This window comes from Gambusia affinis, linkage group LG14 (assembly GCF_019740435.1).
Source record: "Gambusia affinis linkage group LG14, SWU_Gaff_1.0, whole genome shotgun sequence".
Lineage (NCBI taxonomy): Eukaryota > Metazoa > Chordata > Actinopteri > Cyprinodontiformes > Poeciliidae > Gambusia > Gambusia affinis.
The window spans coordinates 25,605,161-25,715,608 of record NC_057881.1 but is presented as its reverse complement, the minus strand read 5'-3'; the positions used below and the strand labels follow the sequence as shown (position 1 = coordinate 25,715,608).

Genomic DNA, 110,448 nt, shown 5'->3' with positions numbered 1-110,448 from the left:
CACAACAGATCACTGATCGATTAAGTGGCCACCACCAGTTACTCATTCGCACTCGCTGATTTTGTTTGAATAAATCAATAGAAACGCTACAGCTGCATCGTTAATTAGTCGTTTGAAAGCACTTCTTTTTTTTTTATTGGTAGTTTCAATCGGTTATTGGAACGTGATCATGTTTCAGCAGGAACCCCACAGCGCCTCACTTTGGGTAGAAATCAGAACATCAACGTTGGAAATAACAATTTTTATCAATCGTGCTGAATGTTAAGTGTTCTCTGGCTGCTTAGTGTGTAAATAAGACACTGTTAAGGTTTAATGCCACTGCTGATGCTGGGATTAAAGCTTTATGATTCCCCCTCAGCAAGCTTTTGATTACTAACCCTGTTTTGTCATTTAATCTCACAGCTGCATCAGTGTTACCACCTATATTCTATATTCTTTCAGAGAAGAAAAAAAAAGGCATTATAATTTTCTGAATCTTGGATTGAAACATCAAAGCTTAGAGATTTTTAGAGTTCACATTTGACAGTTGATGGTGCAATATCTGTGAAGGCTCTTTTGCTCATCAAATATTGAAGAGATGGGCATTAAAAATGCACAAGGTTAACAACATTGTGTTATTTCTCTGATCCCGCTCTTGGTACTCATCTTTAAAAGGCTCGGACAAGGAGCTGCTCAGAGAACAAGCCAGAGACAGACCTCCATCAGCAGGTTTTAGTCATTCTATTAATCCAGAAAAACTCTTAACAGTGGAAAAGGAAAACAAGCAGGGAGTCATGCTGCAGAGTATAGACACGTAGCTGATGACAATCGGTTTTAGTTGTCAACATAATGCGCTGAATCTTAAATGCACGTGTGATATATAAAATAAAAAGGGACACAGGGCTTGGCTACTAATTGTCAACACTTCAACAACTAGAAAAGGCCAGGAAAAAGTTTTGATACAAAAAATATCAAGGGAGAGGAGAGTAGGTTAGCTATGCTAGCTTCACTTTGACAAGCTTAACATGTAGATGTGCTGCAGAATTTAATCTGTTTCGGTTCAGTCCATAAAAAAGCAACTCCCACACCAACTCTGACAGATTATTAGCAGCAGGTGTTTAAATTAGCTAATTAACCACTGCTGTGTTCAGATGATTTTTTATTAATAAAAGCAAAAATAAACGTTAAGCCTGAAATCGTAATACTGAATGTTCTGTTATTGGTGTGGGAAATGTTGGACGGTTTTTGATGCTTAATCCTAATACACCAGTTGAGCTGTTGTCAGTCAGTTCCCATGGCAACAAGTCTGTGGTTTGCTGTGGGGAATTTCATTACATTATTAAAACCTACATCTTCATGTTTCATTTTGTTGACAGAATTGTTCTACCATGGCAGCGCGGCTATGGATGGAAGGTAAAAGAATCGTCTTTTTGCTCTCAAACGTTTTCTGGGTGTGAACAACAGCATGCACCGTGTCTATACGCGTTTTTCATTTTCATGTTAAGAACCAAAACAAGCTTCCAAACATAAAATAGCTCCATGTCTAACACCAAATGACAATGATCAATCATGGAAAAATAATACAAGTGTTCTAACAAGGCTGGTTTCACTACATTGCTAATATGTCCTTTGAGCCCTGTGGCTATTTTAGCCACCAAAGAACACCCAGTGTGTATCTGCTGTGTTTTGGACATTTTTACTGTTTTATTATTGTCCAAGAAAGGCACTTGAAGATGGTTTTGTTCTTACTACATGTAGCAGTGAAACAGAAGTGCTGTCCTCCCACTTCCACCAGTCACTGGTTAGTTAACATTTAGCTAGATGTGGCCTTCAGAAAGGTCCAGCTTTTCTGCCTAACTTGCAACCAGCTTGTCAGTTCCCATTTCCTACCTACCATGTAAGAGTGTGTGCGTTTGTGAGTGTGGGTACTCGTGTATCTACCATGTTGTCCGTTTCCATTTCCAAGCCATCGTATGAGTGTGTGTGTGTGCTGAATGGAGGACCTGAATAGAGATAGCTGACATCTGAGGGAATCTAAACAGGAACAATTTTTCCATTGACTGAATAATTGCGTAAATTGGAATTACGAAAATAAATTCATTTTATGGAAACAGCAATTTAAAAACCCCCCACAAAAATTAGGTGGTTTTTTTTTGTATATTCTGCAGAACCGCAACGGAAACACTATTTTCGCATCACGCAAGTGATCAACAATTGGACGTTACTACTGGCAGAAAAGACGAAGAAGATGACAGGAAGTGGTAGGAGGATGATGGCATGGCGTGTTGTTTTTTAATGACTTATCACACAAACAACTTATTCACATCTGCGTTTGTTTTTTGACATAAGTGGAATATTGAAAAGGTTCTGCTCACATTTGTAATGAAAACACAGCTATTGGCACACCCACAGAGTTGTCTGTGGGAGAGTATCTCTTTTCTTCCTTCATTGCTGGATGTGACCAACAGGTGTGTTTTCCCCCATGCTGATGTCTTAGCATCCCAATCAGTCAACACAGACACACACTTTCTATAAAGGACGTTGTGTTCTAACGAGATAAACTGAGTTGCCCGGTTTCTCGTTCACTGGTCATGAGGTTATGTCTAACTAGTGTATGTGTTTGAAATTGTTCCTTTTTTTCTCTCGCACTTTCAGCTGCATTCTCAAAGCAGCTGCTGTCGTGATCGTCTCTCTTTGCTTTTCAGGTCAAGCTGCACTAGTAATTATACATCTGTACATTTTGACATTTCATCTCATTACGTTTGCCCATACGTTCCCGGCTCCCTCTACTAATTGTGCCTACTCTTTAACACAGTTTAATGCCTATACTTTCTTGCTCTACATACCAATTTAAGAAGGATGGAAGAAACTCATTTGAAGTGCAAATGTGCTCTCGCTTCTAATTTCTGTCTTATCTCGGCCGTCTTTTTTTTTTCTCGCAAAAAATTACCTCTTCTTTCTCTTTTCTTCTTTTGTCCTCGCTCTTTGTGCAAAAAAAAAACTCTAATGAAGACCTGGGAGATTTCCTTCCTTCTGCGTCACCATAAAGGTCTTCGGGCATGAATAAAAAAAAGATAAAGTGACGTGAAAGAAATTCCAGCTCAGAATAAGCGTCGTTAGTGTGATGATTAATCAACATGACAACCCTTCCTTTGCTGCAAACACAGTCCATCCTATTACATGTGAAATAACAAGCAGAAGTATCCAGATTCAGGATGTTATATCTTATAAAGCTTCGATATGCTTATTATAACCTCCAGAAGCTGTAACTGTTTCACTGTCTTCAGGTCGAAGCACTTCGTTTAAGTTTTCCTGAATCTTCTGCACATTGTCTTGACGTCTAAAGATGGTACTGAGGGGGGAAAAAGCATTTTATTTCAGTCCACAGTAGAGGTTTTAATCCATTAAAACTGACAGAATATGTGTAAAAAGTTAAAACCATGAAGTAAATTATTACCATCATTGCTAATCACAAGTTGAAATGCATTTTTGAGGGTTTTACGTGAAGGTAATTGTAACTTGGAAGAAAAAGTGATACGTAGTTGACTGTTTTTTTGGTTTTTTTATAGATTGGAAATCTTTTTGATCAACAGTCTATTAATTGCTGATAATTTCGTTCCTTGCACATATCACGAGACAAAAAGTGATTTTCTGTTTTTGTTTTGGTGTAAACTAACTAACTTGACTCGGTAATTACCCCGGGTCAGGATTGAGTGAAGGCAGCCGTTTCTGAGATGTTATCGTCCCTTGTTTCTAATTAACAGGCCTTCAGACAGAAAACAGCAGATTGAGTTCAGTTTCCTTTAGCTTGTTTTACACAAGCAAATCAGCAAACACGTTCACTAAGATGACAGATCAAAACACGTCTTTATACCAAAACACCTCGGATTTAAAATTACACTTCAAATCCTTCAGTGGGGCCCCCAATGCTTCATTCATTTCCAGAATATTCTCCATGAATTAATTACACACTATTTTTTACACGTCTCAAATCCAAGAGTTTCATTCATTTTGATTATCGAATATTTATATGAAATGTTAAGAACTGAATTGCAGTCATTGAAGTACTTTACTTATAGCAAGAACAATAAATAACACATAGTCAGTCAACCAAAAATCAATTAATAACAATGATTATCTGAAATGATAGAACGAGGATTTCACCTCCCCATTTACATCACTAACAAAGCTAAAGGCAATTTCACCTATTGAGGTGAAAGGTCAAGGCTGCACAATCAACACATGAGGTGGAAGAGGAATGAGTAGCAACTAACTAAACTGTTTCCGTTTTACGTTTGCTAAAATAAATAAAAAAAGTAGAGCCATCCATGACATCAGAATGCTTAAGTGTAAAAAAAAATATATCTTTAGAATATAAATAAAATGAGATTGAATATCTTTTTAGCATCACTCTCAAGTGAAATACAATGAAATACACAGGACCAAGAGTACAGCCCTGTGGTACACCCCACGGCAAAGAGGCCACAGAGGATAAATCGGACCCCCAACGTCACGCTGAAACTCCTCGTGGAGAAAATAGCCAATGATTCCCAGACATGATCCACAGAGTCAAACACAGCGGTGGGATCCAACAAAACAAAGAAAATGTCATTCTTAGCCTGTAGGTGGCGTTATGTTTATGCCATGTGGATGGCGGTGAAGATTTGTGAACAGGTATGATTGGAGTCGGGAATTTGAACTGTTGTGTTGTTTCTGAACCACCGGGTCATATTATGGAGGAGGTGGTGATGAACAGCAGCTTACATACACGAATGTCTCCGTAACTTATCTCGTATAGGAAAAATAGAGACAGCCCAAGACAGTTCTGAATTATCAAGTCTCCATGTTTCAGTCTCCTGCATCATCTCAGAAAAAGCAGAAAGAGAAAGAGTCCTTTCTCACTTTAGCCTCTGGGATTCTTAGATTTGTCTCCAGAACACAAACGGTTGTTATCAAGCCGCAGCTCTTTTTCTTCACCTGAACTCTAATGATCGAGTACCTTAAGATACCCACAGCTTTAGCTCTTCTCTACGGGGATTCGTTTTTTTTTTTTGTTTTGTTTTTGCTCAGAATGTCCCACATTTTTACTTTGGAGCACTACTGCTAACCACCTGTAATAGTCTGAGGAAGAAATGGCCCCACTAGATTGGCAATGTTTTCTGGCCTCAGCCTGGAAGAAAAGAAAAGTGATCCCTGCCTCTGGGGTCATTCTGAAAGGTGGAAGACGTCAGTGGAGGGAGTTCTTCAGTGGACTACATACAATCTAAAATCTCGCAAATTCGCAAAACTGTCAAAGTTGCTTCTGGTAACTCGGTTTCAGACGCGGTCCGCTACTTTCACCTTACCAGAATCCAAGAACTGCTTTATCTCCTGAAACGGAAAATCATAAAACGGCAGGAAGGGACACAGTAAGAGTGTAGAAAAGTGTTTAGGCTTTCAGTGAGCATTAAAACATTGAAACATGAATGTAGAAAGCTCAAGAAACTCATATAAAACTAAATGAAAATGATGTTCAGATAAAAAGCAGGTTCACAGCGCAGCAATCTTGCATGTCAGCAGCTGATAGCGGTGTTTCCGTTGGCCGTATAATTGCGCAATTTGACATTTAAAAAATAAAGTGACTTAATGTAAAAACTGCAACTTTGCGTAAACAAACATATTCACGTTTGTTCTTAGATAATACTGCAATTGTGAAATTTTTTTGACATTGGTGAAATATTGACTTAAAGTTTTGTGCACGTTTGTAACGGAAACACAGTTTGTGATTGGATCATTGCAACACATTCATTATTTTCTTTTTCAATCAGTTTATCTCAGATTTCCAGCTTTACAATTCTCCTGTTGACGACTCAGCATTTGGCCAAGCTTCAGCTTTCTGGAGTCTCATCCAAGACTCCAAGACTTAGTGGTGGTAGGTAACTCACTGGCTGCAGAGTGACCAGTTTGCCTGTCTGCATCAACAAGTTCTTCTTTGTGGTCACTGCTGAGGTCTTCTATCTCTGAAGCTGCTAAAACTCATACGATTATAGAGGCGGAGAAACATTTTGATGATCAGTTTATAACTTTGAGGTGCCTGGCTTTTAATATCTTTCTCAATTCACGAGGGAGGTGTACTTAACATTTCCAATAGCTCTAAAGGTTTTTTTTTCTTAGATGACAGTAAATTCTAGCTTTATCTTTGTCAGAGATGAATTTACCTTCCTTCTGTCATTATGTCTCCTGGCTTATATTTGATTCAGGATCTCTTGGTGTGATACTACCAGAAACAAACAATCCTTTAGTCAGAAGATTACTTATAGATCCTCGAGAAGACCTGTGCGATCACGTCAAATCAAAACAAGACTTTCCTTAAGCTCAGGAACAAAACAGAGACGGAAGACAGCACTTTCGTTCTCAGCTGACCAGAGTTTGACCAAATCTAATTGCTGTTTGCTCTCTCACAGTCTTGGCCATAATGACTTTTAAAGAGATTTTCTAACAGCTACAGAAACACCATTAGTTCTTCATGCAATTTGAAGCATACACCCCCCCGACTGCTTGAGATGGAGCCATCTGGGAGATGGGCGGCTTGGCTCCTCTGCGATCGTCTGTCGAGCTTTAGTGCTGCCTCTCGCGTTCGGCTTCATCTCTGTGGGATTCTCTGTAGATTCAGGTTGCTTTTCTTTTACTGTTTTTTTATTTCTTTCTGGCAGCCAGTGTGCCACAAAGCTGACTAATGGATCGATGGTTGTGTGGATAATGGTGACTTTGCACAAGTTTATGTCTCACTTAGCATCCCTTGGTGTCCTGTGTGCAGGAATAAAGAAACAGAAGCTGTGGAAGAGTTTCTGAAACAAACATAAAAATAAACAGCTAGTGGCTGACATCTTGGAATATACCGAGATGTGCTGGATTTACTTGATCTGATATCCCTGAGAAGTCGTGCCTTTTAAGATTTTTATAACAAACGAATATGAGTTTATTTATCAATCCTTTAACACAAGAAGTGATCAACTGTGTTCATATTTTTCATTGAAGTAACGGAAGCTCAGGATGTTTCATAGAGAGGATCTGTGAAAATACATTTTTACTTTCGACTACATATTCTCAAGTTGATTTAGTTATGGACTTTGACTGGACCATTCTAAGACATGTATGATTTAAATCTCACTCTTTTAGGGCTCCTGTTCTGCAACTTTTAGATGTTTGGTGTCTTCTAAAAACGGTTCAACCAAGGATCATGTTTGCAAATTAGCCCGTGACTAGAAAAAATTTTTTCAAAACAATGGTTGCTTTATTTTTATCATGTGACGTCGTTTACTATACTTAGTGAAAGAAACTTGAATTGAATTGAATGTGTGAATCAAATGGATGAATTGTGGCTGAGTCTGACTGATCTGTTTGACTCTATAGCGGCGTTTCCATTACAAATACGCACCAAACTTTGTCAATATTCTGCTAATGTTGAAAAAAACAAACAATATTTGCAATTTAGGTATTTCCGTCAAAAGTGAAATGCATTTAAAAACACGTGAATAAGTTTAACATGATAAGTCATTAAAAACTTGTCACGCCAGGATCCTCCGACTACTTCCTGTCGCCTTCTTCTTTGTGGTTTCCAACAGTGGTAACATCCGGTTGTTGATCATGTGACTCGTGCGATTTTTAAAAAAAGTGTTTCTACTCCAGTTTTGCATAATGAAACCAATTTTGATATGAAATTGGTGTGTTTCCTTTGAGCAAATTTATTTTCAAATGCCAAATTGCTCAATTTTATGTTAATTGAAAATGCAGCTTGTGTTGCCCTGTGATGGACTGCCTTCGACGTACCCTGAGGTTGGAGGGGGTATGAATACTTCTGAGATGAGCTGTATCTTAAGCTTGTCTGGTTTCTCTTTTTTATGTCCGGTATTTATCTCTGACAAAAAAACCCATCCTCGTTACCAAGAACAGCATCCCCACCTGAGACGGAAATGACATGAAACGCGGTGGAAATTGGGAAGTAATTGTGCAGCTGGTCTCATGTTTCAGACCAAACTAATCAGGCCATATCTCAGCAAGTGAGTACATTGCATGTAATTTTCAATAACAACAACATAAAAAGAAGAGGAGGAGGAGAAAGAGACATGGACAAAGTGGAAAGAAAGAGAGAGGGAGCCGACTTTCTCAAGTGCTGATTGGTGAACGGGGTCCAGGTGTACTGGGGATGAGATGAGGGGCAGAGGGACCATCTGCTTACCCAGACAGCGCAGGCCAAATACGACATGTTCATTATGATTCAGAGGCACACAGGAATGCTTCCTGTACTTCAGCTTGGCCTGGAGCGACGTACATCCATATGCAGCGAGCTGACCGTTGGCTGCTGCAGTCGGTGTGTGTGTGTGTGTGTGTGTGTGTGTGTGTGTGTGTGTGTGTAACGTCCTCTCGTGGTATGTTTGCCCACACAGCTGACTGCGTCTCACCATGGCTGCCAGGGATGTGACTAATCCTTTCTTTCCTGTTCTGGTTGGCATCATTTAAAATCACTTTGCAGCGTTCCGACACCTTTTTATTGTATTACTGTACATTATTTATTTATTAGTTTTTTTTCCCCCGAACTCAAATTTTCTGATTCACAGTCTGGTTAAGATTAACTGTGAGATTATTTCAGCAACAAAGCAGTTCAAAGTGCTTTACATGAATTGGAAGGAAATACAAACAAAACAACAAAACCAAAAGACAAAAATGTAAAAGTATAGAGCTTACATGTTAGTTCCCCATGTTTAATAAGAATAAGTAGTTTGTAATTTATAAACTAATAGGGGTTTCTCTGGATTCTTAATCTGATAAAATGGAGTATTGTCTCTAGATCAATTAATAGGACTTTCTTTGGATTCTAAGTTTGTTCTAATTTCTGCTCTGGCTTGAGTAAAGAACAGAAACTAAATGTTCAAGAGTAATCATTATAAAATATTTTAATGAAAGTACAAGAAATCAGTGTGTCAGTATTAACTAAAGGCAACTTTAATCAAACGGGTTTTTAATCTGGATTTAAATTTAAAGGCATCAAAAGAAAACCTGACTATGAATTTATGGCATCTAGTCCAACTGTGGAAACATTTTAAATACGACAGCTGCAAAAAGGAGGGAAATGAAGGATGAATAGAATGTGAAAATATATAAAAACTACCTTTCTACACCATATGTGTGACGAGTCTATCCATAAAATAGCTGGATTTGACTTTCTGAGACGACTTTAAGCTGTAGATATTCTATATTTTTTTTTTTACATTTATCCAGGTAGTTGCTTCAGTGAAATTCCTCACTTTTCCAGACTCGGTGGGATCCGACTCTGTGCTGATGGAGAAATGACAGAATGTCGAATTATTCTTCCATCCGTGTGAAATCTGCCTGTACGGTCCAGATGTAATGTTCACGTTTACATATGTGTGACAAAGAAATCATTTCCTGTAATGATTTTCCGGGAGAGATTTAAAACCGGCTCACTGTTCAAAAATGAACGTGTGTAACTTAGAAAAAGACGCAGCTGAGCAATATTAGGATATGAACCTGCTGGAAAATGGAGGGAAAAAAAAGGGATTATTCTTGATGAACAGCTGTAATATTCTCACATGTGGAGCTTATTAGGGTTTAACTTGAACGTCTCGTCTGATGTTATCTGTAACCTGCCACCAGATCGAATGCAGTTTTCTATCAACTTATCTTTATTACATTTTGGCAACTCGACTCTGCTCTGTGCTTCATATTTCAGATAAAAACACCAAACTGTTTTTATCTGAATGTATGTTTATCCTGATCACATCTCATTCCTTTGGTCCTTCACACAGTGAATGCGATTTAAACAACCTGCTAGGTACGTTTTAAGCCTCAGAGACACTCAAGTCTTGTAATTATATTTTTTTAATAAGGGATTAAAATCCCCTTCAGCAGATAAAGCTTTCACAATTAAAGCTACCGGTAATTGATTCTAAAATTTATCTTGTAATTTTTAGGAAGTAATTTGTTACCAGCCAAGTTTATCTGATGGTATCATACACATTTAATTTGGTGCTAAATAACAGCAATTATCTTGATTTGTTTGTGCGGAGGACTTTTAATAAAACATCTGATCTGGTCCTGCGATTCTTTTTTTGAATATTTTTATAATGCTCCACATTACTGTGTAAATTGGGGAAAAATAATGTTTCTATTCATACCAGATATTACAACCCTGTTGTATCTGTTGCCTCCATCATTCGGCTCTAGTACTGGAACCACAGCTGCAATTTGTGGAACCGTTAAAAAGAAAACAAAACAACACAAGATATTTTTGATTTAATTGAATTTTTTTTTTGCCCTTCCTTTACAATAAAGTTCTGAGTGAAAACAGATTGGGTCACAGCGCCCCCTGTCTGTCTGTCTTCCTCTGCCCGCCAGGTCAGAAAGCAGCTGAAATGTTGCCGTTGCATGTTATGATGTTCAGAGCAACGTTGCTGAGTTTGTAAAGCAGCATAGCAACTTCTCCTGTAAGTTTTAGCTGCAGTGGAATACACAACAAGCTGACTTATCAACGAGTCATATCAAAGCAAGAAATAAACACACACCAACACCAGGAAATTGATTTTATGACTCAACTTGCTCTCTGACTTTTAAAGAACAGATTTTATAACTCGACTACTGGTGTATAAATCACTGAGTTGCTTGTTTAAATGTGAGCCATGTGAACCTCTCCTTTAAATGTGGAGTGAAAACTTTGACTTTGGAACAACTTTTGATCAGATATGTGACATTTTCATGCTTCTGCTTTTACTTTTCCCATAAAGCCCCTTTGGATTGCTTTGTGTGTGAATGGTGCTGTATCAACATACTCGGTATTGCCTAGTATTTTCCTGACACTTTAGCAAATTGTTTCTCATCTTTAGCCAGAGCAACACACAACTGTACTGAATGTGTTGAGCCAGATAAATGTTGGACTTGCAGAAACTTCTGCTGCCTTGAAGAAAAACTGTAACTGCGTCCTCCAGAAAGTCACGTCAGAATGCTAAGCATGTATCACTGATGAAACCTAGCTTGTGTTTTCACGCAGCATTGATTTCTAGAGAGGTATCTGGGACGCAGTGTGGTATATTCTTTATTTAACCGGATCGGCATCAGGTGTTGATTACATAATACCTGTTTTTCTTTTTGTATTTTCTCTTACAGCAGAAGGAAGATGCAACAACAACAAGATTTAACACGCAGTATGTTCAGATTTTATCACTGCTTCAACTCACTGCTTGAAGCAAACTGCTCATAGTGCTACTCAGTTTCTTTTCTTCTTCTTGAGCTAATATCTTTTCTGAGGTTTTTAACCTGTCAGTCATTGCTCACCTCCATGCTGTGTAGCTCATACCCACCCTGCCTGACTCTATTGGACACCTTTGGGGGTAATGATGAATTGGTTCTATCTGTCAGCGCTATTTTTGCAGGTGAATATATCTGCTCAGACTTTTTTTCTTCCTGCCTTTTCTTTTTATTCTCCATTTTAAGACTGATCAAATAATGATTTGATATGCTAAAGCTGCTATTACTTTCATAACATGTACATTAAAAACATGAATCCAAACAAAAGCAAAAGAAGGGGATTATATCGTGTGTATGGAGCTAAATTAGGGCCATATAGTTTGCTCAATTATTTTTTTTTTAAACTGAGCAAAATGTAAAACTGAAAAATAATTTCCCACTGAAAAATGTTAAACTTAATAGTGTTATGCGAGATCAAATCCCCCGTTATTTCTTCAAAATTCAAGTATTGTCTGGTAATGCCCTCAAGTTATCAGAAAGTTGAACAAACGTCCTTTTCATTCTCAGTTTTAAGCATCCGGCATGGAGAGATGAGTGAATCTTCACAGTATAGCATAAAATTACACAATGTCTTCATTGGGTCGTTGTCATAGCCTGGCCATCGCTTTCCTTCACAGTTTCTCCTGATTCTCATCTCCCTTTGGTGAAATTTGTCCCATTGAGCTCGATTTCTCAGGATGCATTTCATCAATCGGCGAATGGAAGGAAGAGTTGTGAACATTGGCATTGGGTTTCCTCTGCAATTTTGAACTGTAGTATGCCTGTGGTTTGGCAACGGCAGCTGAGAAAGTGAACTTTTAGTCCACCTCTAAATATTTAGCAATTAAAAGCAGAATGCTTAAGACATTTTATTGCTGGCAAAGACAACAAGACCATACACCCCACCGGTTATTTATGGTGCAAGCAGTGTCCAGTAAGCTTACTAGCGTCGCTTCCTTCAGAAGCTAGCGTATTTCATACATCATGGCCAAACGTTAGGTTTTGGGTAAAATCAGATCCAACCGTTTAAAACTTTGACTTAGTCCACGCTTCCAGGAAGCAATCGCTTCAAAACGGTCAAGGGTTCAGACCTTCTTTACCAAGCAAAGTGTAGAACAAGAGGCTGTTTTTTCTTCTTTTTTTTACCAACCTATTGTGGTAATGAAGCATTTTTGTAGCAGCCATCCACGTGTGTGGAATGAAGTGGTTATTAAATTATGTTTGCCCCAACGTCCAATGGGTAGTAAGATGATTATGGAGTGCTATTTTACTTGGCTGTCCTCTCTTTTTGTGTCATTGAAATGAAAGACAAATTTACAATAGTGTGATAGGGTGATGCAGTTTTAATGAAGCACTTCTGTAGAAATCGTACCTTGTATCCGTTGGAAGCATGTGGAAAACCTTCAAATGAAGTGAAAGATGATAAACAAGCACTGAACTTCATCTTTGACGAAGCAACTCGGTGACGGCTTGATGTGCTAATTGATGGTTTCCAATTCTGACTTCCTCAGCACCACCGTTTAACACCTCACCACGGCTCACCTTCCCTCTGTGGATATTACTTGTACCCACCAACCCCCCCGACACACACACACCCCCACACACACACACCTCCCTTTGGAATCTGCCTGGACACATTTCTTTGGATAATTGCCAAATTCGTGTCACATAGCCGCTCTGAACTTTCACAGAGCTGTCGCTGCCAAACTCCGCTTAGCGTCTAATAAATTATACATCATGTGGGAGGGAGGGAGCGAGGACGAGAGGGAGGACTGTGTTTGTAGATCATTAAATCCTCCGATGTCTCGGGCGTTCAACAAGTCTTTAGAAATGGGTGACAAGCCAAGAAAGCAATATGAAACGAGAGGAGGAAGAGCATTCGCTTGGTATGGCGAGTTGAATTAAATGACACTAATTTCCTGTGTAACATGGGGTGTGAGACAGGCGAAAACTTGTTAGAATCCTCTGCCTATCGACTCCATGTCTGTCATTCATTCAAATTCATCATGGCTGACAAGGAAAGCAGCGTGATGCAGAGCATCTGTGACACAACACAGCATCCACTGGCTGCAGGCTGCTGCATTAATACTTTTTCACTCCAGTGAGAACCTGAGAACAATTTCAGCTGTTTCTCTGCTAGGCTTTCTGGATGTTGCACAACCAACTTTAAGACTCAATAAGATGAATTATTGTTCTCGTAACGGGTTAAAAGTGCTAACAGGGATCAGAACGGACTAGCTAACAGACCGGTTGCTAATGAGCTGCTTTATAGCTGATATAAATGATAAATAAAGCAGCAGTCATTTATTATTTGAAGGTTTTCTGACGAACGGTGACGACTTGATTAAAGACGCTGTTGCTACCTTTGGACCGGCTTACATACGAAGCAACTTGTTCCATCATATTTGCTTCCGTGTGATTTCAGCCCAGATGTCGCATTTAGATTTCAGTTGAAAACAAACGAAGCAATAAAGATCGCTTTGGTTCAGTAGGTGGTTTAGTTAGAAAAGTTTCTCTTATACCACTGCAGTACATGTAAAGGAAAACCTCTGCAGGAATTTGTTTATTTTTCCGATGAACAAATATGAACGCTGAACATGGAGCAACGTAATCCCATCAGACCGTTCAGTTTTCACCACAGCCTTGTGGGCGGCGGCAGTGCGGTTTGTTCTGTCAGGTAGGAGCTCCTCTGGGTCTTTGTGGTTCCTGAGATTTAATTTAACAAATGAGAATAACAACTTACCTCCAAACATTTCATTTCTTGAAAAAGAAATGTTGTAGCTTTTGTTCTTCTGCACTTCTTCTGTCCGGCGCCATCTTTTGAAAAAAGTCTGGTGAACCTAGTCAGGCGGTACCTTGTTGTGTTTCCTTTTTTTCCTTTTTTTTTTTTTACTTGTAGGACTTTCCTGTCAGGTATAAATTTTAGTTGCACCCAAATATCTTCATTGGCTCATTTTGTGACTTGAGGTGGTTAAGTCTATCGGCATAAACTGCTAGCAGGACTAGCTAGCTTTTTTTTTTTTTTTTGTTATGTTTGGTTGCTATGCAGCAAGTTCCCACAACCATCTCCTATGTCTATAGTTTGTTTTTTTTATCTTACATTTTATTTATGGTGGCATTAAAAAGGTTCAATAATGCCTTAAATGTAACTTGCTGAATCTACCTCCACTGGTCTTTTCAGTTTTCCGCTCCATCGTCTTGGAACCAGTTACAGAAATACATGAACCTAAAGGTGCTGTTGTAGCTAAATGTTTTTCAGAGCTGCTCTGACGGACTTTGAAAAGGAATCATCTGCTTGCAAATGTTTTAACAGTTGAATCTGTTAACTAATTTATTTATGACGCTGTTAACTTTCTGTTTTGCTGTGAATGTTTTATAGTCACTGCGTGTTTCTGCTAATTCTCTTGTAAAGAGATTTTTAATCTCAATGAGATTTTCCTGGTGGAATAATGGTTAGTATGTGGAAAAAAGTAATGATTAAAAATACATTTAAGTAGAATCTGACAATGTGTAGGAAACTAAAAGGTCTCAAGGAGAATTTGTCATATTCTACCCGTGACGCACCTGGGCAGAAACTCAGGAGAAGGCAGGAAAGTTGAACAAGTTTCCTAAACACAAAGTTTCTGGTCCAGGGTGTTCCTTTAAGTCTGGCCGGAGGGCCGCTGTGAGGACGAGTAATGTAGCTTGACTGGAAAACATTGTCAAATTCCTCCCATTACCAAGACACAAAGTGATGTGGAGGAACGAGTCCAGGAAGTGTCCAGGTGAGATGACTTCCTCTTGGAGTAAACAGGAAGTACGAGAGAACTTTCCAGAAGGTATGCACCCGTGTTTGGATGATTACATATTAATTACATTTTTTCCCACCGTCACAACTTTGCTACCTCATTTTCCTAAATACTGTGACTTTCAGTGGTGATAACCCGACTTCTTGATGTAATGTCGTTACATAATTTATGTGCTTTCCTGAGCAAATGAAATCATGATGTCATCAGTAGAAACAGGTGTTGGGTTATTTTCCGACTCTGTTTGATAGTTACATCTGCAGAGATCAATACAGATTTATATCAGCCTCATTAATTCCTGGCTTTTTATTGCCAAACTCCTTCCTGTGTTGCATGCAAGAGAAAAAAAAGATAAGTGTTTTAGTGTGTGTAAAAGGACATTCGACACACCCACAAGCACGGAGAGATGTTCTGAAACTGACTGACGACTGATCAGTTATTTTATCCAACAAATTTCAGTTTAGATACAGGATACTGAGCAAAGATATGATAAAACACACATTAGAGAACAAAAACGTGAGGAAATAAGTAAACGTGTTCCAGTGTGTCACATGCAGGTCAGTGAGATTTCAGTCTTCGTTTTGGTTCTGGCTGTAAAAATTGGAAAAGTTTCACATTTTTTCCCCATTAGCTCGCTAACAGAAATTGGGAAGCTTAGCTTAGCTAATGTCTTTTAAATTATGTTTTATGAAATAATCTTACATATTTAGATTTACATCAACATAAAGTTGATATAGATGCAAGTATGATGCACATTTTTTCTTAATTGTTTACAAAAATGAACCGGTGTAGACAGGCCCAAGGCTCTTGTCCTAAATAAATCATAGTTCCATCATTTCCCAACAGAGTTTGCGACACTCAGACTAATAACTCCAATGAATTTATCTACTGTTCCTTGTTCTCTGTCACCACTGCCCCACTTTCAGCTGTGATGCGTTTGAGGGTTTCCTTGGATCTACGTCCCGATTCAAGTCGCCCCACAGCATCTCAATGAGATCAAGGTCCAGGCTTTGAGTCCGATGTGGCACTTTTCATTTCTTAGTTGTCAGCTACTCCTCGGTGGATTTACTGTCGTGTTTTGGGTCACTATCACGCCGCAGGGTCCAGTTCTGCTTCGGATCACATTCTTCTCACATGGCCTCACATTTTCTTTATGTACCATTGTCCAAGATATGGTCAACTCTGCGATTCTGCGGGCTGCCCACGTCTTCCTGGATCAAAGAATCACAACACCAAGACACGTTCACATGTACTCCTAACACATGTGGTTGGTCCTTTGACTTAATGCAAGATGTATTTTCTCTTCTTGTCTTAAAATTGTTGGAAATCAGGACAAAACTCTGTATAAAAATCTGTCCGTGTGAACTAGACATTAATTTATGACTTCTTTCATTTTCTTAGAAAACCGCTACAAATTTGTATCTTATGTTTTTTTACATTAAGATTTGGATGAGTGTATTCCCCGTATCAGTACTCCACGACTACTAGCCTTCGTTACCGTTTCCTGTAGAACAACTTCAGATTGAAGCATCTGTATGAGCAGAGGGACATTTTTTTAGATGGCAACAGTAAATCTGCATTCCAGCCTGTTATCCATCAGGATTCGTGACGAGAAGACAGACGCCGCAGCTGCAAACGCCACCTGTGAGTTCTGCCTGGTTTTTGCCTCGAGCTGAAAAAACCCCCCCAGTATATGTCCTTTTTATTTTGTGGTTCTGTGTAAGAGATTTCTCTAAAGTGTGATGCTGAGGCACTACTGAGTAATCAGAGAACTGGTAATGGATCACGGTGGGAGAGAGGTAAAATTGCAGAACGTTTATGACATGATTGAGACGCCGTTGAGCTTCGCTGGCCGACAAGTCGTGAACCGAGGCTATTAAGCTCCGCTTTCGTCAATGTGAAGCAAATCCCAGAGGAAAATCTGAGAGATCAAGAAACTCTTAAAAACTACACTACCGACCGGATGGACTAAGTTAATAGCTGTTTGTGTCTTGTAGTGTGGAAACAACACATTTGAACCTCCTCTGACGCCTGAAACGGAAGTTCAGCGTGGCAAGAAAAAGGCAAGACGTACGCGCCATCTGGGCCTGAAGCAGGACTTTGATGTTACGCACTGAAGCAAGGATCAGCAGGTGTCAGATTTGACAGGTTTATTTCCTTTTTCCACCAATTAATTGCCCACAGTCTGATTTCAACATGAGGGTTGGATAAAGAAACTCGTATTGCTTTTTTTTTTTTTTTTCCTTTTTTGGAGAAAAAGATTATAACATGATGCAACTCTTGGTTATTATGGGAGAGGCGCAGCATCATAACGGATATCTTTTCATTCTGTGATGCCTCTGTCTTCTCAGTGGGAGTAACCTATATGCACTCTTCCTCCCCAGCGACATGCCACAGGATCATTAATAATTCAATGCAAAGCCATGAGCAGTTTAACAATAACCAGGCTCTCTTTCTGAACACAAGACAGAGTAGCTGGGCAGAGTTGAGTGCACACAGCAAACAAATGACCAAAACACAAGTTTGGAAAGCTAACGCGGTACAAAAACAGCACCTCCACCGTGAAACATGGAGGTGGCAGCATCATGGTGAGGGGTTGCTTTTCTTCTCATGCACAGGGAAGCCAATCACAGTCGGAGTTGAGTTTAGGTTCATGGCCCGACTGGAAATAATTGTTTCTGTGATTGTTGAGTTGGAGCCTTCAATACGTACAGCACAGAGAAAACCAATCGAGCGCATGATGCAAAGTTGTGTTAATGACTTATTACAGCATTAATAATGGAGCTGGTAGTTTAACCTGGTGAGGAAATATTCAAAGCATTTCCTCAACGGAACGTTAATCAGGCCGTAACAAGCGTAAGCGCACTCGAACGCAACTCCATGTGAGCAGCGGCGGATCGGATCCTGTCAGATGGTTTGCGCCTGACTCACCCTGCGGTTACAACAAGAGACAAAATGGAGCTGGAAGGCGTTAAACAAAAGCAAACACTGCTTACTTAAATGGTGGTCTGATAACAAAAGCAGTAAAATCTTAATTAAAATGTCAAGTTTACTTCATGCTCACTGTAATTAAAGTCAACTAGTCGTATCGGGTCGGGTCTTTTAGGATTACTTTAGGTCCGATCTAAACTCTTAAGTTGGAGAAAGTTTCCTCATCAGGTGAGATCAAAACTAAACTCTGGCAAAAATAACAGTGTCTACCTGCATCTAACCGGCTTTCTTGCGCATCTTTTCGAGTAACGGATTCCAGCAGTGAAGTCTGGTGGTGGCAGCATCATGGTGTGGGGATGCTTTAGTCAATTAGGACAGGAAATCTTTTAAAGGCTTGTATAGGGAGATCACAGCTAAAAACACAACTATTCTGGAGGACTAAAACGTTAACAGTTCGATGTTGGTGGAGACAAACGCAAAGCCATTTCCTACCATAATTGTTGCTTTCCATTCCTGCACAGGCACCAAGTCAGGACTAAGAAGTGACTGTTTTAATCGCTGCACAGCCACCTGAAGACCAGGTTCTCCCCACCAAAGCTTTTACTTATTTTTGACTTAAGCTGTCTTTCCCTCAAAAAGCTTTTTAATTGCCTCAAGTTAAGAAACTTAATGAGCACGCATCAACTTAATTGGATGCAAAATATCTGCGCAGAGTGAACATAGCAGCTGACTGCACGGATACGGATGAACACTCAGGAGGACGCGCCGTTCCAGTCAAACGCTAATCTTCACAACAAGCTTGCCTGCTGAATCATGGGGTTTTTTTTTTTGAGGGAAGTTTGGTAGAGTTACTCTGGAAGTAAAGTCACGCTGAGCGATAAGCATCTGTGGCCGTTTTTGTTTTTACTGCTTTGCGATGGGAAGCCACAGAGAAAGACACTCGCTTGGTGTACCTATTTATATAAAATGAGACTCGTTTTTTCCCCGGACGTGAAAATCGATGCTGTTATACAACAAGCGAAGAGGAGAAGTCGCTGGAGATCGTGACACACGGCAGCGGTTTGCATGGCTGTGGCCCGGGGCAAGAAAGGCAGCAAACGTCAAAATGAAATCCAGCGACGGTTCCTGGATCCAGAATCTTTTGTCTCATTTAACTTTTATGAAATGTGAAGCTAATCCATTAGAGAACGCAGCGGCTTTAATGAGGAACTGGAAAGTTTTTGCAAAGAAACCGCATTGAGTTTATCTGGTGGAAATGTTCCTTTACAGAAAGAAAACAAAATTCTGCAAATGGGCCTGGATGTGTGCACGGTTATCACTTTATTTCAGGAACTTTGTCGCTAAATGAAATACATTATATGGATTTATTTCACTCAGATGGTTGCTATTTCTATTAATCATTACAGCTAGTATAAGCATGATATTTAAAATTTGAATATTATAACAATTAAAACCAAAACATTTAATACAGAAATGAAACCTTAATGAGAAGACGGTTCAATTCTGGCTTAAAGATATTTTTAATCTGCCAAATGAGCTTCACTGGGTATTAGAAAATGTTCAATACCTTTTCTAATGTAATGAATATGATTGTAAAAACTCAAAACTTTATCATTATGTAACTCATCACTTCCATTAAGATTAATTTTGGGCTTTACAAAACAAGCAAAAACACATAAAGATGACTCCACTGTATCATAAAGTTTTTGGAATTTCCAAGTAGCACAAATCCTTAAAAAAAATTGCATGACATAAATAAACACAAAATTTTAATTTGGTTTGGACTTTGAAGTTGTGAGCAGGTTCCAGCTTCAGCATCATAAGCCATATTTCCATATTCCCTATTTCTCTACATTAACATGTCCAGTATTATTCATATTCATAAAAATCCCAAGAACATGAACAGTACTTGCCTGATATAGACTTGAAGGTTTTATATAAGTTTCAATATTTGTAAAACATGCATTCATCAAAAAAAAATAAAACAAAATAGAAAACATCTTAGGAACCCCTAAAACGTTGTGGCCCTGGGCTACTGCCGCTGTACGCCTTTTCCAAAGTCTGGCAACAACTTGGACTGTAACTGGAACCAGACACTTCAGTCAGATAAGACAAGCAGTGAGGATTTTGGTTGGTTTGGCGGGAAGCAAAAGATAAACACTCTGTTAACAGTTAAACATGGAGGAAGACCTGTAATGCTGTGGGTCTGATTCTTTTCCAAAAACCCCGGAAACCAAATTAAAGTTCATGGTAACTAGAACCCTTTGAAGATTTGAAATAAATACTCAGTAGACCAATAAATTATTATTACTTTGCTTTGGTAGAGCATATATTCCATAACAGATTAAAATACCTGCTTAAAATAAATTATTTAGCCTTTGAGTAACTATTTTTTTTAATTCTAAGATGAATTACAAACCAAATGGATCTCGAGGGTAAAAAGTTGCCAAATAGATATAGAAGGACGTCCTAAAACTGGCTTGAGCATCAAAGTAAAAGTTGTCCAAAACGTGAAGTTTCACAGCAAACATTTCCAAAGTTACTTCAATACTGGGGAAAGAAAACCCCTCAGCTGCTTTAAATCAAAATAAACAGTGACTGGAAAACCAAACAGAGACCCACATGGCCACATGGATTAACGGAGCCTCCTTAGTCTAACACTGCAGGTCTCCCGGTCCAACTCAAACATCCCTGATTCTGTATCCACAAACACAGGCGAGCTGTGTGTCTAGGAGAACATCACTGTTTATTCTTCAAACCGGGCCTGTAAAAAATAAATAAAAAATGGAGCCCTGTTCACGTGTCATCAAAGGCTTCAGTGCGGGACCGGCTTACTTATTAACAGAGCAATAGTCCCTAAAATTACTTCTAGATCGTTAATTAAAAGGCTTGAATTTCCTGTAATGGCTTCTTAAAATAAATGGCTCCAACAACAGCATCATCTGAAAGTGCTGAAAAAGTCGAGAAGCTGCAGAGCGAGCGGCTTGGGAGGCCGATGTACGGCTGAGCTGGGGAGGAAAATGGGGGTGGGGGGATTGTTTAATGTCAAGTACCATTTCCCTGTGCAGCAGATATCAAGGTCCTATTTAAAGTAAATTTGACTGCAATGCAAACAGAAACGGCAGCAAGGAAGCAAAATCTTTGAAGTTGTTTTAACTTTGTAGAATTTGCCCTTTTAAGAGGAAAGATGATTCTGATTGGCGTTCACTAATTGTTTATCCCTTCGTACGATTGTTCAACAGTTACTCGGTTCTGTTGGCACAAAAGGCGGGGCGGAGTCTGATCCGGACTGTGTAGTTTACTAGTGGAGCAAGTGAACTTCTTCCAGGACATCAGTTCCTCAACCCTTCCAGACCCAACGGAGCGCCGGCAGTCCAGACAAAGTTGCAGTACCGTAATTCCGCCACACGTTGCGCTGTCTGAAAAATTCAAACGGTTTCCAGAAGGGGAGGCGTTGCACTTTCCAGCCAATGTCGGGTTATTACGGTAATTTCATCCCCGCTGTAGCAGGGAGTGAAATTAATCTGAGGGATTAATTTCAGCTCATTATTTCTAAATATTGAAAGTTCCAGTTGTTATGGATAAATGGACAAATATATATTTACTCACATTACATGTAAAGAACCGCATACAATTAAAATAAGCAAAAACATCCAGGCAGAGATTTTAAATTTAGAACTTAAAGGGTTAAACATGTATTTCTGCTTCTGTCTGTTTTTCTTTGCTATGGCAAGCCGTTTGAGGCAAACGCCTAACTTTCTCGATTCTGGTTTTTCTCAGACAGTTCTTGTTTTTGCTGTCTATTCGGTACCAGGGATTTATCTTCTGTAATGAATCCTAGCAGATCTCCTGGACAACTTTGATGTAATTTGTATTTTGTAGCGTTATATACAATGGAACATCCTGCTAAGTTTGACTTGCTGGTGACTGTAGTTCACAGAAACGTTGTCTTGCAGCCTCAAAGTTGTGGGTTCAGTTCCAGCCTCCTCCTGTGTGTCTGTACTGGGATCTGTACTGGTGTATCACTGCGAGTGTGACTGGGTCAATATGGCTCCAATGGGAAACACTCTGAGTGGGCGGCATCACTAGAAAAGCGCCATATAGATTTTGTCTATTTTATTTGAAGCCAGTTAAATCCAAGGGGACTACCTTGTAACATGAACCAACTTTTGACCTTTGACCTTACATCTCCAAAGACTTTCTGTTCTTCTGCGCTCGCTTCAGCTGAGCAGCTCACGTTTGTTATCTAACTCAGTCTAGGCCAAAATAATAAATCCACCGTCTCAACATTTATGATCCTCCAGGTTATTTTTGTCTTTGTTTTTATATGGACTCTCTTATTTAACGAGAATAAGGCGTAATTATTCACTGCAAGATTTAACAGTTAATGTTTATGGCAAAACATTAAGTGTGAATCTGATTTTAACCCGCAGAACGATTGCACGTTTTAAAATACCTTCAGAGTGCAAAACAACTCTTGACAATGTTCTTACTAATAGAATATTAGATTTCTGTTAGTCTTGGATGTTTTACATCTTTTTCATTTTAAGAAAAATAAACATCAAATAATAACTTTCTTTTTTTTTTCAGCTGCAACTTAAATCTCATCGGAACGGTTAAAAGTGTCCCTTCAGATGAAATTATTTCTGAACAGACTGGTTGAGTAGAGGAGAATGAAGTCTGTTAAGGTGGCTGGTAGTTGCTCTGTATAGTTTCTGCAGTTCCTTTGAAGTGTTTTTTGGAGGGAGCTTAGATATTGCAGAGTGTGGTGGCACTTCCTGTTGTGTCTGTCTGAACAGTTTCCAGCCACAGTGACTAGTTAGAGGTTGTGATATCCACAGATGGATCCGGCCTTCAGGTCGTAGGAGCCTCTGAAGACTTCATTAACAGATGGAAGTTGGAAGCCACTGGTCTTTTGTCGTGTAGTCGGTGATGATGGTCCACCTTTAGAAATCAAACATCCACTGTTGGAGAATGTTGTCTGTCTTCATTAAGGCTCTCAAGTCCAAACTTATGTTGCTTGGTGACCAGTTTAGGACTCACTGTGGCAAACAGTGCCACATGCAGGAGGCAAATTTTCCTCCCACCTACTTTTTGGTAAATTAGCTTATTGGTTCACTTTGGGTCAAAGAAAAGTATGTTACCATCTCCTGTTCTTTATGTTCTAGCTGGCTCAAAATGGTTAGATATCAGCCCTGTTACATCATCTGCAACCTTAATTAAGATTTAGAAATTATATACAAGTCTGCAATCCCGTGTGACAAAAAAAAGCGAATGGGCTAAACACACAACCCTGCGGCGCTCCATTGCACCACCAGAGAGAAGTCCAATTTCTCATGCTTAAACTGGAATACTAGGATTATGTCCCAGTTGCAAGAGTCTTTTTTTCACATTCCACATGCCAAAGGCAAGCTTAAAGCAGAGGTCAGCCCTGCTATGATTATCTCAAAATTACATCCATGACTGGTTTTACTGGTGACAGTGATTCTGAGTCCATCATCAAAGGGTACAGGCCTGTGGGTCTGCTGCTTCATCCAATCACTGCACTGAAGCACACACCGACAAGTGACTGACGAGCCTTCTTGTTGCCTTTTTCCTTGTTGCTTTTGGAGAAAAGACACAAAATGACGCGATGAACAAATAACTAAGGTTAGAATGATGAATGGTTGGAATAAAAAGTTTCAGCTGACGATTCAACAACAAGTTTGGTTGGAGTAACATTTTAAAGCCAACTGAATGGCAAGCACTATGCTGCTAAATTACATGAGAGAAAATTACGAACTGCTCGACTACTAATCCTCCAAACGACACCATGTGATTTTGATCTGACAATCCAAAAAGTTGCTGTCAGCTGGTAGTTTGGCCCTTGTCCTGCATGCCTGCCACCAGCAATGGGAGGAAACCTTCAGAGCAAAGAAATTTTAAACTATTTGCACATCGTAATACATGTGACAGTCGCCGCCATAATGGCTCAATTGCTGCGTGGAGCTGAAATCGGGCTTATCAGCCTGAGTGCCAGGATAATTGATGGGGAGCACAGAGTGTTATAGGTCTTCCTGTCCTTTCTGTACTGGTGCTTGATCTCCTGAGAGATTCATTCACACGACAGGGATGTCAGCCCCGTGGGGGGGGAAGAAGACAGGGAGCCTTCATGTGTGGAAATGAATCCTGCACATCAACCCGACGGAAGGAGAGGAACATCTGGGATTCAATACATCTTCCTTGTTTTTAAAAGGTTTCCACAAACAGAAATAGACTTTGTGATGTGAGAAGGAAAATCAAGCTTCTACTGTGATTCGAAAAGTTTGTTGTCATAAATCAATATTCATTAGACTTTTTCTGCCTATAGGCTCGACAGAGCCACGCCTGTCGAGGCAAAGGAGGATGAGAGTCAGACGTCTGTTGGGGCAGAAATCACACGGAGGCACAGTTTAAAAATGTTATTGCAAGCCTTCTCTAGTCGTGAGATCACTGACTCGATGCTTTAAAATCAGATTTTATTTCATAGCACAAATTTTTAATTAGGATGACAGATTGTGGACCCAAATTAATCAGAATAAATGTTCAACATCGCCTTCCTGATATTGTGTTACTATTACATGGTTTAGTCTCCAGCTAATCCAGCCAACGTGTCAGAGTTCTGGATTTTGTGGACAAGACAAAATAATTTTGCGTACCTACAGCTTAGAAGTGACAATTAAGTATCACAGCAATGATTTAATATTAAATTACTGTGTTTACTGACTTGGCTCACATCTGCTTGCTAAATACTTGAAGTGACTCCAACTTAAGGCGACATGACCTACTTTCTTATTAATTCTAATATCACACTTGAGGGTACTGAACTTTTGTTTCTAAAGTAATAATTAAGTGTGGAAAAAAATTGGGTTGGTTATATTATGACAAAAGTAACATACGACTTCCTTTTACACTCTTTGTCCCAGTATACATGCACTATGCAAAACAGGAGTGCACTGAACACAAAATGTGGAAAGAATTTTCCAAAAAAAAAAAAACGGAAAGCAAACACACGTTAAAAGGTACTGAGATTTGTAAAATGAAATATAATCTTCTGAGCTGAATCGCTCATTTTGGATAGGTGGCAGAATGTTACAAGTTTATCCCTCTTTCTGCTCTGTTTCATTCACATTTTTTTTATTTGTTACACATTATAGAGTGAATGAAAAAAATAAAATAAAATGGAGTGAAACGAACAGGACTAGATGCTCCATAAAATGTGTTTCCATGTTAACATTCAGACCCACATATAAAACATGCTTCGGATACAATTATGAGGGCTAAACGTGGCTGGATGCTTCTCTTCAAAATGTTGGATGGCCCACAAAGTGCCATTTAGTTAATGCTTTAGCTCCAGGCTACACTGTATTTTTTATGAGTTGCAGATACGAAGGTGAGTGCTTTGATCTTGACACTCCATATCTGTGTTTGAAGTAAGACGGGAAATAGCTCTTGGCTCATTAAACTGGTTGACCACTGTGGGTTGCGTTGCTGTTTGCCCTGCATGTCACTGTGTTGCCCTGTGATGGAGTGTTGACCTGTCCAGGATGTGCTCCCCTCACCCAGAGAGACACCAGCTCCCCTCCACGCTGTAAACCAGGGGCAACTCATTTTTATTTTGGCCTGTATCAAGATCTTGAATGTTTTCAAGGCCCAGTTGTGCGAGTATGTATTGATAAAACCTATTAAAAAACTGTTAAAATATTAACAACTAGCTTTGATAAGTACTTCCTAGAATTAAATATTAAAAATACATCTTTTCACGTTGATCCGTCCCTGCAGGACTTCAGGGACTTTGTGATGTGTCTTTGTGTTTTAAAAAAAAAAATCAAAATCACTGAATCCATGGAGCCAGTAGAAATAGTTGCAAGGTATTTTGAAATATTTGTGCTAACATATGACAGTAAATGTGACTTGTTATTACTCGCCGTATCGATTACAACTCAATATCAAGTCAGACTGAGGAAACGGTGTAAAATGAAATGCATAGTGCCGCCTGCAGGCGGGAAAAAGTGATTGACATAATTTGTTGTCTGGAGTTTAAAGGGCCACATAAATGCTATGGCGGGCCGGATTTGGCCCCTAGTCCTTCTCTTTGATATGCGTCAAACACAAGCTAGTTTAGAGAACAGACGCAAAGAATACTGAGCTAACTGTTAGCTGCTAACAATGCTATATTTATCATTTAAATGTTTCAACTGATCAAAAATGAGTGATAATTCAGCACTGAGTACATATTCTTTCAATGAATACAATTCAAGACTTGTAAAAAAAAAAGCATCTTTATAAAAGCAAACAAATAGTTTTAAAGTCGTTTTGGCATAAAAACGGCATTAGCATTAAGTCTGTTTAAAGAGAAAATAAGCTAATCCACCGACAAAAATATGAGTGAATGATTACAGTATGCTTATGTTTGGTCACGAGTGATTTTAAAAGAAATAGTTTTTATAGTCAGGCAGCGAAAACGTAGTTCACGCTTCGCGAAACATTCAAAAGAACAATAAGTAAAACTGAAACTCCTGACCGCCCACTGGTCCTCTCCCTCTGCTCCTGCTCACTGTGGCTCGCTCACACATCTCTTCCCAATAACACCATCATGAAACATTTTCATCAGAGCTCCATTTTTTTGTAATGACAACTCAAACTGTGTTTGATTGCACCGAAGACACTCTACCACTCAGGGCACTGAAGTAGAACTGGACGTCTCATTCGTCTTACTCCATTTCAGCTAAACTGACCATCACAGCACACAATGGACCCGTTTTGATTCTGGAGGAGAATCAATAAGAGCTGGACTTCTTTTAGCGGAAGTAGGGCTCTTGTATGCCATTCCTGCAATAATCAGTTCAGAAATGACAAAATACACCAAAATTATTAAGACCAGATATTTAAAACACTGGTACTTCCGCTGATGAGTAATTTTTTTTTTTTTTACTTACTTGGATCCTACTAACTCGTGAAGGTTTTAAAAAGTTCATGAAATATTTTCTTAAATGTATTTCTTGCACACCTCAATGTGAAAGGCTCATCATGTGTGAGAACGAAAGCCTTCATCTTTAATATTAATCTTTAACGTGACATTATTGATACGAACAAAACAGGATTAGTTCAGACAACGTGGACACTCTCTGACGTTCTACGAGAAATTCAGACTCAAGAGTCCTCATCTTGAAATTAAAGCAAAGTAATTAAAGTGTTTCACAGTGTTTGGTTTCTGACTGATTAAAAAAAAAAGTGCTGACATTACTTATTTTTACAAAATACTTATACATGTAGTCTCATTTTTTCAACCATTGGCTGACTTACCTATGACACACTGACGTCGGTCGGTTGTAATTTTAATGTTTCATATGTAGTTTGATCTTTTGATAGCTGAGCCCCTCCCTTAGATTTCCTGTTTAAAAATTAAGATTGCAGTCTTTTAAAATCTGCCACTGTTAACTTTGCAGTTTACTGAATGATAAAGAAGCAACGCTAAAAAAATTTGCCAAGCGCTGAGTTGAAACACGTGAAAGTTAAAACATAACGTGAGATCAAATTAAGACACGTTGCCTTCCTGGGAAATCTTTCTAGGTGGCCAGCTTGTTTTTGTGGAAGAATGATTTACTGCCCTTTTCTGTTTCTACTGCATTTCCCAATCTAAACACAGATAGCCAGGGCAGAAATCAGCTGGTGGTAGTTGGGCTGTACTTTCAATATTACCCAAAACCTTATGGGCTGAGCTTTGTGGAAAAAGGGTGCAAATTAATATTAATTAGTACATTTTAAATGTAGTTTTTGCTGGTTATTTATCTTCTAGTTCTTTCTGCTGTCCTGGAATTTATGCAAACAAAACCACTGAGGAAATTACAGGTTCCTGATGATAAAGTTATTAACACCTGTAGCGTTGACTGGCCAGGCGAAGCTCCAACTTGAGTGCATGACTGAAACTGAGCAGGATGCATTAATAGAGCCATTTAGCGTTTGCTGTCTGTAAACGGAAGCTGCAGTAAATTGTCTTCTCTGAGCCTCTTAGCCATTTATAATCTCATTTGTCAGTGTAATTTCTTTTACACGCTGTCAAAAAAATTGAAGCGCTTTAACCGGAATTGACTCAAAACCTCTGGCTGGATTTGCGCAGCTTGAAACACCTGAAGAGGTTGGGGAGGGCGGAAACGTTGCTCGCCTTGACCCTGAGAAGGAATGATGTCCAACAGGTCACCTGCCCAGGGCCTGCTGGCAAAGCATGAACAGAAACAAGTAAAAAAAACACAGAAAAGTAAATTCCTCAAAGACGTAAGGTAACGCACGCGCTCGTCTCCCACACCGCTTGGTCAGTTAATTCTAATTTGAACGCCAGTGGCCTCACCTCCTACACTAATGTCTTGTGATTGTGCCTTGAGAAAATAAAGCCGTTTCCTCCGTGTGCAGATAAAATGAAAGCGGGAAGGAAAATTACATATATGTGGAGGGGGGGGAATCAGGAAGAAAGTTGGGTCGTGTGATTGAACATATTTTCCATAGCAGGCTTTTAATCTGAGCCTCCTGGGATCTCTATGACATGCTGAGGTCTGTTAGCTTTTATCCGATTCACCAACCAAATGCAGTGCTGTACCCTGAGAGCAAAGTCTCTGACGTCATTCTTAAGTATTTTCTTATTACTTAACAGCAGTTTACTAAAATGTGTGTGAAGATAGAGCTCCATAGGTTTCATAGTGGCCTCCATTTTGTACTTGTAAACAAACCACTTCATACCTGTGTCCTTTATCCACTGTATGCCGGTTTATTTCTTCAGGAATTATAGGAATAAATGGCCATAGAAATGCAAAAATTCATGTGTATTTTAAATTAACTGTATTATACATAAGCATAAAGTGAGATTCTATAGACTGTATTTCTTTAGGGTGCCTGTCAGAAGGTTGACGGTTCGATTCCAGCCTCCTCCTCTCTGATGGGTAAAGTTGCCTACTCATCTGCATATCAGTGTGCTTTCTGCGTGGCTGTGAATCTGAATGGATGAATGTGTCTCCAGTGGAAACAATGCTCTACAAAAACACTAAATCTTACTAAGTATTGTTGATCTCGCTTCTTGTGCAAATATCTTAGTCCACTTGAAATAAGACAAAACTAACATCCAAGTAAGTAAGATCTAGGAGCTTGTTTTAAGTAAGTAATTCCTTAATATTGCTGAAAATGTTTTATAGTTCCTGTTTCTTTGTTAGCTCTTGGTTTATAATTAGTTTTATTTGAGTTTCTGTATACTTCTAGGTGTTTACCTCTGCCATTGTTTACCTCTTATAGCGTCTATGTTCCCAGATCTACCCATAGCTTCCCTACGTGTCTCAGCAGGTTGCACTCTCCCCAGCTACATCTCATCACTGGCCTGTCTAGCGTTAAAAAAAACAAGCTGCCTAGTATAAATATTACTTTGTTTACGTCAGATTTTATTTCCACCAGCCTGTTTCAATTTCACTTCAGCAACCAGCATGTGACTGACTCTTCATTGGTGCAGACAGAGCTTTTGCATGGTATTACATGATGCTAAGTAATGTTGCTATCGTGCCATACCTCTGCAATGTTTAGCGCCTATATGTTCGGTTTATACTGTCTGCATTTCGCACGTGTGGTAAGGAATGTTCATTAAAAAAAAACATTCCTTGCCATCATCCTCCACCTTCTTCTTTTCGTCGTCTTCTTCTTGGTTCGTGCGAGTGGCTGAATCCATTTGTTGATCATGTGACTTGTGTGTTGCAAAAAAAAATGTTTCCTTTGCAGTTTTGTGAAATAAACCAATTTTGATACGGTTGAAAAACCACCTCGATCAAAACATTTTAGAGAAAAATGTGTTTTGTTTTGCTTTTTTAATTGGCGTGTTTTTGCAAATTTATTTTTGAAATGCCCGTCAATGGAGACACAACTACTGACTGCTGACACTTAATAGTATGATTGGGGTATCATTCTATTTAAATTATGAACAAAGTTTAGACAAAATTCAAAACACTGTTCATCCATGGTTATTCTTTTTTTAATTATTATTATTTTAAACTAATCAATTTTGATTCTTATATTTCCTTTAGCCGGACCTTTACTCTTGAGAAAAACTCTGGATCAGACAATTCAGGGCTTAATTTAGCTGCCAGTTTTATTTTATAATCAGAGAAGACAGGACTGATCATATCATCTGGTGTAGGTAGAGATGTGACTTATTGGGTAAACTGATGGACATTGACTTAATGAAGGAGAAAAGCAGTGTTTCAATACACACACAAAGCAATTAAAGAATGTGACAGGTGTTTGAATATTAAAGCCTAGAGTTTTTGATGTTCACAGATGACTTTTTGAGAGAAATGAACTCCAAATTCATATTTCACTGAGCACCAGTACATATTCTATCAGGAACTGATTACTGTGAACGCATGCGAGCGTCCGCTACTGATCTGCCAATCATCTTTCTCTCCTAATTAGAGCAGCGGAGTGACATGGTGTCCACATCCCTCTATGAATTCGCCACCCATCTTAACTTCAGTTGCAAGCCTCGACCTCCTTTGTTTCAGCAGCAAGTAAAACATCAACCCAGCCACGCGTCAGCGGACTTTCAACACTACTAATAAAAACATTCAGTCAGAACATTTGATCGATAGCCATCGACTCAGACCCACTGATTTGCCACCCGGCCTTGATCGGCGAACCGGGTTAATCCCTGGTGATTAAAGCGGGGGTGGGGTGAGTGGAGCACCCGTCCTCCAACGTCTCACTTCCACCTGCTCCAGGAAATGAGCAGCTCTCTTTGGTGCTTCTCACTTTTTCAGCATCTATGCGTGGGTGCATACACCCACTCCGCTGTTCCCCCTGATCCCATATGACCAACGCCAGCTGTACTACACATCCACAAAAACACTTTATCTATAAAACTACCCACTAAAACCCCCTCGACTTTTTAAACATTTCAACAGCACTTCAAGGTTTTTCTGTAGTCGGGCAGTTTGGTGCCAACCCACAACAAACATGCATCTCCAGATCTACTAGTTTATGACATGCAAACAGACAGTAAAAGTGAAGCATGCGGTTGTATCACCAAGGCTTCGTTTGCATCAGCCTCACGAACATGGAACACACACCGACACACACACACGACACACACACACAGACTGAGAGGGGCTGAGCGAGGAGTATAAAAGGGGGCATCCTTCCCACTCATCAGAGAAGTGCTCTGTTCTTGCACACTTCTTGAATACGGCAAGCCTGTTTTCTCAAGGTAAGGCTGTTTTTATTTTGGTCCTGAAGCATTTTATGACATTGTGTTGAATATTTTTATTGTTAATGAATACATTTACGTTGCTGGTGGTCTTCCCTTGTGGTTGGGTGTTGTTTTTAAAAAGTGAAATTTCATTTTATTGTGACATAAAGCATATCCTTTTAGATTCTATCAAGACTAATATTTTTCTTCTCAAAGGATAAAACTCCTTGATTTTTTTTTTTTGGAGGGAGTTTTCTCCATTCAGTCTTTATCTCTCTAAATGACGATTTTAAATTGAATTTGTGAATAAAACTGAAATTCTTGACGGATTTAATTCATAGAGATTAGTCTTGGAGATTTTGCCTGATGACAAATCGAGCAAGAGTTTTTTGGGGTTTTTTAATTATTATTTATTTATATATATATATATATATATATTTTTTTTTTAGGTCGGTTTGACCTGCTACAAACCGTATTCAGGTTCTCCAGGTCCGTCTCACCTGCTGCGATAGAAGCCATTATATCGTGGATGACTGTGTGAATATTGTGACTCTCACTGCAGTCAGACTAATCTCTCTTTCCTGTGGAAGAGCGGTTGTCTGGCAGACGGTCCGAGCCGTCTCGTCGTGGGAGATTACACCTACAAGAATAAAACAAGCCGCTCTCCTCTCTGTGTGTTTCAGATGACTGTCGGACTGTGTGTGTGCGCTGTGCTGGCCGTCCTGTGTTCGAGCTGCTTCGGGCTGCCCTTCTCCCCCCAGCCCGTAGACGAGGACCAGCGCTACTTCTCAGTTCCCTCTAAAGGTACTCGAGCGCGTTCCTGCAAATCCAAGTTTTTAGATCCGAGCGCGTGACCTCATCTGTGTGTGTGTGTGTGTGTGTCGGTTTCACAGCCGTCTTCGAGGCTGACGCCCCCATCCCTGGGGAGACCCACCTCCGACACAGACGCTCGAGCCCCCAGCTGAAACCCTTCTCTCAGACCGAGGAGGATGCAGATTCCCGCGCGAACCTCAGCGAACTGCTGGAAAGGCTCATCTCCTCCAGGAAAGGTGTGTGTTGGGGTGTGAGAGGAGAAGAGAGAGGGGCTTCTGATTATGGGTTAGGGTTAGCCTAACCCTAACATAAAGAAACGTCTTGTTGCACTTGCAACAATGTTGATTTTCATACACAAGTGCTTTTTTCCCCAGCCATTCGTCTCCCCTGGGTCATGGCTAATTACTGGAATTAATGCAAAGGCAGCTTTGTAAAATGAATTAGTGGCTCTGGAAAGCTTTTGTGGTTTGAAAAAGGGTCTTCCAGGGTGAGCAGCCTTCCGGTTGATCCTCTCACACGATTTAAGTCCGAATCTGGCTTCTAATCACTTGACTTTTCTTTTTTTTTCCTCCATCTTTCCTTTTGTTGTCAGTATTTTTTTTATGTCCAGCACTCTGATCTCTTTGGTAGAAGGGATGCACACATCAGGATCTCAAATTTCCTGACTCTCTCTCTCTCTCTGTGTGCATCAGAGCTTCGTGTAGAACAATTTCACCAAAGTGAACTGTGGGAAATTTGATGGAAAAGATTCTCCTCGAAGCTTAAAATCAGCTTCAATGAAGAGTCTTTTGGTCTAAGCAGAAATATTGATGGAACTCACTCGTTTTAATTTAATAAAAGAATATCTAAAAGTTCGAAGAGCTGCAGAGTTTAGTTTATAATCATGTTGTCCTTTCTTTTAAATCTGTGTGAAAGGAGCGACTGGCCAACTTATTGGTCAAAACTAATGAATGCAAATATAAAAAGTGCCTTATTTTCCATGGTTATTTGAGTAGTGCCACTAAGCCAGTCTTTTATTTTATTTATTTAATGATTTATCTTAATTAATGAACTAACTGAATAACCTATATTGTCTTTTTTAAGTACCTCATGTCATCAACTATCGCACATTGTAAGAGAAGACCTTAAAGAAAGGAAATTAAGTCATTACTCAATGACTTAATTACTAAAATTAATAATCCAACTCAAAAAGGAACAAAAAAAAGAACTAAGCATCATTTTTACATGCCGAAATAAAAATTTTTTTACATGCCAGACATTAAGATGTTCTTTTTTCTTTAGCCACGATGAAGCAGCTATTTAGCGCTAAAGTTTCTCCCTGCCTCTTGCATAATACGCATAATCATTAACAAAAACCAAAAAAAAAAAAAGAAAGACAAACAAAAAACTTGGAAGCTGTTAAGTCAGACACCAAAATCCTCAAGCAGCCAAAAGGGCACGCTGAAATTCAAATGCATCACCGTATGGGGCTGAGCGCGCCTCTCTGTTCGCTGGGTGTCAGTGGGTGTGTTGCTCGCGTTCTCGCTGTTCACTTGCATGTTTCGGTGTGGGAGGTGTCGTTGTCGAGCCTTCTGCGGCCGGTCTCCTCAGTTTAGCAGGAAGCTGAGGAAGATATCCGTGTGTGTGTGTGTGAGAGAGAGAGAGAAAGATGCGTGGGAGGACGTGGGTGGAGTGAAAAGTGCATCTCTGCGAGAGCGGGATTGATTACCGAACAGATAGCGGCTCTGCTTCCCCTTCACTTGGAATCGAATGAGTTGAAAACTGGGAATTCGGGAGATCAGAGACATAGAGGCTGCGTGAGGCGTTGGGGCGTCAGAGGGTGCGAGAGCAGGTTGACGTACGGTATTCGGAGAAACGGGAGGCGCACATTTGTCCACATTCATCTGCGGCCATGTGGATGCACAGGCTAATGAGTCGCTGTCAGGCTGCAATCCAGCCGTTGCTGCTGTGGCTTCCTTTACTTTTGGCCAAATTGCACGTGTGAATGTGGTTTCTATTTGTGTGTGTGTTTTCAAGGAGCAACTAAGTTTAAGTTGCTCTGATCAAGAAAGGAGTGTAGAACAAATCCAAACATCTTTAGATCCCAGAAGCTTGTTGGAAGGCGTAAACTCTTAACTTGTGCTAAACATCTTGTTTGCCGGCTCAACCTTCTGCTAAATTCTGTTTGAAGGCAGCAAATTTGACTTTTCGATGTTTGTCATCCCGAAAGCCCCATCTCACCCAAACCAGTGAAAGTATCTTTTGAATAATTCAGCTTGAGAGGGTAAACATCTCTAGTGTCTTGCTTCTTATATGTGTTCAGAGTCAGATCTGTCAGAGGTTCTCTGTGAAATAAACGTTCTACTCCAAGAAGATCTCTCTGCACTCAGGAATACTTACTTGACTTTTGTTCTTCTCTTCCACCCACGATCTCTCCCCTGACCCCATCTTTGCCTCCAGGTTCTGTGCGTAGAAACTCCTTGGCCCAGAAAAAAGGTGGCGGTCTGGACACCAAGCATCGGATAGCGGACAGGGACTATATTGGATGGATGGATTTTGGCCGGCGCAGTGCAGAAGAGTTTGAGTACGCCTCGTAAGAGGAAGCAGCTTCTCCTCCATGGGAAGGGAAAAAAAAAGATACACACCAAGCTGGCTCCCCACTGTCACCCAACAAGAGCCTATTTATGACGTATTTGTTGTACATTTGTTTGTAAAACTGTAATAACGCAATATTCATACTGTATGCCAAATTTTTTGCAGAGAGCTCTTTCTGTTTGTTTTCTTGTTCATCTGGTTTCTTTATCATTTGGGGTAAAAAGATTTGGGTCTGTTGAGACTAACTGGGCTGAATAAAGATTATAAATACCCATCTGCAGGTGATTTCTTCACAGATACACAGTAATACAACAAGTATTCATTAGAACTAATAGTCACAATGATACAATATCACAAACCAGATCAGACTACATCTGGTGCTCAAATGGTACACATGGTGGTCAGTTTATCCATTACTATGGAAAACTTCTTGACTACACAAGTCTAATCATGAAACATTTAACTTTTCTGCATAATGTCTGTGGATTTCAGCAATTCAAAGCAGATTGTTGAAAACTTTGTCTTTCAACCAGTCTGTCTACATTTAGTTGAACAGGGACAGTTCCCTTGTAAAGTATCCAAAAGATGAATGGTGCTAGACAATGTCCAAACATGCAACAAAAAATGTCTACGAGTTGTACAACAGTGCTTTGGGAAAGTATTCAAACCTATTGTATTTACTCCCTCTTCATCTTGAGATTCATCCCACTACATCTTGAGATTTCACCCATGAGCACCATGAAGCGTAACAGGTTAGAAGGGGCATCTTTGATGTCATCCGACACATTCTGAACATAACCCATTCGGACTCCACATCCCACTATCCTCTGGTATATGAGAGTAACTCTCTCCTTGAAAACCTTGGCTGCATGTTCTCTGTTCATTCTCACCACAATCCAACTCAAACCAGGTGGTGATCAGTTTAAATTTCTAGACTTTTTTTCTTCACCCAAATCTTGATTTGATTATAGAATCGATAATGGACCTTTGGCCCAAGGTTGTGGGGTATAAAGTAGATTTGGGAATTACCTTGTGTGTGACTGTGAAGTTTGTTCTAGCCCTCTAATGCCTAGTGTAGATCTTCAATAACAAGTCACTTCCTGGATTCAGTTCTAGGAGAATGTTCCTCCCAATAACACCCCTAAATATACCCCATCACTGCCCACATGGGCACTACATCCCCCAGGTGAGCCGTGGAATCCCCTTCCAGGGCAGCGACCAGAGACTCCAAGATTGAGGAGTACTCTGAAAAGTTGTTTGGTGGTTAAGAACAGAAAATAGCAAGATGCTTTGCTAGGGGGTTGAAAATATCCCAACACTCAACACAGAAGTAGGAGATAGACCAGTCTCTGGGATTCCGGAGAGCAAACGGTATGCAAAGGGAATACCAACTATATCAATCTAGTATTGCTCAACTTCACACGCCAGCTCGGAGCTGAACGACATTCCCCGACTCTGGAGTCCAATTATTATTATTAGTACACTAGGGTAATCGCTCTCATCTATTTCCAGGCTTCCACTGCACCTGACCACAATATCTATCCCCTCAGGTAATGGGGCCTATGCAAACCCTACAGCCTAATCTCGACCACCAACCACTCCCCAGTGAGTTCTACCTCTCATTTCTGACTCCGGGTGGGTAAACATCATCTATAGTCTACCATTCATTAAAGTCTTGAGTCATTACTCACTTGGTCCTTCCCCTGAGGCCAATTTACCATGGGAGGCTTTACCAGCGGCTAAAGCCCTGAACAGCCATACTCAAGGATGATATTTGTACTGAAGGGGGTAGATTTCTCACAAATGACCAGTGTGGAAAACATTTGTATTCATCCCCGTTTTTTTGTTTGTTTGTTTGTTTTTTTACCAGCTGCCTTCAGAAGTCACCTAATTAGTAAATACAGTCCACATATGTGCAATTTATCTCAATGTATACACATTTAAATTAAACTGAGTCTGTCGTAAGACTTAAAAAATTACTAAGCCAAAGGAAATGCAGCTGTTTCCTGAGTGTCAGTGTGTTTGGGTGTATTTTAGTAACTACTGAACTGCAGGTTTCCATCAGGTTGTCTGGAAGCTTCTCATGAATGCTGCTGGAAATAAAGCCGACTGTTGGACCACAACTCTTCACCTGATGATTGACCCTTGTAATGTCTTCAAACCTCTATTTGTATTTGCTTCAAGCCATATGAACGCCACACATTCTAAAATCTTTGAACTTCCTTGAGCTTCCCTCGGTGTGTCATCTAAATCTTTAGAATTCCTTTCTAATCTTGCAATGATCCAAAAATCAAAGCAAACTCCAGCTTGTAGTTGGAATTAGTAAGGGGAACAGTGCAGATTTGAAGCGGTGCTGAATTGTAATGAACAGCGCATATTACGTTTCTTCCTGGCGTGTGTTAAGTGAAAGATGTGTCTGCGTGAGGGAGACGTGAAGAGAGGGATCGATGAACAAAGCAAGCGGGCTGAATTATTCAGAGAGGTGATTTGAAGGTGCCCCAGGGGAAGAAGACGGTTTGCCATGTTTTTCTGTGTGTCAGGCATTAAAGCTGTTGGTTTGGAGGGAGGACAGATTTGAAGAAAAAAACATAGAGAGGAGATAAATAGAGATCCATGGGCATTGACCCAATCTTTGTGTTTAAAGATCTGAGAAGCAAAAAAGAGTAAAAGGCTGACCGAAGATTTAAAAGGCTTCAGTTGGACCGTTGATAAATGTCTCCGTTGTTTGTGTGAGCCTTTCTGCAAAGATATCGACTTCAAAAGGTCACAAACACAAACGACCAAGAATATTTCAGCACTGATATAGATTGATGAAGCCCCTCCATGTATAAATGCTCCAGTTTTGTTGCTAATGTATAAAACCACGCATTCCCAAAATGAAAAGAAGATGAGCTCGAAGCGTGGTCACTGTGCTGAAAATCCACTACCGGCGACGGGCAGATGGTCCAAATGATTCTCAAATCTGGCTGAACATCCTGCACGTAATTCTGTTCCCATAGAGGTCCTTTTTAAAAATTAGATCAATCAAATTTACCAAGCTTCTAAAGCCAAAATACTTCAGAGTCAAAAGTGAGTTCCAAGCTGCAGAGAGGGAGAAACAGCAGGGACTGTGAAGAAGGGCATACAGTCATTTTTAGTAAAACGTTGCTTATCAGCTTCTTGCCTAAATTTAAAGATAATATTGCCAGTTAGTTCAAGCCATTTTGGATATATAAAAATATTATTACTTCACAGTAATGCAATCCTTTCCATATGTTTTCCAACAAAGTGCATTTGTCTCTGGGACACACAACACTCAAAGAAGCAGTGTATTTTAAGTTGTCACCCAGGTGTGCCTCTAAATTAGCCAAGTGCTGCGGATTAACCTACCAGAAGCTTGCAAAGCTATGGAATCATTATCTGGGTTTTCCAAAATGATTTAAAGGCATTGGAGATTTGACGCAAGAGGCCATATTTATTCTGAAGTCAGCAAATGATGTGATTAATGGGACCAATATCAGAGAGCTGCGACAGACTGGCGACCTGTCCAGGGTGAACCCCGCCTCTCGCCCGGGACGCAGCTGGAGATAGGCACCAGCAACCCTCCCGACCCCATTTAGGGAAGAAGGGTGTAAGAAAATGGATGGATGGATGGATGGAATATCAGAGAGGTCAGTGCTGGCAAATGAGAAAGAGACTACTCACTTGCGTTAGCATTGGTTAGGCTAGAGATTAGCATGCCAAGGCTGGTCAACCATTGGACTGCCTTCTTCCTCTACTGTCCATAAGCGAAAAAAGGCCAGCATTAGCATTGGGGAGGCTAATGACTAGCATGTCTCAGATGGTCATCAACTTTAGAAACACACTTCTTTCTTTAAAGAAAACTTTATCAAGAAAAATGCTTGGCCTAAATATCATGCGTCACTGACATGTTTTATTTTAATACATTTTACTGTAATCTAGCGCTTCTCAATTCCAGTCCTCAGGCCCCCCTGCTCTGCATGTTTTAGATGTACCTCTCTTCCAGAGCAGTAGATTCAAATGATTGCATGACCATCAAGTGCTGCAGAAGCCTGTTAGTCACCTACAGATTCAATCCAGGTGTGTGGCAGAAGGGAAACACCTAAAACATGCAGGGCGGGGGGGACGTGAGGACCGGAATTGAGAAACACTGCTGTAATCCAACATTACACCAAGTCTTGGCTACTGATTGCAGTTAAAGTTTCAGGAAATGTCTTCAGGGCAATTCCACCTAATTTTTCACTGCCTTAACCGTCTTCAATTAGCTCTACTTTAAAAACTTCAGTAGTTAGGCTACGTTGATATGAGACCGTTGTCTGGAAACTGCCAGTGTTTTTGGATGTTGATCATGGAAAAGTTTCAACTATAGACGACACTGCCAACACACCTCAAGTCTACTGTTGTAGAGATGGCAGGAGATGGAGCTGTGATTTTAGCATGCATGCTGTTTTGACCTTTAGCTTCCAGGTTGTTTAGAAAACAGTAACCAAATGAGTCAGTCTCCAAATGAACCAAGTGTTCATGTAAGACACGTATAACCATTACCAGAACTTGTGTTAAATTGAACAGGTTAAGTAGCATAACACAGCACAATGCTATCCGCCATTGTTTTGTTGTTATCTGCCCCGGCGTGGAACAAATGTATGCTTGTATGTATTGATAAATCTGTTTAAAAAGTTCAATGTTTTGAACTTCATGTGGAATAAATGTCTTCTGAATCCAATTTTCCTGGAATATGATGGATAACTCAAAAGAAGAAACCACAACTTATTCTCTATCGTCTGCTGTTGTCTGGCAAACGTAGAGGAAACAATAGTTCATTGTTTACCAGAGAAAACGTGAGTGGTTTCTTTCCACTGGTGGTGAGGCAGTCTGAATAATGGCAGCATATATTTGCAATAGTTTATTTTTAGCATTCTTTAGTTTTTTTCCCCTCTTTTAACCAGAGACTAAACTATAATAAATGGACTGAACTTGCTTTTGAATTTGTCAGTTATTTGCTAAAATGATTATGTTTTGTGTTTAGTTTTATTGTTTAGTGTTCTTAATCTATTCCCCCTCGGGCTTTGAATTTTTTAATGATTATTCTTGCTTTGCACTCCCCTTTTATATTTTGTAATCACAATTCCTGCCACGTTTCTTATAATCACTTTTTATTATTTAATTTCCCAGATTATATTGTTGATCTGTTGCAAATTTGTGGATGCTTCTTTGCCCAGTTTTAGAAGGTCACTAAGGATTATTTTGACCAGGTTTCATTAGCAGTCCTATGGTCATACTTACTCGTCAATGTCAGTCAAAGGTAAAATTAGCAAATCCAAATAGCATTTCTCAAATGATGCCGTCATTAATTTGGCAAAGTTATCAAAACTAATCTAGTTCTATGTGGAAAATAGACCTCCACCACCTCTGATGAATCCCAAATTAACTGAAATTGACCACATTTCTGGTTCAACTTCCACAGCCACACCAAGGCTCGATCAAGGCCACACTTGTACAATCAGGAAATCACCAAAACAGAACCTGTGTGACAAGACAAAGTAGGCTAAAACATACCAGAAGGCAGCTCATTATGCCAAAAACGGAAGAAATTCAAGAACACAGGGGGAAATGCCAGCCAAAAATATACACAAAAGTTAGTCAACGCATTTGACAATAAGAAAAACCATTTTGATAAGGCCCAAGACTTTTTGGTGAATAGGGCTCATGAGGAAAAAATATACCTTTTTGGAAGATGTGCATCCTGGTGTAAAACATACCCATTATTTCAAAAATACTGGTTTAGTTTTGATAACTTTCATGGTAGTGTGATGATCTTGGGCTGCTTTGCTGCTTTAGCGCCAGGACAACTTGCTGTAATTAAGGAACAGTGAATTGTGTTCTCTGTTAGAAAAGTCTGACGGAGAACGTCTGCACTTCAGTTTATGACCGTACAGTTAAAATCACTTATATTTTACAACAGGAAATTGATTCAACAAGTGTTACCGCAAGCTTAACTCCTAAACAAAAGGAAGACTTTAAAGTGGCCTAGTCAAAGTCTAACTTTAAATTGTATTGAGAGGCTGTGGCGGGATCTTAAACAGGTCATTCATGCCTGAACAACCCCCAGTCTTAACATCAATCATATTTAAATATGAGTCTAATAAAGGCAATCATATTCCTTACCATCATCATATTGCAATTGTTTTTGTTTTGTAAAAAATAATAAAAATACCGAAACTCATCAAAAAAATGCCCACATATTAATCTACCAACATTTTATTATTCAACTTCTGGAAAAATTAGGTAACTTTTGACAGTGATAAAACATGGCGTGAACAGTGTTTCGGCAGAGTTTGGACCCGCTTGCGTATTTGTCCTGTTGAGGTGCCGGACATGGGCTGAAGATAAATGATTGCCCAAATGCCATTCAGAGATGACGCCACGAAAGACGCCCGTGGCATTCGAAACACTTTTATTTTATCCAATTAAGACTCCCGGCCAACCGAAGTGGCATTTTTCGATTATTGCTCACCTCCGATTCACCTTTTTGGTTCCGCCTGAGGTTTAATAAAGAGTCCCTTATTGCGTCCCTGAAGGAAGACAGATGGTGAATGGGTCCGGAGTTATGACTGATCAAATGCAGAAGGACAGATGCACAATGTGCTTCATCTATTCGCTTTGTGTTGAGTTATTTTTGAGCTCCATCTGCTGGACGAGAAGCAATTGCTTCATTTTTGGGAGGGTTGTCTTGATACATATAAAGTCACCACACCAGAAAATCCATCTCTAAATGGCTACAAAACCCAGTATGAAAGTTTTGGATGGGAGCCGAGTCAAAGTCTAAACAAAACCTTAATTTCCAGTGTGCCTGAATTAAAACAATTCTGCAAAGAAGAGTGGGTCAGGGGGGGGGCGGGGGAGGGAACGACACATATCAGAAACCTGGCAGATCCATAAATAGCTTGCGCAGAAATGTCATAAACAATGGAGTCATCATGTTACTTAGTAACTCGTTACTATAATATGACCCCTTGTTTCAGAAACGAGTAATCTAAAGCGTTACTATTTACAATGCAATAGTCAGATTGTCACAGTATGTTACTATACATTTTTCATTTTATTCAGTAAAAACATCCATTGTTACTTTCCTCTTTTTTTCCTTGGGTAGTTTTGCCTCCTGTGTAACACCAGCGACACAAACTTAACGCATTTCCTAACTGATGAATAGATTAGATGCATAAATTAACTACAGTATATATATCATGGTTATGTGTTTTATGATCTCAAAGTGGCACACTGCCCCCAAAAAACATATTGTTCCAGTTCCTCTTGAACAAAATTACTTGCATCTTTAATCAAACAAAATGACAGTCGCTCCAGGACCGTGCACTTACTTTATCATTTGCCTCACAACTAGCAAGCTAAATACTCTGGTAGCAAACACAGGCTAACATATTCTGATGTATTTCATTGGCCAGGATATGTGTGATTATTGGTTGAAACGCCATTTACATATCTTGGCTGGCAATTGAACTGGTTCTGTCTCTTTCTAAAACCTTAAGTAAAAAACAGCTCATAAAATAAGATTAGTCAGTTTTACACTCAATACAGCAGTTTGACCAACAAAACTAAAGTCTAAAAAACAAGCTCTGTTCTTCTTGAACAACTCTCTACAACGGTACAACAGTTTGCCCTGCAAAAATTAACAAAAAGGAAAATTTTCACTTCTAACGGACACCTTAGCTCAGTGGTCGTCGAGGTTCGGCACCCTGCATGTCCTAGTTCTCTCCCCCGGTGGTAGTAACAACCTCTTCAGCATGTCAATGTTCTTCTTAGGGCTTCTACTGAGCCATTATTTGAACCAGGTGCGTTAAACCAGGGAGAGAACTGACACATGCAGGATGCCGGCCCTCCGGGACCGACTTTGGACACCACTACCTCAGCTTCTCACTCATAACTCAGTGTGCCATCTCACTTTCAACCTTTTTAGAGTTTGGCAAACTCTAAAAAGGTTGAAACACACAGACTGAGGCAAAAAATCCAAAATGTATTTTTTTTTTTTCTCCAGTCATTTTCAGCCACAAACATTTACGGTAGTTAAAATATCTACTGTTGTGTGTTACCGTCTCTCTCTCTGCATCCTGATGTCCCTGCATGGCAATCATGTATTCATAACAGACACTACTCTAACATACAGTGTCAGAATGTGAACTAACTAAAGATAAAAAATGTATGTTTATAGTAGAGAATGAGAATTTTAACAACTGATTTTGCAGATATATACATTATTATACATGTCATAAGCTGTCAACTCTATTCACTGCATAACAATATTCTGTGACTTTTACCCCACAAAATAATAAAAAACAATTAAACAAAAGAGAGAAGTCTGCTTCCTTTGTATTAACAAAGACCTTCTGGTAAATGCCGGAAAGCTTCCAACCACAGACTGAATGAACTCGCCACAATCACTTACCCCAACTCCATCTCCCTGCCCTGTTTGTGAGCTGTGGCTTCTGTGCGTTCATTCATCCAATTCAGTGGAAGTTCTGTCAAATTCCCCGTCTAATGGTCAATTAAACAAAGAAAAAGCATCTTTTAGAATGCTGTGATATCGACCCAATAAACTATTGCAAATGCCTTGGCAGATTCTCTCCCGTTCACTTCAAGTGGAGCGATAACTTTGTTTGGATTCAGGCGACACGTTTCTATTAAATTTTATTTTAAAAAAAACAACAAAAAAAACAACAACAACTGCATTTCAGTACAGTGGGATAGAGGAAGAAAGGCGTAATGTAGCGCCTCAGTAGCTGGACATAGCCAAACAGTGGGAGTGCACTTGTCTAAGACCGGATGCGTGTGGGATTTTGTGGATTTCAGAGTGGGAGTGCTACATCTAGCCAGCAGACTCGTCGGCCTCCAAAGCAGAGGTATTGGTGGATATGGCCATAATTTTATTCTGGTGGGTTGCTTGACCTTCTTATATAAACAAAAGTTACATAAAGAAATATTTTGTGTGTAATTTTTCAGTATTTTTGTAAGCATTTAGCAGTTAGCCCCCGTGAGCTACGTCCTACAATTAGCATGCTAACGTGCTAGCAGTGACAATCCCAGGCCTTTTCTTCTTAATACATGTACCGAAATAATTGCTCTCCAACACGAATGCCTAATCCTTACCATAAACACAAAGTGCAATTAGTAGATAATAAATTCTAAGCTGTTTATTAATTTTTTGTTTGAGAAAACCAGGACTTACTTTGGATTAGGTCAAGTCAGGGGTGAAGGACTCGGTGGAAGTGAGAAGCTCCTAGCTAATTAAAAACATGTAGATGTCAAGCACAGGACTATTGCACTGCAGTCCACCAAAAACTAATAAGAACTGTAGTATTTCATGACCTTTTGGCATAAATGCTACTTGAGAACTTTAGAGGTTTCGATCAGTCAGTATCTTTCCTGCAGAAAATAGCTGATCTTTATCTTAACGTAGGCTATTTACAGAAGTATGTACACAGAAGAGCCACATGACACGTGGTGTGTATCATTGATCCCACGTGTTAAACACAAAACGACAAACCTAAACATCCATCCAAATAAACCAGCTGATTGACAAGTAAGACATGGTAAAAATCAAGGACAACTTGTTATGAGTCTGGATAAACTCAACATGCTGTTGTTGATGATGGACTCTGGACAACCACAGTCTTTTATTGTGAAAATTGGTCACTTCCTTCAAGTTTTCTGCATTTTCCGCTTCAGGGTTTTATATCATCCAACAAATGTTGATTTAAACCAAATTAAATACAAAAAGCTATTTTTAGCTTTCTTCAATTATTAAGGAAAGCAAGCTATCTAAACCAACCTGGCTCTGTATGAAAGGTTAATTCCTTCTCTTATTTTACCATGAATTAACTTAAATAACTTACCACATTTTCTGGAAAGCTAGGTTAAATTTCAAGCCTTTAGCGCTCAAGCTAATGAAACCTATAAAGCCTGTTTTCTGATGTTGTGGACATAGTTAAAACCTGAAGGACTAACTGTCTAGACTTCTGTCAGGTCGAAAAGATGATAACTAAGAAGACTGGATGCGTATTAACTACTTCCTGCTGAAAGCAAGAAATTTACAGGTCGCAACCTCTGATCAGAAACCCCACATGAAGAATCTGAAGGAGAACAAATACCGTATAGGAGAAAACAAATGACAAAACGTTCCAGATGATTCCTGGAATAAAATCATGAATCAAATTTGATGTCATGCAGGTTATTAAAGAGATTTTTTTTTTTTTAAATTCAGGAACAAAAAAGTAAAACAGTTTTTACATTGAATGGTTGAAATGTACGTATTAACTAGACTTTTATTTCTTTGAACGAATTCCCTTTATTTCAGGCATCGGCCGGCTGTTAAATTAGCGCTAGGGAGAAAATTCAAGTAGAACTGCAGTGGAGATTTTTGTTGTTTGCAGTTGGAACCCTGCAGCTGATCGCTCAGCAGCCGGTCCGGTTCCCGCCCTCCCCACTCGGCAGCAGTGCGGACTATTCCTGGGGCCCCGGGGCCTTCATGGCCATGCTGGCGCCAACCATGGCCGGGTAACTCCTGTTCCTTCTCATTCCATCCGGCCCAAAGGGGGACCCAGACCTGCGCAGTCCCCCCAGAGGCCCCAGCAGGGGACTGGGGCTCGCTGCCCTGCCTCCGGCCACGCCCAGCCGCTTCACCTTGTCCAACAGGTTGAGGTTGTAGACGGCCACGCTGACGTCCGTTTGGCTCTCGCAGTCCCTCGCTCTCTGCCGGCCTCGCGTCCCCGTAACCTCCTTCAGGATGGAGCGCGCCGGCTTGGACGCCAGGAAGTTGTCGTACGACGGGCTCTTGAAGTCGAAGCCTTCAGAGGTCGTGGCGGCCGAGGCGCCGGGCCTCGTCGGGGAGTTCGGAGGGGTGGCGGGTCGTAGGTGATCGGTGTTGGATGCCCTGTTGGGGGCGATGGAGGTGCTGAACAGAACTCCTCCAGTGCCTTGGCTGTACTCCAGGCCCTGGCTCTGGTGGTACATGGCCGCTGAGATCCCCCTCTCCTGCAGGAGGCGCACTAACCCCAGGGAAGTGCTGGTGGTGCGAGTTCCATCTCTACAGGGACAAGAATCAAACCACGACCAAGAAAGGTTGAACTTTCTGTCCTTTTTTTTTTTTACATAATAACAAAATCTTAAAACAGATTAATGTGAAATACTTGCATCTGTTAATGTTGGTACAACCACAAACCTAAATGAATTTTATTGGGATTTCTTGTTATAGTCACAAAAAGTGAAAAGAAAATGTTTTTACACGTCTTAGATCCATTTATTATTTTAAAACCTAAAATCCCATTTGTACAGACAGGCTTCAATTGTTGAAATAATCGTCAGTTATTTGACGAAAGAGCAAAACACTCAGAGTAGTAATTAATACAAAACTATACAAAAATAGATACATTTTAGATTTAAGGCCAAAGGAACAGATTTGTCTGTAAATCTGTTCTACACAAAATTCATTGGTTTAGCTTCACGCGATTCAAATTGTGTAAAAAAATAAAATAAATCTATGAAGGACTTTTTGCCTGTAAATTATTAATTGGATAATATACATACATATATATATATATATATATATATATATATATATATATATATATATATATATATATATATATAGGCAAGAAGAAAATACTATTTTCTTGTTTTTATGGATTTGTTCTCTAACAAACTTCTGCTCTCAAAAGCTGGATTATTACTGAATTTCAGGTGAGTTCTGGAGCAATTGCTTTCACTGGATTTTATTGATGGGTATCAGAGTAAAGTGGGAGTAACAGTCATTTTAACAGTCAAAATGGCTTTCTTTCCACTTTATATTTACATACAACTTTGTGTTGCTCTGCCATGTTATAAAATGTGGGGCAAAAAGGTGTCACTCTGTTAATTTAATATTTATAAAATAAATCCTGGCAGCCTATTCATAAAAAAAAATGTTTGTAGTTTGGTTTCTCATATTGATTATATAAAATTGTAATTATTTATTATTTGCATTTTACTTATTTCAGCACAAATACTATCAAATCAAAATTATTAAACATATTTTACCAGACATTTCTGCACCAGGAATCGCAAATACAATTAAATCTACAGATTTCACTTAAAGTAGAAGTTCTTAAGATCTATCCAATCATATTGATTCTAACTTTTTTGCCACACTATTTTTTTTTTTCAAGTAGACACTTGTCACACTTTTCTGAGAGAAGACACAGTTTAATTTGAATCGGGTTCAGCCTTGCCTGAGGTTGGTGGATGATTCGGAGGGCCTGAGGCTGAGCCTGCGCGGCGTGCAGGGCGTGGCGGCGGGCGTTCCCCACAGGCTGCTGGTCATCACGCAGGAAGACGACGTGGAGACGGGGTTTAGACTGGCAGGAACGACAGCCACAGACCGACTTAACACCAAAAAAAATCACTGGCATTTAAGAACCGGCGCTGCCGCCGAACAGCAAAAACAGCAAACAGTAAGCATTTGCATGCATTATTGAGCAACTAAATGTTGGTTATTCATAACAGGAAGCAGAAATCGGCAGGGGAATGTGCTTAAACTGCATTTAACCTGTCAGTTCAGTAAATAAAACACATCATTTGAACAAGACAAGGGAGCCATTCTGGGTCTTTATTAGAACATTGCGGTCGTTCTAGCAGAAAGGAAAGCAGAGGTTAAGTTTGAAATTATACACACCCCTGGCAGTTTTATGTGCAAACTAGAACATTTCTGAAGAAATTTAAACAGGGCCTGCCAAAAGTCTGCCCGTCGGTTGGAACCCAAGCATTCTGATGCTAAAAGTTAGCATCGATGCTAAAGCAAGATACAATGTAATGAATAGCATGTGGAGCAACATTGACTTAATCCATTCGGTATGTTAAAATTAGCGTGTAAGCTAAAATTAGCCAAAATGCTAACGTTAGCCTTTACTAGGAGAAAACGCTTAACACCAAATTAATAACAAGTAATATTATTGTTTGTAAAACATAATCTCTTTTGAAATACTGCTTATCTGCTTAGACAAAAGAGATTTACAGTTGGTAAATTTTGCTAAATTAAAACTCAAATGTTTACTTTATGACACTTGGTTACCAGGAGCTGCGCTCATCTCTTAGCAACAGATTAATAAATATTGTTATTGTTCAAAATAATAAGATTTCTTTTGCTCTTTTGAAACACTATTTATCTGACGCTGCTAACTACTTCACAGGAATTGTGCTGTTGGTGAATTTTTCAGAGAAGTGAAACTAATGTTGTTGGTGCATATATTATTGAACAGACATTCAACACAAAAGTATAAATCTGATGTTTACTTCGTGGCTGTACTGTACCAGAAAAAAAAAATGCTCATCTCTCAACACCAAATTAATTATTTTGAAATTATTAATATGAACTAGTTAAATCTTTTTTTCCATCACCCGTTTATTATCTAATGTGCACAAAATCTTTTTTTTACTTTGGGAGGAAGCCGGAGTACCCGGAGAGAACCCATTCATTAACATGGAGAACTTGTAAAGCTGCTGTACTAAAAATCAGCAGCGTGACGGAAACAACAGGCTGTGACTTAACATAAGATGCAGCAACGTTTTTTAGTGTGACGTCTGCGTTGACTTTTGGTCATTTTAGCAAGACGTCGTTTTTCCTCATGACAAATTTCACAGCTGTATGACATTGGGGCATCGGTGTATCTATACTGTCTTGCCAGATGCTGCAGTTCAGCAGTGGTTAAATTAGAGTTTAGAGATGTTTAGAGATGAAAGCATTCATAAGTCTAGATGTTCTTTGACATCTAGACTTATGAGTCTAGATGTCTCATAAGTCTAGATAAGACATCTATGATGATGTCATCTTCTATGTCATAGAAGATGTCATAGCAACAATGACCTCACTGTAGTTCTGGGGGAATGTCTTGCTTCTTGTCGTTGCTATGGAAACGGTCAGGTCAGTTCTGCATGACTCAAACTATAAACCCTTTGCAACTGAGTCACTTAATCAATGAAGGCGAATGATTAATCATGACGGACGTTGGAAGTTTATATTTCAGGAGGCTGGAGAGTAAAACAGGGATTTTAATAGTTAAATATTAAGTTTAGATTGACAATGGTTTATTAAAACCATTAAGTTAACTAGGTTTTTCATCTTTTTATCAGGTTTAAAACTTTGAATCATACTTTACTTAAAAAGATCTTAAAAGTAAAGTTAAATGTAACTTACAGGCATTTGCTGCTGTTTCTGTACAATGTGACAAGACATGTTGCCTGCTTGGAGAAGAGCTACAAATAAATGATTTTGGTTTAATAATTTTATAACTCTGTTACTACAGAGGAGGGCTGAGTCAGCAGATAAAAAACTACAATGATGGAGGAACTCTGAGTTTCTCCAGAAGGAGGCTGAATGTTAGAACTACAGAAAGTTTGGGCATTTTATAACTGATTTAACCCAACCACTGTTACACATGGGATTAGTTTGGACCTTTGAAATGAAGCTCACTGAAAATTTCAAAATAAAAGCCTTAACATTTTTTACATCAAGTAATTGCTATTTTGGGTTTATGTGACTGGTTTAAACAAAACCACTGTTATACATTGGATTAATGTGGCCATTTAATATGAAGTTTATGGTTTTAAAAAAATAAAAGCCTCAATATCCCCTTAAGGTTAGTGGTGGTGCAACATTAGCCTGCATTATCTTCTTCTCTCAGGTTAGGGAACAGTTCATTAGCATTAGCCTTTTACCTTAAATAAGCTTTTAGCTATTTTATTACTTACTAGCCATGTTTAGTAAACTGAATGGAGTAAGTAAAGTACAGACAACAAACTAGTAATGCCCCACATGCTACTGACATCATTCATGCTATTAGTATTTTGGTTAATTTCAGCTGATACACTTACTTTAACATACTCAATGGCAGTGTTGGAGAAAGTACTAAATAAATGTACTTAAGTACAAATACACAGACAAACATATACTCTAGTAGAAGTGAAAATACCACATTAACATTGTTACTTGAGTAAAAGTAAAAAAGTACTGGCTTTTAAAATACGTAAGTATTAAAAGTAAAAGTACTTTCTGAATGCATTATCTAATCTTTAATACAATATCATTAAGCGTACCTATCGTATTTAATGTTAATACATGAAATATGTGCCATTTTAATGAACAATGCCACAGATGAAGCATGTTTTTATTGTGTTTACTCTCTGTGACAGTTTAGGTTTAGATTTGTGATTCTATGCATCATAATTTCAGGGATGGAAACATCTCGTCTCCTGTCCTCACATAGCATGAACTTCATTTTTTTGCCACTAATGGCCTTTATTTTGAAAGAAATCCAACAGAAAGGGGATGAAAGAAGCTGGATGAGGGAGAACATGCAACCAAGGAGCCATGTAGCAATTTGTAGTCAAAACCACCTAACCTGAGACCAAGTCAAGACCAAGACCAGCACCCTGTGCTACATGACACAATAAAATGAAATGCACCTATCAAAATTGCTTCTCAAACTGATTTGAAAAATCCACATTACCATAAAAACACCTAGATATTAAATACTGAGAGCTGAAATAAATGTAACAAGTATCATTATCAATTCAAACTCTTCTTCATTCTGCTTTGCTTCCATCTCCGTGGCACAATCCACGGTGGTTTCCTACCATCCCTAAAAGATACCGCCCTGGACGTTCGCCCACATCACCCATGTCAGAAACCACAACTGTCTGCTCCATTAAACATAGAAATTAAGGCAAAGCACCAATGGTAAACAACACTCAACTATGAATACTGTCCATGGAGCAAAAAGCAAGAAGTCACCAAGCAGAAGGAGAACCATGACTGTTCTTAACTCCTTCACATTTTAACGGAAAAAAAGCGCAATGCGACTTGGATGTAACGACTAACGCGACGGTTTTGTAGAAATGTAGTAAGTAGAAAATACAGATACTTACTGTAAAATGTGGTGGAGTAAAAGTGGAAAGTATCCGTTATTAAATATACTTAAGTAAAGTACAGATACATGAAGATTGTACTTACGTACAGTAACAAAGTACTTGTACTTCATTACTTCCCACTACTGATCTAATGTGCACAAAATCTTTTTTTTACTTTGGGAGGAAGCCGGAGTACCCGGAGAGAACCCATTCATTAACATGGAGAACTTGTAAAGCTGCTGTACTAAAAATCAGCAGCGAGACGGAAACAACAGGCTGTGACTTAACATAAGATGCAGCAACGTTTTTTAGTGTGACGTCTGCGTTGACTTTTGGTCATTTTAGCAAGACGTCGTTTTTCCTCATGACAAATTTCACAGCTGTATGACATTGGGGCATCAGTGTATCTATACTGTCTTGCCAGATGCTGCAGCTCAGCAGTGGTTAAATTAGAGTGTTTAATTGACTTCTTATGAGAGCAAACTTCCCCAGCCGGGGAAGTTTGCTCTTTAGTAAAACTAGAGGAATCTGAAAACTCTGTTGAAATTTCTGCTGCATCTTCTTCAGCTGGGGAATCCAGGGAATCCTCCTCTGGATTCCCAGCTGGAGGAGAGACGGTGCACTCGCTCTGAGAGTTTATATCCTCAGAGCGACCTTCTCCAGCCGGAGAAGGTTTAAAAAGATATCGATCAAATTCATCAAATTCAGTGTCATCGTCTCGATAATGATCCGTCTCAAATTGGACACCAGGAAGCAGATGGTTCACTACTTTTCTTACTCCCGTGGTGATCAAATACCCCGTGGCAAAACTCAAAGGCAAGAAAAAAGTTGCTAAAACTTTCTCCATGTTGACAATCGTAAAACACTGCTGACTGTAGGAGAGCTGCTGATCTAATGACTGATGTTTAGAGATGAAAGCATTCATAAGTCTAGATGTTCTTTGATCTATGACATAGATCTATGTCATAGAAGATGTCATAGCAACAATGACCTCACTGTAGTTCTGGGGGAATGTCTTGCTTCTGGTCGTTGCTATGGAAACGGTCAGGTCAGTTCTGCGTGACTCAAACTATAAACCCTTTGCAACTGAGTCACTTAATCAATGAAGGCGAATGATTAATCATGACGGACGTTGGAAGTTTATATTTCAGGAGGCTGGAGATTAAAGCAGGGACTTTAATAGTTAAATATTAAGTTTAGATTGACAATGGTTTATTAAAACCATTAAGTTAAGTAGGTTTTTCATCTTTCTATCAGGTTTAAAACTTTGAATCATACTTTACTTAAAAAGATCTTAAAAGTAAAGTTAAATGTAACTTACAGGCATTTGCTGGCTGCTGTTGCTGTAAAATGTGACAAGACATGTTGCCTGCTTGGAGAAGAGCTACAAATAAATGATTTTGGTTTAATAATTTTATAACTCTGTTACTACAGAGGAGGGCTGAGTCAGCAGATAAAAAACTACAATGATGGAGGAACTCTGAGTTTCTCCAGAAGGAGGCTGAATGTTAGAACTACAGAAAGTTTGGGCATTTTATAACTGATTTAACCCAACCACTGTTACACATGGGATTAGTTTGGACCTTTGAAATGAAGCTCACTGAAAATTTCAAAATAAAAGCCTTAACATTTTTTACATCAAGTAATTGCTATTTTGGGTTTATGTGACTGGTTTAAACAAAACCACTGTTAGACATTGGATTAATGTGGCCATTTAATATGAAGTTTATGGTTTTTAAGAAATAAAAGCCTCAATATCCCCTTAAGGTTAGTGGTGGTGCAACATTAGCCTGCATTATCTTCTTCTCTCAGGTTAGGGAACAGTTCATTAGCATTAGCCTTTTACCTTAAATAAGCTTTTAGCTATTTTATTACTTACTAGCCATGTTTAGTAAACTGAATGGAGTAAGTAAAGTACAGACAACAAACTAGTAATGCCCCACATGCTACTGACATCATTCATGCTATTAGTATTTTGGTTAATTTCAGCTGATACACTTACTTTAACATACTCAATGGCAGTGTTGGAGAAAGTACTAAATAAATGTACTTAAGTAAAAGTACAAATACACAGACAAACATATACTCTAGTAGAAGTAAAAATACCACATTAACATTGTTACTTGAGTAAAAGTAAAAAAGTACTGGCTTTTAAAATACGTAAGTATTAAAAGTAAAAGTACTTTCTGAATGCATTATCTAATCTTTAATACAATATCATTAAGCGTACCTATCGTATTTAATGTTAATACATGAAATTTGGGCCTTTTTATTGAACAATGCCACAGATGAAGCATGTTTTATTGTGTTTACTCTCTGTGACAGTTTAGGTTTAGATTTGTGATTCTATGCATCATAATTTCAGGGATGGAAACATCTCTCTCCTGTCCTCACATAGCATGAACTTCATTTTTTTGCCACTAATGGCCTTTATTTTTAAAGAAATCCAACAGAAAGGGGATGAAAGAAGCTGGATGAGGGAGAACATGCAACCAAGGAGCCATGTAGCAGTTTGTAGTCAAAACCACCTAACCTGAGACCAAGTCAAGACCAAGACCAGCACCCCGCGCTACATGACACAATAAAATGAAATGCACCTATCAAAATTGCTTCTCAAACTGATTTGAAAAATCCACATTACCATAAAAACACCTAGATATTAAATACTGAGAGCTGAAATAAATGTAACAAGTATCATTATCAATTCAAACTCTTCTTCATTCTGCTTTGCTTCCATCTCCGTGGCACAATCCACGGTGGTTTCCTACCATCCCTAAAAGATACCGCCCTGGACGTTCGCCCACATCACCCATGTCAGAAACCACAACTGTCTGCTCCATTAAACATAGAAATTAAGGCAAAGCACCAATGGTAAACAACACTCAACTATGAATACTGTCCAAGGAGCAAAAAGCAAGAAGTCACCAGGCAGAAGGAGAACCATGACTGTTCTTAACTCCTTCACATTTTAACGGAAAAAAAGCGCAATGCGACTTGGATGTAACGACTAACGCGACGGTTTTGTAGAAATGTAGTAAGTAGAAAATACAGATACTTACTGTAAAATGTGGTGGAGTAAAAGTGGAAAGTATCCGTTATTAAATATACTTAAGTAAAGTACAGATACATGAAGATTGTACTTACGTACAGTAACAAAGTACTTGTACTTCATTACTTCCCACTACTGATCTAATGTGCACAAAATCTTTTTTTTACTTTGGGAGGAAGCCGGAGTACCCGGAGAGAACCCATTCATTAACATGGAGAACTTGTAAAGCTGCTGTACTAAAAATCAGCAGCGAGACGGAAACAACAGGCTGTGACTTAACATAAGATGCAGCAACGTTTTTTAGTGTGACGTCTGCGTTGACTTTTGGTCATTTTAGCAAGACGTCGTTTTTCCTCATGACAAATTTCACAGCTGTATGACATTGGGGCATCAGTGTATCTATACTGTCTTGCCAGATGCTGCAGCTCAGCAGTGGTTAAATTAGAGTGTTTAATTGACTTCTTATGAGAGCAAACTTCCCCAGCCGGGGAAGTTTGCTCTTTAGTAAAAAACTAGAGGAATCTGAAAACTCTGTTGAAATTTCTGCTGCATCTTCTCCAGCTGGGGAATCCAGGGAATCCTCCTCTGGATTCCCAGCTGGAGGAGAGACGGTGCACTCGCTCTGAGAGTTTATATCCTCAGAGCGACCTTCTCCAGCCGGAGAAGGTTTAAAAAGATATCTATCAAATTCATCAAATTCAGTGTCATCGTCTCGATAATTAGCCGTCTCAAATTGGACACCAGGAAGCAGATGGTTCACTACTTTTCTTACTCCCGTGGTGATCAAATACCCCGTGGCAAAACTCAAAGGCAAGAAAAAAGTTGCTAAAACTTTCTCCATGTTGACAATCGTAAAAACACTGCTGACTGTAGGAGAGCTGCTGATCTAATGACTGATGTTTAGAGATGAAAGCATTCAAAAGTCTAGATGTTCTTTGATCTATGACATAGATCTATGTCATAGAAGATGTCATAGCAACAATGACCTCACTGTAGTTCTGGGGGAATGTCTTGCTTCTGGTCGTTGCTATGGAAACGGTCAGGTCAGTTCTGCGTGACTCAAACTATAAACCCTTTGCAACTGAGTCACTTAATCAATGAAGGCGAATGATTAATCATGACGAGACGTTGGAAGTTTATATTTCAGGAGGCTGGAGATTAAAGCAGGGACTTTAATAGTTAAATATTAAGTTTAGATTGACAATGGTTTATTAAAACCATTAAGTTAAGTAGGTTTTTCATCTTTCTATCAGGTTTAAAACTTTGAATCATACTTTACTTAAAAAGATCTTAAAAGTAAAGTTAAATGTAACTTACAGGCATTTGCTGGCTGCTGTTGCTGTAAAATGTGACAAGACATGTTGCCTGCTTGGAGAAGAGCTACAAATAAATGATTTTGGTTTAATAATTTTATAACTCTGTTACTACAGAGGAGGGCTGAGTCAGCAGATAAAAAACTACAATGATGGAGGAACTCTGAGTTTCTCCAGAAGGAGGCTGAATGTTAGAACTACAGAAAGTCTGGGCATTTTATAACTGATTTAACCCAACCACTGTTACACATGGGATTAGTTTGGACCTTTGAAATGAAGCTCACTGAAAATTTCAAAATAAAAGCCTTAACATTTTTTACATCAAGTAATTGCTATTTTGGGTTTATGTGACTGGTTTAAACAAAACCACTGTTAGACATTGGATTAATGTGGCCATTTAATATGAAGTTTATGGTTTTTAAGAAATAAAAGCCTCAATATCCCCTTAAGGTTAGTGGTGGTGCAACATTAGCCTGCATTATCTTCTTCTCTCAGGTTAGGGAACAGTTCATTAGCATTAGCCTTTTACCTTAAATAAGCTTTTAGCTATTTTATTACTTACTAGCCATGTTTAGTAAACTGAATGGAGTAAGTAAAGTACAGACAACAAACTAGTAATGCCCCACATGCTACTGACATCATTCATGCTATTAGTATTTTGGTTAATTTCAGCTGATACACTTACTTTAACATACTCAATGGCAGTGTTGGAGAAAGTACTAAATAAATGTACTTAAGTAAAAGTACAAATACACAGACAAACATATACTCTAGTAGAAGTAAAAATACCACATTAACATTGTTACTTGAGTAAAAGTAAAAAAGTACTGGCTTTTAAAATACGTAAGTATTAAAAGTAAAAGTACTTTCTGAATGCATTATCTAATCTTTAATACAATATCATTAAGCGTACCTATCGTATTTAATGTTAATACATGAAATATGTGCCATTTTAATGAACAATGCCACAGATGAAGCATGTTTTTATTGTGTTTACTCTCTGTGACAGTTTAGGTTTAGATTTGTGATTCTATGCATCATAATTTCAGGGATGGAAACATCTCGTCTCCTGTCCTCACATAGCATGAACTTCATTTTTTTGCCACTAATGGCCTTTATTTTTAAAGAAATCCAACAGAAAGGGGATGAAAGAAGCTGGATGAGGGAGAACATGCAACCAAGGAGCCATGTAGCAATTTGTAGTCAAAACCACCTAACCTGAGACCAAGTCAAGACCAAGACCAGCACCCTGTGCTACATGACACAATAAAATGAAATGCACCTATCAAAATTGCTTCTCAAACTGATTTGAAAAATCCACATTACCATAAAAACACCTAGATATTAAATACTGAGAGCTGAAATAAATGTAACAAGTATCATTATCAATTCAAACTCTTCTTCATTCTGCTTTGCTTCCATCTCCGTGGCACAATCCACGGTGGTTTCCTACCATCCCTAAAAGATAACGCCCTGGACGTTCGCCCACATCACCCATGTCAGAAACCACAACTGTCTGCTCCATTAAACATAAAAATTAAGGCAAAGCACCAATGGCAAACAACACTCAACTATGAATACTGTCCAAGGAGCAAAAAGCAAGAAGTCACCAGGCAGAAGGAGAACCATGACTGTTCTTAACTCCTTCACATTTTAACGGAAAAAAGCGTTAATGCGATTTGGATGTAACGACTAACGCGACGGTTTTGTAGAAATGTAGTAAGTAGAAAATACAGATACTTACTGTAAAATGTGGTGGAGTAAAAGTGGAAAGTATCCGTTATTAAATATACTTAAGTAAAGTACAGATACATGAAGATTGTACTTAAGTACAGTAACAAAGTACTTGTACTTCATTACTTCCAACTACTGATCTAATGTGCACAAAATCTTTTTTTTACTTTGGGAGGAAGCCGGAGTACCCGGAGAGAACCCATTCATTAACATGGAGAACTTGTAAAGCTGCTGTACTAAAATCAGCAGCAGACGGAAACAACAGGCTGTGACTTAACATAAGATGCAGCAACGTTTTTTTTAGTGTGACGCGTCTGCGTTGACTTTTGGTCATTTTAGCAAGACGTCTTTTTTCCTCATGACAAATTTCACAGCTGTATGACATTGGGGCATCAGTGTATCTATACTGTCTTGCCAGATGCTGCAGCTCAGCAGTGGTTAAATTAGAGTGTTTAATTGACTTCTTATGAGAGCAAACTTCCCCAGCCGGGGAAGTTTGCTCTTTAGTAAAACTAGAGGAATCTGAAAACTCTGTTGAAATTTCTGCTGCATCTTCTTCAGCTGGGGAATCCAGGGAATCCTCCTCTGGATTCCCAGCTGGAGGAGAGACGGTGCACTCGCTCTGAGAGTTTATATCCTCAGAGCGACCTTCTCCAGCCGGAGAAGGTTTAAAAAGATATCTATCAAATTCATCAAATTCAGTGTCATCGTCTCGATAATTAGCCGTCTCAAATTGGACACCAGGAAGCAGATGGTTCACTACTTTTCTTACTCCCGTGGTGATCAAATACCCCGTGGCAAAACTCAAAGGCAAGAAAAAAGTTGCTAAAACTTTCTCCATGTTGACAATCGTAAAACACTGCTGACTGTAGGAGAGCTGCTGATCTAATGACTGATGTTTAGAGATGAAAGCATTCATAAGTCTAGATGTTCTTTGATCTATGACATAGATCTATGTCATAGAAGATGTCATAGCAACAATGACCTCACTGTAGTTCTGGGGGAATGTCTTGCTTCTGGTCGTTGCTATGGAAACGGTCAGGTCAGTTCTGCGTGACTCAAACTATAAACCCTTTGCAACTGAGTCACTTAATCAATGAAGGCGAATGATTAATCATGACGGACGTTGGAAGTTTATATTTCAGGAGGCTGCAGATTAAAGCAGGGACTTTAATAGTTAAATATTAAGTTTAGATTGACAATGGTTTATTAAAACCATTAAGTTAAGTAGGTTTTTCATCTTTCTATCAGGTTTAAAACTTTGAATCATACTTTACTTAAAAAGATCTTAAAAGTAAAGTTAAATGTAACTTACAGGCCTTTGCTGGCTGCTGTTGCTGTAAAATGTGACAAGACATGTTGCCTGCTTGGAGAAGAGCTACAAATAAATGATTTTGGTTTAATAATTTTATAACTCTGTTACTACAGAGGAGGGCTGAGTCAGCAGATAAAAAACTACAATGATGGAGGAACTCTGAGTTTCTCCAGAAGGAGGCTGAATGTTAGAACTACAGAAAGTCTGGGCATTTTATAACTGATTTAACCCAACCACTGTTACACATGGGATTAGTTTGGACCTTTGAAATGAAGCTCACTGAAAATTTCAAAATAAAAGCCTTAACATTTTTTACATCAAGTAATTGCTATTTTGGGTTTATGTGACTGGTTTAAACAAAACCACTGTTAGACATTGGATTAATGTGGCCATTTAATATGAAGTTTATGGTTTTTAAGAAATAAAAGCCTCAATATCCCCTTAAGGTTAGTGGTGGTGCAACATTAGCCTGCATTATCTTCTTCTCTCAGGTTAGGGAACAGTTCATTAGCATTAGCCTTTTACCTTAAATAAGCTTTTAGCTATTTTATTACTTACTAGCCATGTTTAGTAAACTGAATGGAGTAAGTAAAGTACAGACAACAAACTAGTAATGCCCCACATGCTACTGACATCATTCATGCTATTAGTATTTTGGTTAATTTCAGCTGATACACTTACTTTAACATACTCAATGGCAGTGTTGGAGAAAGTACTAAATAAATGTACTTAAGTAAAAGTACAAATACACAGACAAACATATACTCTAGTAGAAGTGAAAATACCACATTAACATTGTTACTTGAGTAAAAGTAAAAAAGTACTGGCTTTTAAAATACGTAAGTATTAAAAGTAAAAGTACTTTCTGAATGCATTATCTAATCTTTAATACAATATCATTAAGCGTACCTATCGTATTTAATGTTAAAACATGAAATATGTGCCATTTTAATGAACAATGCCACAGATGAAGCATGTTTTTATTGTGTTTACTCTCTGTGACAGTTTAGGTTTAGATTTGTGATTCTATGCATCATAATTTCAGGGATGGAAACATCTCGTCTCCTGTCCTCACATAGCATGAACTTCATTTTTTTGCCACTAATGGCCTTTATTTTTAAAGAAATCCAACAGAAAGGGGATGAAAGAAGCTGGATGAGGGAGAACATGCAACCAAGGAGCCATGTAGCAGTTTGTAGTCAAAACCACCTAACCTGAGACCAAGTCAAGACCAAGACCAGCACCCTGTGCTACATGACACAATAAAATGAAATGCACCTATCAAAATTGCTTCTCAAACTGATTTGAAAAATCCACATTACCATAAAAACACCTAGATATTAAATACTGAGAGCTGAAATAAATGTAACAAGTATCATTATCAATTCAAACTCTTCTTCATTCTGCTTTGCTTCCATCTCCGTGGCACAATCCACGGTGGTTTCCTACCATCCCTAAAAGATACCGCCCTGGACGTTCGCCCACATCACCCATGTCAGAAACCACAACTGTCTGCTCCATTAAACATAGAAATTAAGGCAAAGCACCAATGGCAAACAACGCTCAACTATGAATACTGTCCAAGGTGCAAAAAGCAAGAAGTCACCAAGCAGAAGGAGAACCATGACTGTTCTTAACTCCTTCACATTTTAACGGAAAAAAAGCGCAATGCGACTTGGATGTAACGACTAACGCAACGGTTTTGTAGAAATGTAGTAAGTAGAAAATACAGATACTTACTGTAAAATGTGGTGGAGTAAAAGTGGAAAGTATCCATTATTAAATATACTTAAGTAAAGTACAGATACATGAAGATTGTACTTAAGTACAGTAACAAAGTACTTGTACTTCATTACTTCCCACTACTGATCTAATGTGCACAAAATCTTTTTTTTACTTTGGGAGGAAGCCGGAGTACCCGGAGAGAACCCATTCATTAACATGGAGAACTTGTAAAGCTGCTGTACTAAAAATCAGCAGCGAGACGGAAACAACAGGCTGTGACTTAACATAAGATGCAGCAACGTTTTTTAGTGTGACGTCTGCGTTGACTTTTCGTCATTTTAGCAAGACGTCTTTTTTCCTCATGACAAATTTCACAGCTGTATGACATTGGGGCATCGGTGTATCTATACTGTCTTGCCAGATGCTGCAGCTCAGCAGTGGTTAAATTAGAGTGTTTAATTGACTTCTTATGAGAGCAAACTTCCCCAGCCGGGGAAGTTTGCTCTTTAGTAAAACTAGAGGAATCTGAAAACTCTGTTGAAATTTCTGCTGCATCTTCTTCAGCTGGGGAATCCAGGGAATCCTCCTCTGGATTCCCAGCTGGAGGAGAGACGGTGCACTCGCTCTGAGAGTTTATATCCTCAGAGCGACCTTCTCCAGCCGGAGAAGGTTTAAAAAGATATCGATCAAATTCATCAAATTCAGTGTCATCGTCTCGATAATTAGCCGTCTCAAATTGGACACCAGGAAGCAGATGGTTCACTACTTTTCTTACTCCCGTGGTGATCAAATACCCCGTGGCAAAACTCAAAGGCAAGAAAAAAGTTGCTAAAACTTTCTCCATGTTGACAATCGTAAAACACTGCTGACTGTAGGAGAGCTGCTGATCTAATGACTGATGTTTAGAGATGAAAGCATTCATAAGTCTAGATGTTCTTTGATCTATGACATAGATCTATGTCATAGAAGATGTCATAGCAACAATGACCTCACTGTAGTTCTGGGGGAATGTCTTGCTTCTGGTCGTTGCTATGGAAACGGTCAGGTCAGTTCTGCGTGACTCAAACTATAAACCCTTTGCAACTGAGTCACTTAATCAATGAAGGCGAATGATTAATCATGACGGACGTTGGAAGTTTATATTTCAGGAGGCTGGAGATTAAAGCAGGGACTTTAATAGTTAAATATTAAGTTTAGATTGACAATGGTTTATTAAAACCATTAAGTTAAGTAGGTTTTTCATCTTTCTATCAGGTTTAAAACTTTGAATCATACTTTACTTAAAAAGATCTTAAAAGTAAAGTTAAATGTAACTTACAGGCATTTGCTGGCTGCTGTTGCTGTAAAATGTGACAAGACATGTTGCCTGCTTGGAGAAGAGCTACAAATAAATGATTTTGGTTTAATAATTTTATAACTCTGTTACTACAGAGGAGGGCTGAGTCAGCAGATAAAAAACTACAATGATGGAGGAACTCTGAGTTTCTCCAGAAGGAGGCTGAATGTTAGAACTACAGAAAGTCTGGGCATTTTATAACTGATTTAACCCAACCACTGTTACACATGGGATTAGTTTGGACCTTTGAAATGAAGCTCACTGAAAATTTCAAAATAAAAGCCTTAACATTTTTTACATCAAGTAATTGCTATTTTGGGTTTATGTGACTGGTTTAAACAAAACCACTGTTAGACATTGGATTAATGTGGCCATTTAATATGAAGTTTATGGTTTTTTTTTAAATAAAAGCCTCAATATCCCCTTAAGGTTAGTGGTGGTGCAACATTAGCCTGCATTATCTTCTTCTCTCAGGTTAGGGAACAGTTCATTAGCATTAGCCTTTTACCTTAAATAAGCTTTTAGCTATTTTATTACTTACTAGCCATTGTAAATTACTTTTCTAATATTTTGTGTCTCCTCATGTCATGTTTTGTTGACATGATAGTCGATGCTTTTATTTTGAAAGGGCTTGGAACGGTCAGGTGACTGACGCAAAACGGTAGAAGTAGCGCGGCCGTTGGGGCAGAGAAAGCTGACATGAACGAGTCGGAGTGAAGGGGAGATAGTTTGGGTGTGATTCAGGGTTACAATCGGTTGGTTGGCGCTTGGTTGATGAGGGAACAAGGTGAGTGTGTTGTGTGTATATATGTTTATTTTTCCTGTGAACGTGTATTTCTCTATTGGGTGTGACGGTTGTGTTTTGACACTAGATGGTGCTGATTTTTATGGTCAACCGTCAGCAGTTGAAATACGTTGCATTTTATTTCATAACAGGGATTTTGGATTTTAATAAATACATTTATTGTAAAACATAATTTTAGCACAGAAGATAAAATATTTATATGTTAATGTCAGAACAACACTGTTTGAATACTAATGTTATTTTATTTGTATATTTTGTAGCTCTTACGGTGAGTTCACAATAAAAGGCTGTTCAATAAAGGACTGTGAACCATCAGTTTAAGAGACCATCTCATTCAACCGGGACGCTACAGTAAGAGCTTGACCCAAGCTGAGAAGAGCTTCACCCCGAGCTAAGAAGAAGTTCAATCATTCTCAGCACCAAGGTCCCAGTGAAAGCCACATTAAGGTTCCAGCTTCACGGCTCCAAGTAAGGTCTTCTGGGATTTGATGGTCAACGGTATAGCCCTGTCCTCAGCATGGAAGCATCTGAAAAGGAAACAGAGTACACAGAGGACCTACCTGTCAACGAGGAAGAGGAGCCTCCATGCTCTGTTCGTCAAAGGAAGCCCACAGAAAAAATGCGAGCATATCAGGAGGAGGAGGCCCACAAAAAGGAAAAACGTCTAATCAAAGTTTATGATCAATGGAAAAGGCAAGTACGACGGCACGAGAGCAATTAAAAGCAGACATAACAAACAGTCAAATTGCTTCACTCATGGACATCTTAGAAAAAGAAAGAGATGGCGTCATAAAATTATATACAGAAATAAGGGAAATCATTACTCCCTGCAGTGACACAAGGCGACTTATAGATGCATGAAGCAGTCACCAATGACATTATCAGAGTTGCATATGAAAGACTCTCAGGCATAGATGACTATGACAGTGGGAAAGTGAAGGCTCACACGGAACTTTAACCAGACTATGCTCAATCCATTTACAGTTCTTCTATCACACACTTAAGTAAATTCAGCCACCAGTAATTCAAACTCTGCAAGGTCAGTAGTAGCTGTAAGAGAGCAGAGGCTGCAGCAGAGTTGGCAGCCAAGGAAGCAGAGTATGAAGTGTTATTAGAAGAAGAAAACAAAGAGAAAGGATTCAACTTTTGGAGGAAAGACAGAGAAAGGAGCTAGAATCTCAAAACGTGAGTTAGAGAGATTAAAAGCTGAAAAAGAGTTAAAGGCTGCTCGAGCTAGATTAATAACTTATGACCAGGAGATAAAGAGTGAGAGCAGTGTTCATGTTGACAGTACCAGAGCAGCTCAGAAGGCTTCCATAGTTTCTCCTCCCATTCAAGTCCCTAAAAGCAACATTGTGTCCACCTCACCTCCACAAGCAGATGTTTTTTATTTAGCCCAAGCATTACAGGACAGTGTCACCATGAACAGACTGCCAATGCCTGAGCCCTCCACTTTCACAGGTGACCCAATAGAGTTCATCGAGTGGAAAGCTTCATTTGCTGCACTCATTGATAAAAGGAACATATCACCTGCAGACAAGCTGTACTACTTAAAGAAATATGTAGGGGGTTCAGCTCGACAAACACTTGATGGCATCTTCTACAGAAATGACAGTGATGCTTACCATGATGCATGGGAACGCCTCAACCAAAGGTATGGACATCCATTTATTGTACAAAAAGCGTACAGAGAAAGACTGGCAAAATGGCCAAAGATACAAACAAATGACTCTGCAGGATTTAGAGCATTTGCTGACTTCATTCAAACATGTCATGAAGCTATGCCACACATAGAAGGTTTAAGCATTCTCAATGATTGTGAGGAGAACCAAAAACTTGTTCAAAAATTACCTAACTGGGCAGCTGCAAGGTGGAATCGTCAGGCCACTCAGTACATGAAAGAAAATGGGAAGTTTCCAAGTTTAAGGCACTTTACTGAGTTCATGTCTTCTGAAGCTGAGATTGTGTGCAATCCTATCACGTCATTTCAGGCTCTCCACTCAACAGACGTCACCAAAACCACCATTAAAGTTTATCAGAAAGAAAAAAGGCCCACCTCCAGTGTTCTCCATACGCAGGTAGTAACAGAAACGGAAAGCACAAAACAAAGGTCAAATATTAAACCACCATGCATGCTCTGTCAAGACAACGGACACAAGCTTCACAGTTGTCCTCAGTTCAAAGGCAAATCACTTGAGGAACGAAGAAAATACATAAAAGATAAAAGACTTTGTTACGGTTGTCTCAAACCCGGACACAGCGCAAAAGACTGTCGTTACCGACTTGCATGTGAAATGTGCAAGAAAAAACACCCTACCTGTCTGCACGATTTTAACTATGACAGCAACAAATCACAGACAAACCAAATTCAAACGAATACAGAACAGGCTGCAACAACCCTGTCTCTCAATGCAGAAACCAATGAACAATGTGTAAGCACTTCTATGATTGTACCAGTATGGGTTTCTTCAGAGCAACAACCAGATAAGGAAAGGCTTGTTTATGCACTCTTGGACACCCAAAGTGATACAGTATTCATTGACCAAGACGTATCTAACAGTCTCAAAGCTAAGTCAACCCCAATAAGATTAAGACTCACCACAATGCTTGGTAAAGATGAAGTTGTGCCAAGCGAGCGTGTTTCAGGTCTCAAAGTGAGAGGCTACAACTCCTCAGAAATAATAGAACTCCCTCCTGCTTACACTAAAGACTGTATACCAGTTAACCGCTCTCACATTCCTTCCTGTGAAACGGCAAGGCAATGGGATCATCTAAAGGTAATAGTGAATGAGATTCCACCACAGCTAGAATGTGAAGTTGGGCTTTTAATTGGCTACAACTGTTCCAAGGCATTAGCACCAAGGCAGGTCATCTTAGGAGGAAGGTGAACCCTATGCTGTCTGCACAGCATTGGGCTGGAGTATTGTAGGCCCCACATCATCTCACAATGACTCTTTCAGCATATCTACTGTGTGCCACAGAGTTACAGTCAAAGAACTCCCTTTAATGACTCCCACTGATGCACTCAAGATTCTCGAGTCTGACTTTAAGGATGATAACAAGGATAACAAATCAGTGTCTCAAGATGATATTCTCTTTCTGAATACACTTAAGGAAGGAATTTATAAAAACAATGAAGGACATTATGAAATGCCACTTCCATTTAAGGAGAGACCTCTGTTACCAGACAATAAGCAAATGGCCACTGTGCGACTTCAAAGCCTCAAAAACAAACTGTCAAAAGACCAAAGATACAAGGAGCAATATGTAAAGTTTATGGGTGAAGTCATAGAGAAGGGTGATGCAGAGGAAGTTCAAAACGAAGCAAAAGAAGGAGAAAGGTGGTATATTCCCCATCACGGAATATATCATCCCCAAAAACCAGACAAACTCAGAGTAGTCTTTGACGCCTCAGCAAAATATAAAGGTAACAGTCTCAATGATCACTTGCTGTCAGGCCCAGATTTGCTGAACAATCTAAATGGTGTTCTAATCAGATTCAGACGGCATCAAGTTGCATTATTATGTGACATTGAAAAAATGTTCCATCAATTTCATGTGTATGAAGCAGATAGAGACTATTTAAGATTTTTGTGGTGGAAAAATGGCAACCTGAATACTGAGCCTCAAGAGTTTCGAATGAAGGTCCATCTTTTCGGTGCCACATCCTCACCAGGATGTGCCAATTATGGATTAAAACATCTTGCAAAAGAAAACGAGACACAGTTTCCCCTTGCATCTCAGTTCATAATGAAAGATTTCTATGTCGACGATGGTGTAACAAGTACTGCAAGCGTCAAGGAAGCTATTCAGCTCGCCCAGGAGGCTCAAACACTTTGTGCTTCAGGTGGCCTCAGACTACACAAGTTTGTAAGTAATGACAAAACAGTGTTAGAAAGCATTCCATCATCTGAACGTGCCTCTCCACAGCAAGCATGTGACCTAGCATTTAATGACTCCAAACTTGAAAGAGCGCTAGGCATTCACTGGCACATTGACTCAGACACACTGAGGTTTCGCTGACCCAATGACCAACCTGCTACAAGGCGTGGCATTCTATCTATGGTTGCATCTTTATGCGACCCATTGGGATTCATCTCCCCCTTTGTACTCACAGGCAAAAGAGTGCTTCAAGAGACATGCAAACAAGGCACAGGCTGGGATGATCCCCTTCCCAGTGAACTAAAGCCAGTATGGGATAACTGGAAAGATGACTTGAAGAACTTGGAGAAAATTACAATGTCACGCTGTTATGTTCCTAAAGACTTTGGCCAAATAGTAAAAACCGAGCTTCATCATTTTTCTGATGCAAGTTCATATGGTTATGGTCAGTGTTCGTATTTAAGATATGTAAACAAAGATGATAAGGTGTATTGTGCTTTAGTTACAGCAAAGACCAGAGTTGCTCCTATTAAGGTAACAACAATACCAAGACTTGAACTAACGGCTGCTGTTGTTTCCATTATTGTAAGCAACATGTTAAAGGATGAGCTTGGATTGACACAGATTGATGAGTATTTCTGGACGGACTCTAAGGTAGTTTTAGGCTACATTAATAATGAAGCGCGCCGTTTTCACACATTTGTCTCCAATCGAGTTCAAAAGATAAGGCTCAACAGCACCCCCCAGCAATGGAGATACATTTCTTCTGAGCAAAATCCAGCAGATATTGCCTCCAGAGGTTCAAGCGCAGGTGAACTCATCTCATCAGACTGGTTCAAAGGGCCACAGTTTCTGTGGGACAAAGAAATCCCTCCTGCTGCAAAGATCAACATGGACTTACCACTCGGAGATCCAGAAGTTAAAAGGGCACATGCGCTGAACACTTTCAAAACAGAGAAGAAAGGTTTGGCAGACAAGTTAACAAAGTTTTCTTCTTGGTACAAATCCACTCAAGCTATTGCTCGACTGATTCGCTGTGCCAAGAGAGATAAAACGACAGGTCATAGCACAGCACAAGAAAGACGAAATGCTGAATGTGTTATTCTAAAAGATGTACAAGCAAATGAATATCCAGAGGAGATAAAGATGCTTAAACATGGAAAGGCACTTCCTCACAAAAGCAAGCTGTTTCAGATGGACACTTTTCTTGATAGTGATGGACTCCTTAAGGTGGGAGGAAGGCTAAAGGATGCTTCTTTCTCTTCCTCACTGAAACATCCAGTATTAGTTCCAAAGGGTCACCATGTCACTCAGCTATTAATTGCTCATTTCCACAGTAAGGTGCAACACCAAGGGAAAGGAATGACAATCAATGAGATCAGGTCAAATGGAATTTGGATTCCTGGCATCAACAGAGCTGTAACAAAATTTATACACCAATGTGTAAAGTGTCGCAGACTCAGAAGAGGAACAGAGGAACAAAGAATGTCTGATCTACCAAAGGTGCGCTTAGAGCCATCGCCACCATTCACATTTTGTGGAATGGACTGTTTTGGTCCCTTTCTAACCAAACAAGCTCGAAAGGTGCACAAGCGTTATGGACTTCTTTTCACTTGTCTTTGTTGCAGAGCAGTGCACATAGAAATGTTAGACGATATGACTACAGACGCATTTATCAATGCGCTCCGTTGTTTTATAGCCATAAGAGGAGCAGTCAGCGAGATAAGGTGTGATCAAGGAAGCAACTTTGTCGGAGCTAAAAATGAGCTGCAGGAAGCTTTACAACAAGTGGACACTAACCGCATTATCACATTTCTGGCCGAGAAGCAGTGTGACTTCAACATGCACACGCCTCATTCAAGCCATACAGGAGGTGTGTGGGAAAGGCAAATCAGGACAGTTCGAAACATCCTGCGCTCGACGGCTTCACTTTCGTCAGGCAGGATGGATGATTCATCTTTAAGGACATTCTTTTATGAGGCAATGTCGATCGTGAACAGCAGACCTCTTACAGTGGATAACCTCAGTGACCCAAACAGTCCAGAGCCATTGACCCCAAATCATCTGCTCACCATGAAATCAAAGGCAGCCTTGCCCCCTCCAGGTAACTTCATCAAGGAAGACATTTATGCACGGAAAAGATGGCGGCAAGTGCAGTACCTATCAGAGCAGTTTTGGTCACGTTGGAAAAGGGAGTATCTATCCAACATCGCAACAAGGCAGAAATGGCATACTCCGAAGAGAAATCTGAAGGTTGGAGATGTTGTCATGGAGAAGATGGATGATTTACCTCGCAATGAATGGAGATTAGCACGTGTAATGGACGTAGTAACAGATAAAGATGGACTTGTAAGAAAAGTAAAGATTCGTTTTGGAGAACGGAAGATGGAGAATGGACAGTGTTCCGTAAAGTTTCTATAGTGGAACGCCCAGTGCAGAAACTGATTCTATTATTAGAAACTGTTTAACTATAGTCTTAAGTTTAAGTTGCATTCTTTCCTATGTCTCGTGTTTTCATAGAGGTTAAAGGTTACAGGTCATTTTTTCTGAAGGAAATCATTATCGCCCTATTTGTTTAGTTAAGCTCTAATGATTTGGTGGGAGTTATTAACTTAATGGTTTTATTAAAACCATTAAGTTAACTAAATTTTCATCTTTTATCAGGTTTAAAACTTTGAATCATACTTTACTTAAAAAGATCTTAAAAGTAAAGTTAAATGTAACTTACAGGCATTTGCTGCTGCTGTTTCTGTAAAATGTGACAAGACATGTTGCCTGCTTGGAGAAGAGCTACAAATAAATGATTTTGGTTTAATAATTTTATAACTCTGTTACTACAGAGGAGGGCTGAGTCAGCAGATAAAAAACTACAATGATGGAGGAACTCTGAGTTTCTCCAGAAGGAGGCTGAATGTTAGAACTACAGAAAGTCTGGGCATTTTATAACTGATTTAACCCAACCACTGTTACACATGGGATTAGTTTGGACCTTTGAAATGAAGCTCACTGAAAATTTCAAAATAAAAGCCTTAACATTTTTTACATCAAGTAATTGCTATTTTGGGTTTATGTGACTGGTTTAAACAAAACCACTGTTATACATTGGATTAATGTGGCCATTTAATATGAAGTTTATGGTTTTTTTAAAATAAAAGCCTCAATATCCCCTTAAGGTTAGTGGTGGTGCAACATTAGCCTGCATTATCTTCTTCTCTCAGGTTAGGGAACAGTTCATTAGCATTAGCCTTTTACCTTAAATAAGCTTTTAGCTATTTTATTACTTACTAGCCATGTTTAGTAAACTGAATGGAGTAAGTAAAGTACAGACAACAAACTAGTAATGCCCCACATGCTACTGACATCATTCATGCTATTAGTATTTTGGTTCATTTCAGCTGATACACTTACTTTAACATACTCAATGGCAGTGTTGGAGAAAGTACTAAATAAATGTACTTAAGTAAAAGTACAAATACACAGACAAACATATACTCTAGTAGAAGTAAAAATACCACATTAACATTGTTACTTGAGTAAAAGTAAAAAAGTACTGGCTTTTAAAATACGTAAGTATTAAAAGTAAAAGTACTTTCTGAATGCATTATCTAATCTTTAATACAATATCATTAAGCGTACCTATCGTATTTAATGTTAATACATGAAATATGTGCCATTTTAATGAACAATGCCACAGATGAAGCATGTTTTTATTGTGTTTACTCTCTGTGACAGTTTAGGTTTAGATTTGTGATTCTATGCATCATAATTTCAGGGATGGAAACATCTCGTCTCCTGTCCTCACATAGCATGAACTTCATTTTTTTGCCACTAATGGCCTTTATTTTTAAAGAAATCCAACAGAAAGGGGATGAAAGAAGCTGGATGAGGGAGAACATGCAACCAAGGAGCCATGTAGCAGTTTGTAGTCAAAACCACCTAACCTGAGACCAAGTCAAGACCAAGACCAGCACCCTGTGCTACATGACACAATAAAATGAAATGCACCTATCAAAATTGCTTCTCAAACTGATTTGAAAAATCCACATTACCATAAAAACACCTAGATATTAAATACTGAGAGCTTAAATAAATGTAACAAGTATCATTATCAATTCAAACTCTTCTTCATTCTGCTTTGCTTCCATCTCCGTGGCACAATCCACGGTGGTTTCCTACCATCCCTAAAAGATAACGCCCTGGACGTTCGCCCACATCACCCATGTCAGAAACCACAACTGTCTGCTCCATTAAACATAGAAATTAAGGCAAAGCACCAATGGCAAACAACGCTCAACAATGAATACTGTCCAAGGTGCAAAAAGCAAGAAGTCACCAGGCAGAAGGAGAACCATGACTGTTCTTAACTCCTTCACATTTTAACGGAAAAAAAGCGCAATGCGACTTGGATGTAACGACTAACGCGACGGTTTTGTAGAAATGTAGTAAGTAGAAAATACAGATACTTACTGTAAAATGTGGTGGAGTAAAAGTGGAAAGTATCCATTATTAAATATACTTAAGTAAAGTACAGATACATGAAGATTGTACTTACGTACAGTAACAAAGTACTTGTACTTCATTACTTCCCACTACTGATCTAATGTGCACAAAATCTTTTTTTTACTTTGGGAGGAAGCCGGAGTACCCGGAGAGAACCCATTCATTAACATGGAGAACTTGTAAAGCTGCTGTACTAAAAATCAGCAGCGAGACGGAAACAACAGGCTGTGACTTAACATAAGATGCAGCAACGTTTTTTAGTGTGACGTCTGCGTTGACTTTTGGTCATTTTAGCAAGACGTCTTTTTTCCTCATGACAAATTTCACAGCTGTATGACATTGGGGCATCAGTGTATCTATACTGTCTTGCCAGATGCTGCAGCTCAGCAGTGGTTAAATTAGAGTGTTTAATTGACTTCTTATGAGAGCAAACTTCCCCAGCCGGGGAAGTTTGCTCTTTAGTAAAACTAGAGGAATCTGAAAACTCTGTTGAAATTTCTGCTGCATCTTCTTCAGCTGGGGAATCCAGGGAATCCTCCTCTGGATTCCCAGCTGGAGGAGAGACGGTGCACTCGCTCTGAGAGTTTATATCCTCAGAGCGACCTTCTCCAGCCGGAGAAGGTTTAAAAAGATATCTATCAAATTCATCAAATTCAGTGTCATCGTCTCGATAATGATCCGTCTCAAATTGGACACCAGGAAGCAGATGGTTCACTACTTTTCTTACTCCCGTGGTGATCAAATACCCCGTGGCAAAACTCAAAGGCAAGAAAAAAGTTGCTAAAACTTTCTCCATGTTGACAATCGTAAAACACTGCTGACTGTAGGAGAGCTGCTGATCTAATGACTGATGTTTAGAGATGAAAGCATTCATAAGTCTAGATGTTCTTTGATCTATGACATAGATCTATGTCATAGAAGATGTCATAGCAACAATGACCTCACTGTAGTTCTGGGGGAATGTCTTGCTTCTGGTCGTTGCTATGGAAACGGTCAGGTCAGTTCTGCATGACTCAAACTATAAACCCTTTGCAACTGAGTCACTTAATCAATGAAGGCGAATGATTAATCATGACGGACGTTGGAAGTTTATATTTCAGGAGGCTGGAGATTAAAGCAGGGATTTTAATAGTTAAATATTAAGTTTAGATTGACAATGGTTTATTAAAACCATTAAGTTAAGTAGGTTTTTCATCTTTCTATCAGGTTTAAAACTTTGAATCATACTTTACTTAAAAAGATCTTAAAAGTAAAGTTAAATGTAACTTACAGGCATTTGCTGCTGCTGTTGCTGTAAAATGTGACAAGACATGTTGCCTGCTTGGAGAAGAGCTACAAATAAATGATTTTGGTTTAATAATTTTATAACTCTGTTACTACAGAGGAGGGCTGAGTCAGCAGATAAAAAACTACAATGATGGAGGAACTCTGAGTTTCTCCAGAAGGAGGCTGAATGTTAGAACTACAGAAAGTCTGGGCATTTTATAACTGATTTAACCCAACCACTGTTACACATGGGATTAGTTTGGACCTTTGAAATGAAGCTCACTGAAAATTTCAAAATAAAAGCCTTAACATTTTTTACATCAAGTAATTGCTATTTTGGGTTTATGTGACTGGTTTAAACAAAACCACTGTTAGACATTGGATTAATGTGGCCATTTAATATGAAGTTTATGGTTTTTTAAAAATAAAAGCCTCAATATCCCCTTAAGGTTAGTGGTGGTGCAACATTAGCCTGCATTATCTTCTTCTCTCAGGTTAGGGAACAGTTCATTAGCATTAGCCTTTTACCTTAAATAAGCTTTTAGCTATTTTATTACTTACTAGCCATGTTTAGTAAACTGAATGGAGTAAGTAAAGTACAGACAACAAACTAGTAATGCCCCACATGCTACTGACATCATTCATGCTATTAGTATTTTGGTTAATTTCAGCTGATACACTTACTTTAACATACTCAATGGCAGTGTTGGAGAAAGTACTAAATAAATGTACTTAAGTAAAAGTACAAATACACAGACAAACATATACTCTAGTAGAAGTAAAAATACCACATTAACATTGTTACTTGAGTAAAAGTAAAAAAGTACTGGCTTTTAAATACGTAAGTATTAAAAGTAAAAGTACTTTCTGAATGCATTATCTAATCTTTAATACAATATCATTAAGCGTACCTATCGTATTTAATGTTAATACATGAAATATGTGCCATTTTAATGAACAATGCCACAGATGAAGCATGTTTTTATTGTGTTTACTCTCTGTGACAGTTTAGGTTTAGATTTGTGATTCTATGCATCATAATTTCAGGGATGGAAACATCTCGTCTCCTGTCCTCACATAGCATGAACTTCATTTTTTGCCACTAATGGCCTTTATTTTAAAGAAATCCAACAGAAAGGGGATGAAAGAAGCTGGATGAGGGAGAACATGCAACCAAGGAGCCATGTAGCAGTTTGTAGTCAAAACCACCTAACCTGAGACCAAGTCAAGACCAAGACCAGCACCCTGTGCTACATGACACAATAAAATGAAATGCACCTATCAAAATTGCTTCTCAAACTGATTTGAAAAATCCACATTACCATAAAACACCTAGATATTAAATACTGAGAGCTGAAATAAATGTAACAAGTATCATTATCAATTCAAACTCTTCTTCATTCTGCTTTGCTTCCATCTCCGTGGCACAATCCACGGTGGTTTCCTACCATCCCTAAAAGATAACGCCCTGGACGTTCGCCCACATCACCCATGTCAGAAACCACAACTGTCTGCTCCATTAAACATAGAAATTAAGGCAAAGCACCAATGGCAAACAACGCTCAACAATGAATACTGTCCAAGGTGCAAAAAGCAAGAAGTCACCAGGCAGAAGGAGAACCATGACTGTTCTTAACTCCTTCACATTTTAACGGAAAAAAAGCGCAATGCGACTTGGATGTAACGACTAACGCGACGGTTTTGTAGAAATGTAGTAAGTAGAAAATACAGATACTTACTGTAAAATGTGGTGGAGTAAAAGTGGAAAGTATCCATTATTAAATATACTTAAGTAAAGTACAGATACATGAAGATTGTACTTAAGTACAGTAACAAAGTACTTGTACTTCATTACTTCCCACTACTGATCTAATGTGCACAAAATCTTTTTTTTACTTTGGGAGGGGAGTACCGGAGAGAACCCATTCATTAACATGGAGAACTTGTAAAGCTGCTGTACTAAAAATCAGCAGCGAGACGGAAACACAACAGGCTGTGACTTAACATAAGATGCAGCAACGTTTTTTAGTGTGGCGTCTCGTTGACTTTTGGTCATTTTAGCAAGGCGCTTTTTCCTCATGACAAATTTCACAGCTGTATGACATTGGGGCATCGGTGTATCTATACTGTCTTGCCAGATGCTGCAGCTCAGCAGTGGTTAAATTAGAGTGTTTAATTGACTTCTTATGAGAGCAAACTTCCCCAGCCGGGGAAGTTTGCTCTTTAGTAAAACTAGAGGAATCTGAAAACTCTGTTGAAATTTCTGCTGCATCTTCTTCAGCAGGAGAATCCAGGGAATCCTCCTCTGGATTCCCAGCTGGAGGAGAGACGGTGCACTCGCTCTGAGAGTTTATATCCTCAGAGCGACCTTCTCCAGCCGGAGAAGGTTTAAAAAGATATCGATCAAATTCATCAAATTCAGTGTCATCGTCTCGATAATGATCCGTCTCAAATTGGACACCAGGAAGCAGATGGTTCACTACTTTTCTTACTCCCGTGGTGATCAAATACCCCGTGGCAAAACTCAAAGGCAAGAAAAAAGTTGCTAAAACTTTCTCCATGTTGACAATCGTAAAACACTGCTGACTGTAGGAGAGCTGCTGATCTAATGACTGATGTTTAGAGATGAAAGCATTCATAAGTCTAGATGTTCTTTGATCTATGACATAGATCTATGTCATAAAAGATGTCATAGCAACAATGACCTCACTGTAGTTCTGGGGAATGTCTTGCTTCTGGTCGTTGCTATGGAAAGCAGGTCAGTTCTGCGTGACTCAAACTATAAACCCTTTGCAACTGAGTCACTTAATCAATGAAGGCGAATGATTAATCATGACGGACGTTGGAAGTTTATATTTCAGGAGGCTGGAGATTAAAGCAGGGATTTTAATAGTTAAATATTAAGTTTAGATTGACAATGGTTTATTAAAACCATTAAGTTAAGTAGGTTTTTCATCTTTCTATCAGGTTTAAAACTTTGAATCATACTTTACTTAAAAAGATCTTAAAAGTAAAGTTAAATGTAACTTACAGGCATTTGCTGGCTGCTGTTGCTGTAAAATGTGACAAGACATGTTGCCTGCTTGGAGAAGAGCTACAAATAAATGATTTTGGTTTAATAATTTTATAACTCTGTTACTACAGAGGAGGGCTGAGTCAGCAGATAAAAACTACAATGATGGAGGAACTCTGAGTTTCTCCAGAAGGAGGCTGAATGTTAGAACTACAGAAAGTCTGGGCATTTTATAACTGATTTAACCCAACCACTGTTACACATGGGATTAGTTTGGACCTTTGAAATGAAGCTCACTGAAAATTTCAAAATAAAAGCCTTAACATTTTTTACATCAAGTAATTGCTATTTTGGGTTTATGTGACTGGTTTAAACAAAACCACTGTTAGACATTGGATTAATGTGGCCATTTAATATGAAGTTTATGGTTTTTTTAAAATAAAAGCCTCAATATCCCCTTAAGGTTAGTGGTGGTGCAACATTAGCCTGCATTATCTTCTTCTCTCAGGTTAGGGAACAGTTCATTAGCATTAGCCTTTTACCTTAAATAAGCTTTTAGCTATTTTATTACTTACTAGCCATTGTAAATTACTTTTCTAATATTTTGTGTCTCCTCATGTCATGTTTTGTTGACATGATAGTCGATGCTTTTATTTTGAAAGGGCTTGGAACGGTCAGGTGACTGACGCAAAACGGTAGAAGTAGCGCGGCCGTTGGGGCAGAGAAAGCTGACATGAACGAGTCGGAGTGAAGGGGAGATAGTTTGGGTGTGATTCAGGGTTACAATCGGTTGGTTGGCGCTTGGTTGATGAGGGAACAAGGTGAGTGTGTTGTGTGTATATATGTTTATTTTTCCTGTGAACGTGTATTTCTCTATTGGGTGTGACGGTTGTGTTTTGACACTAGATGGTGCTGATTTTTATGGTCAACCGTCAGCAGTTGAAATACGTTGCATTTTATTTCATAACAGGGATTTTGGATTTAATAAATACATTTATTGTAAAACATAATTTTAGCACAGAAGATAAAATATTTATATGTTAATGTCAGAACAACACTGTTTGAATACTAATGTTATTTTATTTGTATATTTTGTAGCTCTTACGGTGAGTTCACAATAAAAGGCTGTTCAATAAAGGACTGTGAACCATCAGTTTAAGAGACCATCTCATTCAACCGGGACGCTACAGTAAGAGCTTGACCCAAGCTGAGAAGAGCTTCACCCCGAGCTAAGAAGAAGTTCAATCATTCTCAGCACCAAGGTCCCAGTGAAAGCCACATTAAGGTTCCAGCTTCACGGCTCCAAGTAAGGTCTTCTGGGATTTGATGGTCAACTGTATAGCCCTGTCCTCAGCATGGAAGCATCTGAAAAGGAAACAGAGTACACAGAGGACCTACCTGTCAACGAGGAAGAGGAGCCTCCATGCTCTGTTCAAAGGAAGCCCACAGAAAAAATGCGCATATCAGGAGGAGGAGGCCCACAAAAGGAAAAACGTCTAATCAAAGTTTATGATCAATGGAAAAGGCAAGCACGTGCACACGAGAGCAATTAAAGCAGACATAACAAACAGTCAAATTGCTTCACTCATGGACATCTTAGAAAAAGAAAGAGATGGTCATAAAATTATATACAGAAATAAGGGAAATCATTACTCCCTGCAGTGACACAAGGCGACTTATAGATGCATGCGAAGCAGTCACCAATGACATTATCAGAGTTGCATATGAAAGACTCTCAGGCATAGATGACTATGACAGTGGGAAAGTGAAGGCTCGTTTACGTGAACTTCTTAATCCAGACTATGCTCAATCCATTTACAGTTCTTCTATCACACACTTAAGTAAACGCTCAGCCACCAGTAATTCAAACTCTGCAAGGTCAGTAGTAGCTGTAAAGAGAGTAGAGGCTGCAGCAGAGTTGGCAGCCAAGGAAGCAGAGTATGAAGTGTTATTAGAAGAAGAAAAACAAAGAGAAAGGATTCAACTTTTGGAGGAAAGACAGAGAAAGGAGCTAGAATCTCAAAAACGTGAGTTAGAGAGATTAAAAGCTGAAAAAGAGTTAAAGGCTGCTCGAGCTAGATTAATAACTTATGACCAGGAGATAAAGAGTGAGAGCAGTGTTCATGTTGACAGTACCAGAGCAGCTCAGAAGGCTTCCATAGTTTCTCCTCCCATTCAAGTCCCTAAAAGCAACATTGTGTCCACCTCACCTCCACAAGCAGATGTTTTTTATTTAGCCCAAGCATTACAGGACAGTGTCACCATGAACAGACTGCCAATGCCTGAGCCCTCCACTTTCACAGGTGACCCAATAGAGTTCATCGAGTGGAAAGCTTCATTTGCTGCACTCATTGATATAAGGAACATATCACCTGCAGACAAGCTGTACTACTTAAAGAAATATGTAGGGGGTTCAGCTCGACAAACACTTGATGGCATCTTCTACAGAAATGACAGTGATGCTTACCATGATGCATGGGAGAACTCAACCAAAGGTATGGACATCCATTTATTGTACAAAAAGCGTACAGAGAAAGACTGGCAAAATGGCCAAAGATACAAACAAATGACTCTGCAGGATTTAGAGCATTTGCTGACTTCATTCAAACATGTCATGAAGCTATGCCACACATAGAAGGTTTAAGCATTCTCAATGATTGTGAGGAGAACCAAAAACTTGTTCAAAAATTACCTAACTGGGCAGCTGCAAGGTGGAATCGTCAGGCCACTCAGTACATGAAAGAAAATGGAAAGTTTCCAAGTTTAAGGCACTTTACTGAGTTCATGTCTTCTGAAGCTGAGATTGTGTGCAATCCTATCACGTCATTTCAGGCTCTCCACTCAACAGACGTCACCAAAACCACCATTAAAGTTTATCAGAAAGAAAAAAGGCCCACCTCCAGTGTTCTCCATACATGGTAGTAACAGAAAGCGGAAAGCACAAAACAAAGGTCAAATATTAAACCACCATGCATGCTCTGTCAAGACAACGGACACAAGCTTCACAGTTGTCCTCAGTTCAAAGGCAAATCACTTGAGGAAGCGAAGAAAATACATAAAAGATAAAAAGACTTTGTTACGGTTGTCTCAAACCCGGACACAGCGCAAAAGACTGTCGTTACCGACTTGCATGTGAAATGTGCAAGAAAAAACACCCTACCTGTCTGCACGATTTTAACTATGACAGCAACAAATCACAGACAAACCAAATTCAAACAAATACAGAACAGGCTGCAACAACCCTGTCTCTCAATGCAGAAACCAATGAACAATGTGTAAGCACTTCTATGATTGTACCAGTATGGGTTTCTTCAGAGCAACAACCAGATAAGGAAAGGCTTGTTTATGCACTCTTGGACACCCAAAGTGATACAGTATTCATTGACCAAGGCGTATCTAACAGTCTCAAAGCTAAGTCAACCCCAATAAGATTAAGACTCACCACAATGCTTGGTAAAGATGAAGTTGTGCTTAGCGGCGTGTTTCAGGTCTCAAAGTGAGAGGCTACAACTCCTCAGAAATAATAGAACTCCTCCTGCTTACACTAAAGACTGTATACCAGTTAACGCTCTCACATTCCTTCCTGTGAAAGGCAATGGGATCATCTAAAGAGTAATAGTGAATGAGATTCCACCACAGCTAGAATGTGAAGTTGGGCTTTTAATTGGCTACAACTGTTCCAAGGCATTAGCACCAAGGCAGGTCATCTTAGGAGGAGAAGGTGAACCCTATGCTGTCTGCACAGCATTGGGCTGGAGTATGTAGGCCCCACATCATCTCACAATGACTCTTTCAGCATATCTACTGTGTGCCACAGAGTTACAGTCAAAGAACTCCCTTTAATGACTCCCACTGATGCACTCAAGATTCTCAAGTCTGACTTTAAGGATGATAACAAGGATAACAAATCAGTGTCTCAAGATGATATTCTCTTTCTGAATACACTTAAGGAAGGAATTTATAAAAAACAATGAAGGACATTATGAAATGCCACTTCCATTTTAAGAGACCTCTGTTACCAGACAATAAGCAAATGGCCACTGTGACTTCAAAGCCTCAAAAACAAACTGTCAAAAGACCAAAGATACAAGGAGCAATATGTAAAGTTTATGGGTGAAGTCATAGAGAAGGGTGATGCAGAGGAAGTTCAAAGCAAAAGAAGGAGAAAGGTGGTATATTCCCCATCACGGAATATATCATCCCCAAAAACCAGACAAACTCAGAGTAGTCTTTGACGCCTCAGCAAAATATAAAGGTAACAGTCTCAATGATCACTTGCTGTCAGGCCCAGATTTGCTGAACAATCTAAATGGTGTTCTAATCAGATTCAGACGGCATCAAGTTGCATTATTATGTGACATTGAAAAATGTTCCATCAATTTCATGTGTATGAAGCAGATAGAGACTATTTAAGATTTTGTGGTGGAAAATGGCAACCTGAATACTGAGCCTCAAGAGTTTCGAATGAAGGTCCATCTTTTTGCCACATCCTCACCAGGATGTGCCAATTATGGATTAAAACATCTTGCAAAAGAAAACGAGACACAGTTTCCTTGCATCTCAGTTCATAATGAAAGATTTCTATGTCGACGATGGTGTAACAAGTACTGCAAGCGTCAAGGAAGCTATTCAGCTGCGCCCAGGAGGCTCAAACACTTTGTGCTTCAGGTGGCCTCAGACTACACAAGTTTGTAAGTAATGACAAAACAGTGTTAGAAAGCATTCCATCATCTGAACGTGCCTCTCCACAGCAAGCATGTGACCTAGCATTTAATGACTCCAAACTTGAAAGAGCGCTAGGCATTCACTGGCACATTGACTCAGACACACTGAGGTTTTAACTTGACCCAATGACCAACCTGCTACAAGGCGTGGCATTCTATCTATGGTTGCATCTTTATGCGACCCATTGGGATTCATCTCCCTTTGTACTCACAGGCAAAGAGTGCTTCAAGAGACATGCAAACAAGGCACAGGCTGGGATGATCCCCTTCCCAGTGAACTAAAGCCAGTATGGGATAACTGGAAAGATGACTTGAAGAACTTGGAGAAAATTACAATGTCACGCTGTTATGTTCCTAAAGACTTTGGCCAAATAGTAAAAACCGAGCTTCATCATTTTTCTGATGCAAGTTCATATGGTTATGGTCAGTGTTCGTATTTAAGATATGTAAACAAAGATGATAAGGTGTATTGTGCTTTAGTTACAGCAAAGACCAGAGTTGCTCCTATTAAGGTAACAACAATACCAAGACTTGAACTAACGGCTGCTGTTGTTTCCATTATTGTAAGCAACATGTTAAAGGATGAGCTTGGATTGACACAGATTGATGAGTATTTCTGGACGGACTCTAAGGTAGTTTTAGGCTACATTAATAATGAAGCGCGCCGTTTTCACACATTTGTCTCCAATCGAGTTCAAAAGATAAGGCTCAACAGCACCCCCCAGCAATGGAGATACATTTCCTCTGAGCAAAATCCAGCAGATATTGCCTCCAGAGGTTCAAGCGCAGGTGAACTCATCTCATCAGACTGGTTCAAAGGGCCACAGTTTCTGTGGGACAAAGAAATCCCTCCTGCCGCAAAGATCAACATGGACTTACCACTCGGAGATCCAGAAGTTAAAAGGGCACATGCGCTGAACACTTTCAAAACAGAGAAGAAAGGTTCGGCAGACAAGTTAACAAAGTTTTCTTCTTGGTACAAATCCACTCAAGCTATTGCTCGACTGATTCGCTGTGCCAAGAGAGATAAAACGACAGGTCATAGCACAGCACAAGAAAGACGAAATGCTGAATGTGTTATTCTAAAAGATGTACAAGCAAATGAATATCCAGAGGAGATAAAGATGCTTAAACATGGAAAGGCACTTCCTCACAAAAGCAAGCTGTTTCAGATGGACACTTTTCTTGATAGTGATGGACTCCTTAAGGTGGGAGGAAGGCTAAAGGATGCTTCTTTCTCTTCCTCACTGAAACATCCAGTATTAGTTCCAAAGGGTCACCATGTCACTCAGCTATTAATTGCTCATTTCCACAGTAAGGTGCAACACCAAGGGAAAGGAATGACAATCAATGAGATCAGGTCAAATGGAATTTGGATTCCTGGCATCAACAGAGCTGTAACAAAATTTATACACCAATGTGTAAAGTGTCGCAGACTCAGAAGAGGAACAGAGGAACAAAGAATGTCTGATCTACCAAAGGTGCGCTTAGAGCCATCGCCACCATTCACATTTTGTGGAATGGACTGTTTTGGTCCCTTTCTAACCAAACAAGCTCGAAAGGTGCACAAGCGTTATGGACTTCTTTTCACTTGTCTTTGTTGCAGAGCAGTGCATAGAAATGTTAGACGATATGACTACAGACGCATTTATCAATGCGCTCCGTTTTATAGCCATAAGAGGAGCAGTCAGCGAGATAAAGTGTGATCAAGGAAGCAACTTTGTCGGAGCTAAAATGAGCTGCAGGAAGCTTTACAACAAGTGGACACTAACCGCATTATCACATTTCTGGCGAGAAGCAGTGTGACTTCAACATGCACACGCCTCATTCAAGCCATACAGGAGGTGTGTGGAAGAAAGGCAAATCAGGATTTATTGAAACATCCTGCGCGCCGACTTCACTTTCGTCAGGCAGGATGGATGATTCATCTTTAAGGACATTCTTTTATGAGGCAATGTCGATCGTGAACAGCAGACCTCTTACAGTGGATAACCTCAGTGACCCAAACAGCCCAGAGCCATTGACCCCAAATCATCTGCTCACCATGAAATCAAAGGCAGCCTTGCCCCCTCCAGGTAACTTCATCAAGGAAGACATTTATGCACGGAAAAGATGGCGGCAAGTGCAGTACCTATCAGAGCAGTTTTGGTCACGTTGGAAAAGGGAGTATCTATCCAACATCGCAACAAGGCAGAAATGGCATACTCCGAAGAGAAATCTGAAGGTTGGAGATGTTGTCATGGAGAAGATGGATGATTTACCTCGCAATGAATGGAGATTAGCACGTGTAATGGACGTAGTAACAGATAAAGATGGACTTGTAAGAAAAGTAAAGATTCGTTTTGGAGAACGGAAGATGGAGAATGGACAGTGTTCCCGTAAAGTTTCTATAGTGGAACGCCCAGTGCAGAAACTGATTCTATTATTAGAAACTGTTTAACTATAGTCTTAAGTTTAAGTTGCATTCTTTCCTATGTCTCGTGTTTTCATAGAGGTTAAAGGTTACAGGTCATTTTTTCTGAAGGAAATCATTATCGCCCTATTTGTTTAGTTAAGCTCTAATGATTTGGTGGGAGTTATTAACTTAATGGTTTTATTAAAACCATTAAGTTAACTAGGTTTTTCATCTTTTTATCAGGTTTAAAACTTTGAATCATACTTTACTTAAAAAGATCTTAAAAGTAAAGTTAAATGTAACTTACAGGCATTTGCTGCTGCTGTTTCTGTAAAATGTGACAAGACATGTTGCCTGCTTGGAGAAGAGCTACAAATAAATGATTTTGGTTTAATAATTTTATAACTCTGTTACTACAGAGGAGGGCTGAGTCAGCAGATAAAAAACTACAATGATGGAGGAACTCTGAGTTTCTCCAGAAGGAGGCTGAATGTTAGAACTACAGAAAGTCTGGGCATTTTATAACTGATTTAACCCAACCACTGTTACACATGGGATTAGTTTGGACCTTTGAAATGAAGCTCACTGAAAATTTCAAAATAAAAGCCTTAACATTTTTTACATCAAGTAATTGCTATTTTGGGTTTATGTGACTGGTTTAAACAAAACCACTGTTATACATTGGATTAATGTGGCCATTTAATATGAAGTTTATGGTTTTAAAAAAATAAAAGCCTCAATATCCCCTTAAGGTTAGTGGTGGTGCAACATTAGCCTGCATTATCTTCTTCTCTCAGGTTAGGGAACAGTTCATTAGCATTAGCCTTTTACCTTAAATAAGCTTTTAGCTATTTTATTACTTACTAGCCATGTTTAGTAAACTGAATGGAGTAAGTAAAGTACAGACAACAAACTAGTAATGCCCCACATGCTACTGACATCATTCATGCTATTAGTATTTTGGTTCATTTCAGCTGATACACTTACTTTAACATACTCAATGGCAGTGTTGGAGAAAGTACTAAATAAATGTACTTAAGTAAAAGTACAAATACACAGACAAACATATACTCTAGTAGAAGTAAAAATACCACATTAACATTGTTACTTGAGTAAAAGTAAAAAAGTACTGGCTTTTAAAATACGTAAGTATTAAAAGTAAAAGTACTTTCTGAATGCATTATCTAATCTTTAATACAATATCATTAAGCGTACCTATCGTATTTAATGTTAATACATGAAATATGTGCCATTTTAATGAACAATGCCACAGATGAAGCATGTTTTTATTGTGTTTACTCTCTGTGACAGTTTAGGTTTAGATTTGTGATTCTATGCATCATAATTTCAGGGATGGAAACATCTCGTCTCCTGTCCTCACATAGCATGAACTTCATTTTTTTGCCACTAATGGCCTTTATTTTTAAAGAAATCCAACAGAAAGGGGATGAAAGAAGCTGGATGAGGGAGAACATGCAACCAAGGAGCCATGTAGCAATTTGTAGTCAAAACCACCTAACCTGAGACCAAGTCAAGACCAAGACCAGCACCCTGTGCTACATGACACAATAAAATGAAATGCACCTATCAAAATTGCTTCTCAAACTGATTTGAAAAATCCACATTACCATAAAAACACCTAGATATTAAATACTGAGAGCTGAAATAAATGTAACAAGTATCATTATCAATTCAAACTCTTCTTCATTCTGCTTTGCTTCCATCTCCGTGGCACAATCCACGGTGGTTTCCTACCATCCCTAAAAGATACCGCCCTGGACGTTCGCCCACATCACCCATGTCAGAAACCACAACTGTCTGCTCCATTAAACATAGAAATTAAGGCAAAGCACCAATGGTAAACAACACTCAACTATGAATACTGTCCAAGGAGCAAAAAGCAAGAAGTCACCAGGCAGAAGGAGAACCATGACTGTTCTTAACTCCTTCACATTTTAACGGAAAAAAAGCGCAATGCGACTTGGATGTAACGACTAACGCGACGGTTTTGTAGAAATGTAGTAAGTAGAAAATACAGATACTTACTGTAAAATGTGGTGGAGTAAAAGTGGAAAGTATCCGTTATTAAATATACTTAAGTAAAGTACAGATACATGAAGATTGTACTTACGTACAGTAACAAAGTACTTGTACTTCATTACTTCCCACTACTGATCTAATGTGCACAAAATCTTTTTTTTACTTTGGGAGGAAGCCGGAGTACCCGGAGAGAACCCATTCATTAACATGGAGAACTTGTAAAGCTGCTGTACTAAAAATCAGCAGCGAGACGGAAACAACAGGCTGTGACTTAACATAAGATGCAGCAACGTTTTTTAGTGTGACGTCTGCGTTGACTTTTGGTCATTTTAGCAAGACGTCGTTTTTCCTCATGACAAATTTCACAGCTGTATGACATTGGGGCATCAGTGTATCTATACTGTCTTGCCAGATGCTGCAGCTCAGCAGTGGTTAAATTAGAGTGTTTAATTGACTTCTTATGAGAGCAAACTTCCCCAGCCGGGGAAGTTTGCTCTTTAGTAAAACTAGAGGAATCTGAAAACTCTGTTGAAATTTCTGCTGCATCTTCTTCAGCTGGAGAATCCAGGGAATCCTCCTCTGGATTCCCAGCTGGAGGAGAGACGGTGCACTCGCTCTGAGAGTTTATATCCTCAGAGCGACCTTCTCCAGCCGGAGAAGGTTTAAAAAGATATCTATCAAATTCATCAAATTCAGTGTCATCGTCTCGATAATTAGCCGTCTCAAATTGGACACCAGGAAGCAGATGGTTCACTACTTTTCTTACTCCCGTGGTGATCAAATACCCCGTGGCAAAACTCAAAGGCAAGAAAAAAGTTGCTAAAACTTTCTCCATGTTGACAATCGTAAAACACTGCTGACTGTAGGAGAGCTGCTGATCTAATGACTGATGTTTAGAGATGAAAGCATTCATAAGTCTAGATGTTCTTTGATCTATGACATAGATCTATGTCATAGAAGATGTCATAGCAACAATGACCTCACTGTAGTTCTGGGGGAATGTCTTGCTTCTGGTCGTTGCTATGGAAACGGTCAGGTCAGTTCTGCGTGACTCAAACTATAAACCCTTTGCAACTGAGTCACTTAATCAATGAAGGCGAATGATTAATCATGACGGACGTTGGAAGTTTATATTTCAGGAGGCTGGAGATTAAAGCAGGGATTTTAATAGTTAAATATTAAGTTTAGATTGACAATGGTTTATTAAATCCATTAAGTTAAGTAGGTTTTTCATCTTTCTATCAGGTTTAAAACTTTGAATCATACTTTACTTAAAAGATCTTAAAAGTAAAGTTAAATGTAACTTACAGGCATTTGCTGCTGCTGTTGCTGTAAAATGTGACAAGACATGTTGCCTGCTTGGAGAAGAGCTACAAATAAATGATTTTGGTTTAATAATTTTATAACTCTGTTACTACAGAGGAGGGCTGAGTCAGCAGATAAAAAACTACAATGATGGAGGAACTCTGAGTTTCTCCAGAAGGAGGCTGAATGTTAGAACTACAGAAAGTCTGGGCATTTTATAACTGATTTAACCCAACCACTGTTACACATGGGATTAGTTTGGACCTTTGAAATGAAGCTCACTGAAAATTTCAAAATAAAAGCCTTAACATTTTTTACATCAAGTAATTGCTATTTTGGGTTTATGTGACTGGTTTAAACAAAACCACTGTTAGACATTGGATTAATGTGGCCATTTAATATGAAGTTTATGGTTTTTTTAAAATAAAAGCCTCAATATCCCCTTAAGGTTAGTGGTGGTGCAACATTAGCCTGCATTATCTTCTTCTCTCAGGTTAGGGAACAGTTCATTAGCATTAGCCTTTTACCTTAAATAAGCTTTTAGCTATTTTATTACTTACTAGCCATGTTTAGTAAACTGAATGGAGTAAGTAAAGTACAGACAACAAACTAGTAATGCCCCACATGCTACTGACATCATTCATGCTATTAGTATTTTGGTTAATTTCAGCTGATACACTTACTTTAACATACTCAATGGCAGTGTTGGAGAAAGTACTAAATAAATGTACTTAAGTAAAAGTACAAATACACAGACAAACATATACTCTAGTAGAAGTAAAAATACCACATTAAAAGTATTAAAAGTAAAAGTACTTTCTGAATGCATTATCTAATCTTTAATACAATATCATTAAGCGTACCTATCGTATTTAATGTTAATACATGAAATATGTGCCATTTTAATGAACAATGCCACAGATGAAGCATGTTTTTATTGTGTTTACTCTCTGTGACAGTTTAGGTTTAGATTTGTGATTCTATGCATCATAATTTCAGGGATGGAAACATCTCGTCTCCTGTCCTCACATAGCATGAACTTCATTTTTTTGCCACTAATGGCCTTTATTTTTAAAGAAATCCAACAGAAAGGGGATGAAAGAAGCTGGATGAGGGAGAACATGCAACCAAGGAGCCATGTAGCAGTTTGTAGTCAAAACCACCTAACCTGAGACCAAGTCAAGACCAAGACCAGCACCCCGCGCTACATGACACAATAAAATGAAATGCACCTATCAAAATTGCTTCTCAAACTGATTTGAAAAATCCACATTACCATAAAAACACCTAGATATTAAATACTGAGAGCTGAAATAAATGTAACAAGTATCATTATCAATTCAAACTCTTCTTCATTCTGCTTTGCTTCCATCTCCGTGGCACAATCCACGGTGGTTTCCTACCATCCCTAAAAGATACCGCCCTGGACGTTCGCCCACATCACCCATGTCAGAAACCACAACTGTCTGCTCCATTAAACATAGAAATTAAGGCAAAGCACCAATGGTAAACAACACTCAACTATGAATACTGTCCAAGGTGCAAAAAGCAAGAAGTCACCAAGCAGAAGGAGAACCATGACTGTTCTTAACTCCTTCACATTTTAACGGAAAAAAAGCGCAATGCGACTTGGATGTAACGACTAACGCGACGGTTTTGTAGAAATGTAGTAAGTAGAAAATACAGATACTTACTGTAAAATGTGGTGGAGTAAAAGTGGAAAGTATCCGTTATTAAATATACTTAAGTAAAGTACAGATACATGAAGATTGTACTTAAGTACAGTAACAAAGTACTTGTACTTCATTACTTCCCACTGATCTGATCTAATGTGCACAAAATCTTTTTTTTACTTTGGGAGGAAGCCGGAGTACCCGGAGAGAACCCATTCATTAACATGGAGAACTTGTAAAGCTGCTGTACTAAAAATCAGCAGCGAGACGGAAACAACAGGCTGTGACTTAACATAAGATGCAGCAACGTTTTTTAGTGTGACGTCTGCGTTGACTTTTGGTCATTATAGCAAGACGACTTATTACCTCAATACAAAATTCACATCTGTATGACATTGGGGCATCGTGTATCTATACTGTCTTGCCAGATGCTGCAGCTCAGCAGTGGTTAAATTAGAGTGTTTAATTGACTTCTTATGAGAGCAAACTTCCCCAGCCGGGGAAGTTTGCTCTTTAGTAAAACTAGAGGAATCTGAAAACTCTGTTGAAATTTCTGCTGCATCTTCTTCAGCTGGGGAATCCAGGGAATCCTCCTCTGGATTCCCAGCTGGAGGAGAGAGTGCACGCTCTGAGAGTTTATATCCTCAGAGCGACCTTCTCCAGCCGGAGAAGGTTTAAAAAGATATCTATCAAATTCATCAAATTCAGTGTCATCGTCTCGATAATTAGCCGTCTCAAATTGGACACCAGGAAGCAGATGGTTCACTACTTTTCTTACTCCCGTGGTGATCAAATACCCCGTGGCAAAACTCAAAGGCAAGAAAAAAGTTGCTAAAACTTTCTCCATGTTGACAATCGTAAAACACTGCTGACTGTAGGAGAGCTGCTGATCTAATGACTGATGTTTAGAGATGAAAGCATTCATAAGTCTAGATGTTCTTTGATCTATGACATAGATCTATGTCATAGAAGATGTCATAGCAACAATGACCTCACTGTAGTTCTGGGGGAATGTCTTGCTTCTGGTCGTTGCTATGGAAACGGTCAGGTCAGTTCTGCGTGACTCAAACTATAAACCCTTTGCAACTGAGTCACTTAATCAATGAAGGCGAATGATTAATCATGACGGACGTTGGAAGTTTATATTTCAGGAGGCTGGAGATTAAAGCAGGGACTTTAATAGTTAAATATTAAGTTTAGATTGACAATGGTTTATTAAAACCATTAAGTTAAGTAGGTTTTTCATCTTTTTATCAGGTTTAAAACTTTGAATCATACTTTACTTAAAAAGATCTTAAAAGTAAAGTTAAATGTAACTTACAGGCATTTGCTGCTGCTGTTGCTGTAAAATGTGACAAGACATGTTGCCTGCTTGGAGAAGAGCTACAAATAAATGATTTTGGTTTAATAATTTTATAACTCTGTTACTACAGAGGAGGGCTGAGTCAGCAGATAAAAAACTACAATGATGGAGGAACTCTGAGTTTCTCCAGAAGGAGGCTGAATGTTAGAACTACAGAAAGTCTGGGCATTTTATAACTGATTTAACCCAACCACTGTTACACATGGGATTAGTTTGGACCTTTGAAATGAAGCTCACTGAAAATTTCAAAATAAAAGCCTTAACATTTTTTACATCAAGTAATTGCTATTTTGGGTTTATGTGACTGGTTTAAACAAAACCACTGTTAGACATTGGATTAATGTGGCCATTTAATATGAAGTTTATGGTTTTTAAGAAATAAAAGCCTCAATATCCCCTTAAGGTTAGTGGTGGTGCAACATTAGCCTGCATTATCTTCTTCTCTCAGGTTAGGGAACAGTTCATTAGCATTAGCCTTTTACCTTAAATAAGCTTTTAGCTATTTTATTACTTACTAGCCATGTTTAGTAAACTGAATGGAGTAAGTAAAGTACAGACAACAAACTAGTAATGCCCCACATGCTACTGACATCATTCATGCTATTAGTATTTTGGTTAATTTCAGCTGATACACTTACTTTAACATACTCAATGGCAGTGTTGGAGAAAGTACTAAATAAATGTACTTAAGTAAAAGTACAAATACACAGACAAACATATACTCTAGTAGAAGTGAAAATACCACATTAACATTGTTACTTGAGTAAAAGTAAAAAAGTACTGGCTTTTAAAATACGTAAGTATTAAAAGTAAAAGTACTTTCTGAATGCATTATCTAATCTTTAATACAATATCATTAAGCGTACCTATCGTATTTAATGTTAATACATGAAATATGTGCCATTTTAATGAACAATGCCACAGATGAAGCATGTTTTTATTGTGTTTACTCTCTGTGACAGTTTAGGTTTAGATTTGTGATTCTATGCATCATAATTTCAGGGATGGAAACATCTCGTCTCCTGTCCTCACATAGCATGAACTTCATTTTTTTGCCACTAATGGCCTTTATTTTTAAAGAAATCCAACAGAAAGGGGATGAAAGAAGCTGGATGAGGGAGAACATGCAACCAAGGAGCCATGTAGCAATTTGTAGTCAAAACCACCTAACCTGAGACCAAGTCAAGACCAAGACCAGCACCCTGTGCTACATGACACAATAAAATGAAATGCACCTATCAAAATTGCTTCTCAAACTGATTTGAAAAATCCACATTACCATAAAAACACCTAGATATTAAATACTGAGAGCTGAAATAAATGTAACAAGTATCATTATCAATTCAAACTCTTCTTCATTCTGCTTTGCTTCCATCTCCGTGGCACAATCCACGGTGGTTTCCTACCATCCCTAAAAGATAACGCCCTGGACGTTCGCCCACATCACCCATGTCAGAAACCACAACTGTCTGCTCCATTAAACATAAAAATTAAGGCAAAGCACCAATGGTAAACAACACTCAACTATGAATACTGTCCAAGGTGCAAAAAGCAAGAAGTCACCAAGCAGAAGGAGAACCATGACTGTTCTTAACTCCTTCACATTTTAACGGAAAAAAGCTAATGCGACTTGGATGTAACGACTAACGCGACGGTTTTGTAGAAATGTAGTAAGTAGAAAATACAGATACTTACTGTAAAATGTGGTGGAGTAAAAGTGGAAAGTATCCGTTATTAAATATACTTAAGTAAAGTACAGATACATGAAGATTGTACTTACGTACAGTAACAAAGTACTTGTACTTCATTACTTCCCACTACTGATCTAATGTGCACAAAATCTTTTTTTTACTTTGGGAGGAAGCCGGAGTACCCGGAGAGAACCCATTCATTAACATGGAGAACTTGTAAAGCTGCTGTACTAAAAATCAGCAGCGAGACGGAAACAACAGGCTGTGACTTAACATAAGATGCAGCAACGTTTTTTAGTGTGACGTCTGCGTTGACTTTTGGTCATTTTAGCAAGACGTCTTTTTTCCTCATGACAAATTTCACAGCTGTATGACATTGGGGCATCGGTGTATCTATACTGTCTTGCCAGATGCTGCAGCTCAGCAGTGGTTAAATTAGAGTGTTTAATTGACTTCTTATGAGAGCAAACTTCCCCAGCCGGGGAAGTTTGCTCTTTAGTAAAACTAGAGGAATCTGAAAACTCTGTTGAAATTTCTGCTGCATCTTCTTCAGCTGGGGAATCCAGGGAATCCTCCTCTGGATTCCCAGCTGGAGGAGAGACGGTGCACTCGCTCTGAGAGTTTATATCCTCAGAGCGACCTTCTCCAGCCGGAGAAGGTTTAAAAAGATATCGATCAAATTCATCAAATTCAGTGTCATCGTCTCGATAATGATCCGTCTCAAATTGGACACCAGGAAGCAGATGGTTCACTACTTTTCTTACTCCCGTGGTGATCAAATACCCCGTGGCAAAACTCAAAGGCAAGAAAAAAGTTGCTAAAACTTTCTCCATGTTGACAATCGTAAAACACTGCTGACTGTAGGAGAGCTGCTGATCTAATGACTGATGTTTAGAGATGAAAGCATTCAAAAGTCTAGATGTTCTTTGATCTATGACATAGATCTATGTCATAAAAGATGTCATAGCAACAATGACCTCACTGTAGTTCTGGGGGAATGTCTTGCTTCTGGTCGTTGCTATGGAAACGGTCAGGTCAGTTCTGCGTGACTCAAACTATAAACCCTTTGCAACTGAGTCACTTAATCAATGAAGGCGAATGATTAATCATGACGGACGTTGGAAGTTTATATTTCAGGAGGCTGGAGATTAAAGCAGGGATTTTAATAGTTAAATATTAAGTTTAGATTGACAATGGTTTATTAAAACCATTAAGTTAAGTAGGTTTTTCATCTTTCTATCAGGTTTAAAACTTTGAATCATACTTTACTTAAAAAGATCTTAAAAGTAAAGTTAAATGTAACTTACAGGCATTTGCTGCTGCTGTTGCTGTAAAATGTGACAAGACATGTTGCCTGCTTGAAGAGCTACAAATAAATGATTTTGGTTTAATAATTTTATAACTCTGTTACTACAGAGGAGGGCTGAGTCAGCAGATAAAAAACTACAATGATGGAGGAACTCTGAGTTTCTCCAGAAGGAGGCTGAATGTTAGAACTACAGAAAGTCTGGGCATTTTATAACTGATTTAACCCAACCACTGTTACACATGGGATTAGTTTGGACCTTTGAAATGAAGCTCACTGAAAATTTCAAAATAAAAGCCTTAACATTTTTTACATCAAGTAATTGCTATTTTGGGTTTATGTGACTGGTTTAAACAAAACCACTGTTAGACATTGGATTAATGTGGCCATTTAATATGAAGTTTATGGTTTTTAAAAAATAAAAGCCTCAATATCCCCTTAAGGTTAGTGGTGGTGCAACATTAGCCTGCATTATCTTCTTCTCTCAGGTTAGGGAACAGTTCATTAGCATTAGCCTTTTACCTTAAATAAGCTTTTAGCTATTTTATTACTTACTAGCCATGTTTAGTAAACTGAATGGAGTAAGTAAAGACAACAAACTAGTAATGCCCCACATGCTACTGACATCATTCATGCTATTAGTATTTTGGTTAATTTCAGCTGATACACTTACTTTAACATACTCAATGGCAGTGTTGGAGAAAGTACTAAATAAATGTACTTAAGTAAAAGTACAAATACACAGACAAACATATACTCTAGTAGAAGTAAAAATACCACATTAACATTGTTACTTGAGTAAAAGTAAAAAAGTACTGGCTTTTAAAATACGTAAGTATTAAAAGTAAAAGTACTTTCTGAATGCATTATCTAATCTTTAATACAATATCATTAAGCGTACCTATCGTATTTAATTTTAATACATGAAATATGTGCCATTTTAATGAACAATGCCACAGATGAAGCATGTTTTTATTGTGTTTACTCTCTGTGACAGTTTAGGTTTAGATTTGTGATTCTATGCATCATAATTTCAGGGATGGAAACATCTCGTCTCCTGTCCTCACATAGCATGAACTTCATTTTTTTGCCACTAATGGCCTTTATTTTGAAAGAAATCCAACAGAAAGGGGATGAAAGAAGCTGGATGAGGGAGAACATGCAACCAAGGAGCCATGTAGCAATTTGTAGTCAAAACCACCTAACCTGAGACCAAGTCAAGACCAAGACCAGCACCCTGTGCTACATGACACAATAAAATGAAGTGCACCTATCAAAATTGCTTCTCAAACTGATTTGAAAAATCCACATTACCATAAAAACACCTAGATATTAAATACTGAGAGCTGAAATAAATGTAACAAGTATCATTATCAATTCAAACTCTTCTTCATTCTGCTTTGCTTCCATCTCCGTGGCACAATCCACGGTGGTTTCCTACCATCCCTAAAAGATAACGCCCTGGACGTTCGCCCACATCACCCATGTCAGAGACCACAACTGTCTGCTCCATTAAACATAAAAATTAAGGCAAAGCACCAATGGTAAACAACACTCAACTATGAATACTGTCCAAGGTGCAAAAAGCAAGAAGTCACCAAGCAGAAGGAGAACCATGACTGTTCTTAACTCCTTCACATTTAAAAAAAAAAGCGCAATGCGACTTGGATGTAACGACTAACGCGACGGTTTTGTAGAAATGTAGTAAGTAGAAAATACAGATACTTACTGTAAAATGTGGTGGAGTAAAAGTGGAAAGTATCCGTTATTAAATATACTTAAGTAAAGTACAGATACATGAAGATTGTACTTAAGTACAGTAACAAAGTACTTGTACTTCATTACTTCCCACTACTGATCTAATGTGCACAAAATCTTTTTTTTACTTTGGGAGGAAGCCGGAGTACCCGGAGAGAACCCATTCATTAACATGGAGAACTTGTAAAGCTGCTGTACTAAAAATCAGCAGCGAGACGGAAACAACAGGCTGTGACTTAACATAAGATGCAGCAACGTTTTTTAGTGTGACGTCTGCGTTGACTTTTCGTCATTTTAGCAAGACGTCTTTTTTCCTCATGACAAATTTCACAGCTGTATGACATTGGGGCATCGGTGTATCTATACTGTCTTGCCAGATGCTGCAGCTCAGCAGTGGTTAAATTAGAGTGTTTAATTGACTTCTTATGAGAGCAAACTTCCCCAGCCGGGGAAGTTTGCTCTTTAGTAAAACTAGAGGAATCTGAAAACTCTGTTGAAATTTCTGCTGCATCTTCTTCAGCTGGGGAATCCAGGGAATCCTCCTCTGGATTCCCAGCTGGAGGAGAGACGGTGCACTCGCTCTGAGAGTTTATATCCTCAGAGCGACCTTCTCCAGCCGGAGAAGGTTTAAAAAGATATCTATCAAATTCATCAAATTCAGTGTCATCGTCTCGATAATTAGCCGTCTCAAATTGGACACCAGGAAGCAGATGGTTCACTACTTTTCTTACTCCCGTGGTGATCAAATACCCCGTGGCAAAACTCAAAGGCAAGAAAAAAGTTGCTAAAACTTTCTCCATGTTGACAATCGTAAAACACTGCTGACTGTAGGAGAGCTGCTGATCTAATGACTGATGTTTAGAGATGAAAGCATTCAAAAGTCTAGATGTTCTTTGATCTATGACATAGATCTATGTCATAGAAGATGTCATAGCAACAATGACCTCACTGTAGTTCTGGGGGAATGTCTTGCTTCTGGTCGTTGCTATGGAAACGGTCAGGTCAGTTCTGCATGACTCAAACTATAAACCCTTTGCAACTGAGTCACTTAATCAATGAAGGCGAATGATTAATCATGACGGACGTTGGAAGTTTATATTTCAGGAGGCTGGAGATTAAAGCAGGGATTTTAATAGTTAAATATTAAGTTTAGATTGACAATGGTTTATTAAATCCATTAAGTTAAGTAGGTTTTTCATCTTTCTATCAGGTTTAAAACTTTGAATCATACTTTACTTAAAAAGATCTTAAAGTAAATTTGGGTTATTTTCATAACATAATTTCTGGGTAGAAGCTGTTGGGTCAGAGGTCGGGTTAGTTTGACCAAATATTGCAGTGGTCCCCAACCTTTTTATTGTGCCTGGGACCATCAGATAATTCTTCTACATGTTGGTGTTCCAACATGTAGAAGATAAAGCCTTTTTTTTTTCTTTTTTTGCCCTGATTTTTCCTTTACTGTGTTTCCTTCAGGAATCTGGTTGTTCGTGAGTGGAATCGGTTCGTGAGTGGAATCGGTTCGTGAGTGGAATCGGTTCGTGAGTGGTGTGTTGCTCCTGCCGTGTGGCTGAACAAACAAACCGATCAAACCTGTTGGACTTTTGCATCAGGTAGTCGATGTGCCCGTCTTCACTATTTAAATCTAATGATTACTGAAGGGCGACATGATATACAGACTTCATAATCTGCACTATTTTGGTTGAATGCCGTATTTATTTACACTTTGGTGTTTTTATTCAAGTACATTTTTGTTAATGGAGACTGAGAATCCATTTTATTTTTGTTTTTGGTTGTTTTGTTCATTTGATCAGTTCCAGTGTTGAGTGTTCTTTTGAAAATAAAGTGTATTTATCTTTGGCAGGAAATCACATGCATTATTAAATCATTTCCATTAAGTCAGTGTAAAAAGGTCTTCAAACAATATTATCGTTTATCGCAATAATGTTTGAGACAATTAATTGCTCAGCAAAATTTGTTATCGTGACAATACTGTTTAGACACAAGACATTTACAGTTGGTAAATACTCAGCAAATGTGGCTTATAGGCGTAAATTCAAGCTGTGAGACTCTCTTCAGACTATCATCAATTAGCACGCCTCCACTTCAGCCAACCAGCACCAGATTGTCGCTCTGCTCCAGCCAATCACCACGCAAGAGCTCTTTCAAAAGGCCAAACAACCACAGATCCACCGGCTTCAGCCGCGCTTCGACCCGCCTCCACCCTCATCCTCCAGGGCATCTTCCAGACTTCCTCCAGGCTCCACTCCATCACCAGTGTCCGGGCCCAGAGGGACGGGGGAAGAAGACAACCCTGAGCTTCGCCCCGAGCCGATCATCCAAGCGATTCTTCTGCCAGTGTCCGAGCGCCAAAGAACTTCGGGTCAATAAAACTTTGTAACCGCTGCTTTTTCTCTGTGTGAGTCTCTACAGACTGAATTATAACAACAGTTTGTGTTATTCCCAATAAAAGTTGCTCCATTTATTAATGAGATAGAAATAAATATACTTTTTAAAAGTAAAAAAAAGTCAAATTAATTTGCTCCTACACTGAAAAAATACCACATAAAAAAATCATGGAAAGGTTTTCCACCTGATTACTTTGCTTTATTTCAGCACCATGTAATTCTGTTAATCCTATTTAAAGCAAATATGTTAGGTCAACTTAATTTATTAAGGTTATTCCAATGTAGAGCAATTGTGTTGGCTCAACTTAATATATTATGGTTATTCTAATTTAAATAAAATGAGTTGGCTCAACTTATTTTATTGCAGTTATTCTATTAAGTGTTGGCTGAACTTAATTTATTAAGGTTGATTCAACTCTTTTACTATAGTTGGACTCAATGTAATTTTAAAGAGCCAGTCCAACTAATTTGCAATGCGTTGGACCAAATAATTTACTTGACTAAGATTAATGGCAATTTAGTTGAAATCAACTTTTTTTTTCACTTTTTTTTCTCTGAAGAGTTTTTGTGGCACTAGTGGCTCGTATTTTTTTTGAGACAGTAGGCAGACAGGGTGAGGACATGGCAAAGGTTGCCAGGACCGGGAGTCGAACTAGCGACGTCCACATCGAGGACTAAGGCCTCCTAACGTGCAGTCTGCTAAACCTCCTTTGCAACCGCAGCACGCCAGAGAAACCAACTTATGTTACAGTGATACCGTCACACTACTTATTAAGTTGATCCAACTCATAAAAATTAAGTTAGCTCAACAAACATGCTTCATGCTGAAAGAAAGCTATTTAATTATGTGGAAATCCTTTCCATGATTTAATTACGTTAATTCAAAGACTTTTCTTTAAAAAAGTGGGGGTTTTTAAAAATACTTTTTTCTTAAATGCTGAAAGAAATTTAAGATTTAATTGTTTCAGTGCAGTTCTTAAATGCCAATAGTGCCCTGCAGAGAAAAACAAATATCTATAGTTTTAATGTGTAACTAAAACCTCTTTGAAGTTTTCCCAGGCGCAAAACAGCGATGTCTCATAATCTCTCCTGATCCCCTGATCTCTCTAGATCCTCTTCGGAGGGAAATGAATCTGACTAAATTGAATCACGTTGTCTCAACTTGAATACGTTATTCAAGTTGAGATAAAAATGATTGTCTCGCGTAAACTCGCGTGATATCCCATGATCTCACTCGACTTCAGTAGAAGATCAGTCTGGCTATAATGAATCATGTTATCTCAACATGATTAAATTTTATAAATGTGAAGTTGTTGAATTTTTTTGGTTTATCCAACATGATTGTATCACGTTTTTGTTTGAAACAAGAAATTATTTAGTTAAAAGTACATGATATTCTTTTGTTAATCTGATAACCCCCTAAGTTCATTTTTTACAGTGTATTCTGTGTTATCTTTGGCGAGATGTGTAACCCATTTTCTATCAGAAACAAACGTTTTGGTTGAATGAAAATGACTTAAAATCTAAATCTGCCAGCGGAGTGAATAATTTTGATCATAACTTTATTATCCACTGTGACATTGACATCGGTCGTTTCTTACCTTGGTGTGACGCGCGTCTGTTCGTCCGTTGGATGGAGGATCCGACACGTAGTGAAGGTGTAAGTGGAGCTGGTGTGGGCCATGCATTTTCCTGGATAGTATGCAGCTGAAAGTCGCAGAAAACACAGATTAGAAATTCATTTTCAACACAGGTGGCTCTAGCTTGTGATTCCACATGATAGGAGAACCAAAACATGGACAGAACTCCATCCATCCATTTTCTATACACCCTTTGTCCCCAATGGGGTCAGGAGGGTTGCTGGTTCCTCTCCAGCTAACGTTCCGGGCGAGAGGCGGGGTTCACCCTTGACAGGTCGCCAGTCTGTCGCAGGGACAGAACTCTCATTTTATATAAATATGACTAAAACTCCTGCACTAGTTTCACAGTTTGTTCTTATTGTTAAACAACCGTAACTCTTCAACAAATACAGCTTACATTCAATAGAATGTCTGCTTTTCTAAGTAAGTCACTCTTGTATTACATTTCTATCCATTCAACAATTTCGTAAACACAATGCAATGGCCAACTAAACCATGTTGCCAGCAATCTTTGTTTTGGGGGGAAATGTCAAAATTTATATTCCAAAGCATTATATCCCTCATACGTATCTGACCTCTGCCCTGAAATGCATGTCAGTTTGACCTCTCTTGCATTAATCCCCATGCTACGCTATGCAAACGCTCTGCACTAATGAAGATTCACTCATCTAATGACTGAACGCTTTGCGTTAGGAACAGGCAGTTGATAGTCTCGTATTATTGTTTGTAGTTTTGAATATTTTTTAATAAGAAGTGTGTTTTATCGTGATATTGAAATAAATATGAACTGATATTTTACGGTGGAATTGTTACTTTTGCTATTTTGTCCACTCTTCCACGAGAGCCTCTAAAAAATATCAACACATCTGACAAAGTTAGTCCTGAAATGTCCTGTTTGAGAATTTGTACGTTTTTCTCTCTTTCATTCCCATGAATGCTCCGCTCATCCTCACCCAGCGCATCGGTGTTGCTGAGATGCGGAGACGGGGACGGGGAAGGCGGAGACGGAGGGCCCAGGCTGCATGGGGGCTGCCTGAGGTTGGTGTCCCCCGTGCTGGAGACGGCAGACACAGCCGGCGAGGCCGTAGAGGAGGTGGGCAGATTCTGGAAGTACTGCTCTCCTGGTTCGTCCTCCTCGAAACCGCCCCACGGGTACACCTGACGTAACAGAGGAGGACCCGGGTCAAATCACAACCTGGGGTTGTGGGCCGCACAAAATCAGTCCAGGGGCCACAAATGGCCCCAGGGCACAGTTTGGAAAACCTGGGTTTTATTTCTGGATTATTACATGACAGCAGGATAAATATACAGAGAATCTTGTGGCGGTAACATGAAAAAAGAGAAAACATCCAATGGCTATGAATCCGTTTGTCAGGTGTAATCTAGAAATCCTTCAATAAATTCACTGTGGTCTTTGGTTATTTGGGGTGGAATAATTATCCTTTCCTGACTTTCTTTCTTTTAAAAACAAATAATTCTATTTTAACCAACAATATAACAATAATATTATGGGATGACTTCCTTGTCCTCCACATACAAACAGGAAAATACAACCAGTTTTTGTAAACCAGGTAGAAAAAAAGTGTTTTGTTTTCTACCAGCTCATAACTAGTAAAAAATAGTCTACCAGTTACAAACTGGTAGACTATTTTCACCTACCAGTTTGTAACTACCTCCAAAGTAAATCACACACACACACACACTCACACACACCTGCTCCAGCTCCAGCTCAAGGGGCCTGTAGCCCTTCGGCACGACGCCGGGCCTGGCGTCCAGGATCACACCGAGGTGAGGCTGAGCTAGCTGCTGCCACTGATGCAAGATGGCCGAACCTGGAGCACAGACACCAAGAAAACTGCAAAACCTTACTAACACAATCAGCTAGAGGAACACATCCTCCAAAACAAACATAATATCACTGCAGTGACAGTGATACTACAAGACAAGAAGGTCATCAGTCAATCGACTTTAATTGTTTTTTGGAAACTATCATGAAAGTCTTCTATCATAATTTCTGGCATGTGCTGCCTGGTATTTAACACAATGCAAACAATACAGAGTATTAGTTTTCATACAAAGAAATAATAGAAAATAAAAACATAACATTATTTGAATAAAGTCATAGTATGAGAATTTATTCTAATAAAATATTTACAACATAATATTACGAGAGTAAAGTCAAATTAATGGGATGAAAATAATATTATGACTATTTCTATATCAAAATAATAACTTTATTCTCTTCTAAGTTTATTCGTGTAATATGACCTTATTCTGGTAATTTTATTATTTTTATTTTCTTAGTGTTCCTTCTAATGATATTATACAGTATCTTATTAAATAATAAAAATATAACCCATAATTAATTAATAATAATAATTAATTATCTAATCGTATTACTGTTGTATGTATTAGTAATAATAGTAAAATTTGAAGAGAAAGTGAAAACGACAACATTTGCAGACAGAAAGATGGCAAACAAACAGAATGAAAAGCAGACAAATCATAAAAATGAAGTGAAATGGAAGCGAAAAGTAGACTGAGACAATAAGTTTATTAACAAAATCACAAAGAAAAAGCAAGAGAAGAAATGACAGAGCGAACATGGAGACATGAAAGAAACAACAAAACCAGAGGAAACCACTAAATTACTAAGATAAACGTTTCTAAATCATTCTAAGTTGTTTTCTTTCAAATAGGTGGATCTTGGATTTGGACTTTGTGTAAACGAAGGATCATTTATTAAAACTACCTGTGGTATAATTATTAAACCTTGAAAAAAAGTCTTAAATATACCATTAATGCCCATAAAGAGTGTATATAAACTTCTAACTACTGCTGTATGTGTCCAGTATGTAAATACAAAACAGTGGTATATTATATTAAACCATAAAACATGATTTAAGTTCAAAACGAGTGAGGTTTAAGGGTGTTGCCACACTTTTATGATCAATGACTTCTTTCTACCAGCAGAGGGCAGCACAGACCTCCAGCAGGCAGCGCTACGGTCTAAAACGCCGCTGTGAGCTTCTATACAGTAAAACAATGAAACATAAGCTGTTGATTAAAAACAGCAGACGGATAAAATCGTTTTTAATGGAAAGGTTTTAGATCTGTGTGCACTTTCTATTTTTGGTTAGTTTTTCTTTACAGGTCAAAATAGTTAATGAACATTAAATCACAACAGACCAGTTTGAAAAAGTGATGTGGTCACTTTTTCAAACTATTTAGTGGCGTGTGTGCGTGTGTCTACAGCCACCCTCTGGGCTGTGGCTCTTTGTAGTAGCTGCCATATTTGTGGTGATGCATCAGAGACCAGAAGGAGTTGAAGAGCATCAGCGGCATTGGCATCTCCTTCTTCTCCTTTGCATTCCTCCTCTTCCTGCCGCCGGCTCTATCCCTTGCCCACCGTCTTCCTCTCTCCCGCTCCACCCCTGCTATTGTCCTCCTGGCCCAGCCCCACGCCCTTTCCCCCTCGAGCATTCGCCCATGCCGACCCTCGCACCTCCTGTCCGTGTCCGTCCCCCAGCCCCACTTGCTCCCTTTCTTGGTTCCGACGCCCCGGTGGCGCTCGGCTTCCCAGCTCCTGCCCGGCTTGCAGCTGCTTCCGCGCTCGCTTCCCCCCTCACCTTCGAGCGGCTTGACGATCTGCAGCTTGTCGGGGAGGTACGGCCCCCGGGAGGCCCACAGGTTCAGGTTTCCAAGCGACATGATGCTGTCGGAAGGGGTCAGCACGTTGTCGTGGTCGAGGGCTCCGTGCACTCTGCCCCGTCGGCGCTCTCTCTCCTCTTCGAAGAAGCGTCTCTCGCTCAGGTTGTTTTGTCGGCGCAGAGACAGGCGGCGCAGGGCCAGCCGCAGGTCCTCTGCCCCGCTCGCCTTCTTCTCTCTGCACTCTAAGCTGCTGAAAGAGACGAAACCACTTAGGAACACAAGGACACCAGGTTAGCCTCAACGTCTTCTGGCTACCACCCACTTGTCCTGATTGGATGCTGTCTCCATGAGAATGGTCTGGGTCCGGTTGTCATAGGCGACACCGTCGCCGACGATGTCCCCGCCAAACATGGCGGAGTGAGGTGTGGAGAGGCCGCTGGACTGGGGCGACGTCCGAGTGGACAGTGATTGGTTGGAGCCTGGGATGTTGGAGTTGGTCGGAGTGAGCGAGCGCTGGCGAACGGTTTGGTTCACACTCTTCACCGTCTCAAACACTCGCTTCCGGTGGATCCTGCACACACAAGAGTCTGGCTGTGTATACGGAAGCCTTCACATGACAACATAAGCATGTCAAGTTTGTTTGTATAGAACATTTCAGCAGCAATGAGGTTCAAAGTGCTTTACCACATAGAAATATAAAACAGTAAGCAATTATGAAACAAGCAATGAACATAATGTCATCATCAAAATCATCAAGCAAATACACATCAAATATATTGATCAACGTTCCAGTTACTAGGAATCAAAGGCAACTCAAAGCAAGAAGGTATTTTTAAGGAACTCAGTGTTTTGGCATCTTTGCAGTTATCTGGAAGTTTGTGGTATATAGAAGCTGAATGCTGCTTCTCTATGTTTGGCTCTAGGGATGCAGAGCAGATCAGATCCAGAAGACCTGAGTACTCTTGGAGGTTGGTACAACAACAACAACATCTAAATATTTTGGCGCTGAGTCGTTCAGTAATTCATAAACAAAAAGAAATATTTTAAAGTCTAATGTCTGAGCTCCAAGGAGTCAGTGTAAGGACTTTAGAACTTGGTGATGTGCTCCATCTTCCTGATTTTAGTGAGAACACAAGCAGTGGCATTCTGGATCAGCTGTCTAATTTATTTTTTTAGCAAGACTCATGAAGGCACTATTGCAGTAAACTAAAGATAAACACATTGGATGAGTTTCTCTAGATATTGCAGGGGCATTGGTATTTTAAGCCTAGAAATGTTCATAAGGCGATAGAAGGCCAACTTTGTAACTGTCTTTATACGTCTCTGAATGTTCAGGTTTGAGTCAATCGCCACACCAAGTTACTGGGCCTGATCGCTACCAGCAGAGGGCAGAGAGATCATAGTGGGGAGTGGCCAAATCATACGTACTTCTGCTCTTCACACTCAGGATCGTCCAGACTCAACTCCTTCCTCATCGTTCCTTCGATCTCCGCCGCCAGAGAATCCTGAAAGACGGAGACTCTTTAAGCTACAGATTCTCCTGTCATCCGCCAGCCTGCAGACGATCACCCTCACCATCGGGTAGAGTCCCAGTGGGTGGTAGCGTCGGGGAGTTCCTGCAGGGTAGTTCCTGTTCCTCAGGTTCTTAAGCTCCTCCTGGGCTTCATGCAGCATCTCAATGCACTCTGAGTATTTCTCCTGCAGCTCCTGCAGCTGTTGCGTTGCAGATCTCACAATCAATTTTTGCAAGCTCTCTACCATAACAAAATTATGACTGCAAAAACCTGAAGGTTACCTCGGCTGTAAGCTGCCTCTGAGCGTCCTTTGCTGCCACTAGGTGTTGAGATAGCTCCTCATTTTCAACAGCCAACTGCACGAACAGTTACAGGTTTGACTTGGCTCCGCAGGAGTACAATATTTAGAAAAGTAGTTTTAAATTTGAAAAGCGTCTGCTCACAGATTTAGCCTTCTTTTGGAGATCTACTATCTGAGAGAGGAGGTGCGTGATCTCCTCCTGCTGACGGGAGGCATCCTCGGTTTTCCGAGCCAACTCCTCGGCGATAGCAGAGATCTGCAGACTGGACAGCCCTGGTAGGATACGTTGTTAGAGATAAAGATATATGCACAGAGTTGCAGAGCGGCAGCAACCTGAAAGTGTTACGGGGAGGAGACACAAAACTTACGGAGCTCTTTCACACAGTCACTGACAAGCTGCTGCTCCTTTTCTTCATATGTTTCCGTCTCTGACTTAAGATGGCTGGCCTGCGCAGAATCAGTGACCAGAGAAAAGTTTAGTAGCATATGTTGCATGTACGTTGTGCAATTAGTGGGCCGTATGCTGCACCTCTGAGCGGAGTGACAAGTTCTCCTCTTCCAGCTCTTTGAGTTTCCTCTGGAGAGTGTCACTAAGAAAGACTCCTGACGCTGTTTCTGCTCTACTCTTCTTGCCTCTTTTGGAGAAAGAAACAAGTAGACTGATTATTTCATAGGCAATATCCCTCGTTTCTCCTTCTCTTTCTACTTTTACCTCTTTAAAACGCTTCTTTTCCCACTCATCCTCCTGAAAACTTGATTCATTGTCTGCATTCTACTTTTCTTTATCACACTCATCCCTCCTTCTGTCATCCTTCATTCCAACCTTCATTCAACCCTTTTTACAACCCTTCTTCATCCCACTCATCCCCTAAAGACCCTTTTCATCGTTTTCAGTTCTTCTCTTTACATTTGTTCCCCTTTAGAAATCTTCCACATCCCACTCATCCCTCCTCTATCATCCTTCGTTCCCAGTCATTCATCTGTACAATAAATAGGGTCTAAATTACTACTACAGTTAAAAAGGGAAAGCAAATCGTTGATGCTGACGTGGGGGAAGCGGTGGACTCGTCCTCACACTCCTCCGCTGCGCTGGTGTAAAACTGAAGCAGCTCGTCCTTCAGGTTGAGCTCATGGTGAAGCTGGGCCACCTGGAGGAGGGGAAATGTTCTTCAGACCACTTGGCTCAACCCCATTACAGCTGATAAAGACCAGAGTGTGTTGTTAACACAGAACCTCCTCAGTGATCTGCCCCACTTGCTCCTCCAGGTAGTCATTTTGTTCAGTCAGAGTTCGGTTCTTCTTGAGGAGAGACTGGCCGATCTTTGCAGCCAGTTCCAGGTCTCTCTCTTTCTGTTAGATGGAGGGCAAATGATTTCGTAGTTTAAGTCATTAAGTATATAAGAGATACACAATATATCTGCGCTAAGATCGGGTATCGGCCGATGTTAGTAATCTTTTAACATATCGGTATCGGTCCGGAAAAAAAAACTGGGCCGATATCAATATTTATTTCCATATTGTTGCTGTTTGTTTCTGGAGAGTAATAGAGGAGGTTGGTCGTATTATATTTGTTTGGTCATGTGACAGTAATAGTGATGCAGCAAAGGATTATGGGGAGTTTCACTGAGGAAAAAAAGCAGTGGGGAAGTCAGTTTTTTTCTAGGTGTTTCTAGTGAAATATACATAACATAATGGAAATATTAATGTCGGTTATTGATATTGGCCCAGATTTTCATATCAATGGATCCATAAAATATGTCAATTCACAGAATGAAAAGACAAAAACGTATTTCTCACTGTCTGAAATGATATCAGGCTAAATATTTTCCTTCATAAACTTTTCAGGTTTATGAAAAGTTTTTTTTTTCTTCCAACAAATTAGGAAATGTCGATAATGCAGATAAGATTGTGATGATTTTGAGCAATTTTGGAAAGTCAAGTTCATAATGTCAAGGATTTGAAGGTTCTGATAGTTTACTCCACAACATTTGTGTGGCATTATGGGAAAATAAAATGGAATCATCCCAGATATTGGGAAGAGAACTGGTTTATCCTTAGATACAATTTCCAGATCAGTTAAGGTTTCTTTGTTTTTAGGAAAAACAGAGCAATTTCTGAGTTTCAAAAGTCAAACATTTTCTACTTCTGAAACTCAGAAATGTTCAAGTTTCCTTCTAGAACATTTTTTTTAGATCGATGTAAGAATTTCAGAGTTTTTTGTCAGAAATGTACTCTCCCTTTTTGATAGACAAAGTTATTTTAATACCTTACTATCAGTGCAACTATGACTCAACCGAGAAGAAGAAAAAGATCTGCTGCATTACCTCCTCCAACAGACGTGTGACAGCATCAATATCATTGTAGGTCTTTGTCATTTGGCCCACTCTGTCTGCGCACATCACTGTGGAGACACAAAACAGCGTGAAAATAACCACAAACGCAACAGGATGAAAACGAGCAGGAAAAATGTGGAAGAAAATAAAACAATCTGCAAACTTCAGGAACATCTCCTCTGACCGTCTACAGTAAACCAGGCTACATGACAGGTTGCTCATACGCAGCCTGCTTTACGTAACGCACAAACGCACGAAGGCTGTGACTGCTGCGTCATCTGTAGGCTGCAGCAGCTCCATCAGCTGTTTTATGGACGGGAATCAAAGCTAACGCGGAGGGAGCTGTTTTCCATGGTGCACACTGCCCTGGGGGCGACTCATCTTATCGACTCCAGAGCCGAGATCGATAACATGCTGAACAGAGATATTGAATGCATTATGGTAAGCCTCTGTAATACTGTCAGTATTAAATCTAGTTCATTAAAGATGGGTTTTTTTGTTTTGTTTTTTAGAAATTAAAAATAGGAAACAAGGTTTTAAATGAATTCCTTACAGGTGTGGGTATTTATTGTATCGTTGATCATTTATCGATATAAATTTCCATTCACAATAAGAATTTATATTTATCGTGTCCTAAAAAAGATCACTACAAATGGGAAGGTTTTTCAAGAGCAGTGTTTGTTTTTGTGGGGCTATAATTACTGTGGCACACAGTCACAGCCATACAATTACCTAAACAAATACGTAAGAAATACTTTTTATCGGCACTGTTATCACAATCACAACAGTACAGCAAAATATTGTGATAAGACTTCAAGTCCATATCCCCTAATTCCATGAGTAGTTTTGCTTAATTGAGCCACTGACCTTAAGATAACCAAGGGTCACAATAGACTTTGAATGGATCTGGATGTCACAAACCATAAGATCCACAAACTCTTGCAAGTAAAATTCACACACAAAACTAGGAATGTTATTATAAAAATACACTTTACCTTCCTTTTCCTCCTTACAGTACCAGCCCTTCATGTCATGTTCATCCCTAGCTAGTCCCTCCAGCCGGTTCTTGCTATCCAAGTCTTCCATTTGTTTCGCGGTGATCGATGGTGCCGTGACAACTGAGGGTCCAAATCCCATTCACTTTCTACGTCTCTCTCAGAGCCAGTGCTGGGGAGCGGCGGTGGTTTCAGAAACCCGATTAACCTCCGCCCACATGCGTGGGAGCGAACGTGAGGGAGGCGGAGATGGCAGAATACAGTCTACTGGGGTCACACAGAGTTAGGCGGCGCTGTGGTGTTTAGATGATTTTTTTTAAAGGTTTTATTGGGTCCAGTGGCCTTTGTTTGAAAGTAGTCAGACAGGAAAGTGGATCTACAGGTGTTGGTGTTTTGCTCATTCTCTTGTTGTTTTGTTTATGCTGTATAGTTATCGTCATAGTCAGTTCCTTTCTCTGTCTTCATTGTAGTTGTCAAGGTGTTGCCATATACTGTATGTGAATTCCTTCTTAGTTTATTTCTATGTTTTGTTTCTTGTATGTTTGAATTGGTCTATCTTAGATTTCTGTCAGGGATTTTCCCTCTTGGTTTTTAGATGTCAGGTTATACAACATGCCTTAATGCTCCAATTTGATTTTTTTCTGCTGGAATCCGATTCTTTTTGTTGCGTGGTCGTTCGTACTATAAATTGAACCCAACTTCTTTGAGCAGAAGAAGAATGTGTAGATGTCACACAGCAGCGCAACGTTTTTGGAAGTAATACAGGATGGAGATGTTAATGGATGGATTTTAAAATTATTCAGCAACGAGAGCCGACATTTTGTCACAAGGTTACAAGACAAAGGAAGCTAATAAAAAGAAAGTACAACTAAAGGCAGTGGCCTTTAGTAGAGCATTGACTTCTACAGAGAGGTTTGGATGTGTACTCAGAGCTCAGAGTGGTGGGATTATAATGTGATGCGCTTCTTTCATAATCATAATTATCAGCCATTGTTTAAGTTCGGATTCACCATTTGGCTTTTCCGGTGAAGAATTAGGAGGCGTCTCACATCAGCAACATAAATGTCGGATAAAATTCAACGTCATGACTGCAGACGCCCAGATGCATATTCAATTTACTCCCACAAACAGAAGAGGCAAAAACTGGATTTTTTGGAAGGTGAATTAGGAATTAGGCCGTTCAGACTCGTGAAAACTCGGATACAAGTCAAATACGGTAAAAAAAAAAGGGATTTGGGTCACATTTGCCTGCTGTGTGAACGTTGCCTTACTTCTTACTTTACTTCAGCTCTCTCTGTGCTTATTATTCGTCTCCCTCCTTCAGTATTTAACTCCCCGTTTTTTATTTTTGGTGATTTCTTCTGTTCACTACCTGCGGTTTCCCCTGCAAATTCATCTTATTTTATTAAAGTAATCTGCTCAACTGCATTTTTTTTTTTTCCTCCGCATTTAAGTATTTAGTAACTTCAAACATGACAGCTAGAGGCAGAGGAGCAGCTACATGCACACTTCAGATTTCAAAACTTGGTTTCTTTTCCATGAAGGAAAACAAATGCTAATAATTATAGGGCATTAAATATTCTCAGAATGTGTCAGGATTAATCTCTCTTGATGAAGTGGTCATATTGAATTGGTTCAAGCCCTCAGGCAGCTGCTGGAAACAGATACCACTACATATTGGAAATCTGTGGCACATTACTGTCTGTTTTACATTCCGTTAAACATAAAGATTGTTCCTGGAAACATTCCCTGTTAGAAGTCAGAGATGCTCTGTAAAACAGAGATCCAGTTTTTTAGTGGTGTTACTTCAACATAAGAATTTTTACAAAAACTTGCGTATTTGTTTAAATATATTTCAGCATTATTTTTGTTTGTTTTCTAGATGTTTTTCTTCTTCAGTTTAAATGAAGTGGCACATTTAATAAGACTGTAGATAGAGTTGGTCATTGCATGATGCTGGTGTTGGTACAGATCTGCAATCTGCAGTAAACATAAAGCTGTAAAAGTTTTCTTTTTATGTAATTAAATTTGAATCTCCACTACAGAATGACACTAAAATGATTTGCAGTCATTTTCTTTCGGTTGTATTGGAAACAGGGGTTGTTGTTTTTTTTACATCCCATAGAAGAAACTGTAAAGCGTTTATTTTAAAGTCTAAAAAAAAACATAATAAAATATCAGTTACAATGACAAAAGTGACAATAAGAAATATTTCTTACATATTTGTTAGGTGACTGTATGGCTGTGACTGGGTGCCACAGCAATAACAGCCCCACAAACACAAATACTGCTCTTGAAAAACATTCCCATTTGTACTACACTTCTCTAGGACACGAGTCACATCATGATTTTTATTACTAAACTGCACCTGTACCTGTATTTCTGAATTTGTGGATATTTATTGATGCTTTCATTGAACAAACAGGGCAGAAAATAGTAAAATTATCAATCCTGACAACAAGTTTTGGGACTTTTTAAAGAACACTAGTTGGACTTTAATGTGATCTGGAAAGATCCAAAGAAATTTATCAAAAGTAAAGTAATTTATCATGATAAATGATAAACGATACAATAAGACAGCCTCTTGTTTAGCTGTCTTTTCTTTAGCATCTGTTTAGCCAATGCATCAACTAATGTCAATGAAGCGCTGCAAGTACAATCGTTGTCATCTTTACTGTGAGCTGCCAGAAAAAAGGGCTTTGTCTTGAGTTAAAAAATTTTAATTTTGCACAAGTCTGACAGACGCTCTACGCCCAGTTCTACTATTTATATCATTTCCTCCGTTCAAGGATGTTGTGTCATCAGCCCAGCTCTGTAAAGCTGCGTCCACGCAGCAAGACAACGGCACACGTTCAGTGGGACTTACAGAAGTACTTGAGTGTCTCTTCGATCTGCTCGGTGGTCAGGTCGAGCCTGGCGTCCGGCGCCACCAGGGGCGTGTGGAGCCAGTCATCGTTGTCGTAGCCGTAGACGGTGTCGGCCCGCAGCCGGTAGACCGGCAGCTGCTCCTCCAGGAGGCTGATGATCTCGAACTCTGGCAGGTCGGTGCTGTTGCAGACATCTGAGCAAAACCAAAATCACAAACCGTCGCAGATTGCTTTGGATTTCTTTTTCTCATCATAAATAAATAAAAGCCATCATTACAGAACTGAATGTTTTCAGTAAGTCAAACAATCAGTAAATCTCTTATGATACAACAATATAACATGCCACGATAACTAATATATTGTCCCAAGAATTATTGCGATACACTAATATTTCTGTTTTGAGACCATTTTGAAGTAATATGTTGATAATAGCATAACAATGCCAAGTTCGCTCTCTCAGAATCCAATGAACTTCACAATAGAACTAGAAGAGATTTTAAATATACAAAAATGAAACGCAACCAAAAACAATAAATAAAACAGAAATCAAAATCACTTACAATCAAATCCATTCATAAAAGCTATCATGACGTCTCTGTCAACACAATTACCTTTCAAAGAAATATTAATGGAAATTACTGAGCTCATTTTAACTTATCATCCAATCAAATGATCAGTTGATTAATTACTTATTTTGACAGGCTTATTAGTGACGGGATAGAATCCGTATCATGTTATCACAAACTTTTAACGCATACCAACTTATATCAAAATGGTAAAACATAAGCTCTAACACAACTGGAAACACTACAATGCAGCAAACCTAATATCCCAGCTCAATTCTCTGGTGTAATTCTAAACTTTCAAATTCAGAAATATTTTATTAATCCCAAAGGGAAATTAATGAATGAATTTTTGAATATAATTTCAGAGCTTAGAATAATATGTTTATTACTTCCAGAAAACTGTAAAACAGCTGAAACACTGACTTCCTTTAAATCTCAACTAAAAACCTACTTGTTTAGAAACATATTTGAAACGTGATCAGTTGCAAATTTATTGACAGAATCTGACTTGATGTGTTTTTATTGTTGATTCTATGTTGCATTGTATTTTTGTGTTTGATTTGATGTAAAGCACTTTGAAATGCCTTGCTGCTGAAATGTGCTATACAAATAAAGTTTGATTGATTGATTGATTATGTTCAATACATAAAAAAACAGATTAAAACCATTACAGTATCCAGTTAATATTGTATCGGCCAATACATAATATCGGTATCACGTTGAAAGTGAAAAGTTGTATCGGGACACTTCTACCGCTAACTTGATAATCTTTAAACAGCCCATTTTCACCTTGTGTCAGCCTCACTAAATTCACCTGTGATGGTTTCAGCGTCCCTGCAGGAAGGAGGCGCGGGGCCGGCGTCAAGCGGGCTGCACTCGCCCACGCTCACATACTGCTCTTCGTGAGCGAGACGCTGGTCGGGCTCCGGGTCCGGATCGGGATCCAGGTCTGGGGCCGGGGTCAGCGACGCGGCTGCCGGGGAGGCCAGCTTGGCTCAGAGCTGTGGAGGAGCAGGGGCCATGAGCCACTGGAGCCGGAGCCCCACGGGGTCAGCTGCTCCACCACAGAGGCCGGAGACAAGGGTGGCGAGAGGGGAAGATTTCTGCCAGGGACGAGCACAAGCAGAGAGGCCAAGAGAGTTACTTAATGTAACTCAAAAGTCCACAGTCATCATTGTTTTCACTTGACAGAGTCTTTAATTTAAAGAAGTCTGCTGAGTCGGCAGTAGGGCTCCTGCCAGCCTGACGCATCAATAACTCTCTGCAGACATCGATTTTTAACGGTTGGGAAACAAACATGGCGGCCAGAGGGAGTTCTGGAGAACCAACACCTTGAAAAAATATTCATACCCTGTGGACTTTCCCACATGTTGTCATGTTATAACCACACGCCTCCAAAGCATTTAACTGAATTTTTATTCAAATTTCAACAAAAAAAAATA

The 110,448-nt window shown here is 39.2% G+C and overlaps 2 protein-coding genes across 5 annotated transcripts; one reads left to right on the top strand and one right to left on the bottom strand.

Annotated features, from left to right (window-relative positions):
• The first annotated feature begins 30,786 nt into the window (after nucleotides 1–30,786).
• On the top strand, nucleotides 30,787–34,870 carry LOC122843945 (cholecystokinin-like). Its single transcript, XM_044139100.1, has 4 exons — nucleotides 30,787–31,227; nucleotides 31,893–32,013; nucleotides 32,103–32,258; nucleotides 34,462–34,870. Exons 2-4 carry the CDS (start codon nucleotides 31,893–31,895, stop codon nucleotides 34,596–34,598), a joined length of 414 nt encoding a protein of 137 aa, XP_043995035.1. The 5' UTR covers nucleotides 30,787–31,227; the 3' UTR covers nucleotides 34,599–34,870.
• A 10,046-nt stretch (nucleotides 34,871–44,916) lies between these two features.
• LOC122843942 (trafficking kinesin-binding protein 1-like) lies at nucleotides 44,917–109,953 on the bottom strand. Of its 4 annotated transcripts, none has more exons than XM_044139094.1 (18): nucleotides 109,821–109,953; nucleotides 108,440–108,634; nucleotides 104,570–104,646; nucleotides 103,479–103,595; nucleotides 103,293–103,393; nucleotides 102,775–102,880; nucleotides 102,614–102,692; nucleotides 102,388–102,518; nucleotides 102,226–102,300; nucleotides 102,006–102,143; nucleotides 101,859–101,935; nucleotides 100,753–101,001; nucleotides 100,409–100,680; nucleotides 98,493–98,611; nucleotides 97,733–97,937; nucleotides 96,741–96,846; nucleotides 46,872–47,024; nucleotides 44,917–45,691 (listed from the first exon to the last, which is right to left on the bottom strand). In XM_044139094.1, exons 3-18 carry the CDS (start codon nucleotides 104,642–104,644, stop codon nucleotides 45,109–45,111), a joined length of 2,586 nt encoding a protein of 861 aa, XP_043995029.1. In that variant the 5' UTR covers nucleotides 104,645–104,646; nucleotides 108,440–108,634; nucleotides 109,821–109,953; the 3' UTR covers nucleotides 44,917–45,108. The 4 variants fall into 4 exon arrangements, with proteins under 4 accessions (XP_043995029.1, XP_043995030.1, XP_043995027.1 ...); XM_044139095.1 differs by having other exon boundaries at nucleotides 46,872–46,997; XM_044139092.1 differs by lacking the exon at nucleotides 109,821–109,953 and having other exon boundaries at nucleotides 100,409–100,677; nucleotides 108,440–108,571.
• Between the last annotated feature and the right edge of the window lie 495 nt (nucleotides 109,954–110,448).

What these genes read in the sequence shown, in the direction of transcription:
- LOC122843945 (XM_044139100.1), top strand. Translation starts at nt 31,893, where the DNA reads ATGACTGTCGGACTGTGTGTGTGCGCTGTGCTGGCCGTCCTGTGTTCG. An exon ending in CTTCTCAGTTCCCTCTAAAG is followed by an intron (nt 32,014 to 32,102) that starts GTACTCGAGCGC and finishes TCGGTTTCACAG; the next exon opens with CCGTCTTCGAGGCTGACGCC. An exon ending in GCTCATCTCCTCCAGGAAAG is followed by an intron (nt 32,259 to 34,461) that starts GTGTGTGTTGGG and finishes CTTTGCCTCCAG; the next exon opens with GTTCTGTGCGTAGAAACTCC.
- LOC122843942 (XM_044139094.1), bottom strand. Translation starts at nt 104,644, where the DNA reads ATGTGCGCAGACAGAGTGGGCCAAATGACAAAGACCTACAATGATATT. An exon ending in CACTGGGACTCTACCCGATG is followed by an intron (nt 101,936 to 102,005) that starts GTGAGGGTGATC and finishes TCCGTCTTTCAG; the next exon opens with GATTCTCTGGCGGCGGAGAT. An exon ending in GATCGTCAAGCCGCTCGAAG is followed by an intron (nt 98,612 to 100,408) that starts GTGAGGGGGGAA and finishes TCTGTGCTCCAG; the next exon opens with GTTCGGCCATCTTGCATCAG.